Raw genomic sequence first — 142,364 nt, forward strand, 5'->3', positions numbered from 1 at the left:
TCACTGTCTTTTAAAACAAAGGGCAGCTTTACCACTTAAATTAGGACTCAGTGGGTAATTTGGGTCATTTGGAAAGCCCCTTTCCAAATCTCTTGCAATAATAGTAACAATAATAATAATAGCAGCGATATTTGTTGAGTGGTTACTATGATAGATACAAGATGATCAGGTGCCACACGGGGCTCACGATCCAAGTAGGAGGAAAAACCAGTGGTTCAAAAGTCACCGTGTCTAAACCCTCAGTGCTAGGCACTCTGTGGGCACTCAAAAAAAAAAAGGGTGGATTTTAATTATTTTGCATTTATAATTTGTTACAGCTATTCACAATAAGTCAAAACAGTGCTGGTACTTGATTCCCCGGGCTTGTTTTCCATACTCTAAAACAGAAGATGAGATAAAGAGGAGAGTGTTCAAAGATTAAAAGAACTTTATGAAAAGTAGTTTGCGGTTGGTTTTCTTTTGCTTCATGACTCTACTTAAAATGTAGTTTAAAATTTTTTAAAAAATGGAGTGATCAGATTGGAACATTCCCACCACAGTCTTTTTCCAATCAGTCAATTAATGGTATTAGTGGCGCACTTACCGAGTGCAGACCACAGTACCGGGAACTTGTGTTTGGGATAATACAAGAGAGTAAGTAGACATGACCTCTGCCCTCTAGGAGCTTCCAACCTAGCCGGGGAGACGGTTATAAAAATAAATTACAGTTAGGAAGAAACCGAATATAAGGATGTGGGGTGGGGGGCTGGGGGGAATAAGAAAGTGCTTAAAGGAGAACAGATCCAAGTGCATAAGTGACTCGGGAGGGAGGGAGGGTAAATAGGGTGGGGCGATGGGTTAATCGGGGAAGGCCTCTTGGAGGAGATGGGATTTAAATAGGGCTTTAACAAGGGGGGAAGCGGTGGTCTCCCGGATATGAAGGAGGAGGGAGTTCCAGACAGGAGGGAGGGTGTGAGTAAGGGGTTGATACCCGCACGGTGAGTAGGCTGATGTTAGAGGATCAAAGTGGGAGGGCTGGCTTGTAGTGGTTGTATCGGAGCGAGGACAGATGAGGGGGAGAAAGCCGACTGAGTGCCTGTGTGTTCCGGGAGCTGGATGGGCTTCCAGTGGAGGTTTTTGCCAACCGGGGTGACGGGCACAGAAAGATGAGGGCAGGATCAATGAGTCGCTGCATCCTCTCCCTCCCCCCTCTGGATGGAACTGGCACTCATTGCTTCAGCGTGGATCCGTTTGTAGTTGGTGTGAAAAAAGAGAACAAAACAGCTGCTGCAGATGCTGCATAATCCTGCCATCACTAAGAGAGAAGCTGTGTAAAGAAACAAAAGAAATGAAACCTTTTACACAACCCTGATCTAGTCTCCACCTGTATCTAGATGCCCATTATACGAGAGGGATACACTTCTCTGGAAAACCCCAGACAACCACAAGCAGCCATCCAACCATTCGCAGTTGGCGCTCTCTCTCTCCCTCCCTCTCACATACGCGCACGCTTCCTTTCTCCTTTTCTTCCATCCTTCCCTCCCTCCTCCTCATAAGATTATCAGCTAAAATCCAAAGAAATTTAACCATCTGTGGCCTGTAGGCTGGTAAACAGAGAGCAGCTTGATGAGGGTTTAAAGATGGGCCTATCTTACTTTAGCCTTAATGAGGCTTCACATGGCTTGTGATAACCATCCTAGATGATCTTACACCTAAAGACGGGGCAGAAACTTAGATGTCGCTGAGAGAGGAAGCCAGAAAGCTGGTAGAGTGATAAATAGGTAGCCCTTCTAACAATACGGTGGAGACAGAATGGGACAGAAACATTAGTTAGTTATTCAGGGGACTGTATTAAACTAGCTATACCTTTAATCTACCCAGAAAGCTGCATATTCGCGTGACTACCTGTTCCAGGATAATCTCATTACCTGAGGAAACCACTTACTCAATTGCTTTTTTTTTTTTAATGGTATTTCATTCATTCATTCGATCATATTTATTGAGCGCTTACTGTGTGCAGAGCACTGCCAGCCACTACACTAAGCACGAGGGCAAGCTGAGCAGGTTGGACACAGTCCCCGTCCCACGTGGGGCTCCCAGTCTTAATCCCGTTTTACAGATGAGGTCACCGAGGCCCGGAAAAGTGAAGTTGAGCATCAGAGATTGGGGAAGCAACCCTCTTCCCCCCACTAGGTATCAAGGCACTGACATACCGTTCTACGTGACCCCGTTCTCCCCTCCATGGTGGGAAGAACAGGGCCGCAGAGAAGACTGTAGACTGTTAATTGTTGTCCTCTCCCAAGCGCTCAGGACGGTGGTCTCTACACAGTAAGCGCTCAAGAAATGTGACATCCAAAGGTGCTCTTTCTAATGGTATTTGTTAAACACTTACTATTCGCCGGGCACTATACTAGGCTCTGGGGTAGATACAAGATAACAGTTTTGGATGCAGTCCCTGTCCCATGGGGGGCTCCCAGGCTTAATCCCCATTGTACAGATGAGGTAACTGAGCCCCAGAGAAGTGAAGCGACTTGCCCAAGGTCACACAGCAGACAAATGGCGGAGCCGGGATGTGAACCCAGGTCCTTCTGACACCCAGGCCCGGGCTCTATCCACTAGGCCACGCTGCTTCCCTCGTAAGCTCTGGGCCGGAGCCTAACCACAGAAGCGCCCAGCTGGTACCGAAACCATCTGGAGCCAACGGATTGAGATACCAAGCCTAAGCCTCCATAAAAGCGGACTTAGAAGACGGGCAACTTACTGGTCCAATCTAACGATGCCTCTTTGGTTTTACATGTGGAAAATGGATCGTCAGGATGTCGAACGGCAAGCACCTGCAGCAGAAGCATGAAGATCACCCCTTCAACCTGCCTGTGAAGAAACACAACGTCGTGGCATCTGGAACACTGATCCATAGGTAAATAATAATAATTACGGTATTTGTTAAGCGCTGGCTAGGTGCCGGGCACTGTACTGATACAAACAGATCAGGTTGGACACGGTCCCTGTCCCATATGGGTTTCACAGTGTCAATCCCCATTTTATAGATGAAGTAACTGAGGCCCAGAGAAGTGAAGCGTCTCGCCCAAGGTCACGCAGACAGATGGCGGAGCCGGAATTAGAACCCATGATCTTCTTCCACTCCACCACGCTGCGTGACCCTCTCAGCGTTCCATGGCAGCCCTGAAGATAAGAAGGCACTTGCCACGTACCTTCCCACTGATGCAACCAACTGACCCGAACCCTCCAGCTACTTACGGAGTCGGGGAGGGACCCCCGTTCAACCCATAGGACCGTGTGGGCCCCTCACCGATCGTCGGGGGCAGAAGCCCTAGGATTAATACGTAACACGTGCGGCCTTCTCCCTTCCCTCTCGGACACCCAGAATCACATCGAGAGTCTAGAAACCTCGGTGGATCTAGAAACCTCGACGGATCAGGTCTGTTGCAATTACAAGAGGCCGGGTCTAATTCCCTCCTGTCTCTCACCTACATCCTGCCTCTGGGCTGAACACCCTCCCTCCTCAAATCTGACAGACAATTACTCTCCCCCTTCAGAGCCTTACTGAAGGCACATCTCCTTCAAGAGGCCTTCCCCAATTAAGCCCTCCTTTCCGCTCCTCCCTCTCCCTTCTGCGTCACCTGACCCGCTCCCTTCATTCATCCCCACAGCACTTCTGTACATATCTGAAATTAATTTACTTTTAATTAATAGCTGCCCCTCTCTAGAGTCTAAGCTCATTATGGGCAGGGAATGTGTTGGTTATATGTTTATATTGTTCTCCCCCAAGCACTATACGCAGTAAGTGCTCACTAAATCTGACCGACTGACTTCCAGCGCTTAGTGCAGTGTTCCGCACGCCTTTAAGTGCTCAATAGATACTATTTCTACTACTACAAGGACAGTAGAAGCCATTTGGACGTTTATAGTTGAGGACTGCCAAAGGTTTCACTGATATTAGCTTAACCAAGTCACCCTCTTGTAACAGGTACGATGTCACTCCATGTCAGACTTGAAGATAAGAAGGTACCTTAACTCCCGGAGGAATGCTTTGTCAAGCACCTTTCAGAGCTGCGTGACCTTAGGAACTAGGAGAGGCTACGGTGCTTTCTCAAGTGTTGATGAGAATCGGTGACCAAGCTGGGATTTAAACCCAGGATTTCTTATTTACAAAACCCCGCCTGCAAACAAATCGGAAGGGCTAATCTCTCGGTCGATTAAAAAAAGGGTAATAGAGCCTATCTGTTTTTAACGTCGCTAACGTGGCCACCTTCCTTTTCAAGATGAGGCAAGAGGGTCTGGTGAATTAGACTTTTCCTCTCAAAAAGTACTAGTTACCTAGCAGACATCCTCTCATTGGCTTCCAAATAAAACCGCCATTGAGAAACAGCCATTGCCTGAGAACTGTATCAGTTTTTCCAGTCGGTCATCAGGATTGACCTATGGGGAATGGCAAGTGCTAGAAATCCATTATTGATGAAGCGCTTTGCTTCATCTTTAGAACATATAATGTAGCATCGTATCACCACAACTCCACTGGGCCCCCCCCCCCCAACCCCGCCCCCCTCGAAACAGATAGAGGAAATGTTACTTACCCCAAAACAAAGACCAGGCCCGTGGATGTCCCTTCCCCTACTGGATAGGAACACTCGACGGCCAATTCCAAAGAAACGGGGTAAGTCGAAAATCCAAAGAGTCCAAACAAGGAGCAGATTACCGCCAGCCAAACCATCTGATTTCTTAACTGAGACACCTGAAGGAAAGAAGATCAAGCCCAGTTTCTTTTACTGTTCATTCAGCTGTATTTATTCATCACCTCCTGTGTGCAGAGCACTGTATTAAGCACTTGGGAGAGTACAACAGAACGACAGACACATTCCCTGCCCACGGTGAGCTCACTGAGGGTCCGGGAGTTGGGAGGAAGAGAGAGGTGTAACCAACAAGGGGGAGGGGATTGAGCCGATCTCACTATGGCAAAAACAGCTCGGCCTTTACTACCGTGGTTCGTTGATTTGTTCTTACTCCCAACTTTCTTCTGGGCCATATCTTTCCTGACCCTGCTAGCCATGCCGTCGTGAAATATTATCACACAAATACTACTGTGCATGATACGTAATAAGCGCTTAACAAATACCATTAAAAAAATGAAGAGTAGTGAGATGCCTCAGCAATTCTTGCAATCTGCGTTTTGCCTTTCTTCTTAAAGACGGGGATGACGGTGACTTCCTTGCGATCCCCTGGCCTTTCCTCAGTGAACGTCAGGTCAAGGAAGAGAGCTGAAGCAGGGTGCGCCATCCATCTCAGCAGGTATCCCATCGGGCCCAGGCGCTTTTCTAGCTTTCGTGGTTCCGACTGCTCTGGCGACTTCCCCCAGAGTTGGCACAGATGCCAGGTCTTCGCATTTCGGGAGGTGCGGCAGGTTTTGCAGGGCCTCGTCTTCAATAGTACCATCGACGATAACGATAGAAGGAATGATGGGGGGAAAATGGAAATCTTCTTGCCGTTTTAGGATTCTCTCCTCGCCTAATAATAACTGTGGCATCTGTCAAGTGCTTACTATGTGCCAAGCGCCGTAAGCAGATCGGATGCAGTCCCTGTCCCACATGGGGCCACGGTCTGGGGGAAGAAGAACAGGTATTCGTTCCCCATTTTACCGATGAGGAAACTAAGGCACCGAGAAGTGAAATGACTCGCTCAAGGTCACACAGCAGGCACGTGGCATGGCTAATTAACACTTTTCCTCCTGGAAGACGCAGTTTGGCCTAGTGGGAAAAGCATGGGCCTGGGAGTCAGAGGACCTGAGTTCTAATCTCAGCTCCACCACTTGTCTGCTGTGTGACCTTGGGCAGAGCACTTAATTTCTCCCTGCCTCAGTTTCCTCCTCTATAAAATGGGGATTAAGACCGCGAGCCCCATACGGGACAGGGACTGTGTCCAAGTCGATTATCCCATATCTACCCCAGCGCTTAAGTACGGTGCAATTAATCTGTCCAAGCTGATTAGCTTGTAGCTACTCCAGCGCTTAATACAGTGCCTGGCACAGAGTAAGTATTTAACAAATACCACTAAAAACAAGAAAAAGGTCCTTTGTGAGTCCCAGGCTCATGCTCTTCCCACTGGGCCGTGCTTGATTGTGATGAGACTGAAGCCATCCTCACTCTTCAGAGGTACCGCGTTAGCCCGAACAGGGCCATAAAATGCCTCTAGCGCTCATCAAAACGTTTGGTTTCACCGTGGTCCGCATAGCCTTGGATCGCTTCTGCTCTGGCATCCCACCACCAGTCACCGGGTTCCTGAATTTGACTTCCAGGTCCTGATGCAGATTTCTGAAAACCCCACTTTTTCGGAGCTCTCGGGTGCCACAAGATGCCTTTGGTTGCGTTCGGTGATTCCCAGCAGCAGCCGCCCTTTGATTTCCAAGTCATTTGCATTCAACCGATATCGGAGCCTTCTCTTGGCTGAGCCCAACGGCTGTCTAGGGCCCAGCATCACGGAAAAATCTCCACTCCTTGCATTTCTTGGGGACTGTGGTCTGACTTTCTTTTTTCATCAGGACTGCTGCGATGCTGAAGAATTCTTTTTTTATGGCATTAAGTGCTTACTATATGCCAGGAACTGTACCAAGTGCCGGGGTAGATACAAACTAATCATTTTGGGACACAGTTCATGTCTCACGTGGGGCTCACTGCCTCAATTCCCATTTTCCAGATGAGGTCACGGAGGCACAGGGAAGTGAAGCGACTTGCCCAAGGGTCACACAGAGGACAAGTGGCGGAGCCGGGATTAGAAACCAGGTTCCTGCTGGGTGTTTTCATTCTCCAGGCTACGAACTCGGTACGTGGACTTGAACGATGCCGTTGATCCTAATGTATATTCAGTGATATTGGGAAAGTTCTGTGGGGCGAACGACAGAGGAAAGAGAGGAACGGCTATAACTTTGGGAATAACGGAAAACATCTGTACTGTCTCCCGTGGTGACGGGTATAACGGCCAGACAACTGTGCCTTGCATGTATATAACGGGGCTGGGTAACAACGTGGAGACTCCTGAGATGGTATGACAGCCCAGCGGGGTCTAGAGAGGCCATTATCAGCCATTCCCACGGACAGAGCGCCCACAGGTCGCTAAAAGCTTCCCAGTGGCCTCAGAGACATCATTCTGGCCTTCCAGGAATAATCGTTGTCGGCAATTACTGTCAAATGCAGGCCGGCGTCATATTTGGAGGAAGAAAATTTCCCAGTGGGAGAAACTCACCAATGCAAACACAATACTGGCTAGGGCAGCCAAACTGAAACAGACTTTCGTGGCCTCGGTGAACTGTTTGGTCCTGTCGACGTAGAGCCCAAGGAGCAGAGCGCCAATTATCCCAGATACAATGAACAAGGCACCACACAGGCCTGCAAAGTCCTGGAAAAGTAAAACGGAGCAAAGCCTAGTCAGGAATCGCTGTATATACGGACCTTTACTTTTACCCTGCCAGGCTGACCCCATCACGGCGAAAAGACATGGAACTTTCCGGATCCTGCCTTGCTAAACCTCTGTGCCTCAGATCTAGAAAAGTCAGGCTTGTCTACAGGATGCTTCGGCGCGAAAGACGTGCATCCACGAAGGAGAAACCGAACGTTGCCCCTAGATCCTAGCGACTGAAAAACCCCATTCAGTCTTTACCTTTTCAGCCTTCAGACTCCTCGCCTAAACGCCAGCATCCCCGCCTGGAGTGAAATGTGCCAAAGGAGGAACTCGGTGTTACTGTGTTACTACTCTACGTGACTGCTCTGAGAAGCAGCGTGGTTCAGTGGATAGAGCACGGGCCTGGGAGTCCGAAGGCCCTGGGTTCTAATCTCGGCTCCGCCACGTGCCTGCTGTGTGACCTTGGGCAAGTCATTTCACTTCTCCGGGCTTCGGGGACCTCGGCTGTAAAATGGATATTAAGACCGTGAGCCCCATGTGGGACAGGGACTGTGTCCAACCTGGTTAACCTGTATCTGCCCCAGTGCTTGGCACAGAGTAGGCGCTTAATAAGTACCGTAATTATTATGATTATCCCCAGAGCAGGAAGATGCGGTGTCCTCATCCAGTCCTCTAGACTGTAGGCTCTTTGCAGGCAGGGAATGTGTTATAGTGTACTCTCCCAAGCGCTTAGTACAGCGCTGTGCACACAGTAAGTGCTCAGTAAATACGATTCACTCACTGACTTGTTTGCAGTCAAATCGCCAGATGCCATGGGCCCGTGGAGGCAGCCCACATCTCTTTCCCCACCTGCCCCGGGGAACCAACGATTTCTGTGAATCACGGTAAGTTAAGTGAGAATCGATCAATTGTATTTTTTGAGGCTTTACCGCGGAGGGCACCGTGCTAAGCAGTTGGGAGAGTACAACACAACGGAGTCGGTAGAGACGTTCCCGGCCCACCAGGAGCTTACAGTCTAGGAGGGGAGATAGACGTTAATGTAAAAAAAAAAAATTGCGGCTACGGACGGAAGTGCCGTGGGGCCGAGAGCAGTGAATAAAGGGAGGAAGTCCGAGCGCAAAGGCGACACGGAAGGGAGTGGGAGAAGAAGTGAGGGCTTAGGGAAGGCCTCTTGGAGGAGATGTGATGATGATGATGGGATTTGTTAAGCGCTATGTGCCAAGCACTGATCTAAGCGCTGCTTTTTATAAGGCTTTGAAGGTGGGGAGAGCGAGGGAGAGAGGAGGCACCGACCCGTACCGTCAATTCGTCTGACAAGGTGACCTCGGGAATATCGAGCGAGAAACAGGAAATACTGAAAACACGAGGCACTGCGTACTGGAACAAACGGTGAAAGTCTGGAAACAGGAAAATGGCAGTCCTCACGGAAACTAGAACTTGCCCTGATGACAGATACTGCATGTATTCTGTCTAAGGCGTTTTAAATAGCCCACTAAGTCGCCAAAAATATTATGCATGTGTTCTGAGGGAGAGCGCAAGCAAAATGAGTCTCATCCTCCCTCCTGCGGAGGGGGAGCGTAGGCTGGATTAGGAGCAGAGGGTCCTATTTGTGAGAGGGCTCGGGGCTCCCAGAATAAAGGGGATGCATAGCCTCAACTCTCCGCCGCCGCCGCCGCCGCTTATGGGTGGTGTGTGAACCTAGAGATTTCGCCAGGGACACGGCAGCCCCAGATCCCCTCCCCCAGCCCACTTTCCGGATGTTTCTCAGAGAAGCACATTTGGGAGCTGGGTTGGGGGCGGTAGCACAAGCTGACATTCTCCACCGGGAGCCAATGTCACCCCCTTTCCAGCCTCGAATCCAGGAGGGGGTGGAGAGAAGCGACTCTCTTCTCCTCCGCAGCTCTGTGTCCTGGACTCCGGGGGCTGCAGAATGGGACCCATTGTAGTCCGGTAAAAAGGATTCGGCAACAGTGATGCTTTCTATGAGGTTGAAAGAGTAACCAATTGTCCCAGCACGTTCCTAATGGAGCCTGACGGGACAACGCGGGAATAAATGCATGAACTATGTGGGAGTAGGGCTCCCCCAAGACTGGAAGCTCACTGAGAGCAGGGAACGTATCTATCGACTCTGTTTATATTACACTCCCCCAAGCGCTTAGTACAGTGCTTTGCCCACAGTAAGAGCTCAGTGCATACCACTTATAGATTAATGTCTGTCTCCCCCCCCCCCCCCGCAGACCGTAAGCTCCGGAACGGATCTACCGACTCATTATACTGTACTCTCCCAAGCGCTCGATAAACACGACCGATAAATCGATCCACATCGAACAGTCTGGATTCAGACTGTCCCTGTGGAACAGGGACTGCATCCAACCTGATTTACTTGTACCTACCCCAGCGCTTAGATGAGTGCTTGGCACATAGTAAGCGCTTGACAAGTACCCTAGTTATTATCATTATAATTAATAATAATAAATATGGGATGATTTCCCTCATTAGGGGGCAAACACTCCTGCAGGGCAGTTTCTACTCCTTTCAGGAGACTCTGGGGAGGGGTAGGGTTTTCCTAAAGGACCTGTACAGAACATTGGTGAGCTGGAGGCCAAAGAGCTCACGACATATCAGGAAGAGTAATTTTGGGAAGTCCTCACCTTTCCGTTTTGAGATATTTGTGAATTGGTTGTTTGGGAAGCTGGATGCTAATCGCCTACGCCTCCCTTTGTTTCACACCGAAGGGAAAAAAGAGCATCGCTAGTGTTTTCTTTCCCTCCCTGCAAGTTCCCCATCCTGAATCTCAGGACTGAGGCTCAACGGTCATCCCGTCGTCATCGGCTACAGAGAGAACGGTATCGATTCTAAGAAATGGAATGAGAAGGCACTTACATTTGAATAGCCCTTTACACAAAAAATCTGTTCCAGTAGAGCTGAGAAGCAGGTGAAAATACCAATGCCTCCCCCAAGACACAGGGCCAGGATAACGTAAGCCTTATTCTTCACCAGCTGGAAAAAACAAATCAGGTTTAAAAGCAAAAAGTGGATCGAGTGGCTTCCCGAAACTTCAACTGTGGCCGCACCACCGCTCAGTGATGAGGAGGGATTTGGGAAAATTTCCAGTGGGCCAGTGGACGGGTGAGTAAAGCCCACTTTGGGGGTTTTTTTCTTCTTCTTCTAGTGTTTGTTATGGTATTTGTTAAATGCTTACTACGTGCCAGGCACTCTTCTAAGCACTGGGTTAGCTACAAGGTAATCAGGTTGGACACAGTCCATGTCCCACATGGGGGTCACAGTCTTAATCCCCATTTTTCAGGTGAGGTAACCAGGCAAGAGAAGCAGCCTGGCCTAATGGACAGTCAGCGCTCAATAAATACGACCGAATGAGTCAGAAGGACCCGGGTTCTAATCCCACCTCCGGCACTTGTCTGCTGTGTGACCTCACAGTCTTAATCCCCATTTTTCAGGTGAGGAAACTGAGACACAGAGAAGTTAAGCGAGTTGCCCAGGGTCACACAGCTGACAAGTGGCAGAGCCAGGATTAGAACCCAGGTCCTCAGACTCCCAGGTCCACGCTCCTTCCACTAGGCCACGCTGCTTCCCCAATGCTCCTCGACTTCTTGGCCATCTCCAACACCGCTGACCTTTTTGCAGGAACGTGTCTACCAATTCTGTTATGTTGCACTCTCCCGAGCACTTAGTACAGTGGTCTTCACACAGTAGGCGCTCAATAAGTACCATTCGTTGATTGACCGATTGACTGTCGACTGCTCCTCGGGGGCAGGGAACGCGACTTTGTTGTTCGTTCCCCAGCGCTTTCCCCAGTGCGGTGCATTCAGTAGATGCTCAATCGATCCCATTACTACAACTCAATCCATCCCCCACTACAACGAAAGCTGTTTGTGATTGTGGAGAAGCTGTTTGTGGAGAAGCAGCGTGGCTCAGTGGAACGAGCACGGGCTTTGGAGTCAGGGCTCATGAGTTCGAATCCCAGCTCTGCCACTTGTCGGCTGTGTGACTGTGGGCAAGTCACTTAACTTCTCTGCGCCTCAGTTCCCTCATCTGTAAAATGGGGATTAAGACTGTGAGCCCCACGTGGGACAACCTGATTCCCCTATGTCTACCCCAGCGCTTAGAACAGTGCTGGGCACATAGTAAGCGCTTAACAAATACCAACATTATTATTATTATTATGATTGCAGGATTTCCTGCTTCTTTGGTGCGAAACACCGGGCGAGAGAAGCAGCGTGGCCTAGTGGACAGGGCTTGGGAGTCAGAAGGACCTGGGTTCTAATCCCACCTCCATCACTTGTCTACTGCGTGACCTCGGGCAAGTCAATTCACTTCTCCGGGTCCCAGTTCCCTCATCTGTAAAATGGAGATTGAGACCGTGAGCCCCATGTGGGACAGGCATTATGTCCAACCTGATTAACTTGTATCTACCCCAGCGCATAGAACAGCGCCTGGCCCGTAGTACGCGCTTAAGAAATACCATCAGCAAACAAGCATACCATTTTTAAGCCAGTGAGAAAAGGCTCAGAAGTAGAAGCGATCGCGCTTGCCGACGGAGGAGTCGGAGGAGCCTTTTCCCAAATGCCGACAGTGGCTAACGTGCAAGCAACGACGGCGGGAATGGTGTAGATTCCGAGCTATGAGACAAAAACAGAAAAATAAATGGTTTCCCATGTCGTCAGATATTCAAATGAAAACGACTGAAGGGACGACAGCCGATTAATCAGCATTCATTTACCATTAATGGAATATCTTCTCCTCTTTTCACGAGCGCAGGTGACAGCACATTGGCTATAAGAACACCCAAGGGATTTGCTAGATTAAAACACAAAGGCACAGAAATAATTACATTTAGGCATCTGAAATCTGGGCCAAATGAGTTTTTGCATATTTATTGGAAACAAATGTGGAAGAAAGATAATATATTATTCCCCCTCCTCCCCTGCCCCCCACACCCATTTCGTGTGTTTGGGAGATAGCAAACAAGCCATAGCAGGGGCAGGGCAGGAGGAAGAGGGGGGAAAATCAATCGATCGTATTTACTTAACGCTTACTATGTGCAGAGCACTCTACTAAGCACTCGGGAGAGTACAGTATAACAGAGTTGCTTAGACACGTTCCCTGCCCGCAACAGAATAATAGCAGAGTCACTGGTTATGTACAACTTCCCAAGGGGATGGTGATTTTCACACCAAAGTTACCCCATTGTGAAGAGACTTGTGCATGGTCACCCGGTGATTGACTCGAGGGGTCTTGGAATCTCCAATAAATTGTTAGCTCTTTGAGGGCAGGACTGATGTCAGTGAAAGTATTCATTCATTCATTCAATAGTATTTATTGAGCGCTTACTATGTGCAGAGCACTGTACTAAGCGCTTGGGATGAACAAGTCGGCAACAGATAGAGACAGTCCCTGCCGTTTGACGGGCTTACAGTCTAATCGGGGGAGACGGACAGACAAGAACGATGGCACTAAACAGCGTCAAGGGGAAGAACATCTCGTAAAAACCGATGGCAACTAAATAGAATCAAGGCGATGTACAATTCATTAACAAAATAAATAGGGTAACGAAAATATATACAGTTGAGCGGACGAGTACAGTGCTGTGGGGATGGGAAGGGAGAGGTGGAGGAGCAGAGGGAAAAGGGGAAAATGAGGCTTTAGCTGCGGAGAGGTAAAGGGGGGATGGCAGAGGGAGTAGAGGGGGAAGAGGAGCTCAGTCTGGGAACGCCTCTTGGAGGAGGTGATTTTTAAGTAAGGTTTTGAAGAGGGAAAGAGAATCAGTTTGGCGGAGGTGAGGAGGGAGGGCGTTCCGGGACCGCGGGAGGACGTGACCCAGGGGTCGACGGCGGGATAGGCGAGACCGAGGGACGGCGAGGAGGTGGGCGGCAGAGGAGCGGAGCGTGCGGGGTGGGCGGTAGAAAGAGAGAAGGGAGGAGAGGTAGGAAGGGGCAAGGTGATGGAGAGCCTCGAAGCCTAGAGTGAGGAGTTTTTGTTTGGAGCGGAGGTCGATGGGCAACCACTGGAGTTGTTTAAGAAGGGGAGTGACACGCCCATATCGTTTCTGCAGGAAGATGAGCCGGGCAGCGGAGTGAAGAATAGACCGGAGCGGGGCGAGAGAGGAGGAAGGGAGGTCAGAGAGAAGGCTGACACAGTAGTCTAGCCGGGATATAACGAGAGCCCGTAATAGTAAGGTAGCCGTTTGGGTGGAGAGGAAAGGGCGGATCTTGGCGATATTGTAGAGGTGAAACCGGCAGGTCTTGGTAATGGATAGGATGTGTGGGGTGAACGAGAGGGACGAGTCAAGGATGACACCGAGATTGCGGGCCTGCGGGACGGGAAGGATGGTCGTGCCATCCACGGTGACGGAGAAGTCTGGGAGCGGACCGGGCTTGGGAGGGAAGATGAGGAGCTCAGTCTTGCTCATGTTGAGTTTTAGGTGGCGGGCCGACATCCAGGTGGAGACGTCCCGGAGGCAGGAGGAGATGCGAGCCCGAAGGGAGGGGGAGAGGACAGGGGCGGAGATGTAGATCTGTGTGTCATCTGCGTAGAGATGGTAGTCAAAGCCGTGAGAGCGGATGAGTTCACCGAGGGAGTGAGTGTAAATGGAGAACAGAAGAGGGCCAAGAACTGACCCTTGAGGAACTCCAACAGTTAAAGGATGGGAGGGGGAGGAGGCTCCGGCGTAGGAGACCGAGAATGATCGGCCAGAGAGGTAAGAGGAGAACCGGGAGAGGACAGAGTCCGTGAAGCCAAGGTGAGATGAGGTATGGAGGAGGAGGGGATGGTCGACAGTGTCAAAGGCAGCAGAGAGGTCAAGGAGGATCAGAATGGAGTAGGAGCCATTGGATTTGGCAAGAAGGAGGTAATGGGTGACCTTAGAGAGAGCAGTCTCGGTAGAGTGGAGGGGACGGAAGCCAGATCGGAGGGGGTCTAGGAGAGAATGGGAGTTAAGGAATTCTAGGCATCGATTGTAATAATAATAATAATAATGTTGGTATTTGTTAAGCGCTTACTATGTGCAGAGCACTGTTCTAAGCGCTGGGGTAGACACAGGGGAATCAGGTTGTCCCACGTGGGGCTCACAGTCTTAATCCCCATTTTACAGATGAGGGAACTGAGGCACAGAGAAGTTAAGTGACTTGCCCACAGTCACACAGCTGACAGGTGGCAGAGCTGGGATTCGAACTCATGAGCCCTGACTCCAAAGCCCGTGCTCTTTCCACTGCGCCACGCTGCTTCTCTAGATTGTAGACGACTCGTTCTAAGATTTTGGAAAGGAAGGGTAGTAGGGAGATAGGACGATAACTGGAGGGGGAAGTGGGGTCAAGAGCGGGTTTTTTTAGGATGGGGGAGACGTGGGCATGTTTGAAGGCAGAGGGGAAGGAGCCCTTGGAGATTGAGTGGTTAAAAATAGAAGTTAAGGAAGGGAGGAGGGCAGGGGCGATGGTTTTAAGAAGGTGAGAGGGAATGGGGTCCGAGGCGCAGGTGGAGGGGGTGGCACTTGCGAGGAGGGAGGAGATCTCCTCTGAGGATACTGCAGGGAAGGATGGGAAAGTAGGGGAGGGGGTCGTTGGGGGGGAGGGGAGAGGCGGAGGGGTGACTTTGGGGAGCTCAGACCTGATCGTGTTGATTTTCGTGAGGAAATAGGTGGCCAGATCATTAGGGGTGAGAGATGGGGGAAGGGGAGGAACAGGGGGCCTAAGGAGAGAGTTAAACGTCCGGAACAATCGGCGGGGGTGACGGGCATGGGTGTCGATGAGGGAGGAGAAGAAGCTTTGCCTGGCGGAGGAGAGGGCAGAGTTAAGGCAGGAAAGGATAAATTTGAAGTGTGTGAGGTCGGCTTGGTGCTTGGACTTTCGCCAGCAGCGCTCAGCAGCTCGAGCATAGGAGCGTAGGAGGCGGACGGAGGAGGTGATCCAGGGCTGTGGGTTAGTGGAGAGAGAGCGGCGGAGGGAAAGGGGGGCGAGAGAGTCGAGATGAGTAGAGAGGGTGGAGTTGAGAGCGGAGACCCGCTCGTCGAGAGTGGGAAGAGAGGACAGGGCGGCAAGGTGAGGCGAGATGCTATTGGAAAGACGGATGGGATCGAGAGAGCGGAGGTCTCTGTGGGGCAGTAGCGAAGATTTGCAGGGGGAGGGAGTGTGAGAGATGAGGCAGGTGAGAAGGTTATGGTCAGAGAGAGGGATTTCAGAGTTGGTGAGTGAGGAGATAGTGCAGCGGCAGGAGATGACGAGATCGAGGGTGTGACCGAGTCGGTGAGTGGGCGCGGTATGGTGGAGGAGGAGGTCGGCAGAGTCGAGGAGGGATAGCAGGCGGGCGGCAGAGGAGTCGTCGGGTACATCCGTATGGATGTTGAAGTCTCCAAGGATCAGAGTGGGCAGAGAGAAGGAGAGGAGGAAGGTGAGAAAGGGGTCAAGATGGTTGAAGAAGTCGGAGGTGGGACCGGGAGGGCGGTAGATGACGGCGACAAGTAACTGGAGTGGGTGGTAGAGGCGAATGATATGGGCTTCGAAGGAGGGGAAGGAGAGGGAGGGGGGAGGAGGGATAGTGCGGAAGCGGCATCGGGGCGAGAGGAGGAAGCCGACGCCTCCTCCCTTACCGGTGAGTCTGGGGGAGTGGGAGAAGGAGAGGCCTCCGCCGGAGAGAGCAGCGGCGGAGACCGTGTCTTCGGGAGAGAGCCACGTTTCCGAAAGGGCGAGGAGGAGGAGAGAGCGGGAGAGGAAAAGGTCATGGATGAAAGGTAGCTTGCCTGTAATAGAGCGGGGGTTCCAGAGGCCACACTTGAAAGTAGCTGTGGGTGCAAGGGGAGGAGGGGGGGAAGGGCGAAAGTATTGTCCCAACCCCTCAGTACAGTGCTCCGCACGCCGTACGCACTCAATTAATACGAACGATTGCTTCGAAATCAGAAACCCGACTCCCAACTAAGGGTCCTGAATTGTAGAAGTCACTTCTGAACTAAAGCCAAATCCTGACTCAGAAAGTTAGCAGGTCAGCTAGGCTCCTGCTGTCCTATCTGGGGCTCTATTCACTAGCCCACAATATTTTCCTCTCCCTTTTGCATCACCCCAATTCTCTTACCCTAGAACAACCCCAGTGCTCCCTCTGGAATCCAAAAAGGCAATCAATCCATCATACTAACTAAGCACTTACTGTGTGCAAAGCACTGTACTAAGCACTTGGCAGAGTACAGTAGAACAGAGTTGGTAAACACGCTCTCTGTCCACAACAAACTTACAGTCTAGAGGGACAGAAGGCACAGAACCTTCTCCCAGATTCTCTGCTTTAGTTTTTTTATTTTATTGTTTTATTCGTATTTGTTAAGCGCTTACTATGGGCCAGGAACCACTCTACTAAGTGCTGGGGTAAGATACAAGAGAATCGGTTTTGGATCCAGTCCGTGTCCCACACAGGACTCCTAGTCTTAATCCCCATTTTACAGATGAGGTCACCGAGGCATAGAGAAGTAAAGTGACTTGCCCGGGGTCACACAACGGACAACCCAAGTCCTTCTGACTCCCAAGCCCGTGCTCTGCCCACTAGCTACATTCTTAGGGGCGCGTGGAATGGGATGGGATGATCCAGTAGAAGACAATCGCAGCAGGGACTCCAAAATGTCTGGGCCAGGCACCCTGCGGTAGCTTTACTCAACCTTCACTGAAATCAAAAAGCACCAACTTGGGCCCATACCCGGAAGGAGACGATGACTTTTATCCCAAACCTGTTGGCATAGTAATAATAATAATAGTTGTGGTATTTGTCAAGCACTTACTATGTGCCAAGCACTGTTCTAAGCGCCGGGGTAAATACAAGATACTCGGGTTGGATCCGGTTCCCTGTCCCCCATGGAGCTCACAGTCTTAATCTCCATTGTACAGATGAGGTCACTGAGGCACAGAGAGGTGAAGTGACTCGCCCGAGGTCACAAAGCAGACGTGGTGGAGCCGGGATTAATAATAATAATAATGTTGGTATTTGTTAAGCGCTTACTATGTGCCGAGCACTGTTCTAAGCGCTGGGGTAGACACAGGGGAATCAGGTTGTCCCACGTGGGGCTCACAGTCTTAATCCCCATTTTCCAGATGAGGTAACTGAGGCACCGAGAAGTTAAGTGACTTGCCCAAAGTCACATAGCTGACAAGTGGCCGAGCCGCGATTCGAACCCATGACCTCTGACTCTCAAGCCCGTGCCCTTTCCACTAGGCTGCACTGCTTCTCATGTAATCTCTACTGTACGTGAACATAGAGACAAGAAAGTTAGAATGCCCCAGTCACTCATTCAATCGTATTTATTGAGCACTTACTGTGCGCAGAGCATTGTACTAAGTCCTTGAGAAAGTACAATACAACAGTAGACCGTGACATTCCCTGTCCACAACGAGCTTACAGTCTAGAGGCGGGGAGACAGAGATCAACACAAATAAATGAAATGACAGATACGTACGCAAGTGCTGTGAGGCTGGAAGCGGGGGGAGAACAAAGGGAGGAAGTTAGGGTGACGCAGAAGGGCGTGGGAGATGAGGAGAAGTGGGGTTTAATCTGTGAAGGCCTCTCGGAGGAGATGGGCCTTCAATAAGGCTTTGAAGTCGGGGAGAGGAATTCCCGGTGTCTTACTTACACATGGAAGAAATCATGTTTGCGGTAGCCCTCTGATGCTCTGGAAACCACAGGGCCGCTAGCTTAGTTGGAGAGAATATCACAAGCGTCTGGGCCAGGGCACAGAAGCTTTGGCCAATGAAGAGAAAAGTGAAGTTATACCTCTCCAGATCTCGAAATTGGATACAAGGAAATGTGCGAATAATGCTTCCGATTAGGTTGAGCCAAGCACTCAGAATGATCTGGAAGAAGAAGAAGAAGAAGAGAGGCTGATTTTATTTAGAACAGTTAAGTCTATAACTGTTTCAAATGGGTTCCAAATGGCCAACTAGAGACAGCAGAAGGCTCTGCTCCTCCCTCCCCCAATTTGAAACTTTACAGTTTAATTGATTTGCTACACTCATTATGCAGCAAATCCTGCCCTCTCCCCCCAGCCCCAACCATTCTGTTTGGCCTCCCAAACATTTTTAGAAAATAAAATAGCAAGAATGAGCATTACGACTGACCACAATAAAGGGGAAAGAGAAAAAAAAATGCACAGATTTCCTGTGCTTTCAGGAGCCGAAGAAGAGAACTTAAGTAATCTGTGACACTGAGGCTGTATAGTCACTAGTATTTCAGTATCTACATTACTGAAATTAGTTAAGCAATGAGCCGCATAGCACATGATTCGGACTCTTGAGCAATCGCGTGTGACCGGTTTTGCGCTCTGCACGATACTGGGGAATTTTGTGGGACCGAGTGAAAACACAGACTAAAGGCTGGGGAATGTCTGAATTGTTCAAAGTCCCAAAATGCAGTCTACATTTTGGCCCAAAAGAGTTAAAAACGGACCAGCCAGTCCCATGAAAACAAGCCAGCCCAGAGATTTTTCTAATGGACCTAATGCAGTCAAGGGAGCACACAACTCTCAGAAATCAGAGAATCCCAGAGTTGGAAGGGATCTGGAGAGATCATTTAGTCCAGCCCTCTGCCTCCGGACCAGCGAATGACTACTTATCCAGGACGCTAGCTGTCTCTGCTTTTCTTAAAGAGCTCTCGATTTCCCTGGGCTGGTTTGCTAATGAGTCAGTTCTGATTAACGCATAAAATAAAATGGGTGGGTTCTGTGACCTTTCCTTTTATTTATTCACAGTAGGGCTGGCAACAAAACAGGTCAGGATCTCTAGGAGAGTGCTTCCTTGGGCATGTTTCTTGAATGGTCTTCTCTTGAGAAGCAGTGTGACCCTTTTTTTAATGATATTTGTTAAGCACCTACTACGCGTCAAGCCCTGGAGGAGCTACTGATCCATCAGCGTGGCTCAGTGGCAAGAGCCCGGGCTTGGGAGTCAGAGGTCATGGGTTCGAATCCCTCCTCTGCCACTTCTCAGCTGTGTGACTGTGGGCAGGTCACTTAACTTCTCGGTGCTTCAGTTCCCTCATCTGTAAAATGGGGATTAACTGTGAGCCTCACGTGGGACAACCTGATGACCCTGTATCTCCCCCAGCGCTTAGAACAGTCCTGTGCACATAGTAAGCGCTTAACAAATACCAACATTATTACATTATTATTGTTATCAGGTGGGACTTACGGAACATCTTAACCCCATCGAATCGAGAATCCACGTTGCCCCCATTCCAAAGGGGATTGATATTACAAGGTACACAAGTGAGAGCCAATTAATCTGATTGATGGAAAGATGGAAGTAATCGGCGATTGTACTGGCTACTGGAGCAAAAGTCAGCCATAACTAAAAAAAAACACAAAACAGAACAAAAAAGATAACTGAGGACTTACTCATTTGCAGGAGCTGCTTTAGAAACGTGCACGTTTTCATAACAGAATTGTACTTTTGCTCGAGGGTAGCAGACACCACGTACCCTGACCCATTTGATAAGCCATCACTGGATGTGATACCCAGAGTGGCTCTAAAAAAATATGAGAATAAGAATGGTGGGAGTTTTGAGAGCAAACAGCTAAGTAACCAAATATTTTCACCCCATCTGCATTGTTCTCTCGAAAGGATAACTCTGGACCGAGCAAAGCAAGCCACGTGAAAACTGAGAAATCCCTCATTCTTTCACAGGATTCTGTCCTGTCAAGAGCAGCTACAGTGTATGGATTGCCACTTATTCCTGCTAACTCGAATTTCCAAGGTCACACAGCCGACAAGTTGTGAAGCCAGGATTAGATCCCAGGTCCTTCTGACTCATTCATTCTTTCATTCAGTAGTATTTATTGAGCGCTTACTATGTGCAGAGACATTCCCTGCCCAGATCACTTTGGTTGTAGCCTATTTCCAGTGCGGATTGGCTCACTGCCAGATTACCTTATATCCACTCCAGTGTTTAGTACAGTGCTTGGCACATAGTAAGCTCTTTTATATTATTATTATCATCATTGTTAATTATTATTCAGCAGCATACCAGCTATTAAGCTGCAGCCAGGCGAAGGTGGGTTGCTTGGGCTGGGCCCCAGATTTCCCCACTAGGCAGGAGAACAACATATCTCTTTCCTGACCAAGCCTAATCTAAATAGATTACAATTAACCCTGAATGTTGCTGTCTTTCCTTGATTTGGACATCGGCGATGTCTATTGCCAAATCCTGTCAGTTCTATTTTCATAACATGTCTAGCTCATTGTAGGCAGGGAATGTGTCTGCTTATTGTTATACTGTACTCTCCTAAACTCTTAATATTGTGCTCTGCACACAGTAAGTGGTCAAGGAACACGACTGAATAAATGAAGAATGAATGACTAGAACCCGCCCCTCGTCTCCACTCAAATTGCTACCGTGCTGGTAGCATTTATCAATCAATTAATCGATCGCGTTTATTGAGTGTTTACTTGGGAGAGTACCATATAATAGAGTTGATAGACACGTTCCCTCCCCACAAGATTTTACAGTCTAGTCTTATATGCCGCCTTGATTACTACATCAGCCTCCTCTCTGACCTCCCTACCTCCTGTCTCTCACCACACTCCAGTTCTACTTCACCCTGCTGCCCGGATCATTTTTCTACAGAAACGTTCGGGCCAGGTTTTCCCACTCCTCAGGAACCTCCGGTGGTTGTCCATCCGCCTCCGCATCAAACAGAAACTCCGTACCACTGACTTTAACACACCACTCGAACAGCTCACCCCGTCCTACCTAATCTTGCTCCTTTCCCACAACCCGGCCCCTACACTTTACTCCTCTAACGCCAATCTACTTGCTACGCCTCCATCACGGTCGACCCCTCGTTCCCGCCCTCCCTCCCGTCTGGAACTCTCAACTCCCCACCCTTTTCTCTCACCCTTCTTGCCTTGGGTCCATACCCACACTCATCCTAACCCCAGTCCCACGACATTTATCCACATATCCTTATTCTCTGTTGCTTCCCCTTTCTGTAATTTATTTTATTGTCTGTCTTCCCATTAGATTGTTAGCTCCTTGAGGGCAGGGACCACATATACCCATCTGTTGTATTTTCCCAAGCACTTAGTACAGTGGTCTGGACACAGTGAATGATCAATAAATACCAATGATTGATCGATCAGCAGGCTATAACTCGAGAGCACTGGTCAGGTGTCAAAATATAGCAATTAAAACCAAACCACCTACCTGTCCAAGGTTCCCGAAACATCAAACGAAATGGGTAAATTGAGACTTCGGGCCATATCCTCTTAGTCTCTTCGATGACTGGCTTTTCGCTTGGATTGATTTTGCTTTATGGAATCTTCAAGGAGTTCAGTTTTTAGATGATTTGGCTTCTGTGTAGATTTCGATCATTTGTCATTAAACTGCCCTGTCCTAGACTGTATTTTTGCAACTGCTTCCCCCATCAGGATTATATAATACCTCTCATGATTAAATCATAAACTCCCATCCCCATGCATGACGCTATAAAGAAATTTGCTTCTTCCCACACTCCGCCTACGAGAGTCTTGACAACCTTACTGGATTGGTCAGTGAAACTGCCACTGAACTCCAAGGATCCAAAAAAAAAATAAACACAAAATGCTTTCCACTGTTCAATAGGCCGCTTTTCTTTATTTCTCTTTTTCTAAGGTTTCTTTTCTTCTGAATCTCCCACATTACTGCTAAGCACACCTGACTAAGGTACGTGTGTCTTTGGTATTTGATGATGTCACTTCTAAGTTGAGCTCGATCAATCAATCGGTGTTATTTATTGAACACTTACTGTGTGCAGAGCACTGTACTGAGTGCTTGGAAGGATACAATATAACAGATTTGGGAGACCTGTTCCATGCATGCAAGGAGTTTACAATCTAGACAAGCAGCATGGCTTAGTGGAAAGAGCATGGGCCTGGGCGTCAGAGGTCGTGGGTTCTAATCCCGACTCCGCCACTTGTCAGCTGTGTGACTTTGGGCAAGTCACTTCTCTGTGCCTCAGTTACCTCATCTGGAAAATGGGGATTAAGACTGTGAGCGCCACGTGGGACAACCTGATTACCTTGTATCTACCCCAGCGCTTAGAACAGCGCTTGGCACCTCATCATCATTATTATTATTAGAGGGGGAGACAGACATTAAAATAAAATAAGGATATGGGCATGAGTGTTGTGGGGCTGAGGGTGGGGTGAATCAAGGGTACAGATCCAAGCGCAAGAGATCATAATCCAAATCAAAAGAGACCACAAATATGCCAACATTATGTAAGTAGCTACAGTTGTATAGCGATATGCGCAAACGCTAAGAGATTGGAAGTGACTCAGGTGAATAATGGAATTTTTAAAGGCGAACCTTTAAAAGGATATTGAAACCTGGGCATCTTGTTTGTACGGGTCATTCAACGTTCCTATTGACTATTCTCCCCGAATTCAAAGGCAGAAATACAACCTTAAACACTGAATCCTGGAATACTTGCCCAAGAATAAAGTTCTGAGTATGATTCAGGCAAGAACTACACCTACGGGGTGATTCAGAAATTCCCATCATATGATGCAACTTTCATTTAGAAGGCGTTTTAATGGGCCAGAAATGTTGATGGAATATTTCACCCTCCTATGGAAAGATACATAAAGGCCAACGAAAACTCAAAAATCAAAGCCTTTGAAAGGCAGCGATCGGTCGAATGACACTACACTGTCCCCATCACGTCTACCTCCTCGCAGTGGATCGGTGTTGTGCATTAAGGGGGTGTGGTGGAGGGGAGATGGGGTGATGGTTTACAGTCTGACACATGCCCCTTAAGGAGAGTTTTACATGAGTTTCAAAGTAATTCACTTTTTTTTTTTAACTTTCTCAACAGGCCTGAACTTCTTTGTGTTAAATGCTGCTGGGAGCGGGGAAGGGAAACAGCAGTAAGATCTGTGTGACTGTGGGCAAGTCACTTAACTTCTCTGTGCCTCAGTTCCCTCATCTGTAAAATGGGGATTAACTGTGAGCCTCACATGGGACAACCTGATTACCCTGTATCTATCCCAGCGCTTAGAACGGTGCTCTGCACATAGTAAGCGCTTAACAAATACCAACATTATTATTATCTTCTCACAAAGCTTTATGCTATCCGTTCCCTATAGTGGCAAAACGCACCTCTCTCCCCGCGAAGTGACAGCGTTTCAGTTTTCTACACATTAACCCGATTATGCCCCCGGACTTTACAAAGCTTTGCCTCGATGGGGTGCTTCTTATTTGACAATTCTGACCCAGGTCGCCTCCTTTGGAATGACATCTTTCAAAAAGCAGTGGGAAAAGAGCACTCTGAACTCTGGAAGACGGGTTTTCTTCTGCAAAATCCCCAACCCCGGCCCTCATCCTCGTCCGCCTTAAGGAAATCTGGATGCGGAGGGAAAAGGTGTGATCGGCCAGAGAGTTAACAGCTGTCACGGATTAAGTATTTAAGGGTTTAAAAGGCCCTCTCCCTCCCCCCCAGCTGTATTCCCGGTTTCTTCTCCTTCCCCTTTTTCCTACGCACCATTGCATTGGAGCAGTTTAGCAGGCAGATCACCAGCAGCAACAACCACCTCCGCTTGTATGTCTTGAAGTGACTCAGTTTTCTCCCATCTTCTGGACTCGTTCTCTGCACCAAGCTCTGCGTGGAGTCATCTGGAACTTCATCATTCATTATTATTATTCTTTTTCCCCTCCCTCCCCCCCTTCCACCGACTGTCCTGGATTTTAGTTCGTAAAGGTGAGTCCACCAAAACGATCGGGTGGCTTGTTTAACAAAACGTTCTTGGTTTTCGCTGGCCGGCTCGCCCCTTCATCTTGCTTTCCTTTGCGGCAGCTGGATTGCAGGCGAAAGAGGGTGATGATCCGCTCTTATATAAATATTTTTCTTCTTCCTTCTCTGCTGCTCCTTCCCCTTCAGGCTGAGCTAAAAGAGTCAAGCCTCAACTTTGGAGTCCCCCGGTCTGCTCCTCCCCTCCTCCTGTCCGCGGCCCTCTCCTAGCTCACTTCCTCTTCCCTCGCCACCGAGGTCCTAGCGCTGGCCTTCCTCCTCCTCCTCCCCCTCCCCTAACAAGTCGCCGCTTGCCACCAGTAATAATAATAATTTTGGTATTTGTTAAGCGCTTACTATGTGCAGAGCACTGTTCTAAGCGCTGGGGTATACAGGGTCATCAGGTTGTCCCACATGGGGCACACAGTCTTAATCCCCATTTTCCACATGAGGGAACTGAGGCACAGAGAAGTGAAGTGACTTGCCCACAGTCACACAGCTGACAAGTGGCAGATTCGGGATTCGAACCCATGACTTCTGACTCCCAAGCCCGTGCTCTTTCCACTGAGCCACGCTGCTTCCCATATAATAATGGGGGTATTTGTTAAACGCTTCCTATGTGCAAAGCACTGTTTTAAGCCGTGGGGGGGGGGGGGAAATGCAAGGTGATCAGTTTTTAATCCCCATTTTCCAGAGGAGGTCACTGAGGCCCAGAGAAGGGAAGCGACTTGCCCAAAGTCACACGGCTGGCAAGCGGCGGAGCCGGGATTAGAACCCATGACATCTGACTCCCAAGCCCGGGCTCTTGCCACTGAGCAACGCTGCTTCTCTGGAGCCCAGTGGCCATTCGGGCGGTGATCTTACCAGGGAAGGAGTTATAACGAGGGCTGAGTTGCATTCGGTCGTATTTATTGAGCGCTGACTGAGTGCAGAGCGCTGTACTAAACTGTCTAATCCCAGCTCCACCACTTGCCAGCTGTGGGACGGTGGGCAAGTCACTGAACTTCTCTGTGCCTCATATGGAAAATGGGGATTACGACTGTGAGCCCCAGGTGGGACAACCTGATCACCTTGTATCTATCGCAGCGCGTAGAACAGTGCTTGGCACATAAGTGCTCAGCAAGTAATAAACAGAGAAGCAGCGTGGCTCAGTGGAAAGAGCACGGACTGGGGAGTCAGAGGTCATGGGTTCTAATCCCGGCTGTACCGATTATCAGCTGTGTGACTTTGGGCAAGTCACTTCTCTGTCCCTCAGTTCCCTCAGCTGTCAAATGGGGATGAAGACTGTGAGCTCCACGTGGGACGACCTGATCACCTTGTATCCTCCCCAGCACTTAGAACAGTGCTTTGCACATACTAAGCGCTTAACAAATGCCCTCATTAATAAACAGACCCATTCCTTGCCCACAACAAGCTTATGGTCTAGATGAGAGATGTGTTCAACATATTTTTGAATCCTAATAATAATAATTATGGTATTTAAGCACTTCCTATACCAGGCACTGTTCTAAGCTCTGGGGTAGGTACAGAATAATTGGGTTGGATGCAATCCTTTTCCAGCAAGGGGCTCGTAGTCTTAATCCCCATTTTATAGATGAGGGAATTGAGGGACAGAGAAGATAAGTGACTTATCCAAGGTCACACAGCAGACAAGTGACAGAGCTGGGATTAAAGCCCATGACCTTCTGACTTCCAGGCCTGGGCTCTATCCACTAGGCCGTGCTGGTATAGCCATTATTGAAAAGATGCTTCCTGGGAAATGCATCTCCCAGAAATAGTGCTAAAATGCCCTTGCTGGAGAGAATGAAAGCTTGTCATGGGCAGGGAATGTTTACCAATTCTTATAGCGTACTTTCCCAGACGCTGAGGACAGTGCTCAAATATGATTGAGACTCACTGCCAACCTCTGCTTTGCCTCTGGATATCAAAAGATTTGGAAAGGAGGGAAGCCCCCAGTGCTTGATTGAGGACCACCAGTCCTAGAACAAGAGTCTGGAGGTGCTGACTTTGGTCCAGCAGTTATGATGAAGAGGGGCCCAGGAAAAGCTACCCTTTCTCTCTTCCCCCTCCCCGCTTAAGTGCTCAAGCTAGAAGGGTGAGTCAGTCAATGGTATTCATTGTGTGCAAAGCAGTGTATTACGCCCTTGGGTATGCACGTTCCCTGACTACAAGGGGTTTATAATCTGGGCGGGGAGCACGTTAAAATCAATGACAAATATGTATAATGTTGGTATTTGTTAAGCGCTTACTATGTGCAGAGCACTGTTCTAAGCGCAGGGGGAGATACAGGGTCATCAGGTTGTCCCAAATGAGGCTCACAATCGTAATCCCCATTTTCCAGATGAGGTAACTGAGGCACAGAAGTGAAGTAACTTGCCCACAGTCGCACAGCTGACAAGTGGCGGAGCCGGAATTCGAACCCATGACCTCTGACTCCCAAGCCCGGGCTCTTTCCACTAAGCCACGCTGCTTCCCAATGCAGGAACTGAGGCTCAGAGAAGTGAAGTGACTTGCCCACAGTCACACAGCTGACAAGGGGGGTGACTATCCAAGGGCAGAGGGGAGGCAAAAACCTTCTGCCAGTGGCACCCTAGTCCTCAAGTGAAAGAAGGTGTTCTTTACCATATCTCTGCTGAACCTTTGGACTCTCTTCTTGCCTTGTAGCTTGGCTTCATGAAAAGAGCATGAGACTGGGAGGCAGCGGATTTGGGTTCCACTTGCCTGCTGGGTGTCCTCGGGCTAGTCACTTAACATCTATGTGCCCTCTGGTAGCGAAGCTTTTGAATGTACTAGAAGTCTTAAATGATTGTTTGGTATAAATTAACCAACAAATTATGTGTCCCTAACAGGCAAGAAGTAATCTCCTTTTGAGAAATGTGAAATTCCCACAGGTAGGAAGTGTGTGAGTGTTGTTTTAAGGATGCACTAATTTTCAAACTGAAAAATACCTTAGCCTGAGGATGGGTGGGCATGTGAGTGTAGTTTAGGCTTTAAAAAAAAAAAAATAAAAATGTTTGAGAGCAGGGAAGAAGAGAAAAGGGGAAGGCTCAAGTTATCAGGAAACATTCAAAATCTACCTGGTCCTCCCCATTTTTCCTCAGTAAAAAGGTGGTGGTTTCACTCTTTTTCTTCCATTTTTTTTCTTCCTGATCTGTCCTAAACCAAATCCTAAGTACCTTCCCTTGACTTCTGCCACAAATTCCTTGCTAAATTTCCTGCCTCTGGATTCTTCTCATCCTTTCCATAGTGACATTTTTACTATTTCATTCCTTCTCAGCAGTCTTCAGGGGCTCCTAAATGCGACTTGGCTAAAACCAAAAACTGTAGTTGGAAGTTAAGGTTCTAGGAATGGCTCCTATCTACCTGCTGCCAGAGTTGCCAACAGTCTATAAATTCATGGACAATCCGTTAAAGTGACTTAAAATCAGTCATTTCTGTAAAGCACCCCAAAATGCTTTGATTTCTGCTAATACGAGTGGCCGCCAGGAGTAAGAGGACTCGTGTTGGCTATGCCAACTCTGTTGTGCTTAGTACGGTGCTCTGCACAGAGTAAGGGCTCAATAAATACCATTGATGGAGTGCAGCCTAGCAGCTGTACGTACTGGGGCATATTTAGAGCCCTGCTGCCCAGGCTACAATGGGGCAGCTGTGGTTGCCAGAGTAACAGCAGAAAACTCTTGTTTCCTGCAAGGACAGAGGAGGGAACTCGGGTGCTATCTCACCCTGTCCTGGTGCAGCAGGTCCAGACTCAATTTGAGCCACAGTGCCCCTTCCTTCTCACACCTGAGCCCTTTTACACCTTTTACAGGTGCCACATCTGGGACAGGTGAGTCACCTGCTTGCTGTCTCTTCTCTGTGTCCCAAGGCCCAGCTGTGAGATTCCTCCTAATCTGTTCAGGTGCACCCCACTCTTGGCTTCCCACTCTCCACTCTGGGTTGGTTTTGTTTTTTGAGGGTTTTTTTGTTTTCCCCCAAATGATGCACCCATCTGGCTGTGGGACAGCAACAACATTCACTGTGCAGGGAACTGGACTAGATGCTTGAGATGCTCAGAAAATTTAAGTAACCTGTCCTCTGCCCCACCTTTCTCTCCCCCCCACTCCCCCACCCGAAGACTGTAAACTCACTGTGGGCAGGGAATGTCTGTTTATTGTTGTACTCTCCCAAGCTCTTACTGTGCTGCACACGGTAAGAGCTAAATAGATGGTTGAATAAATAAGGCGTGTACATCAGGGTGGGATGAATAAAGACTGAAAATCCAAGTGCAAGAACAACACAAGGGTATGGGAGAAGAGGAAAGAAAAGCTTAGGTGGGGAAGGCCTTTTGGAGATGTGCTTTGAAGGTGGGGTGAGTAATGGCCTGTCCGATATAAAGGGGGAGGGATTTGCAAGAAAATAACTGTGGTATTTAAGTCTTACCATGTGCCGAGCACTGTACTAAACGCTGGGGTAGATACAAGTAAATTGGGATGGACAGAGTCAGGTTGGATGTGGGCAAAGGGTCCGTGGCAAGAAACCAGATAAAGGTATGGTGAGTAGTCTTGCTCCAGCTGAACAAACCTCCTCCCTGGTGGAGGGAGATCTGGGTTCTTTTTGGAATGCCCTCCTCATCCTTCTTAACCAAATAATGCCCATCCCCTCCTTCAAATGCACTTAAAAATTCACCTCCATGAAGTGTTTTCAAACTAACCGGATGTAATTCTGGCCGCTGGGTTACCTCAGGTACCTCTTATGCTTCAGTTGCTTGTTTACATGTATTTGTTTAACATTTGTTTCTTATCTATCTCATTAGATCGAAAAGTCCCCCAAGGCAAAATGTAATGATTTTAGAGTTCTGTAATCAGTAATCACACAAATTGTGAATAAGGCACCGATTGAGGGAGAGTGGAGTTTATTCCCTCAGTTTTTAGAATCATCTCCCAATTCCCATTCTGCTCACTCATTCCCTTGGGAGTGTATTTAAATATTAACTTACACCTTCCTTCAATACCAGGGAAGGGATTGCTGGAAATGTTAACATATAATTATCAGCTACGCTACTAAAAAATAAATCCAAGTCAAAGAACTGTGTACAGAATACATCATTCAGACACGACTCCTTCCCTCGATTCATATGCCCTGCAGAACTTCACCATTGCTAGGCTCCTGAGGAGTGTGTAGAAATCATTCATGGCAGAAAGAACTACCACCTCTCTCTCCTGCCACTTCTGCCCAAGACCCTCCTCCAAACAATCGATGGTGTTTATTGACCACTTAGTGTGCCGTTCTCTTCGCATTCTAGTTTTTGGGCAGGGAATGTGACCTCCAACTCTGTTACACTGTCCTCTCCCAAGCATTTAGTGTAGTTCTCTGCCCGCAGTAAGCACTCTGATGATTTTTCTGGTGATTTGTCTCAGTGGCCTAATTCTTAGTTCCAGCATAGGAAGAGAGAAGACTACTCAAGTCTCGTCTTAATGCTGTCGAGTCATCTCCGGCCCATAGCGACACCATGGACACTTCTCTCTCAGAAGTCCCCACCTCCATCTGCACTTGTTCTGGTGTGTATCCATAGAGTTTTCTTGTCTTCTCTCATTTCTGAGGGTCTTTCAACCTCCTGAAGGGTTTCTTTTTCTCCCCGTCCCCCTTCTCCCCCTCCCCGACTTTATCTTAGCAACCAGCCCGTGACTCGTAAAGTAGAGCATATCTTTTGTGGGCACAGAATGTCTAACAACTTTATTATATCGTACTTTCCCAAGCACCTAGTACGGTGGTATGTATACGATAAGTGCTCAAGAAATATTGCCCCCCACCCACCCACAATTTGCTCACGATGCTGTGGCCGCTCATTGCCCAGGGGCATCATTTATTAAACCAGGGATGTTTTACAGAAGCCTCTCCTCACCACTTTTTTAAACATGTTTTGGATCTGATGTCTGTCTGCATTCATAGTTCCACCAATCTATCTGTGGATGATTGTACTGTGACAAATCTGTCTCTGACACGTGCTTTAACTCTTAACTAGAAAACTATGGTGCCGTACCACTGGCGATTCTTATTGGAAATTACATGTTGCTTGATCGCTTTCAGATTATCAAGCTATGCCTTTCATTCAATAGTATTTATTGAGCGCTTACTATGTGCAGAGCACTGTACTAAGCGCTTGGAATGTACAAATCGGTAAAAAGATAGAGACAGTCCCTGCCCTTTGTCGGGCTTACAGTCTAATATGCCTTTGTCTGTAGCGTGCTAGCTTTCGGGTTTCTGAGAATATCCACATAAACGGGTGAGTCTCTGAGTTGAAGCGAGCGGGTTGGTGTTTACTTTCTTAACCTTGTTAGTCCTGGGTAAGGCTTTAAGAGAGCTGCCTGTGGACACGATTGAAATTTCCAGCAAGTAGAATCACTTGAGATGTTGACATGTCCACTTTTCAATCAGTCACTTGTATCTATTGAGCACTTCCTGCCTGCAGAGCACTGCAGAATTTGGGAGAATACACTATAACAACTAGAAATTACATTCCCCGTCTACAACCAGCTTACAGTCGACTAGATCAATCCCTAGATTCCCGTAGCACTTAATTTGGGAGATACTACTTTTTCTATTGATTCATATCTACAAGAGCAGCCTCTTGAGCAAATCACAAAAGCTTCACACTTCAAGCCAGTGTACTCGTTTCAGTTGGAATTATTTCAAAGCCAACACCTTTAAGTCTTGAACTGTCTGGACCTGGCAGTCTACTGCAAGATGGGGGTTGGGCTGTTCCTCACTGGCATGTGTGTCAAAGAGCAGATATTATAATAAAAATTTAAGTGCTAGGTGCTTTATTTACACACACTGCCTTTAATAATAATAATGGTATTTGTTAAGCGCTGACTATGTGCCAAGCATTGTTCTAAGTGCCGAGGTAGATGCAAGGTAATCACATTGTCCCACATGGGGCTTACAGTCTTAATTCCCATTTTACCGATGAGGTAACTGAGGCACGGAGAAGTTAAGTGACTTGCCCAAAGTCACACAGTGGACAAGTGGCGGAACCGGAATTAGAACCCATGACCTCTGACTCCCAAGCCCTTGCTCCTTCCACTAAGCCACACTGCTTTTCTTCCTCTCCCACCAACTCTCTTTCTTGAACTATTACAATCAGGCTTTCAACCCTTATGCACCCTTGAAGGTCACCAAAGCTCTTCTGGTAGCCAAATCCAAAGAGCTCCACATTGTCCTAAACCTTCTTGACCTCTCTGCTGCCTGTGACGTGGAAACACTTTGAGGCCTTGGTTTTACTGACAGTATTAACCTGCCTCTCTTACTTCTGTCTCCTCAGTTATAATCACTGGTTGTTCCTCTTCTCAGCTCATTCCTTAACTTTCAGTAGCCCAGTGTTCTCCGGGTCCTCTACTTGTCTCACTCTATGCCCACTTTTGGGGAGCTTATCCGCTCACCTGATTTCACCGACCATCTCTACGCAACTCACTTTGAGCTCCAGAAAATATGGTCACCTTAAATACGTAACAGAATTGAAAGTGCCTAGAGTTATATCTCTGCTTTGAGGGATTTTTTTCAACAGACTGACGAGATTAGATTTATCCATGGAATCAGACCATACACAGAGGCAGGCAGGATTTGACCCTAGATAAAGTAAAAGTGTGACATTCCGGGTTCCTGAATATAAATACACTTAAGAACACTTTCTGCTTCAAATGGTGGGAAGAGCAGTGTGGCCTAATGGGAAGAGCACGAACCTGGGATCGGTCAAGGGTATTTGAGCACTTGCTGCGTGCAGAGCACTGTAGTAAGCACTTGGGAGAGTAGAGGACAACAGAGTTGGTGGATATGTTCCTTGCCCACAACGACAAGTGCTGTGGGGTGAATACCAAGTGCTCGAGGGGCACCGGGAGTTAAGACTTGGGTTCTAACCCTGGCTCTGCCACGCGCCTGTGTGACCCTGGGCAAGTCACTTCAGTGCCTCAACTGGAAAGTGGGAATTGAATGTTTGTTTTCCACTTAGTCCCACCCCCTTGGAGAACTCATTTCCTCCCATGGCTTCAGTTACCATCTTTATGCAGGTGATTCCCAAATCCACATCTCCAGTCCAGACCTCTCTCTCCTTCCCTGCGATCTGGCATTTCCTCCTGCCTTCAGGTCATCTCTACTTGGATGCCCCGCAGACGCTTCAGATTGAACATGTCCAAAACAGAACTCAACTTCTCACCCAAATGCTGCAGTCCCCATCACTGTAGACGACTCTTCTCTCCATCCTATCTCACAAGCCTGAAACCTTGGCACTATCCTCGACTCATCTCTCTCATTCCACCCGCGTATTCAATCTGTCACCAGATCCTGTGCGTTCTACCTTCAGAACAGGGGTCTAAAATCCACCCTTTGCTCTCCATCCAAACTGCCACCATGCTGGTCCAAGCACTTATCCTATCCTGCCTTGACTACTGCATCCGTCTCCTCGTACTCCACAACCATATCTTCAAGCAACAAAGGGTAGTTGTGTTGCCTTTCTTCCTAGTTCGTGGATGTGGTTGTATCATGAATGGATGTGGGGCGTGTTTTCCCATAGTCTTGCATAGTCTTAGGGGGATATTATTTTAGGCCATCTAATTGAGTGATAAATGTCCCACAACTAGTGCTTAATTTAAAGCATCACAACTCTAAATGAGTTATAAGGTGGTTGAGTCTGAAGGAGGCCCCCAGTGTAGTAGCTTTTCAACTTTATCAAAGAATCTGTCCTTTTTAGGTTGAACAACCTCTTCACTAAGTCCCTTCTGAACACTTTTCACGCATTTTGGAATTTCTTTCTCCATTAAGGTCTTCGATCACATAAGTTCATCCGCCTTATTCAAAATTGATGCGAGACTTTATTTAATACCGAGATTTTATTTTTAAGCTGGTGATGAAAAAACCATAACTTTCTCTTACTCGAGATCTTGCAGTGATGCATTGGATTGTCAGTTTGAGGATGGATAACTATTCTGAGATGCAATTAATTCAGGACAGCTGTATCATCCCCTTCTAAATTGTTTCCTCTCCAGTTCAACAACTTCAGTTACCTGCTCAGAAATCCCTTCTACACCTTGAAAGCCTGATAGGTTGTGCAGAACTTGGACAATGAATGGATCTCTGAGGATTACTTAATCTCAGCCCGTGGAGAGATTTGGTTTTAGCTCTTGATCAGAACTGGCTGGTCGGGTGTATTCATAGGCTAAAGCATATAATAATGATAACGATATTTAAGACGTTGGAATAGATCCAAGATTCGCAGATCAGACACAGTTCCTGTCGAACATGGAGTTCAGTCTAAAGGAGAATTTTATTTTTTTAATTTGGGGGGCCGGGTAGGTAATTTAAGTGCTTACTATGTGCTAGGCACTCTACTAAGTGCTGGGGTAGATACGAGGTTGGACACGGTCTCTGTCCCACATAGGACTCACATTCCTAATCCCCATTTTACGGATGAGGTAACTGAGACAGAGAAGTGACTTGTCTAAGGTCACAGGACAAGGAGCAGAGTCGGGATTTAGAACCCAGGCCCTTCTGACTCCCAAGCCCGTGCTCTATTCACCAGGCCACACTGCCATATTTTCTTTCTGCTAGAATGTGATTGGGGAAGTGATGGGATGTTATCACAACATGAGCTTGTTTGGGATCAGTGTGTTGCATTACAGAACTGCTTATGTGCATGTCTGTGACATCACAGTACTAGTACAGGTGATGACTACAAGATAGGTTTTTCTTAGTAAGCGGTCAGTAAATGTGATTGATTTACTGTGTGTAGGGCACTGTACTGAGTGCTTGGGAGAGTACAATATAACCAAGTTAGTAGACACATGCCCAGAAGCTTACAGTCTAGAGAGTTAACATGTGGTTTGCATGAAAGCAGCCCTAATAGGAAAACCAGGTGTGCAAGAGGAGCCAGGTCTGGGCCTCAGTTACCTCATTCTTAAAATGAGGATTAAGACTAGGAGCCCCACATGGGACAACTACTCCAGTGCTTACACTCCCAGGTGCTTAATACAGTGCTCTGCACACAGTAAGTGCTCAATAAATACCACTGATTATCGAACATATTTATGGAGCATTTACGGTGCAGTGCACTGTACTAGGTGCTTGGGAGTACAGTATAACAGATACATTCCCTGCCCACAATGAGCTTACAGTCTAGAGGGAGAGACCAGCATTAATCTAAGTAAATAAATTACAGGTATATAAGTGCTGTGGGAATGAATAAAAGGAGCAAGTCAAGGTGCCCGTAGAAGGGAGTTGAAGGAAAAGAGGGTTTTGGGAAGGCCTCTTGGAGGAGATGTGTCTTCAGTAAGGCTTTGGAACAGAGGAGAGTAATCGTCTGTCAGATATGAGGAGGGAGGGTATTCCAGTCCAGAGGCAGGACGTGGGTGAGAAGATGGCAGTGACATTGATGAGATGGAGGTACAGTGAGAAGGTTGGTATTTAGAGGAGTGAAGTGTGCGGCCTGGGCTGTAGTAGGAGAGCAGCAGGGTGAGGTAGGAGACAAGGTGAGGGCTTTAAAGCCATGGTGAGGAGTTGGTCTACAGAGGTGGATGGGCAACTACTGGAAGTTCTTGAGGAGTGGGGAAACATGGCTTGAACATTTCTGTAGAAAAATAAGAGAAGAAAGTGAGGCCAGGAGTTGGAGGAGGCAGTTAAGGCATTTGGGGGTAGGGAGGGAGAGGCATCTCATGATGGTGTCGCTCACCATCAATCCTCAGGGTCCCATCTCCCTTCTGCCGGACCCCAAGGCTGCCGGGGGCCGGGGTGAGGCAGGTGGAAAACTCACCCTCATAGAGAGCACAGGAGCCAGAAGTGAGAGACACTTTGGTCCTGCCTCAGAGCGTATTTGGGGTAAAAAGCACTGGCAGCAGTGGCTGAGGCCTACCAGTATTGAGCAAGAGTAGTGCCAGTGGTCACCTTGGCCTACATCCAGCCTCTTTCTGGCATTAAGAGGCAGGAAGGACTAGCTCTATTGCCTCCCTGTCTAAAGAAAATGGAGGTAATGATGTAGCACTGAAGCCATATACACCACCAGAGAGGCATATTGGCAACAGAACTACATGCTCTGGCATAATGTTGTTCGCTAGTCATCACGTTGACCTCTGATGCAATGATTGGCAAGGAAATAATAAAAACTGAATCAAAGGCGAGAACATTCTCTGGGGGGACTCAATGTAGCGGCAGTGTGAAATCAGACTTCCAGGGTAAAAGAAAGGTTCACTATCAATCATTCATTGAGCACTTACTATGGGCCGAGCACTGTACTAAGCACTCTGCACAGGCACTATTCCTTGAGCAGTTCCACAGGCACCATTTAAGGGCTATAATTGACACCAGAGGACAAGGTCGGATTATCATCACGTTCTAGAGCAGTCACTGTCTCTTTGTGGGATTTATTAAGCACTTATTATGTGCCAGGCACTATACTGAACACTTGGGGTAGGTAATGGGTTGGACCCAGTCCCTGTCCCACCTAGGGTGCTCCATCTTAATCCCCATTTTACAGATGGGGTAACTGAAGCCCAGAGAAGTTCAGTGACTCACTCAAGGTCACACGGCAGTTAAGCGGTAGGGCTGGTATTAGAACCCTGGTCCTCTGACTTGAGCCAAAATTTTGTAAGGAACAAGAAGGCAAAAGCATTCGATAGAGTGCTCTGCACTCAAACACCCTTGATTTGAAAAGCAAAAACAGCTTCGGGCAGTGTAAACCTCAAACATAAAGACATAGCCGGAGGTTGCTCTTTTTTTGTGTACCTAATGGAGCCAGAACTGTGAATTTCCCCATCGGCCTCTTCAGTCATGCATTCCCAGACTGTAAGCTCACTGTGGGCAGTGAATGTGTCTGTTTAAGGTTATAGTGTACTCTCCCAAACGCTAGTAAAGTGCTCTACAACAGCGAGTGCTCAAATACGACTGAATGAATTCACAGGTGACGCTTCATCAAATATGAAAGACGACGGTGCGCATATATGCAATTGTACACAATTCATTTTGATTATTCTTGAAAATATCTGTATTTTTCTTTCCCCCTCATTAACATTTAAGGAGCTTGCCACTACTTCTTGTTCTCTTTTCCCAGATGTTCAGTACAGTCCATCGCACCTAGTGGACGCTCAACAAATACCATCACTACAGCGTGGCTTAGTGGACAGAGCCCGGGCCCGGGAGTCGGAAGGCCACGGGTTCTAATCCTGGCTCTGCCACGTGTCGGCTGTGTGACCCTTGGGCAAGACACTTCTCCGAGCCTCAGTTTCCTCATCTGGAAAATGAGGATTAAGAGCGCGAGCCCTGTGTAGGACAGGGACTGTGTCCAGCCTAACGTATCTACAACAGTGCTTGGCACATAGTAAGCACTTAACAAGTACCGTTATCCTTATTATGCTCTCTGGACCCTCTACGGTTCCTTCCCCCCACCCCCGGGGTCCCCTGCCCTTTATTGTGGTTCTTAGTCTGCCCCATCCAGACACAGGTTCTAGAGTTATTTTGTTGCTTCTGTAAAGGCGGTGGAAACTACCAGAAACTGAGATTGCCAGGTAAGGGGTATGGCTCAAGTCAGACCCCGAGAAGCAAGAAGTCACCGACCTCAAGGGCTCCAGACTAGGCCACGGTGATTGAGCCTGTTGTAATATTCCCCTGCTAGTAGGGATGCGATGAGTTTGGCAGGGAGTGGGGGCTGTTATCCCACGGCTGGGAGCAGAGCAATGAGACACACATGGTTCATTATACTACGCTCCGCAGCACACCCTGCTTCTATTCAGGGGAGGCAGGAGAGGAGACATTTTGCTAATACTGAACAAAATCATTACACTACTGTTATCTACACAAATGAAAAGAAGCATGAGGATTGATTTGGGTTTTTCCCCCCACAATCACTCATCCATTCAATTAGATCCACTCAAATACTCACCTACTTGCTCTAGCATTCCGCTTTTTTCCCTCTGGCCTTTACCCCCACTTTTTCTTCAGCCACACTGTCAGGGCAATTGGGATGGCTGCGATTACCCGCCTCAGGAGTGGGCCCTATATGCTCTTAGAGAAGCAGCATGTCCTAGTGGATAGAGCACAGGCCTGGGAGGCAGAAGGTCATGGGTTCTAATCCTGACTCCCCCCACGTGTCTGCTGTGTGACCCTGGGCATATCATGTCACTTCTCTTGACCTCAGTTACCTCATCTGTAAGATGGGGAGTGAGACTGTGAGCCCCATGTGGGACGGGGACTGTGTCCAACCTGACTATCTTGTATGTATCCCAGTGCACAGAACAGTGCTTGGCACATAGTAAGCCCTTAAATGCCATTATTATTATTCCAAGTGCTTAGTACGATGCTCTGCCCAGAGGGAGAGCGCAGATTCATTCAGTTGTATATATTGAGCATTTACCGTGTGCAGAGCCCAGTAATAATAATGATGGCATTTGTTGAGCACTTACTGTGTGCAAAGCACTGTTCTAAGCACTGGAGAGGATACAAGGTGATCAGGTTGTCCCACGTGGGGCTCACAGTCTTAATCCCCATTTTACAGATGAGGTAACTCAGGTGCAGTGAAGTGACTTGCCCAAAGTCACACAGCTGACAAGCGGCGGAGCAGGGATTTGAACCCATGACGGTACTAAGCGCTTGGGGGACTACAACAATAAACAGAGGACTGTAATACCATTGCTTGCTCATTTGATTGAGATATGTGCCTATGGTAATCATATTTATTGAGTGCTTAATGTGTGCAGAGCACCGCGCTCTGTAAAAACAGGGATTCGATACCTGTTCTCCTTCCTACTTAGACTCGCCCAATTTAGACCGTGAGCCCCATGTCGGGCAGGGACTGTAAGACCTGATTAACTTGTACCTTCTCTAGCGCTCCGAACAATGCTTGACGAGTAGTATGTGCTCAGTGAATACAACTCTAATTGTGAGCCTCATGTGGGACAGGGACCATGTCTAACCTGATTAACTTGTATCCGCCCCAGCACTTAGTACAGTTTAGGGAGTGCTTAACAAACACCATTAACAGCAACGCTAAACACTGGGGAGAGAACAGAATTCATTCATTCAATAGTATTTATTGAGCGCTTACTATGTGCAGAGCACTGTACTAAGCGCTTGGGATGAACAAGTCGGCAACAGATAGAGACAGTCCCTGCCGTTTGACGGGCTTACGGTCTAATCGGGGGAGACGGACAGACAAGAACGATGGCGATAAACAGCGTCAAGGGGAAGAACATCTCGTAAAAACCGATGGCAACTAAATAGAATCGAGGCGATGTACAATTCATTAACAAAATAAATAGGGTAACGAAAATATATACAGTTGAGCGGACGAGTACAGTGCTGTGGGGATGGGAAGGGAGAGGTGGAGGAGCAGAGGGAAAAGGGGAAAATGAGGCTTTAGCTGCGGAGAGGTAAAGGGGGATGGCAGAGGGAGTAGAGGGGGAAGAGGAGCTCAGTCTGGAACGCCTCTTGGAGGAGGTGATTTTTAAGTAAGGTTTTGAAGAGGGAAAGAGAATCAGTTTGGCGGAGGTGAGGAGGGAGGGCGTTCCAGGACCGCGGAAGGACGTGACCCAGGGGTCGACGGCGGGATGGGCGAGACCGAGGGACGGCGAGGAGGTGGGCGGCAGAGGAGCGGAGCGTGCGGGGTGGGTACGGAGTAGGTACGCAATGGGCTTCTAGTCTAGAGGGGGACACAGACAGTATAAATAATGGTTGTGTAGAGAAGCAGCGTGGCTCAATGGAAAGAGCCTGGGCTTCGGAGTCAGAGGTCATGGGTTTGAATCCCGGCTCTGCCACTTGTCAGCTGGGTGACTGTGGGCAAGTCACTTAACTTCTCTGTGCCTCAGTTCCCTCATCTGTAAAATGGGGATTAACTGTGAGCCTCACGTGGGATGACCTGATTACCCTGTATCTCCCCCAGCGCTTAGAACAGTGCTCTGCACATAATAAGCGCTTAACAAATATCAACATTATTATTATTATTAGAGAAGGGCTTTGGGGCTGAGGGAAAGGCAAATAAAGGGGACAGATCAGGGTGATACAGAAGGGAGTGGGAGAAGAGGAAACGAGGGCTTAGGGAAGAGTCTTTGGAGGAGATGTGCCTTCAATAAGGCTTTGAAGGTGGGAAGAGTCACTGCCTGTCAGATACGAAGGTCGGGGAGGAGGGGGGCCTTCCAGGGCGCGTCACGGGCAAGAAGTCGACAACAAAATAGACTAGATTGAGGTAGAGTGAGTAGGTTGGCCTTAGAGGAGCCATGTGTGTGGGCTGGGTTGGAGTAAGAGAGCAGCGAGGTGAGCTAGGAGGGGGCAAGATGATTAAGTGCTTTAAAGGCAAAGGTGAAGAGTTCTTGTTTGATGCTTTCTTTAGAAGCAGTGTGACTGAGTGGATAGAGCACAGGCCTCGGAGTCAGAAAGAGCTGAGTTTTAATCCTGGCTCTGCCACGTGTCTGCCGTGTGACCTCAGACAAGTCGCTGTACCTGTTACCTCATCTGTAAAATGGGGTTTAAGAATGTGAGCTCCATGTGGGACAGAGACTGTGTCCAACTTGATTCACCCCAGTGCTTGGCACATAGTAAATGCTGATGTATCTTAATTATTATTACTATTATGCAGAGGTGCTGAAAGTACAGCAAAGGGCCAGAGAAAGGTTCCAGAGGTTAGGTTCATAGGATGGCTTGAATCTTAATTTTCCATTCTCCCTTTTCCCCGCCAAAATAGACCCACTCACTCATTTGGGAGAGTTAACTTCTTGCACATGTTTAGTGCAGGTGTTTTCAATAGCAAATGGCTGTCTTTCGCAGTAGTACCATTAAGTACACGGAGCAACGTAGTAAGAAAACACCTGCAGGTCAGGAGGGAGGGATGGGTAGGGGGAGAGTGACTGCTTCTGTCCTACAGAATCTGTACTGCTGAAGGGTTAGCTAATAAACAAGATTTTAAAATTGGAGGAAGGGAGGTTTTTGTTTTCGCTGACCTCAATTCCAGTTTCGGTGCTCTACGGGGTTGGAAAGGGATAAATGTTAATGACATCTCCGATGATTGGCTAGGGCCACTGTAATGAGGCCAGTGTTATAGGTGTGGGTCCGTGGGGTGTGAGCCTGCTGTGCGTGTTTGGAATGAATGGAACAGGAAATGGGTGGATCTGAGCAAAAGGGCCTAAAGATACATTAAGCAAGAAAAAAATAAAAAACCAGGGTAATCCCAACTCATGATTAAACATGAGCCATGTAGGAAGAACAGATAGGATTTTGTCCGGGAGCACAATGAGCTGACTTGACTGGGCTGGAGACAGAAGAGCAGTGAATATTCAGGTGAGACCAGTTGTTTGGACTAGGTTCTTTAGAGGTGAGGAGACCAGAGTACTGGACCAACTCTATAAAAAAAAAAAAAGTCCAAGAAGGGGTTTAAACAGACGGTTATTGCAGTGTCTGATATATTATTACTGGCATGCCGAAGTCTTCGTGCCCAGTGAGTGGGTATTTGTATTTATCGAGCGCTTCCTGGGGGCAGAACACTGTACTGAGCGCCTGGGAGAGCACAATACAACAATAAACAGACACGTTCCCCGCCCACAACGGGCTTACAGTCTAGAAGGGGGGAGACAGACATTGATAGAAATGAATAAATGACAGATATGTACGTAAGTGTGGGGCTGGGAGGGGGGAAGGAGAAAGGGAGCAAGTCAGGGTGACGCGAAAGGGAGTGGGAGAGGAGAAAAGTGGGGGGCTTAGGCAGTGAAGGCCTCTGGGAGATGAGGCTTTGAAGGAGGGGGAGAGAGATTGTTGAATTTGAGGAGGGAGGGCGTTCCAGGCCAGGGACAGGAGGTGGGCGAGGGTTCGGTGGAGAGAAAGGCGAGATTGAGGCACAGTGAGAAGGTTAGCGTTAGAGGAGCAGTGTGTGCGGGCTGGGTTGTAGTAGGAGAGTAGTGACGTAGAAGGGGGCTAGGTGATTGAGTGCTTTAAAGCCAATGATGAGGACTTTTTGTTTGATGCGGAGGTGGATGGGCAACCAAGGGAGTTTTTTGAGGGGTCGGGGGGGGGGGGGGGTGACATGTCCTGAATGTCTTTGTAGAAAAATGATCTGGGCAGCAGACTGAAGTATGGACCGGAGGGGGGAGAGTCAGGAGGCTGGGAGGTCAGCAAGGAAGCTGATGCTTAATCCAGGTGGGATAGGATGAGTGAGCGCATTAACGTGGCAGCGGTTTGGATGGGGAGGAAAGGGAGGATTTTAGTGATTTTTGCGAAGGTGGGACCGACAGGATTTGGCGATGGGTAGAATGGGAGAGAAGAATCGAGGATAACGCCAAGGTTACGGACTTGTGAGACGAGAACGATGACGGTGCCGCCCACGGTGATGGGAAAGTCGGGGGGGGGGGGGAAACGGTTTGGGTGGGAAGATATGGAGTTCTGTTTCGGACGTGTTTAGCTTGAGGTGACAGGAGGACATCTAAGCAGAGATGTCTTGAAGGCAAGAGGAAATGTGAGACTGCAGAGAGGGCGAGAGATCGGGGCTGGAGATGTAGATTTGGGTATCATCTGCATAGAGGTTGAAGCTGTGGGAGCGAATGAGTTTTCCAAGGGGGTGGGTGAAGATGGAGAATAGAAGGGGACCAGAACTGAATCTTGAGGGTCCCTCACAGGGGGAGGGAGGCAGAGGGTGCTGTGAAGCGACATGGCTTAGTGGAAAGAGCACAGGCCTGGAAGCAGCGTGGCTCGGTGGAAAGAGCCCGGGCTTCGGAGTCATAGGTCATGGGTTCGACTCCCGGCTCTGCCACTTGTCAGCTGTGTGACTGTGGGCAAGTCACCTCACTTCTCTGCGCCTCAGTTCCCTCATCTGTAAAATGGGGATTAACTGTGAGCCTCACGTGGGACAACCTGATTACCCTGTATCTCCCCCAGCGCTTAGAACAGTGCTCGGCACATAGCGCTTAACAAATACCAACATTATTATTATTGTTATTTAGAGGACCTGGGTTCTAATCCCGCCTCTGCCAACTGCTTGCTGTGTGACCTTGGGCAAGTCGATTCACATCTCTGTGCCTGTTCCCTCATCTGGGAAATGGGGATTAAATCCTTCTCCCTCATACTTAAACTGTGAGCCCTGTGTAGGCGAGGGACTGGGTCCAACCGGATTGACTTGTATCCACCCCAGCGCTTGGCACGTAGTAAGTGCTTAACGGATGCTAACGATAACGTCCGGCTCCTTGCCTTGAACTCGCTGTAGCAGCGGGGCGCCGAGGACCTGATCTTTGCGGCATGTCCGATGGAAGAGAAGCGCGTTTGAACACCTCTTCATCCTGCTCAGAGATCTTATAAAAGCATTTGATATTATCGGCAGACTAGGACTCTACTAACTACTAAACAAGTTTAGCTGCCCTAGGAAGTTTCTCACGATCCCAAGATTACTCTATCGGGATATAACTGGCCACATCAGAATTGCAAGAGCAGTTTTTGCAGGTGTGTCAGATCTCCCCCCCCCCCCAACCCCCTCAAAACTCACAAGGTTGTGTGCTGGGCCCACCCGTTCCAAGTTGCCGTGCTCTAGGGCACATGGAGAAATGTGGAAATTAGTATCCGAAGATCACTGATTTTCTGGGAAACTATTTCAAAGCCAGAGGCTAAAAGCATCATTAAAAGTCCTTAAATCAGTCCTGCAGGATGGGTTATGTACCGCTGACTTGTTATAACTCTGTCTTCTCTTCCGCTCAGCAACATGACTTCTTCCTCATCAACTTCTACGTCCACTGCCCCCCAAACTATTCCAGATCTTCAAATCCCTTCTGAAGCCCCCAGTGTCCCCACCTCTCACCCTATTGACTCTGCCAACTATTCTGTTGACAGAAGGAAAACCATCAGCGTGGCCCGGTGGCAAGACTGGAGTCAGGAGACCTGAGTTCCGATTCTGGCTGTGACCTCAGGCAAGTCACTTCTTTATGCTTCGGTTTCCCCATCTGGAGATTCAGTACCCGTTCTCCGCGCCGCCTCCCAAGTTGAGTCCCCTGTGGGACAGGGACTGTGTCTTGATTGTATCCACCTCAGAGTTCAGCACAATGCTTGACGCAGAGTAAGTGCTTAACAAAGATCCCAGTGTCAGTGGCTACTCCATTCATTCATTCATCACGCCTGGTGTTAGCCACACTGTCCCACCCCTGCACTCCGGCCCACAAGCTTGCTGTGGGTATCCAACGTGTTAAGGTCAGGGGAAGTATGAGTACACCAGTCTCTAGGCGAAAAACCCAACAATCAATCAGTGGGATTTAGCGAGCGCTTACTATGTGCAGAGCACTGCACTAGACGCTTGGGAGAGTACAACGGAATTGGCAGACGGGCTCACTGCCGATTAACGAGACCCATGTCTAGAGAGGAGGCCGATTAGATAACTGGTTGGAAGGGCATTCATTCAATAGTATTGAGCGCTTACTATGTGCAGAGCACTATACTAAGCGCTTGGAATGTACAAATCGGTAACAGACAGTCCCTGCCCTTTGACGGGCTTAGTCTAATCGGGGGAGACGGACAGACAAGAACAATGGTAATAAATAGAGTCGAGGGGAAGAACATCTCATTAAAACAATAGCAAATAAATAGAATCAGGGTGACGTACATCTCATTAAACAAAATAAATAGGGTGATGAAGATATATACAGTTGAGCGGACGAGTACAGTGCTGAAGCAATCTCCCTTCCTTTAGCCTTTTTGCGGAGGTTTCGCTTTGATTCTTCATAGCTCTCTACGGCCCCGAGTTGTGCTGTGGGATTGATTGCACCTAGTGCACATGGCTGGACCCAGCAAAACAATGTGAATTTGACCAAAGCTGCTCTCTCCATCCATCTCTCTTTGCTGTAGTCCCAAATGGGTTACATTCCTGTCTTTCCATGCCTTTTTCAATAATCCTGGGTATAACTAGTCAGTCCAGGTAGAAGAAACCCAATATACAATGTTGATAAGGACTGTGGGGATGTGGGGAGGGAGTATCCAAGTGCTTTGGGTTGCTTCTAAGTGCAGGGGCGATGGAAAATAGCGAAGGGAGGGAAAGTAGGGTGGGGGGGGGGTGAGAACGAGATCCCGGAGGCAATGTGATTTAAGTCGGTCTCTGAAGATGCTGGAGAGTGGTGGCCTATCTGATGTGAAGGGGGAGGGAGTTTCAGGTGGAGGGGAGGGTGCGATGATCCTTTCCTGGGATACGCTTATGCTGTGAGCCCCACGTGGGAAAGGGCCCGAGTCCAACCCGATGATTTGCTCGTATCCACCCCAGCGCTTAGTACAGTGCCTGGCACATAGCACTTAACAAAGACCATAATGATGATGATGATGATGAGGTACCCTAGTGCTTACTACCGTGCTGGACACATGGTAAATGCTTACCACACAGCACAATTGTTATGACTAGGAAATATGTGGTTTTGCTTCTGTTTACTACTCCCCTGAGCACTTAGTAGAGCGCTTCACTCTTAAAAGGTGCTTAAATGTCATTGAATGATTCTTGAGACTGCTGTGAACCGGACCTCCTCCCGAGCTGGCCTACGGCGTTGGGGGCTGGGGGAGGGAAGGGGGGGTTTGCCGTATTCCCTGGTGTAAAACAGCCTGCGTTAAATTCCCGGGAGGATTACCTCCCCAAATGTGGCCTGATCCGCAAACCAGATGAGCATGTTTTCTAGTTCATTATCCAGGTCGCTGATGAAAATGTTTCATCCTGGAAATTCGGCAGAAACCGACAGTACGCTGCCTATTAGATTTCAAAGTTTCCGAGTAGGACTTTCCCAAACCACCTGTTCAGCCATTAAAAGCAGTGTGATCCAGATCTATTTCCCAGTCAAGTGGCCCAGAATCAGTCTCACCCAAGACTTTTCAGGCTCTACTCTGCCTCTAAAGATGAGACTGGTCAGAGTGAGTTTCTGCTTGACAAAACTGTACTGGTTACTCTGCAAATTGATTTTTGTCACGATTCTCCGCCCGTCCCCCAGTATCTTTCCAGGAATAGAAATTAAGTTTACTGGTCTTCATGTACGTTCTCCCCTTCCCTTTTTCAAAATACAATAAAAAGCCTATTCTCTGAGCTCATTGGAACCCTGTCTGGCTCAGATAACTGGAAGTTTAAACGGTAGTTTTAGCTGTCTCACTGAGGTGCATGCCCAACTTTGATCAGTTATCCAAACTGGGGTGGTGGGGGAGAAGAGAAATTGAACATCTCAACAAATAAGGTTTGGATAATTGGTTTTCTTTTGGGGACCACATTGGCCCTTTTCTAGTGTTTCGCTACCTTATCGGTGAGTAGAAGCAACATCAGCCTTTACAGAGTGCTTGCTTCGAACCGAGCATTAGAGAGGAAAGAAAATCAGCAAATTCAGACTCGGCCCCTTCCTCCCCAAGTGGCTTAATCTTGGTGAGGGAGGAAAGACGCTTAGGAAAGAGACATCTTAAGGAGAAATAAATTATATTCGGGGCACAGATCATAGAAACACATCAATATTTACTGAGCCTATCGTGTGCAGAACACTGTACTAAGCGCTTGGGAGAGGTCAGTAGGGGTCATTGGTAGGACTCCGGAGACGGACACGAGAATAAGTTTGGAGACAGGTGAGTCACCGAGTGCTTAAATAACGGGAAATGTTCAAAAGTATTACAGGTGGTTCTGAGTGTGCATCTGAAAACGAGAATACAAAGCGGGGCGGGGTGGGGGGGAGTGGTAGAAAGATGGAACGTTGAACAACAAATACATAAGACGGTACTTGGGAGGGCCTGTCTTGATGACCCTCCCCGCTCCAGACACAATTCACTGTACGTTCTCAGAGATTACAACCAGCGGTCCTTTAACACTCTTAAATATTTCTTAAATACCGAGTGGAAGTTGTGAAGAGGGGCGGATTTTACCGGCCCTCCTATGCTTTCGTTTGGTTCCTCTCCTCCTATTCCGTCCATTTTCTGCATCAGTTTCTGGCTGCTCCTGTTCCCGGACCCAGCGCCTAAGGGGAAGAGCTCTTCCTTGCTGCTGCTGGGCAGGGCACGGCCAGTAGAGAGAGGGAAGAAGGGGTGACTTGCTCTTCAAGGGGTGACTTGCTCTTCTGGGTGCCGGGCCTGTGTGAGGGGAAGAACAGCTTTCAACTCAGCAATACAGTTATAAGCTAAACTTTAGCAGTGGTAGAGGACGAAGTGGAAGAGGAGGAGAGTGAGATGTGACAAAGAAGGAGGCAGGACAAGTTTTAATTCATCAATGCCTGCGCCTACTGTCAACAGAACACCGCACTAAACATTTGGAAGAGTAAAAGAGCAGAGCAATCAGTCATACTGAGTGCTTAATGGGGGCAGAGCACGGTACTAAGTGCTTGGAAGAGGACGAGAGTAGGCCCGATCCTCTTGTCCACTGTCAAGTGTTAGTATCTAGTAGGGGAGACATACCTTTCCCGACAGGAAGAAGGAAAAGGGACTGTGCCTATGATACGGTATGGAAGATTTGTTTGTACGCGTTGTGGGTGGTGCAGAAATGCAGACGTGATAATAATATTGGTGGTATTTGTTAAGCGCTTCCAATGTTCCAGGCACTCTAAGTGCCGGGATGGATACAGACCCCCGTCCCACTTGGGGCTCAGAGTCTCAATCCCCATTTTACAGATGAGGGAATTAAGGCCCAGAGAAGTGAAGTGACTTGCCCAAGGTCACAGAGCAGACAAGCGGCGGAGCCGGGATTAGGACCCACGACCTTCTGATTTCCAGGCCCGTGCTCTATCCGCTAGGGAATATAATCTGGGAAGAATAGGAGTACGTTGGGGAAGGCCTCCTGGAGGAGGGGTGATTGCAGAAGGGAGAGCAGCACTGTCGGGTGTCAAGGGGGAGGTAGTTCCAGGAAAGAGGAAGAGAGTGAGCAAGAGGTCTGTGGCAGGAACGACGAGGACGAAGCACAGCGTTCGCTCGAGTGGAAAGAAGAGCATGAGCTGGGGTGTAGTGGGAGAAGAGGGTGGCTAAGGGGGAGGGAGAGAGCTGACTGAGTGCCGTAAAGCAGGAGTTTCTGCTCGATTCCCAGAGGAATGGGTAACCGTCGGAAGTCTCGCGGAAAACGCCAGATGAACCTCAATCCCACAGAAGACTTCAGGACCGAGAACCTGCCTTAAAGAAACGGATTACAATAGATTCAGGCTCAAGTGCTTTATTATCTTCTCCCTCTCCCCCTTCCTTCTCCTCCTCCCAGTCTTTCTCTCCCCGGTTATGCCCCTTCAATGCACCCACGTCCTTAAGGCACTGTCCTAGAATCCCTCGAGCTCAAAAGAAAAAGTGGGTGCCGTCATTCAAAACAGATATAAATGCGAGACAGAAATACATTGGTAACGAATACGTCCGATAAAACGGCGCTCGGCGCACAGTAATAAATACGACCGACTACCGAGGTGGCCGATGGGACGGCGTGACCGATTATCCTTTCACTGTTTCCTAAGCCATTGGAAATGTACTTCGTTATTTTTAAGTTTTCTCTTTTCTTATTTATTTGTGAGAATGCCCGTCTGTCCCTCTAGACTGTAAGCTCACGGGTGGGGGATGTCTAATCATTTTCTTCTAGTGTACTCTCCCAGGTGCTCAGAACAGCGGTCTGCACGACCGATCGGACTTCTAGTTAAAAAACAGAATACGTCCATTTACGGTCACTCCCTTCCACCTCTACGGCTCCAACGGGTTCCCCGTGCCGCCGAAATGGAGAACGCCATTCGGCTCGGTTGGTATTTCTGCATCGGGAGGTTCTCCCCCAACGCGCTCCTGAAACCCTGAGGACCCTGGGCAGTTTCTGCGGCCGTTCCGGTCGACGGTGGTTGCGTGAGTAGGATGACCGGTCGTAGGGTCAGGGGGTTCAAAAGCGGAGAGTGGCAGTGTGGAAAGCGCCGTCGAACATGTACGTAGAGAAGCGGCGCGGCTCAGTGGAGAGAGCCCGGGGTTGGGAGTGGTGGGTTCGAATCCCGGCTCCGCCACTTGGCAGCCATGTGACTGTGGGCAAGTCCTTACGCTTCTCTGGGCCTCGGTTCCCTCATCTGGAGAATGGGGGTGAAGACTGTGAGCCCCACGTGGGACGACCTGCTTACCCTCTATCTATCCCAGCGCTTAGAACGGTGACCTGCACATAGTAAGCGCTTAACGAACACCAACATTATTATACATGTACACACACACTGTATATATATTATATATATATATTTTTACATAAAAGTAGGAGCGATTCCAACTTGGGAGCCGGCTCCCCGAGTCCCGCACTGTACCGCAAGCCCATGAGGGGCGAGTCCCCCGGCCCATCCGGGTCCGGCAGTCCCGAAGGTGGCCGCCGCTCCACTGGAAGAGGCCCCGGAGCCCCTCAGCCGGCCCCGGGCCCCGCCGCCGTCCTCTCCCTTTCGGCCCCCCGCCCCCCCCCAGGCCTGTGGGTTCCCGGGGAGCCGCAGTGCGCATGCTCCGCGTGCGGCGCCCCCGACTCGCCGCTTCGGCTCCGCTCGGGCATTTCCGCCTCTTTGTTTTAAACTCCGGCTGGCTTTTTTTTCCTCCTTTTGGGGGGGGGCCTCCGAGGGAACGGAACCCCCCCTCTGCCCCCGTCGCCGCGCGGACCCCGCGCGCCGGCCCTCGCGAGGCGCTCTCGCGGATCAGCTGTCCCGGCGGCCACGGCAGGTCAGTCGCCCCCCCGCCCCCCCCCCCCCCGCTCCCCTCGACTGCCCCTCGTCTCCCCCATTCTACCTCCTGCGCCCCAGGGATCTCTGACGCCGCCGACCCGCCCGCCCTCCCCATCACTTCCCGGGGCAGGGAGAGGGGGCCCTGACCGAGGTGGTGGCGGCGGCTCGAGGTGGGGGGGGAGGGGAGGCAGGGCCGGGCGAGTGGGTGAGCCCTTGGGCCACCCCGCGGGCTTCCCGCCGCTCATCGCCTCAGCCTGACCCCGGAGGAACTAGTGAACGGGGGCAACCCCCCACCCCTCCCCTTCACCCCCCCGTCGCCGTCGTCCCTCCCTCCTGGCCGAGAGCTGCTCATCCCTCGTCCCCCCCGTCCGGGCTCCGGTGGGGGCCCACCGGGCTCTTTAACTTTCTCCGGCCGCCGCCGGTTTCTCAAGGACGCGCCGCCGAGGTCTCACCGTGAGTTAGAGACCCTCCGAAATGGACCCGCCGCCCACCCCTCGCTCCCTTTAGGCGGGGGACGCCCCCTCCTAAACTCCCGAGCGCCTGGAATGTTCAGGAATCCCATTCCCCCGTCGGGACGCGATGATGGTGATCCAGGTGCCCAGGGAATGCGGGGTAGTGGTTGGCGATGCTTTGGTTGCGTGGATCGGTTGTGGGGTCTTCAAGTTGGGCAGAGATAAACCCGCTGTGGGGAAGGCGGGGCCCCTCGGGGGGCTCGTGTGGGTGGGTTTTCCCCTTTGGGAAGGATGGGGGGGCTGTTAAAACAGTTAAGGAGTCAGGCCGGGGGCGGGGGTAGGTCGCTAGGGTGGGAGAGATTTTTTTTTTTCCAGAAATCTCTTTGAGAGGTCAAACTCTTAATAGACGTGGCGTTCAGATATCCTCTCTTTGTTTGGGATGGATGGCAGGCCCGGTGGTGGTGGCGGTGGTGGTGGCGGAACCCTCTGATGGACGAGCCCTCGGTGGGAACGCCGTTTGATGTTTTCCGAGATATTAAAGCTCGGCTGGGTCGGGGTGCCGGCTTCGCGAAATGGCACTTTAGGCTTGGGAAATGATGCCGGAAGAGCGGGCTTAAGATGGGGCCGGAGTTGACGGCGGGCGAAGCCGCGAAACCGCCGCCGAAGCCGCCGGTCCCTCCGAGCTCTCTCGGAGTGCCCGAAGGTGAACTGGCCGGTGCCTGTTCTTTGAAGTGATCGCGGTTGACCCCACACCGGAACAACTGGACTTGAAGGTTTTTTAAGCGACGGTACCTAGTCTCAGGACGGCGCGCCTCGGGTGGCCGTTTCGGCCAGGTCGGGGAAGATCATTTTCTCGACCCGATGAATTAACGTCCGGGATCGCCCGGACGTCCGGTCGACGTTGCTTCCTCGGCCGTGTACGGATCGCTTCGTCTCCCCACCTCGGTTTCCTTGTTTTCTCTTTCTGATGGTAACGATTTGAACAGGCATTGAAATACTACTGCCCTTAATTCAGCCTGATCCGCGCCCCTTGGACGCTCAATAAATGCCAGTTGAATTGGCGTGAACGGGTACGCCGGTCTGTCGCTGGACTCTCCCATCGAATCTGTCTCTAATTCCATTTGCCTTTTCACGGTGATACCCGGAAGCTTGAAAACGTGAAACCCGGTCATCGTGGTCTGGATGAAAATGACACAATTCACCAGGCGATCCTCGGGTCTTGCGTTATCCTTTCTCGTAATATCCCCGGGGATGCCGATTTACCGAGACCTGTATCCATTTGGAGTGGAAAGTTTCTCGCCTCCCTCGATTTGTTAGTTGAACTACATGACGTGTTATGTGATGAACGCTCATCACTTCAAGCTTGATTGACTTTTGTCATCTCCGCTCTTGGATGAGAAGTACGTACGGTATCTTTGAGAACTTTCTTTTCTGAAAAAACTTCTTTCCCGTTGTTACGGTGACCCTGGGTCATGTAATGCGGAGCTGGGGCTAATGACTTCTGTCCCCGTAGTGTAATCCCTCTTCCCCTGGCACCTTTTCTGCTCTTCACTGGGACGAAGAGGGGGAGGGCCGGCCGACGTAGGGATCTGCACCCTTGTGCCTTGCGCGTACCCACTTGTTTGCCTGGTGCGTCCTCTTCCCGCCTCTCCCCCTTGGTGAAATAAGTGCGTTTACTAAACGCTTGCTATAACTGGGGTAGTTAAAAGGTTATGTGGTCCGATGTCAGATGACAAGGTCCCGGTCCCATGTGGGCCTCACAAATCTGTCTTATCCCCATTGTACAGAGGAGGAGCTGAGCCCCACAAGGTTCAGTGGGACTTGCCCAAGGTCACACAGCAATCAGGCCAGTGGCAGAGGTGGGACTAGGACCCAGTCCTCTGCCCTCACTGATGGAGTGGGTATTCGTGGCCTGGCAGTTGTCACCCCTAAATGCAGCTCTGTGATATTAAAGCTGCCCTTGGTAAAAGAGAAGAAAACAGCTTTTAAAGCTTAAAAGGTATACAGGTAGAATGCTACTTGGAAGAAGGAGATTCTTCTTGTAGCGAGCGCCAACCGTCCTCGGGGAAAGGTTATACAGAGTGTAAATGGGAGTTGTTTCTGCCGGAGATATTGGAGAAACTGGGGCAAGTGGTACGTAAGTTGAAGTTGGCGACCTCCGACGTGTTATTAGATCGTATTTATGGAGCGCTTACTATGTGCAGAGCACTGTTACGGATGGTGTGCTGCTACATGGGCCACTGACCCAGCCCAAATTCCGCTCCCCTTTCCCCATGCCACTCTTTTTTGGTCGATGGACCTTGGATGGGAGCCAAAATACCAAATCTGGAAGCAATGAATACGGCTCTGGGACATTCCACAAATTCAGTACCCGCTTCGCTCACCCTTCCTTACCCCACCCTGCACTAGTTGTCCGATTAATTGGATATTAGAAGGGATGAAGCTTCCCGGGTTAAAATGTAACCAAGCATAGTTTGAGCCCTGAAACACTTGGGACTTAGAAGTCAACATTTTCTCCCCATTAAATGTTAAAGCCTAGTGGTCTCCTTTTTTTCACTGAAAACAAATCACCTATGTTCTGCTTAGCTTTGCTTTGTTCCTAAGTAATCTGAAAGTCAAAACCATAGCAGGACACAGTCACATACCAATTATTTAATATCAGTGACAGCTATTGGTTTGTGAGTGCTTTTTTTTTTCTTAAGTTCATGCGAAAGTGACCTTTGATAGCAAGGCTGACTCTGAACACACTACTATCTTAAAAAAAAAAAAAAAGGCAAAGTCCTTGTCAACTAGTTATTTAGGCTTTGACATGTTTAAATAGGTAATCTTGATGAATTTGGAATGCTAGAGGTCTCCAGCCATTCCAGTAATATCGGGAAAGGTACTTAAATTGGTCTTTCAATTTGTAAGTAGAACCGGACCTACAGAAATTACTCTGCAGGAGAACACCAGAAATGTGAAGTTACAGCAGAAAGGTGTATTCACACCAACTGGAAATTCGGTTAGTTGCAAAAATTCCAGATAGTTACGGGAAACTGAGTTTGATTCTCTCAAATAGACACAGGGCCCAGTTTTGTTCCCTTATCCGAACCCATCAGATTATCCATTGTTTGCGATGATAGAATTCTGGATAATCAGTGTTGTGTTTTTCTATGGCTAATTACAAATTGACCTTTGTCCTCAAGAAATTGAGGTTTGACTTTGTAGCTCAATCTAATATTTGAGTTGGGTGACTGTACCCCAACTAAAAGTGAGTTTAGTGTCACTGTTGTACATACCGTGGGCTTTCCCCTGTTCCTAAATCATCTTTGGGCGGCCACTGGGAAGAGATGGGAGTTGGCTCCTTGCTCCTGAGTCATCTCGGGAGGGAAGAAAGGGGGGGAGAAGAGGGGAAAAGGGAACTAGGAGAAGAAAAGGGACCTTGCAATGGGGAAGGAACATGAAGAGAAGAGGAGAAAAGGGAGGCAAGGGCTCAGTGTGGATAGAGATTGTGTTTCCCAGCTCTGAACTCTCTCGAGTTTAATTGAAGGCCTGCACGGAGTAAGCGTTCAATAAATACCATTGATCGATAGGGCCAACCGGAAGCCCAAACTAGCGGAGGGGGAGCCCCACCCTCAAAATCTCCGAGCTACATGTGGCATGTGGGGTTTTGGTTGGACCACGCTGAGGAAGACCCTAGACTAAGCTCGTCGCGGAGGGGGAATACGTCTTTATATCGTCGTATCGTACTCTCCCAAACGCTAGCCCGGTGCTCTGTACACAGTAAGCTCTCCATAAATGTGATTGACTGACTGAGGTATCTTAAGAGCCTAATGGCAAGTGTGCTTGACTACGTTGACTAATGGTCAACGCTTATTCCAGGCTGATTGATCTAGTTTGTGTGTAATAAAGGCCACTTCTTCGTGTTTCTCATGCTGCTTGCCTTTTGGCCATTCTCTTTTAATGTCCCTCTTAAGAAGTATGCTAAAACAGAGAATTACTACACAACTCATTTCAATTGGGGTTTTTATTTTTTTTGACCAGCTACCTAGGTCTGGTTAAAGGCTGGTTGGAGTAAGAGATGAAAACTCTTGACTAGCGTGAGGTTTTTGTGTTGTGTGGGTTCTCAGTCCCCTTTATGGTAGATATCTAGGAACTGGCTAGACAGGCTTAACCCCCTCCTCCCCACCAAAAAACAAACAAAAGGTCGGGATACATAAAATCTGGAAGATTCTTCACACACGAATTGCTGATATAGCTCAGGATCCAAAAGCCCCACAGTCACGGTGGGGAATTCAGTTCCCTCTCTGCCCCTTCCTCGCCCAACACAGATTTGAAGCCCAGTTTCCCTGTTTTGGCCTTGGTCTGGTGTGAGAGGGACAGTTCACAGATGGGGCCGGATAGAAGGGATGGACCTCTCGGGCAGGTCTAGGCAACTCGGGCTCTTCTGCTCCGATTCTTTTCGGCTCTCGGCCGAAAAGGCAAAACCGTAATTCAGGCACTCCTCTGCCATGCCTCCCCCCACTCAAGCTGGAAGCCTGCTTCTCCGCTTCGTCTGAAAGCCGGTGAGGTAGAAGAGGCAGATTGGGTCTGCCTAAGAAGTCTGTCCCTAATTCCTCACCTCAATTCTGTGCTACTTTTGGCTGAAGTGGAGAAACCCCCACACCCCGATGGGAGTGGAGGAGGTTGTCATGGCTGCCGCTAAAACCAGACTCTCAGCTCCACCACCAGCTAAGATTTTTGGATTTAAAAAAATCTTGCACCCATTTTCAATAAAGCAGATGAATTTTTTTAAAAAAAAGCCAAAGAAGGCCCTGATAGAGGAGTTCAGAAGCGTTCAGAGGTATTCAGGACTTAGCTTCCTCAGCTTCATGAAGAGTAGAAGCTTGTTGTTCAACCTCAATTGGACATCTATAAGCCCGTCACTGGGCAGGGATTGTCTCTCTCTGTTGCCGAATTGTACAGTCCAAGCGCTTAGTACAGTGCTCTGCACATAGTAAGTGCGCAATAAATACGATTGAATGAATGAATCTTTTTGGCCAATGTTGAAAAAACCATTACCTCAGCAGAACAAATTTCTACTTTTGCAGTTGCCTGCAGACGAACGATCATATTGCAACTCCTTATTTAGTTAATGCGATATGCTTTGAATTAGTTAATAATTCTCCCCCCCCCCCATTAACATGTAACTTTACAGAGTATTGCATGACTAGGAATTCATATTTTTTGGGAGGTTCTGGAACGGATCATAATATATAACACATAAGCCTATGGGAGAACGTACTCCCCAATACAGTCATTCGTGATTCATATGTTTTTGCAGAACGTAGTTCGGCTGTATTATGGAGTAATCGTGTGTATGATTCATTTGAATTTGTCCTGCATTGTTTTGAAGTCATTTACTAAGATCTGGGCATACGCAAAACAACTTGGTAGTAGCCTGACCTTGGGTGTACCTGCTGAAGTTTTCAATGAACCACTTGCGTGCTTCATTATATCGCAAGCCCTTCTAGGACAAGAATCCTCTGCCTCCCATCCTCTGACTGCGGGAGTCCCTCGAGGCTCAGTTCTGGGTCCCCTTCTAGTCTCCGTCTACACGCGCTCCTTTGGAAAATTCATTTGCTCCCACAGCTTCAACTACCATCTCTTTGTGGATGATTCTCCAGCCCTAATCTCGGTCCTTCTCTGCAGTCTCCTACTTCCTCCCGCCTTCGGGACATAGCTACCTGGGTGCCCCACTGGCACCTCCAACTAAAAATGTCTAAAACGGGACTCCATATCTTTCTACCCAAACCCTGCCCTCCCGCTGTCTTTCCCATCGCTGTAGCCGATCCCACCATCCTCCCTATCTCACAAGCGTGTAACCTTGACGACCCACATATTCAGCCCGTCACCAAATCCTGTCGGCTCCACCTCGACCACATTGCTGAAATCCATCCTTTCCTCTCCACCCAGATGGCTACCATGCCGATCTGAGCGCTTATCACAACCTGCCTCGATCTACCACCTCGCTGATCTCCCTGACTTCCCAGCCTCCCGTCTCTCCCCACTCCAGTCCATACTTCATTCTGCTGCTTTTCTCATTTTTCTAAAGAGAAAGAAAAAACAGTTCACCTCTCCCCACTCCTGAAGGACCTCCAGCGGTTGACCGTCCACCTTCGCATCAAACTCCTTGCCATCGGCTTTAAAGTATTCAATCAGTCAGCTTGCCCCCTCCTGCCTCGCCTCACAGATCTCCTACTGCAGCCCAGCCCCCACACTCCGCTCCTCTAGCTGGCCCACTGCGCCCCGATCTCATCTGTCTCACCGCTGATCCCTTTGCCCCGTCCTCCTCCTGACCTGGAACTCCTTCCCACTCCATTTACGTCAGACCACCACTCTCCCCACGGTCAAAGCCTTATTAAAGTCACGTCTACTCCAAGAGGACTGCCCTGATTCAGCCATCTTTCTGACTCTCTCTACCTTCTGTGTCTTCTGCGCACTTGGATCTGTACCCTGTACCCTTTGGGCAGTTGATATTCATCCCACCCTCGGCCCCAAAGGCCTTATATACATTAATAACTTATTTATATAAACATATATAGACTAAGCTTGCCGTGGGCAGGGAACGGGGATATCAAGTCTGTCGTACTTTCCCACATGTACTGTAACTGTACTGTAACACATTACAGTAAGTGTAATACATACCATTGATTTATTGTTTTATCCAAATCGGATCTTTGATGTCTCATCTGGATTTTTTTAAATGGTATTTGTTAAGCACTTACTGTGTTCCGGGTGCTGAACTAAGCACTGGGTAGATACAAGCTAATCAGTTTGGTCTCCGTCCATGTCTCACTTGAGGCTCACGGAATTAATCTCCGTTTTACAGGTGAGGTAACTGAGGCACAGAGGTGTTACGTGATTTGCCTAAGGCTGCATGGCAGACACTTGACAGAGCTGGGATTATAACTCAGATCCTCTGACTCCCACGCCCGTGCTCTTTCCATTAGGCTACACCGCTCTTTCTGGATGTCAGCAGAAGTTGGCACCCCTTTTACCAATAATTCAAATTTTGTTCTCTCTGGTGTCATCTGCAGGAATGTATTTGTTCCGATTAGGGTTTAAAACCAGTCACTCTTGACCAGACTAGGATTCCTTGGTCATAAACACCATCACTGCAAACTCTTGTTTTGTTAACTCTGCAGTTTATATTTGCTTGAGAAACATTTTAGGTTGTCAACAGATATACCCACCTACAAAAGTTAAAATAATTTTGGCCATCGTTTTCATCTCAGAAAAGGGCAGAAAATCGGTTTCCCAGAAAATGCACCGTGCCTTGGAAATTTACCGCATCTCCAAAATATCAGGTTCAAAATATAGGGCCCCCAACCTATATCAGCCCTGCCAGGATGATCAATAATAATAAGTAAATAAGGAATCAGCAGTATCTAGCATTTTGGCCTACTCTGACTAGATCAAATGGTAAGATGAAGAAGTATGCGATGAGTAGGGGGAAGGCTGCTCTGTTGCATCAGTCCTGCCTGCTCCCCTAGACTTACTATAAATGTTCACTCTACAATGTTCTCTGAACATCTAACTTCTGTGTCCCAGATTACCAGCAATATCACTAACAGAAAAATAGTAACACTGTGCGGTATTTGTTAGGATTAACATTAGTGCAGATTATTAATTCAGTCCCTGGAGTGTATTTAAGCACTTCTAGGACTACACAAAGCCTAAGACAACAATTTGGTCTTTAGCACATCACACAAATGCCCCAGATCACCATTCCCATCATCAGCATTTGAGTACCTATTGTGTGAGCACGGTAATAGGTGCTTGGGAGTGCACAGGAATAGTAAGGGACAAGAATCAATCGGTGATATTTATTGCGTGCTTACTATATGTGCAGAGCGCTAAAATGAGCCCTTGGGAGAGTACAGTGCAACAGAATTAGCAGACTTGTTCCCTGCCCATAACGAGCTTAGAGTCTAGAGGGGGAGACAGACATTAATATGAATAAATGAGTAATTTAGCATATATAATTTAAAGATCCAATCTGGCTTCCATCCCCTCCACTCTACCGAGACTGCTCTCTCTAAGGTCACCCGTGACCTCCTTCTTGCCAAATCCAATGGCTCCTACTCCATTCTGATCCTCCTTGACCTCTCTGCTGCCTTTGACACCGTCGACCATCCCCTCCTCCTCCAAACCTTATCTCACCTTGGCTTCACGGACTCTGTCCTCTCCCGGTTCTCCTCTTACCTCTCTGGCCGATCATTCTCGGTCTCCTTCGCCGGAGCCTCCTCCCCCTCCCATCCTTTAACTGTTGGAGTTCCTCAAGGGTCAGTTCTTGGCCCTCTTCTGTTCTCCATTTACACTCACTCCCTCGGTGAACTCATCCGCTCTCACGGCTTTGACGACCATCTCTACGCAGATGACACACAGATCTACATCTCCGCCCCGTCCTCTCCCCCTCCCTTCGGGCTCGCATCTCCTCCTGCCTCCGGGATGTCTCCACCTGGATGTCGGCCCGCCACCTGAAACTCAACATGAGCAAGACTGAGCTCCTCATCTTCCCTCCCAAACCCGGTCCTCTCCCAGACTTCTCTATCACCGTGGATGGCACGACCGTCCTTCCCGTCTCTCGGGCCCGCGATCTCGGTGTCATCCTTGACTCGTCCCTCTCGTTCACCCCACGCGTCCTATCCGTTACCGAGACCTGCCGGTTTCACCTCTACGATATCGCCAAGATCCGCCCTCTCCTCTCCACCCAGACGGCTACCTTACCGTTACGGGCTCTCGTTATATCCCGGCTAGACTACTGTGTCAGCCTTCTCTCTGACCTCCCTTCCTCCTCTCTCGCCCCGCTCCGGTCTATTCTTCACTCCGCCGCCCGGCTCATCTTCCCGCAGAAACGATCTGGGCGTGTCACTCCCCTTCTTAAACAACTCCGGTGGTTGCCTATCGACCTCCGCTCCAAACAAAAACTCCTCACTCTAGGCTTTGAGGCTCTCCGTCACCTTGCCCCTTCCTACCTCTCCTCCCTTCTCTCTTTCTACCGCCCACCCCGCACGCTCCGCTCCTCCGCCGCCCACCTTCTCACCGTCCCTCGGTCTCGCCCATCCCGCCGTCGACCCCCGGGTCACATCCTCCCGCGGTCCGGGAACGCCCTCCCTCCTCACCTCCGCCAAACTGATTCTCTTTCCCTCTTCAAAACCCTACTTAAAAATCACCTCCTCCGAGAGGCGTTCCCAGACTGAGCTCCTCGTCCCCCTCTACTCCCTCTGCCATCCCCCCTTTACCTCTCCGCAGCTAAAGCCTCATTTTCCCCTTTTCCCTCTGCTCCTCCACCTCTCCCTTCCCATCCCCACGGCGCCGTACTCGTCCGCTCAACTGTATATATTTTCGTTACCCTATTTATTTTGTTAATGAATTGTACATCGCCTCGATTCTGTTTAGTCGCCATCGGTTTTTACGAGATGTTCTTCCCCTTGACGCTGTTTATCGCCATCGTTCTTGTCTGTCCGTCTCCCCCGATTAGACCGTGAGCCCGTCAAACGGCAGGGACCGTCTCTATCTGTTGCCGACTTGTTCATCCCAAGCGCTTAGTACAGTGCTCTGCACATAGTAAGCGCTCAATAAATACTATTGAATGAATGAAGATACGTCCGTAAGTGCTGTGGGGTTGGGGTTGGGGTGGATATCAAATGTCCAAAGGTCACCGATCCAAGTGCATCAACGATGCAGAAGGGAGAGCGAGCAGGGAAAAAGAGGGCTTAATCGGGGGGGAAGGCCTCTTGGAAGAGATGGGATTTTAATAAGGCTTTGAAGAAGGCTTTATTGCCATTGTTCTTGTCTGTCTGTCTCCCCCGATTAAACTGTAAACCCGTCAAAGGGCAGGGACTGTCTCTGTTGCCGACTTGTTCATTCCAAGCGCTTAGTACAGTGCTCTGCACATAGTAAGCGCTCAATAAATACTATTGAATGAATGAATGAAAGATGGGGAGAGTGGAGGAGGCCTGAGGAGTGGGGAAACACGGACTTATAATAATAATAATGTTGGTATTTGTTAAGCGCTTACTATGTGCCGAGCACTGTTCTGAGCGCTGGGGTAGATACAGGGTAATCAGGTTGTCCCACGTGAGGCTCACAGTCTTCATCCCCATTTTACAGATGAGGGAACTGGGGCCCAGAGAAGTGAAGTGAGTTGCCCACAGTCACACAGCTGACAGGTGGTGGAACTGGACTTCGAACCCATGACCTCTGACTCCCAAGCCCGGGCTCTTTCTGAGCCACGATGGTCTCGTCTCTCCTGGCGGCACAGTGAAGTATGGACTGGAGTGGAGAGAGACCGGAGACAGAGAAAACAATAAACGTCTTATTGTTTACTAACGAAGATAACGACAGTTTTGTAAAGTTGAGTGTACTTTACTAAGCACACACAAATCCCTTTTGGACGACAAATAAACGAGATGGGAGTTTAGGAGGAAGCAATCGTGTAATGTTTCGTACAGAAAAACTCTAAACGATTCAGGTAGATCTTCCTCTTCAAGCTTGGTAGGGTACAGCTTTGAGGGACTCTGTTTAAATTGTGTATTCACCATGTATTTTCTCTTCCTTACCTATTTTATCTTTGTCACTTTGTGCCCGTTTGTCACTTTGTGCCCGTTTGTCTTCCCCAGCCAATTGTAAGATCCCTGAGGGCAGGTGCTGTATTTTTTTTACTTCTGCTGAATGCTCCCAAGCATCTAGTATAGTGTTCTGGACACAGGCGCTCAGTATATGCACTTGATGATGATGTGTGTGTGTGCTTAAAGGAAGCAGTTAGGGGGGCCAGTGTGTATACGTAGAGCATATTGAAAGATACAGGTGGCACCTTTTTGATTTTGAACACGGGGGCAGAGATTTTTAGGGAGTGGACAGGCTTCAGAGAACTGACAGCCCGAAAAAGCTTCCATTTTAGATCTTAGTCCTAATCGGAAACTCAGATCGTGCCAGAATCCAGGGAAAGCGAGTAAGATTGGAAGTCCAGCTCAAGCAGATGTGGGGTGATGGCCCCCATGGAGTTGGGCCCCTCCACTTGGAGGGTGCTCCCTAGCTCCTTCCTTATCCTGCCTGTAGTTGTTAATAATAATAATGTTGGTATTTGTTAAGCGCTTACTATGTGCAGAGCACTGTTCTAAGCGCTGGGGGAGATACAGGGTCATCAGATTGCCCCACGTGAGGCTCACAGTCTTCATCCCCATTTTTTACAGATGAGGGAACTGAGGCACAGAGAAGTGAAGCGACTTGCCCACAGTCACACAGCTGACAAGTGGCAGAGCCGGGATTCAAACCGCTGGGTTGGATATAAGCAAATGGGGTTGGATACAGTCCCTGTCCCACGTGGGGCTCACAGTCTCAATCCCCATTTTACAGATGAGGCAGCTGAGGCACAGAGAAGTGAATTGGCTTGCCCAAGGTCACACGGCAGACCAGTGGCTGAGGCGGGATTAGAACCCATGAGCTTCTGACTCCCAGGCATCTGCTTTTTAATAATAATAATAATAATGGTATTTGTTAAGCGCTTGCTATGTGCCAAGCACTCTTCTAAGCGCTAGGGTAGATACAAGGTCATCAGGTTGTCCCACGTGGGGCTCACAGTCTTCATCCCCATTTTTCAGATGAGGTCACCGAGGCCCAGAGAAGTGAAGTGACTTGCCCAAAGTCACCCAGCAGACAAGTGGCGGAGCTGGGATTAAAACCCACGGCCTCTGACCCCCAAGCCTGGGCTCTTTCCACTAAACCACGTTCCTTCTCAACGTGTCTACCAACTCTGTGATAATGTACTCTCCCAAGCGCTCAGTACAGTGCTCGGCACACAGTAAGTGCTCAGTAAATAGGATCGATTGGGAAAGGGACATCTTATTGCCTACCAGTGGAAATCAGGGCAAGGCAATCCACTGTGGCTTTCTAGCAGGCAGAGCTCCTCTGATGGAGAGGGAAATAGTGGGACGAGTCTTTCTTAGGCATTATTATTCAGGCATTTAAAAAGTATTATTTTTTCTCCATTCGGAATAGCATCACTTTCTCTCCCAGTACTTCAGGTTTGCAAACTCTGGAGAGAGAGAGAGAGGAAAAAAAAAAACCCTCTTCCCCTGGCATACAGTTGAACTGTCATTAACAGATATTTTGAGGAACCTGATGCCTGCTAGCAATTTAAATAATGCCGGGCAGAAAGTGTAAAGTTAAGACTGCTAGAATAGCATTAGTTCCTAGAGAGCAGTAGGAACTATCACGTTAACACTATGTTTTAGGAATCGGATGGGTCAGTATCAATGTGAAGAAGTATATTGGCCATGTCTGCCTAGTTATTCCTCCCCTTCCCCTCCTCCAAAAAAACAAATTCTAAAATTTCTTGATGGTGCTAATGTGGCCAGGTCATTTTTCAGTCCAGAAGGGACTGTGAAATGGAGTATATTCCCAGAATGAGTAATTTGGGATTGGCCTGGATTGGAATTGCTGGATTTTGCCCTGCAGATGTTGTTGGGTTTTTTGGGGGGGGGGGGGGACGATGCAGAGGGGGTGGTCACTGGGCTCTTCTATATCCTTCCCGATCGGTTCGGAAGGCTCCTGTTTGTCTCATCTAGTTCCCCTTTGCCTCCCGAAAAAGGAAATATAGCCCAACTTGAAATATGGGTTGGTTTGATTTTGTTGTTGTTGTTTCTTAGTAAGCGCTTAGCAAATACCGTCACCATTTTGATTATATTTATATCTGAATATAATCTGATTTAGCACAGGAGTCCAAGAAATGATAGGTGCGAGCTCCCGCTAAACTTTCTTCACAGTTTTTCTCCATTCACATCCACCCCCTTCTCCCCCACTTCCCTCCTTGACTCTCTTCACCCCTTTCTCCGCCTCTTCCCCCCACCCCTCCGTGCTTCCTCCAGATCCCTGAACGGGCCGTATACCCCTTCTGCCCTGCGTTCCTTTACACAACTCTCCACTTGACCCGCTAAACCCCGTAGTAGTTGTTTGGTAATCCGTAGTGCGTATTGAGCTCTCGCTGGCTTTGGTGGACTATTAGGTCCTTGGGTTGTAGGTCTTTGGGTTGTACAGAGTAACTTTTTTTTGTGGTATTTAAATGCTTACTGTGTTCCAAACACTGTGTTTTCAATCAGTGGTATTGAGCGCGTACAGAGCACTGTGCTAAGGGCTTGGGGAAGTTCAATACAGTAGAGTTGGTAGACCCGATCCCTGCCCCCATGGAACTTTTCCGGTGCTTGGCACGTAGGAAGTGCTTAACAAAAATCACCGAGTATTATTATGGTTATTACGGATGCTGGTGGGATGCAAAACTGGGACACTGGGTGCGAGGTGAAATGCAAAAATGTCTAGCAACACCACTGACAAACAGGATGAAGCTCATTCAAGTGAGGAAAAGTTCATTCAGTGGTATTTACTGAGCATTTACCGTGTGCGAAGCGCTGTACTAAGCGCTTCAAAAACCGCAAGTTAGAATATTAAAGGCCGAACTGGGTGGGTGGGCACAAGTGCAGCACACTGCCATCTGGGAGTCCTGTGGTCCACAGCCGAATAGGTCAGTCCTGGAGCGTTGTTTTAAAAACATAACTCTGGGCTCTGTTGAACCGGAGTCAGATGTGTAAAATCTAGGAAGCTGTTCGGTTCATTCTGTGATTCCAACTTTGGGTTTCGTCATAACCGTTGTCTCTTCTGCCAGAGAGTTTAGAATAGCTCTACGTTTATATTGGATTTCAGGAATAGCATAATTGAAAGGGAAACCTTCTACTCTTCAAGGGAGCTATTTATTTTCACCGAAAGGAGTATTGCGGACCTTTCTCCAACGAGACTGCCGGTATTGCTGTCTTGCTAACAGAAAGGAGTAAATGTTCCCAAAACTTATCTTCCCTGGCTATTCTGTTGCATTAGGAAAAGAAGAGCTCCTTTAAAGTTGATTGATAATAATAATAATCGTAATTGTGGTATTTAAATGCTTACTGTGTGCCAAGTACTGTACTAAGCGCTGGAGTAGATATGAGATCAGGTCCCACATGGGGCTCACGGTCTAAGTAGGAGGGAGAACAGGTAGTTAATCCCCAGTTTGCAGATGAGGGAACTGAGGCACCGAGAAGTTAAGTGACTCGCCCAGGGTCACACAGCAGACAAGTGGCAGAGCAGAGATTAGAACCCTCACCCTCTGAAGGCCCGTGCTCTTTCCGCGAGGCCGTGCTGCTTCTCATGTTTATTACGTGATCCGGATCTTTTAAAGGGTTTAGGCACATTCTGTTTCGCGGTGTTTGCCGTAACGTGGCGTAGTTTGATTCTTAATGCGGTAAACTGACATTTTCTGAATTACTTTGGAATCCGTAAATTTCCAAATGCCGTGGTCAGGCGTGTGAGCCAGCTATGTCGTCCGATTGATTCAGCTAACAGGGAGTTTTCTTTAAAGTTCACGAGCAAGTGTCTATTGCGTGTTGCTTTTATGTTGGTGCAGCTCTGCCCTACCATTCCAGATAAATTGCTCAGCTTGTGAGATTGACCAACTAGTGACCGGGTTAAATGAAGTGGCTCAGTGGCATTTCTACAGCAGAATCAAGAGTCGCCTCTCAAATTAGATGACGGTGGTTGTGTTTCCTGTTTTGCTAAGGGGGAACAAAAGGCTGATTTCGGATGGGGTGGAGGACAGGCCAGGGCGCCGTTCCAAACTGGTTCTCCCCCCCGTTCTGCTACTCCTCAAGTGGGAGTCCGACTAGGTATTGATTGGTCAGAAAGTCTTGGTGCGGGGCTTTGTGATAACTAGTCAACACCCTTACTGTGCTTCATCTAGAATATTTGCCAAAGGCGGAAGCTGTTGGTCCGCCGCTCGTCCGGTAGCGAATACAACCGGGGACAGTAAGACAGGACGCTTGAGTCGATCGTGCGAGTCGGGTATGTGGAGCAACTCTTCAGAGCCACTGCCGGGGAGGCAGCTCTACCGAGGGGTTTTGGGGGTGCTCGAGAGTAGCTACAGGAAACCTCCTCTGGGGGAGGCCGGGCCGAAGCGAGCAGCAGCCAAATTATTATTATACGCCTGGAAGCGCTGGGGTGGATGCGAAGTAAGCCGGTTGGACCCACTCCCTGTCCCACATGGGGCTCGGTCTTAATTCCTATTTTACAGATGAGGTAACTGAGGCCCAGAGAAGCAAAGCGACTTGCCTGGGGTCCCACAGCAGACGAGGGGCTGAGCCGGGATTAGGACCCAGTGCTCTCTGCCTTTTGACGCAGCCTCGCTCCTTTGAAAGACAGCCTTGGCTGGTGGGAAGGGAGGCCAGGGGTGGGAGAAGAAAAGAGGGGAGAACTTGCAGGCAGTGCATGGAGACAGCAACCCAGCAGCCAATAAGTCAGTCCTCCCCCTTCCTCTTTCTCTCATTTATTTTTTTTCCCCCCAACATTGATAACTATTCTTCCCAACTGTCATAGCTAATGCCTCCTAAAGAAGATGCACTGCAGACTCCGCTTCCTTTTGCTTTCTGGTACCAGTGGGGACAGGGTGGGTAATTAGGAGTATGAAGAGAGCTACAAATTTTTATTAGGTTGCCAGCCAACTGAGGCTCTGCCCTAGAGATTTCCGGTGACTGTACTTCTTAGCGCATCCCCTTCCTTAGGGACGGAGGCAGTCTCAGAGTGGAAACCGTGTTCCCTTTCCCGATCTCAAATGCACTTTTCTTGGATTTCTTACGCTTAGAGTTTACCCGGTGGTATTTGATACTTATGCACAATTGTGTTTCTCTGCAGAGACTAGACAGGCAGCAAGCAGATCGAAGAAGGAGAGGTTGGTAAAAACACTGTGGGCTAGTGAAAAATATTGTTGGTGAAAAGCTCTTTGAAACTATCACAAAGACTGATCCCTGTTGGAAAAGAAAAATCGGTAGCATCTTTTCGGTGAACTAAACCACTCTTCAGATCCAGAAATTAAATCAGCAGAGTTTTAAAAGAAAAATGTGCGGGTTTCTTCTCCGTGCTGATAGGTTACATGGGAGAGTCTGAATTTTATGACCCCCTCGTAGGTCAAATGCTTTGAAAGAAAATCTGTAGCATCTTTTTGGTGAACGAAACCACTCTTCAGATCCAGAAATTAAATCAGCAGAATTTTAAAAGAAAAATGCCTGGGTTTCTTCTCCTTGCTGATAGGTTACATGGGAGAGTCTGAATTTTATGACCCCCTCCTAGGTCATGCTTTGAAACCCCCGTTTATCTTTGTCTGCCCAGAGTTGTTGCTGATGCCTCTTTTAAAAAGGTTTTCCCTGTTTTCTGGTGTTAAACTACATTTTGTTGTTGTTCAAAACCTTTGTACAGTGCCATCACTTGAAAAGGGAGCAAACTTGAACCGATTTAGTGTAATTTGTGTGCCACGGATAATGTACTTTACAGTTTGTAAACCATGGCAGGTTAGTGGTGCGATTGATGGTTTGGAAATTGCGAGAGATGGGCGTATCAGAGGGTTGAAATTGGGAAGGTGGCCACCAAGAGGGAAGGAATCAATAGTGAGGTTGTTGAAGAATGGCCACTCAATGGGGGAAGGGAAGATTGAGAGCTATCCCCATCTGGCGAACTCCAGCACCAGTCCCTAGTCAAGGCCAGCTCATCCTGATGCCCTTCAGTACCCCGAAGTTGGGACGATGAGAAGCAGTGTGGCCCAGCGGTGACATATTTCGAGCGTTTACCATGTTCGGAACACTACACTAAGCATACAAAGAGTACAGTACAACAGAGTTGATAGACACAGTTTGTGCCCACCTTGTGGATATTCATTCATTCGATCGTATTTATTGAGCGCTTTCTGTGTTTCAGAGCATTGTACTCAGCAGTAGAGACAGTCACAGTCCTGGGAGGGAGAAGGACCCGGGTTCTAAGGCCGACTCTGTCACTTGTCTGCTGTGTGAGCTGGGGCAAGTCACTTCGCTTCTTTGTTGTACCTCAGTTACCTCATTCGTAAGCTGGGGGTGATATTGACTGTGAGCCCCATGCGGGACTGGGACGGTGTCCAAACCGATTAGCCTCTATCTCCCCCGGCGCTTAGAACGGCGCCTGGCACACAGTAAGCGCTTAACAAATACCATAAAAAAAAAAAAGGGAGTTGACAGTCCAGGGCGGGAGTCAGGATTAGAACCCAGGTCCACGCTCTCTCCACTGGGTCACGCTGTATCCAACCCGAGTATCTTTTATCTATCCCAGCGCTTAGACGAGTGCCTGGCACATAGTAAGCGCTTAACAAATACCATTTAAAAAAAAAAGGAATCTCGTAACACACGGTCTACGGACCTCTTTCGTTGGAGGCCTGTCAGGGAGCACGGAAGGATTGGGTGTCGCTTAAATTAGGGAACCTCCCCAGTTCCCTCCTTCTCTCTTCTTTCCCTCTCTCCTCCTCTGTCTTTTTCTCCTCTCTTCTCTCCCCACCCACCTCACTAATGCTTTCTCCCCGGGAAGCCTCAGGGCAGTTCCCGGAGTTGAGACAAGCCTGTATCGATATGAAAAGATCCCCCTTGGCCAGACTTCTGGGGTAGGTATGCACGATGGCACTGTCGTACAGCCAAAAAAAACCCCTACTATGCTCAGTTTTGCCGTAATGGACGTTCTCACCGGGCGGTCTGGATTTGGCGCGCCGGATTATCAGAAGCAGCAGCTCGCGTGCACACGCGTGGCGTCAGGGTGAGGAGTTGACTTTGAGGAAGGCAGCCCTTCCCGTTAAGGGAAACACGCACAGTAGTACTCGTTCCCGGATCACTTCCGTTTGCACCGGCGGTTTCTTCCGACGAAGCCCCGCACTGAGTTTTAACGGGCCTCTCGAATCGGGGGGGAGTCGGATGCTTATGTCGTCTCTGCTCAGCTGGATACAAAAATACGGTAGCAGATCCCCCTAAATCTCACTGGACAGTGAGGGAAACGTTGTCAGTCACTGAAGTCCGGCGGATCCCCCAAAGTCTTAACTGAAGCATCGTGGCCCTAGCGGATGGGCCTGGGACGCAGGAGGACCTGGGGCGTGATCCCGGCTTCGCCACTCGCCTGCCCTGTGACCTGGGGCAAGTCGCTTCACTTCTCTGTGCCTCGGATGCCTCGTTTGGAAAATGGAAATTAAGGCTGGTAGCTCCATGTGGGGACAGGGATCGTGTCTAATCTGATTAGCTTCTATCTACCCTAGTGCTCCGAACGGTGTCCGGCAAGGAGTTAGTGCTTAACAAATACCTTAAAAAACAAACAGAAAAACAAACCCCCTGCCATTTGGCCCCTGACAGATTTAGCCTTGTTATAACAGTGCATCTGTGTGTCTCTGCCTCAGCCCGCAGGCCCGTGATAATAACGATCATGATGGTGTTCGTTAAGCCCTTACCGTGCGTCAAACACTGCTCTGAGCGCCGGGGTGGATACGAGGAGATCAGGTCGGACACAGTCCCTGTCTTGGGGCTCCCAGGTAACCGAGGCCTAGTGAAATGACTACTTGCCCGGGTCACACAACGGACAGATGGATTAGAACCCAGCTCCTTCTGCCTCCCGGGCCCGTGCTCTCTCCACTGGGCCACGCTATTGCTTTAACCGTGGGCATTCCGGCCTCTCTCACCCCTTTAGTTCTCCCGCACGCCAGCCTTCCTCTCTGCGCGCTGCCTACTGTTGTTGGCCGCTTTCCCTCTCTCCTCCCTTTGACGGAACGGACGGAGGCGCGTGCCTGTTGGACCGCTGTCGTTCTCTGAGCTTGTCCTTGAGCCTCACCCAGCCGAGGTCTTGGCCGTTCCTTTTCCCTCGAGGGGGAACCACAAGTATTCTGCAGGCAGGCTTTTCTCTCTGGACCACTCTAGCATCTTAGTCCCGATGCCACCCTCTTTTTTTGACGAATCCACCCTCTTCATGCAGTCCAGCCGGTCAGCGGACTCACAGACGTGCTCAGGGTGATAAGGGTTCACTCCCCGGGCTTGACATTGGGCACACGACGCCGTTAGCTTCATCCTCAGAGTGTGCGGGGCGGGGGGACGGCGGCGGGGGCCCGGGGAGCGGAAGGAGGGAGATGGCGCCGCCGTCTCCCGGTTTCCGGCCCTCGGCGGGGGTGGTCGCGGGGGGATCCCGGTCGGGCTGGGGCTCGAGGGGACGGGCTCGGGGCTGGAACTCCGGAGCAGCACCGGCCGCCCGAGGCCTGCGGGAACGTGTTTCTGCCGTCGGGCTAGGATTCGCAGCTGCGGCTACGGAGTCGGGGACGGAGTGAGAGGGAGGAGGTGAGAGGCTGGGGAGGGGTCAGGACCAGGATCAGTGTAAGGGTGGAGGAGAGAGAAGGAAGGTGAGAGGCATCCAGTGGACTAATGACCCCTTCCTTGCCAAATCTGGTGAACCGTACTCTCTCCTGATCTCCCTCGGCCTTTCGGCTGCCTTTCGTCCCGGAACGCCCTCCCTCATCGTAGACAGACGGTCACTCTCCCCACCGCCCCGAAGCCTGATCTCCTCCTCAAGAGGCCTTCCCTGCCTGGGTCGTCATTTCCTCCTCCCCCACTCCCTTCCGCGTCACCCTTGCACTTAGATTCGCTCCCTTTATTCACCCCTCCCGCTGCCCCACGGCACTCATGGACCCATCCCTGATTGATTGATTTCTGTTAGTGTCTGTTTCCCCCTCTAGACTGGGAGCTCGTTGTGGGCAGGGAGCGTGTCTGCCAACTCCGTGTGGTGCTCGCTGCAGCGCTCAGTGCGAGTGCTCTGCACACAGTAAGCGCTCAGTAAAGATGATGGATTGACGGGCCGAACACTCTCTTCTCCAGAAATGCTAGCCACCCCTTCCTCTTCATCCAAAAGCCGTTACCTTGGTCCTGGCCGGTATCGTATGATTTTTGTGTGCCTTTCCCCTGCTACGTCATAAACACCTCGAGGGCAGGGCAGTGCGTCTACTAGAGAAGCAGCGTGGCTCCGTGGAAGGAGCCCGGGCCTGGGAGTCAGAGGTCGTGGGTTCGAATGCCGGCTCTGCCGCTTGTCAGCTGTGTGACTGTGGGCGAGTCACTTCACTTCTCTGGGCCTCAGTTCCCTCATCTGTGAAATGGGGATGAAGACTGTGAGCCTCGCGTGGGACAACCCGATTACTCTGTATCTCCCCCAGCGCTTAGAACAGTGCTCTGCACATAGTAAGCGCTGAACAAATACCAACATTACTGCCTCTTCCGTTAATGGATTCTGGCTTGACTGCTGCGTCCTCCTCACTGATCTCCTTGCGTCCATTCTTTCCCCTCTCCAGCCCATGCTTCATTCTCTTGCCCAAATCATCCTTCACAGACCTCCTCCTGCCCACAGCTCCTCATTCTTTAAAAGCCTCCCGTGGTTGCCCATTTGTCTTCACATCAAGCAGAGATTCCTGACCATTGGCTTGAAGGCCCTCAAGTAGCTATCTCCCTCCTCTGTATGCCTCAGTTCCCCCATCTGCAAAATGGGGATAAGATTGTGAGCCCCATGGACTGTGTCCAACCCGATTTGCTTATATCCACCTCAGTGCTCGGAACAGTGCCTGGCACATAGTAAGCGCTTAACAGGTGCCACGATTATTATTAAGTGCTATCTCTCTCCTTCCCTTCTTCCTGTCTTCCATTCCCTTTCCTCCCATTTCTTTTCCCCCATCCCATCAAAGCTCCACCCTCAAGTTTACTCCCTCTTTGCTTGAAATGAAAAGCCAAACCCCCTGCTTAGTACTTAGGTGGTACAGACCACGTGCGTGAGACGCGGTGTGGGTCGGGGGGAAGCACAGGGTGAGCACGGTACGAAATAATTGGGAGAATACGGCAGGCAGTAATATTCAGTTGTATTTATTGAGCGCTCACCGGGTGCGAAGCACCGTACCAGGCGCTTGGGAGAGTACAGTAGAAGAATGAACAGCCACATCCCCTGCCCACAACGAGCTTACAGTCTAGAGGGATCCGTGATCCCCGTCTTCCAGTCTCTCCCGCTTCCGACCCCTCACTCGTGCTCTCCCCCGTCAAATTAACCAGCCCACAGGTCTTACTTCCCCACCTTCGAAGCCTTATTAAAAATCCCATCTCCTCAATCAGTCAACCAGTCATATTTTCTGAGTGCTTACTGTGCGCAGAGCACTGTACTGAGTGCTTGGGAAAGCACAGTATAACGGAGTTGGTAGACACGTTCCCTGCCCGCAACGAGCTTACAGTCTAGAGGAGGGTACGGGCGTTACTATAATGGAGAAGCAGCGTGGCTCGGTGGATCGAGCCCGGGAGTCGGAAAAGAACTTGGGCTCTTATCCCGGCTCCTCCACGTGTCTGCTCTGTGACCTGGGGCAAGTCACTTAACTTCTCTGTGCCTCAGTTACCTAATCTGTAAACTGGGGATTAAAAGCCTGAGCCCCTTGTGGGACAGGGAGTGTGTCCCACAGTGGAGTAGCTCCATGTGGGACAGGGATTGTGTCCACCCTGATTAACGTGGCGCTTCCCCAGTGCTTAGAACCGTGCTGGGCACATAGCAAGCGATTAACAAGTACTATCATCGTTATTATTATAAATAAATCACAAATATATACTTAAGTGCTGTGGGGAGGTCTTCCCCGACTAAACCCTCCCTTCCCTGCGCTCCCTCTCCCTTCCGTGCACCCCTCCAGTACTCGATATTCACCCCACCCTCAGCTCCGCAGCATTTATGTACCTATCCGTAATTTATATTAACGTCTGTCTCCCCCGTCCAAACTCTAAGCTCCCTGTGGAGAGGGAACGTGTCCACCAACTCTGTTGTGTTCTGCCACTTGTCAGCTGTGTGACTGTGGGCAAGTCACTTCACTTCTCGGTGCCTCAGTTACCTCATCTGTAAAATGGGGATTAAGACTGTGCGCCCCACGTGGGACAAGCTGATTCCCCTGTGTCTACCCCAGCGCTTAGAACAGTGCCACAGAGCTCTGCACACCGTAAGCCTTTAACAAATACCGTGGAAAACCCTACAGAGCAGGAGTAGAAATCCCCCGCCCTCACCCCAAATAGAAACCTATCTTCTCGAACAGTCGTCCCTCCTCAGGAACTGTTTTCTCATTTAGTGAAGAAAGACCTTCCTTTGACAGACCTCTTCTATTTCAGTGGCAACTAGGTTTTCTCTCTGGCTGCTGGGTTTCAGAAAATGCTTTCCAGCGGTTTGCAACTCTCTTGTTGCCAAAGGCTATTGAAATATTGATTTTGATTCATTCAATCGTATTTATTGAGCGCTTACCGTGTGCAGAGCACCGTACTAAGCGCTTGGAATGTACAGTTCGGCAACAGATAGAGACAATCCCGACCCAACCACGGGTTCACAGTCTAGAACCTGTTGATGCTAAGGATCTGTGGGTCGAATGAACTTTTAAACATTTTCTCTCTTTATTTGAATGCCTTCTCAAAGTGCTGGCCAATTTTGCCAAGTTAAATGTTTTTTGAACTGTGCTTCTCTGCGGGTTTTTCGAAATGTAGACTGAGGTTCGAGCCTGTCCTTAATAGGTAGATACAGTTAAATGCACTTTGAATATTTTAATTCTCTCCCTCTTCACCCCACCCCGGTGACAGTGACTAGATTATGAATGGATTAAATTTAACCCGGGTACTACTTCTGAAAGCCTAGAGTGTATGTGCTTCATTGTATACCAAACAAGGTAAAGGAGAAAAAAAAATATCATTTCTTGCTTTTGGATCTTCCTATTGAACACCACCGATCGTTCAAAAATCTGAGCTATTGAACGTTTTAGACCCCATCTAAAATCTCCTTTGGAAACCTCATTAATTAGGAGGCGGTATGTGTGTGTGTCTGTGTGCGTATCAAGTTTTAAATAACTGAAGATGAAATAAACAGCAAACATTTCTGTGGTTGAAATGGAAAATAAGCAAGGGACAGAGTCAGAGTGCAGACTGCCGCCGGACAAGAAATGACAAAATAACTCTAGTAGCCTAAAATTCTGAATGAAAAGCCAGAAAGAATCAAAAAGCAACATCTAGAAGAGGTAAGAAAATTTTTTTTGCTGTTGCTGGCTTTATTTTTTTTAATTTGTCAGTGATTGGCAAATTTAACGGTCCAATTTTCTTGGCATATTTCCGCATTTTTCCATTTTCCTGCTTGCGTATCCAAGTGGAGTGGGAACAAAATCCAGTGGTTTTGGCCAACTCTATAGCTTAAGTATATTAAATGGTTAAATTAGTTCTGTGCTGTAGACAAAGTGAAGAGAACTTGTTTTTTTCCTTAGGCTCACAGAAACCCCAGTCTGTTCCAGGGAGGTTAGGGCCACCGTCAGGGTGTGGAAGAAAATTTCAGCAGTACCGTGATGCCTTTTTTCCTCTGATTTTCAATCTGTCTTTGCCTTGGAGCCAAAGGAGGGAAGTAAAGGTCCTGGTGGGGCGATACTGGGGGAGGATGCCGTGACTAAGAGTTGGTCACTTTGTAATGGAGAAAATTGAAGGGGATCGGTCCTTCATCTAAGCGCCAGTGAATTTTGGTAGCTATAAAGCTCACCAAGGAGAAAAAGCGAACGCGTTATTGTTCGCTAAATCACCAAATGAGGGTTCAGAGAGATTTTGGTGGCTCTCTTTGACCAAAATTAACATTGTATCTGTTCTTACAGTTGAATTTCGGCTATCCGGGATGCGTGAACGTTAGGTTCGAAAAATTAATGTGGGAAGGCATAGTAGTTGCAGTCATGTATCTCAGAGAACCGAAAGGGTTTCCTGTCACGTGCCGAGAGGAAAGTTGCTGTGTGCTAATACTCTGACTGTGTTTGTGTGTGTTCACGTATGAGCGTGCGTGGGGGGTTTAATTTTTGTATTGGTACATCGTTTGATAGTGTATTGCTCAAGTAGCAGAATTCAGGGAAAACTTTTAGGCTCTATCTTCAGGGAAGATCTTTGCCTGCTCAGTACCTCCCGTCTAGGTTGGAATATGTCCCCAGTCACCTAGAGGGTCGGTTCCCCCCTCCCCCCAACCCTAGAATTGTGCCGATCCGGAAAAGAGGGTCAAAATTGTTCACTGTTATGTCTTCGAGGACGACTGTAGAAATTAGGTTGAATGAAACTCTACCTTTTACCCAACTGTGCTTCACCCTATTTGCGGCGGGTTGAATAAACGTCGCCAGAATTAACATCGCTGGCCACATCCTCAAATAACTCTAAGATCTTTAAAATTTTCCTCCTACCGCACCACCTACTGCCTAAGTTTGGGCCTCCTGATGGTATTGAAATGTTTTTGCCCGGGGTCTGAGGATAGTGAGTCCTACCTTGATCTGGCACTGTTTTATGATTTAGGCCTACACCAGAAGAGCCAAAGGGAAGGAAACCTTCGAGCGGCTGTTGTGCGAAGAGCCAATTACGCGCTGTAAACACGCGCTAATGTAGCCGACTTCGGCATGAAACTAATGGCTTTAAATGCCTCGTCCCCCACCTCATCCCCAAGCTGTGGCACCTCGTGCGTCTCCCCCATCCCCAGGAGGCCCACGGTTACTCTCTTTTATGCCCCCCCCCCCCCCAATTCATAACATTTGATGTCGTCGTATCGTTCCGTACGTGGTCTAATATGACGTCTTTCCCCACGGCTGTTTCAGAGCAATAGCTTTTGCTGACAGTAAGGGAGGGGAAGGTAATAGCGGTAATAATAGCATTTATCGAGTAACACTGCGCTAAGTGCTGGGAAAGCGTAAAGCAAGTGACATGGTCCCTTCCCACAAGGAAAGAAGGAGAGGAGAGGGGTGTGTAGCTGGTTGGGCCAGGTTAGACTTTTCCCCATAGGTTTTTATTTTATTTTATTTTAAATGGTATTTGTTAAGTGCTTATTAATAATAATAATAATGTTGGTATTTGTTAAGCACTTACTATGTGCCGAGCACTGTACTACGCGCTGGGGTAGATACAGGGTAATCAGGCTGTCCCACGTGAGGCTCACAGTCTTAATCCCCATTTTACAGATGAGGTAATTGAGGCACCGAGAATAATAATAATGATGTTGGTATTTGTTAAGCACTTACTACGTGCACTGTTCTAAGCGCTGGGGCAGATACCGGGTAATCAGGTTGTGCCACGGGAGGCTCGCAGTTTCCATCCCCATTTGACAGATGAGGTAACTGAGGCACCGAGAAGTTGACTTGCCCACAGTCGCGCAGCTGACAGGCGGCAGAGCCGGGATTCGAACCCATGACCTCTGACTCCTAAGCCCACGCTCTTTCCACTCAGCGACGCTGCTTCCCGCGCCAGGCGCTGTACTAAGTACTGGGGTAGGTAGAAGACAGTCAGGTTGGACACAATACGCGTCTCACGTGGGGCTCACATTCTTAATCCCCATTTCACAGATGAGGGAACTGAGGCACTGAGAAGTGAAGTGACCTGTCCAAGGTCACACAGCAGACAAGTGGTAGAGCTGGGATTAGAAGCCAGGGTCCTTCTGACCCCCGGTTTCGATCCACAAGGACACACCGCTTCTCGTGGGTTAAGGATTCTGGGCTACGCTCTGATTTCTTTTTTTTCTTTCCTTTTTATTTTTTTGAGGAGCTCGTGCTTTATACTACTATATATTCTGCCCCAAAGGTCTCGAGGTCAGGATCTGATCAGCAGTGGGGTGCCTTAATAGTTGCTATAATCAGCTTTGTTCTTAAAGATCACAAACACAGTGGCGTCTTTGTCATCTAAAGACATTTCCGTTGTGCCCTGCGTTTTGAATACTAGCCCGTAACGGGCCCACGTGAGCAGCGCTCTAACTCTGAATCCAGCGCTTAGAACAGCGCTTGGCACATACTAAGCGCTTAACCAACACCATCACCGTGATTTGAAGGTCTTCCGTTTCCTCCGGACCCTCTGTCGTGGTGGTCTCTTGTGTTGGGAGTTGAAGCAGCGCCCCGGCTGTTGCCTAACGGCAGATTCCTTTGGTGACTCGCCGGGAGAAGATCTGTTGCTTCTGTTACTAAAAAATTCCCTGACTGGGATGTCCAATTTTGTACAGCCCGTGTAGTAGGGCTGACTGGTTCAGAAAGCTGGAAGGACCTTTAGGTCGAAGCAGCGTGGCTCAGTGGAAAGAGCCCGGGCTTGGGAGTCAGAGGTTATGGGTTCGAATCCCAGCTCTGCCCCTTGTCAGCTGTGTGACTGTGGGCGAGTCACTTCACTTCTCTCTGCCTCAGTTCCCTCATCTGTAAAATGGGGATGAAGACTGTGAGCCCCACGTGGGACAATCTGATTACCCTGTATCTACCCCAGCGCTTAAAACAGTGCTCTGCACATAGTAAGCGCTTACCAAATACCAACATTATTATTATTATTATCATAAATGGATGGAGTAGAAGAGCAGCAGATGGGATCGCCTTTTGAACTTTGCCATGCACTGGAGACTAGGAATGATTTGCGATTGTGGTTTTAGAATCATTATCGTTGCAATTATTTGCGACGTCGCCGATTAAAATAGAACTGCACTTGAACAAAACTGGCTTAGAACTCCAGTTTAGTCGTAGCTTCTTTGGCAGTTTAGTTGGTGAATTTCTTTTGGAACCTGTGGGCCTTTTTTTGTTTGTTTGTTTTTTGTTTTTACTTCAGTTGCAGCATAATAATAATAATAATGTTGGTATCTGTTAAGCGCTTACTATGTGCAGAGCACTGTTCTCAGCGCTGGGATAGATACAGGGTCATCAGGTTGTGCCACGTGAGGCTCACAGTCTCCATCCCCATTTTACAGACGAGGTAACCGCGGCACAGAGAAGTGAAGTGACTCGCCCACAGTCACCCGGCTGTCAAGTGGCAGAGCCGGGATTCGAACCCATGACCTCTGACTCCCAAGCCCGGGCTCTTTCCCCCGAGCCGCGCTGCTTCTCGCTTGCATGTGTGCCGAAGTAGAAATCTCAACTAAAATGTCAACGGGCTTCTCTGGCACCAAACCGTTGACTACACCGTATCCAGGCTCTGGCGGGTGCTGGGTTCCAATTCCGGCTCCGCCACTTGTCTGCCGTATGTCCTCGGGCAAGTCACTTCACTTCCCAGTGCTTCAGTTCCCTCCTCTGTGAGATGGGGATTGAGACTGTTAACCCCATGTGGGACATGACTGTGTCTCGCCTGATTAGCTTGTGCCCACCCCAGTGCTTGGCAACTAGTAAGTGCTTAACGAAGACTATTAAAAAAAAAAAAAAATAAGGAACTGGACTTGTTTTCTTGAAATGCTTGTGGTCCGGTTATTTTGAGTCCCGTTACTACTCGAATCCCCCTTGACTTATCGGCGAGCGAACTTAGTTTTGTCTTTATGAAGCCTACGTCTGCTTATCGACCCTGTTGGGCTCGTAGTCCCCGGAGCTCAGCGGAAGCTGAAAACAGCCCCCCTTTCCCCCCTCTAGCTCCTGCAGGAAGTCCTAGGACCTGATTGAAGCAGTAGCTTGGTAAGATCAGAAAAAAAGCAGTCAGCTTCTGCCCGCTAATGTTCCTCCGGAAATCGGGAGGAGGGCGGGGGCGTCCAGGAGAGACAACCTCGCTCTAGACGGCGGACTCGTTGCGTTCAAGGATGTGTCTGTTCTGTTGAACTCTAGTTCAGTGTTCCGCACGCAGTAAGCGCGCCGTGAATGCGACTGCCCGCCAGACTGGTGGGAGAGGGATTCCAGTGTGGCTGTCAGAGAGCGGGAGAACCCTTGCTCAGATGATGCTGAGGGGAGCGGAAACACTCCCCCATTCCATCCTAGCACTGGTGCTCCGTCATCATCAGTGATACGTATCGAGCCCCGTACTGAGTGCTTGGGAGAGGACAATAAAACAGAGTCGGTGGACGTGTTTTCTGCCCACCACCACCTTCCAGTCTAGAGGTGGGAACAGACATTAGATACTTTGTACTCTACAGTTTACAGACTCGTTCCGTGCCCTCCCCGAGAAGAGGTTTGCTGCCTGGGTTCTCTGACCTCTCCGAGTCATCGCGTAAATTAGGGTCCAAGATTTCATGCGTGAGTTAAAGTAGAAGGAACCCATATGTGTTGTTTTTTTTTAAATTTTATTTTAATGGCATTTGTTAAGCACTTCCTGTTTTCCAGGCACCGGACTAAGCACTGGAGTAGATACGAGATCGTCAGGTTGGACGCTGTCCCTGTCCCACGTGGGGCTCCCCATTTTATAGATGAGGGTAACCGAGGCACAGAGAAGTGAAGTGACCTGTCGAAGGTCGCACGGCAGGAAGGCGGCGGATTTGGGATTAAAACCCAGGTCCTTCTGACTCCCAGGCCCGGGCTCCATCCGCTAGGCCACGCCGCTTCTGAAATCACCTTTCTTTTCCCTGATTGAACAGCAGTACAGGGGCAAATTCTGGCCCCCGGGCTGGGCCCAGCCGAGCTTTGAATTTTTGCCCTGGTGGTCCACTGCAGGAGTGGATGGTGAGCGAAAGAGGAGTGTTGCTTGAACGCCCCCCCCCCCCACCCATCCCCTGGCACCTGGCCGAGGGAATTCTGAGGCCTCGGTTGCCTCCAAGTCAGGACCATCAGTCATCCTGGCACCCAGGCCGTGTTGCCTGCCAGAACAGGTGGTGAATTCGAAGAGCGGAGTTCTGGTAAAATCTGTATGGCGTGCCGTAAATGCCCTTGTCTTGTCTTATGCCGTCGAGTCGTCTCCGACCCGTAGCGACGCCATGGACCGCATCTCTTCCAGAGCGCCCCACCTCCGTCTGCAGTCGTTCTGGTACGGGGTCCGTAGAGTTTTCTTGGTTAAAAAAAAAAAAATACGCCCCTCACAACTCAGTCCTTTGTGTTGCTGTGTTAAACACTCTCTACTAATGGGTGTCTATCTCTCTTCTAGCGATGTCCTTGGAGTTGGAAGGGGCCATGAGTCTAAGTGAGCCTTCTCGGTGCTTTTGAGGTGTGACCCAAAAGACTGAGGTGTGATGGATTGACATTCTTAAAGTCTGTCACTTTCTCTGCCGATGTATCTGCTATTCGGGGCGCCTGTTGCTTTTTTTTTTTTTTGATTCTTTTTTTCCACCATTATCTGTTGGAAGATTCTGCTTGACAAGAGCCACCGTGTTCCTAATTGTGGGCGTGTAACTGTAGATCCTTTTCTGGGGGGTGGAGGTGCGGGGGAGATGAGAGAGAGGTTAATGGTCATCACCAGCGGGGCCCAAATTCTAGTTGCCATTTGACCACTGTGGATGGTCTGTCCTGATTTGGTTACTATACCGGAGAGATTAGTTCAGCCCCATGAATTTAAGGGGTGTTCAGCGAGTACTTTTGATGAGAACTGAACTAGGCACTTGGGAGAGAACAGTCCGGTCAAGTTGGTCGATCCGATGCCCGCCCGCCAAGAGCTCACAGTCTAGAGGGAGAGACAGACCATTAAGTTAGAGATAGGGGAAATGAGAGTGTAAGGATAGGGACCTAAGTGTTGGGGGTTGAGGGGTGAATAACAAGTACTTAAGGCACACTGGTTCTGAGAATTGGGCCTTGCGGAAAGGAGGACTGAGACAGGGAGGCCCCGACCTTTCATTCCCTCTTTCGGACCTCTTGGTGACCCCAGCAAGAAGCAGTTGCAGTGTCGCACGCGATATGTCGCGTGTGCCCGACGTCCCCTCGGGCCTGCTTCGATTTCCAGCCCCCGTAGCCCACAGGCACCCCTGGGCATTCCTGTTGAACCGCGTGCGACCAGCACCACCTGTCCGACGTGTGATAATAATAATAATAATAATGTTGGTATTTGTTAAGCGCTTACTATGTGCCGAGCACTGTTCTAAGCACTGGGGTAAACACAGGGGAATCAGGTTGTCCCACGTGGGGCTCACATCTTCATCCCCATTTTACAGATGAGGGAACTGAGGCACAGAGAAGCTAAGTGACTTGCCCACAGTCACACAGCTGACAAGTGGCAGAGCTGGGATTCGAACTCATGAGCCCTGACTCCAAAGCCCGTGCTCTTTTCCACTGCGCCACGCTGCTTGGTCAGCCCAGGCTGGATCCCTTCTCTTCTCTCCGGTTCCCACGGGCGGCGGTTGGACCTGCAATTCCAGTACGGGCACGGCTTTGAAGCACCCGCCTTGGCTCTTGCCGTGGGAGTTACCGCCCCCTCCGCCTCACTCTTTCTTTCACTCGGGCCTTGTTCTGTGAGTCGAGAGATGCTCCTCCAGTAAATTAAACTCACCCCCCTTTTCTTTTTCCTGATCTGGAGCCCTCCCGGTTGGGTACTTGGTTTGTTTACTCACTGTTTGGATTTTTTTTTTTCTTTTATTTTTCTATTGAACTCTCCGTTCCCCTTATTCTCTCTCTTGCCTCTTCGGCAAACTGAATTCCAATCTGGATTCAGGATCTTTTCCCAAAATAATCTCTCCCTGCAACCTCATCAAATTAAAAGCATTGGGGGCAGGGAATATGTGCTGTTGCTGTGTTGTACTCGCCCAAGCAGTCCGTACAGTGCCCTCCTGTACACAGTAAACGCTCAGTAAATGCAGTCGACGAGGGCAGTTGTGGCATAAAGGAGCTGCCAACCAGCTCGGAGTACCGTCGTTCCGTTTTAAATTTAAGACGGACGGACTGAGCCCGGTGTGAGCCGACGGAGTTCGGTGGGTATTTGGGGAATACGGTCTAACTTGAGGGTTCTCCAGAGAAGTAGTAATAGGAATAATATTTATTTAAGCACCTCCCCTCCCTCCAAACACCCCCCCCCCCCCACTAGATGGGGGCTGGGGTTGTGTGTGTGTTGTGGGAGAGACAGACATAAAAATATGTACAGATAGAATAAAGAAAGAAACCGAATAGCGTATACACAGAAATGCTCAGAGTAGGTATAGCCAAGTGCGTTACGTGCACACGTGCTGGAGTTGGCTGTGGGGTCAGTCCGAGTGGGGGGGGGGGGGCTGGGACCAGGCCAGAGGCAGAACGAGGGTGGGGGGCTGGCGGTGAGATAGATGAGATGGAGGTGCAGTGAGTAGGTTGTCATGAGAGGAGGGAAGTGTGTGGGCCGGGTTGTAGTAGGAGAGTCGTAAGGTGGGCTAGGAGGGGCGGGGGAAGGTGATGGAGCGCTCCAAAGCCGACGAAAAAGAGTTTGTTGCAGAGGTGGATGGACAACCACTTGAGGGTGGGGAAACGTGGACTGAAAGTTTTTGTTGAAAAGTGATCCGGGAAGCGGAGTGAAGCGCGGACTGGAGTGGGGAGAGGACAGGAGGCCGGGCGGTCCGCGGAGAGGCTGATGGACAGTCAAGGCGTGACAGGCTAAGTGCTAGGATGGACATGGCGGCAGATTGGATGGAGAGGAAAGGGTAGATGTTTTTTTCTTTTTGTGGTAATGTTGTGAAGGGCGCCTGTGGGCGGGGAACGCGTCTACCAACTCTGTTATGGAGTTGCCACGCGAGGAGCAGCGTGGCTCAGTGGAAAGAGCCTGGGCTTCGGAGTCAGAGGTCGTGAGTTCAACTCCCGGCTCTGCCACTTGTCAGCTGGGTGACTGTGGGCAAGTCACTTAACTTCTCTGTGCCTCAGTTACCTCATCTGTAAAATGGGGATTAACTGTGAGCCTCACGTGGAACAACCTGATTACCCTGTATCTACCCCAGTGCTTAGAACAGTGCTCTGCACATAGTAAGCGCTTAACAAATACCAACATTATTATTATTATTATTATTATGGTACTCTCCCAAGGGCTTAGTACAGTGCTCTACACACAGTAAGCACTCGATAAATGCGTTGGATTGGTGACCGACTCCTTGCCTCAAGTATGGGCTAGGGGTGTCAATGACCGTGGACTCTGGTTTAAGCGATGTTTACACAGTTATCGCCAAGGCTTTCTAAATTCAAAATACGCGTGGCAAACCTCTCCTGAAGTTCATTCTTTCTCCACTTGGAATCTGCCGCGTGACTGCACTGGACTGTTTCTCTCAGCCTTCTTCGCCTTTCCCGGCTTTTCTCCCTCTACGATACTATAGGAATATATGTTTAATTGCAGTTGGTTAATTCCCGGCCCTACAGGTGAACATTTTCCGTTCCGTTACGCACTTCTCTGTACATTATTTCAAAATCTTTTTTAGCTGATCGGTTTTCATTCTTTGTTTCCCAATTGCCATTTGTCATTTATATGTTTTTCTGCCCTTTACTAGTACATACTCCTTATGATTGATTTAAGCATCTCTTGGGACTGTCTGCCTTGACATCCCTTTAGTTTTCAAGTTTACCCACCGAGTTAATCCCTATATTTCCCACTCGATTTTAATACACGTCTCCCCCCGTCCCCGCGCACACACTGCCCCCAGCCACTCAGCTGCTCTCTTTAGTACAGTCTGCACGTGTTCTTCCAGTCTCTCCTTTTACCCCCTTATCCACCCTAGTTTACTTCCTGGTGGTGGGTTTTTTGGGGTTTTTTTTTCCTGGTCTGTGTCTTTGTGCGGTTCCTTATCCAGTCCACAGCTTCATGCAGCAGCTTGTTGTGCTGTTTTCCTGGAATCCATGTGTGCTCCACCCATGCGCGTGACGTTTTTCACATTGAAAACCCTGTTTGTAATGGCTATCGCCCCAGCCCGTAGAGTTAGTGAGCTCCGGGATATTTTCGTGATGGTATTTGTTGAGCCCTTACCTCGTGGTGAGCATCGTACCGATTGGTGGCGAGGTGCGGTACGAATCCTAGCCGGGTCCCTGTCCCGGAAGGGGTTCCCAGTCCAAGCAGGAGAGGCAGACGCAGAGAAAACAGGAATAAATTACAAACGGTAAGAGCAGATTGGAAATAGAACCATGGAAAACGAGCAAAATTAAAATCTGTCATTAAAATAGAATTTGAAGGAGGCGGCCCTCTGGCTCCTCACAGCCCCGAGCGACAGTCCTTGATCACGACCCCCAAAACCTTTCTGACGTTCCGTATGTTGCTAACTCTGTTGGATCGGGCTCTCCCAGGCGCCTACTACGGTGCTCTGGACATAGTAAGCACTCAAATAGCATCGACTGATTGGGAGGGCAGGTTTTTACTTCCATGGCGGGAAAGGTGAGGTTGCCCCAACCAACTCCAGCTGGTGGATCCTAGCTTCCGGCCATCCTCCGCTCCCGCAGAAAGTGAAACCAAAATGTAGTCTGGCTATTAGAAAAAAGCCTCGGTTGGCCGATATCCCGCTACTGCAGGTCTGGTCTCTGCATCTAGGGCATCGGAGAAGCTTCCTTTCGAGGATAGGACCGAAAGAGACAGCCGTCGTCTTTCTAGGCGGAAAAGTCCTAAGAGGGAATGTGATTGAGGTTGATGGAACGGTGCAAGTTGTGGGGAGGGCAAACACAGAACAGGATTTCACAACAGCGGGACCCATCGGAACGAGAGGGCGGTAGCTTTCGAAACGAGCAGAATGCAGTATTTTTCCCAAGAGGCAGTAAGCGGATGGGATTTGTTACCACGGGAAGAAATTATCAGTAGGCTCTAAAGGGGACTGGACAGATTAATCGATGAGTAGTAATGGCATTTATTGAGCCCTCGCTCGGTGTAGCGTGCCGTACCAGATGCTTGGGAAGAACAGAATAACGAGGTGACGCATTCCCTGACCACCAAGGAAGCTTGCATGCCGACAGGTGAGACAAACATAAATATCTTTACAATTAAAGGACTCAAAAATACATTAAGCGGACATAGACACGCGAGTGCGAAGGATGGGTCACTAGATAGCAATGGAGAGGGGAAGCGTTCAGGATATTAGATGCTAAGTCCTAAGCATTGGGGTTCAGTCGTTCATTGGGCACCTTCAGTGTGCAGAACACTGAACTAAACACTTGGGAGGGTACAATATAATAGAGTTGGTAGATACGTTGCCCGTCCAAAATGGGTTTAAACCCAGAGGGTTGATGGAAAGGAGGGCAGACCTCACCTAGTTCCTCAAGATGGCACGGTGCCGCCGTTGGGGGCTGATTACCGGCCTGGAGGAACCACCGATCGGATCCAGCGCTTCCACCTCTCGTGTTGGTACTGTCGTATGTGTTTGACATTTTTTGCCCCTTTTGACCTCTCCCCGAAGAAGCGGAAGACGTCCTATCGGTCGAGCTACTCCATGTCGTTTAATTCCGAGGAGAAAGCGGTCTGGGTTGATTTCATCCTGCACAGGTAGGTGTGGGCGTGCAAGGGGAAGTCTCTTCCCTCTCCACTGGGAACGTACCACCTCCATGGGCCGCTTTGAGGTACGTTGCGTCGTCTGACTTTTGCAAAACTGCTGAGCGGTCTTCCAACGACGGTTTTGACAGATCTCTCTGCCCGGTGACAGCTTTGCGACTCGTTTCGGGCCAGCAGTCCTGTAGTTCTTCGTCTTCTTGACGTTTTGCTGACCGTTCCAGCTATGTCCTGTGACATGCACCCTATATGGGGAAAAATAAAAATTTACCATTCATTAAAGCTCTTCAGAAATAAGTAGCACCGCAGCCTACCTACCCTATGCTGAGTGAGGGCTACACCATGAACTTGAGTAATAAATAATAATAATGTTGTTGTTAATTTACACCCTGGGGTGGATAAAATGAAGCTCACAGTCCAAGGGGGAGGGATGACAAGTGTTGAACCACCCCCCCCCCCACCCCGCCCAATTTTACAGATGAGGAAATTGAGGCACAGAAGTTAAATGACTTAGCCAAGGTCCAGCATAGCAGGAAAATGGCAGATCTGGGATCAGAACCTGGTCGTGTTCTCCTTCCATGAGGCCGCACTGCTCTTCTTTAATTATTGAGACAATCACTGAATATTGTCTATTTGCTAGACTGGCTCACAGCCAGGCAGAGACCTCCCACCAAGGATCTAGAAATTTAGAATAATTTGTTTAGAAATCTAGAGATCGCGCTCACTCTTTCTGAGCTAGTGCGTTAACAGACCTTTTGAAGAACTTTAGTTGTGGAAAAGGACCTGTGGATTTTATTCCCTCACGACCAGAAACATATACTACTTTTCAAAAATTCTAGTCATTTTCAAGCAGTGTTTAAGCACTGCTTTTTTTTTTAAACAAAAAAAGTTTGAGCATATCGTTCAAGTGGTGTGTGCCACCCAGTCCCGTCAGTGGCTGAGTGTTGTGGGAGAAGGGAACAGCTTATTGCCCTCCAAAGAAGAAGTGAAACAACACAGAACCCGAGAAAGCAAACAGCAGGTAACCCCAGCGCCGTAAAGAAATCCAATATTCCGCTGAAGGAAATGAGTAAACAGACTACCAGGCTTCGCGGTTTGGGAAAGTCTTTGGCCCCCGAAGTCTCTGGCCTGTTCAAATGTGTTCTCGATTTCAAGGATTTCTGTAGTGATTTGTCATGGAATGACGTATATCTGCATTATTCACGACCTTGCCGTCTTTGCTTTACTTCTGGTGGAAAAAAATCCCGTCTCTGTTGTCACTGGGCTGAGTTATCTGTTTCCGTTGTCACAGTGACGAATGCGAGTTGTCTCGTGTGTGTTGTCACATCATCGCTCGGTCGTGTCAGGGTATCGTGTGGTTCAGAGCTGTTACTGAGTTCGCTCACTAAGGGTTTAATTGGTAGGTTTTCATCTCTTACAAAGGCTCTGCCCATGAGGGCCTCCAGGTTTTATAACATCTTCAGCCAGGACTTCCTTCATCACGTTGGCCTGCCGAGCTGGTTCACTGGGGTCATGGTCAGTGGACCTTCAAAACTGATCCCGTGTCTTTATGCTTCTGCTGATATGCCTGTTCCTTTGGTCGTTCTCTATTTTTTGTAAAGATTTTCATCACTTCTGGTACAGATGTACGTATATCTATATACGGTGCTTGGCGTGTAGTAAGCGCTTAACAAATACCACAATTATTATACATTTTCTGTCAAAAAACGAGCTTTCGATCTAGGAGGATGCCATTTGGGATGGCAGAGTGGAAGGTTATAATAATGATAATAATAACGTTGGTATTTGTTAAGCGCTTACTATATGCAGAGCACTGTTCTAAGCGCTGGGGTAGATACAGGGTCATCAGGTGGTCCCACGTGAGGCTCACGGTCTTCATCCCCATTTTCCAGATGAGGTCACTGAGGCACCGAGAAGTGAAGTGACTTGCCCACGGTCACACAGCTGACAAACGGCGGGGGGGGGGGGGGTTTCGAACCCATGACCTACTAAGAGCTCACCTCCTCCAAGAGGCCTTCCCAGACTGAGCTTCCCCTTTTCCCTCTGCTGCCCCTCTACCCCCACCTTCACCTCCCCTCAGCTAAGCCCCCTTTCCTCCCCTTTCCCTCTGCTCCTCCCCCTCCCCTCAGCACTGTGCTCGTCCACTCAGTTGTATATATTTTTTATTATCCTATTTATTTTGTTAATGAGATGTACATCCCCTCGATTCTATTGATTGCTATTGTTTCTGTCCGTCTCCCCCGCTGAGACCGGAAGCCCGTCGGTGGGCAGGGACCGTCTCTATCTGTTGCCGATTTGTCCATTCCAAGCGCTTAGTACAGTGCTCTGCACATAGTAAGCGCTCAATAAATACTATTGAATGAATGAGCCCACCCGATGGATCGAATCCTAGAGACACCCGGAGTTTCCAGAGATATTGTATCGTTCTCGGTTTGGTTTTCAGCTTTCCTTATGATTTGACTGTTGGGCGCACTCCTCTCAACCGATAGGCCTTAGCAGAACGTGAACCCCGTCGTAACACCGTCCGGGGGTTCTCCTGGGCAATTTAGAGCCCCGTGATGCCCGGAACACCCAACGGTCAACGTGACAATTCCAACGGGGCATCGAGTAGTGGATGTGAAGACACACCCCGAGCAGCCCACGTTCGGCAACACGACAACCCGGTGACGGCACCGAAAGGAGAATTCCCAGTAAGAGGAACTGAGCGGAGAACTGAGCTGATCCGAGACATCCCTCCGGACTGTAAGCTCGCTGCGGGCAGGGAACGTTTCTACCGAAACGTTTCTGTTGCATTGTACTCTCCCAAGCGCACAGATCGGTGCTCTGCACGCAGTAGGCACTCAGTAATTACGCTCGATCGATCGGTCGGATGGCCAGGGATCGTTCCGAGGATGTCCAGGTAAACCCAGAAGAAGTGCTGGGGGAAGGAATCGAACGATATCCCCAAGAATTACGCACCACGGCTCGTTAATAAAGAAAACACGCACGGCACGTAGAGCGTTTGGTTCACTTGGGTCGGGGGTGGCTTCCGACGGTCAACAAAGTGAGCGGTCTCCAGCGAGTTGAGAAGCGGCGTGGCCTAGTGGATAGAGTACGGGCCTGGGAGTCGGAAGGGCCTGGGTTCTAATTCTGGCTCCTCCCCTTCTACGCTCTGCGACGTTGGACGAGTCTCTTAACTTCTCCGGGGCCTCGGTCACCTCATCTGTAAAATGGGAATTACGACTTAGGATCCCCAGGTTGGGACAGAGACCGCGTCCAACCTGAGTAGCTTGCATCTGTCCACCCCAGCGCCCGGCACAGTGCCCGGCATGTGGTGAGCGCGTAGCGGATTTGAGGCCCTGGCCGCAGCCGCAGGGTGGCGAGGAGGGGGGAATAAGCACCCAGTTGCTCTAATCGGCCCTACCGGGCCCATTTAGCCACAGCCCTTCTCCCCTGGGAGATGAAGCCGTGTGAGCGGCCAGGAGGTGGGCAGAAGGTGATCCCATCTCCAAGCTACTCGAAGCATTTCAAAGCAGGGATTCAAAGAGCAAGTCCCAGCGTGGCTCAGCGGAAAGAGCCCGGGCCGGGGAGTCGGAGGTCGTGGGTTCGAATCCCGGCTCTGCCGCTTGCCAGCTGGGTGACTGCGGGCGAGTCACTTCACTTCTCTGGGCCTCAGTTCCCTCATCTGTAAAATGGGGATGAAGACCGGGAGCCCCACGTGGGACAACCCGATGACCCTGTCTCTACCCCAGCCCTGAGAACAGTGCTCTGCACATAGTAAGCGCTTAACAGATACCAACATTATTATGATTACTTTTATACCTCTAGAAACCTTTATCCTCCTCTGTTTTGTGGGCAAAAGGACTGCTCTGGAGGTTGCCCCCTTCGCCCTCAGAAATACTGCCAAGTTGAACTAGCTGGGTAGGGATATTAATGCGTAGTTTTTGTTTCTGCTGAATGTTTCATTTCTCCTAATGGGAGACTGACCAGGAGGTGGGCGGAAGGTGATCCCATTTCCAAGCTAAGCAAAGCATTTCAAAGAAGGGATTCAAAGAGCAAGTCCCCTTTCATACCTCTAGAGACCTTTATCCTCTGTTTTGTGGGCAGAAGGCCTGCTCTGGAGGTTGCCCCCTTGGCCCTCAGAAATTCTGCCACGTTAAACTAGCCGGACCGGGATATTAATGCGTAGTTTCTTGTTTCTGCCTCAGTGCTTCTTCTCTCCTAATGGGAGACTAAAATCTCTCGACGCTTAAGAGTAGATCAAGGCGGGAACCCGTCACCCAGTCGGGGGAATCCGAGATGCCAGCGATGCGATGGGCGAGGGCCCCACCGGAGCCCAGCGAGTGGATGGGGAACGAGTGGCGAATGGGTGTGGGATGTGAATGAAAGGGGTTTGAAAGGTAGGGCGAACTTGGGGGGCTGAGATTAGGTTGAAGTGACAGTTTAAATGCAGTTTGGTGCGATATTTATTTCTCTTGGCGCTTTGGAAAATGGGGGGGGGGGGGGGGAGGATTGCTCTGTGATTGGCTGGCGCCATCTAGTGGCCCGTCCGGGTACCTCACCCAAACTTTGCAATTCAGTTTTTTTGCAGTGAGGCCAAGCCCCCCCTTTGCAGGTTGTGAATCTCTTTTAGGAGTCCTCGATCAGAGAGAAAAAAAGACTGCCCGCGTAGGTGGGACGCTTCAAACGGAGGGGTGAGTCCCGGTGAGGAGCTAGGAAGGACGCCCCTATTTATTTAGTGAACGAGGTGTCCCATCCCCTCGATTCGATTTCCCGCGACGAAGTTGTTCTGTTTTTGTCCCCGATTAGACCGTGAGCCTAATCAGTGGGCAGCGATGGTCTCGATCTGTTGCCGAATTGGCCGTTCCAAGCGCATCGTACAGTGCTCCGCACAGAGTAAGCGCTCCGTAAATACTATTGAATGGAAACCAGTGTTCTGAGAGAAGGAAGGATAGGCAAGACGAGGAGGAGGAGAGAAGCACTTCTGCACAGAGTAAGCGCTCCGTAAATACTGTTGAATGGAAATGAATGGTCTGAGAGAGAGAAGGAAGGATAGGCAAGACGAGGAGCAGGAGAGAAGCACTGAGGCCTAGTGGAGAGAGCGCCGGCCTCCCGGAAGGACGCGCGTTGGCCGGGGTGTGACCTTGGGCCGGTCACTTCACCTCCCTGTGCTTGTTACCTCGTCTGTGACGTGGGGTTTAAGATGGTGAGCTCTAGGCGGGAAGGGGACTGGGTCCAACCTGATTGACTTCTGTCTACCACGGTGCTTAATAGAGCCCCTGGCACATAGTAAGTGCCTAACCCATACCGTCAAAAAGTGGGAAAGCCATTTCTCTTGGGTAGTCGCTTCCCTGCCTAGGTTGAGGGAAGAGGCCGTTGGAATGAGCGTTTTATCGTGGCTCAGTGGAAAGAGCCCGGGCTTGGGAGTCAGAGGTCATGGGTTCTAATCCTGCTGTGTGACCTTGGACAAGCCACTTAACTTCTCTGTGCCTCAGGTATCTCATCTGGAAAATGGGGATTAAGACTGTGAACCCCACGTGGGACAACCCGATGATCTCGTATCTCCCCCAGCGCTTAGAACAGTGCTTAACAAACGCCATTATCATTATTATTATTATTATTATGTAGGATAGAACAGAGAATTTTCTCCCATTCTTCCCTGCCCCGTTCCCTCCATCTTGGAAGGAGATATTGGGATATTCCACTCCGCTAATCTGTGGTTTGGAATTGGGATGACCTTGATAAATAGTCACTCCGAGCACATGCGGCACCTCTTTTTGTCTTTTATAATTCAAGTGGCAGTCATATCTATCTCATACCCCCTCCCCCCTTTATTTTTTTCAGCATAGCATGCCCTTCCTACTCTGTCCAGCTTCTGGATTTCCCCCATCAAAGAGCTTATAGTTTTTTCATATTTGGATTTACAGTACGTACCCAATAAATACTATTGATTGATCCGGCACTCAGTACAGCGCTCTGCACACAGTAAGCTCTCAAATACCATTGATGGTGAAGATCCCAGTGCTTCCTTTTTTTTTTTTTTTATAAGATGGAAAGTGAATGACTCTATGTCATATAAAGTGGACGAGTGAACAGCCGTTTTTACTACTAGGAGTGCAGAGTGTGTTTTTTTATCTTGGACGGCCCCCGTAGCCCAGGCCAGCCGTCTTGCAGATATATATGGTGGGGTCACGGTGGAAAACCTAATCGAGTAGATGGCAGAGGCCAAAAGAAAAATAAAATAAACGCAAAAATAGGTGGCTCAGGATATTGGCCACTTGGCCATTCCAATAGGCAGAAAGTGCCATTCAGCCACACGCTCTGAAGATCTGCTAGCCCTAAATATTTTTTTTATCCAGCAGATTCTGCCCTAAAAACTGCCTCAAAATGGGCTCATTAAAGGAGAGCTTTAATCTTGCAGTGCACAGACAGTGGAAAACCAGGAAGCCCAGCAAAAGATGACTTTTACGTGCACACTGTAGTTTTTGGGGTTTTTTTTTTTTTTTGGTCAAGCCCCACCCTACCACGTAGTTAAAAAAAATACTCCCCACCCGTCATTTTATAGAAGCCAGGTGCTTATTGTGTGATGGGGCGTGGGTTTCTGAAGGTGATAATGCGTGTAGAGCCCCCTGTTTTTGTTGCGTGCTGTGCCTGGGTGGTTCTCTTCGTGTCTCTTTGGTTGGGTTTCGTCCAGGTTTCAGTGGACATCGTCAGGTGGGGCTTCTCCATTTAGTTTTGCTGCCTGCCTGATTCTGCTTCCGGTTAAGTAATCCGCCGGTGGTATCTTGTTCGCCTTAAATCCGAGGTCTCTACGGACTGATAACGTGTGGGTAAAATCGTGAAAATGAAAAACGGTCACCGTATTCTTTATTTTGAGGATTAAGCTAAGCCTCTAGGTAGAATATGCCTAGGAAATATTTTCTTGTCAGTAAAATCCAATCCCGTTACTACAGAGGGCCGCCGAAAATAATTCTGGAAATGTTTTGCTGTTGAATAAGGTTATACACATGCTAAGCAGTGGTATTTATTTTTGATGTAGCCTACTGCAAGTTCCATTTAGAGATTGTTCGGGTATATAACTGTCAGGGAAATATAATAGAATGTATTAGCATGAGTTAGTATACCGACCCAAACTAGAGCTTTATGCCTCCTTTATTAAGGCTGGGGGTGAACGGAGCAGCTTTCATACATTCGGAATGCATCACCCAGTCATTCTAATTGAAAATGGTATAAATTATTCACAGGGAGCCTACTAATCTGGAACGGCACCGCGGGATAGCGTCTTCCCATTCATCACCCACCAGCGGCTGCAAGGAAAGCAAAGTTTTATTTTAGGTATCCCCCTGGAAGGAGAAATTCACTGAGCCGTTCAGGAAAGGAAAACCTATACTGACCGTGTATAAAGCGGTGGCGGCGGTAATAAAGCAACCTGTACAACTGGGAATAAAAGCATATCCAAGGATCAGAAACTTCCCACTCTCCATTTCCCGTTTCCCTCCCAAAATACGCACCTCGGCGCCTGCGCCCAAAACAGCGTGACCCTCACTCCACATTTTGCTCCCGATTTTACCCTCCTGTCGGGAGCATTTCTCAGTGATTTCCCGGCAAGTTTTTCCCGAGTGAAGAACTCAAATAAAACCTCTTTTAACTTACTTGGACGCTCCTTGTGGGCAGGGATCGAGTCGACTGATTCCGTGACTGTAGATTATTGATTTGTATTGATGTCTGTCTCTCGCCTCCCCCCCGGACTATAAGCTCATCGTGGGCGGGGAATGTGTCTGTTTATTGTATTGCGCTTGCCCGGGCGCTTAGTACAGTAAGTGCTCAATAAATATTGAATGAATAGTATTGTACTCTCTCAAGCCTACAGTACAGCGCTCTGTTCACAGTCAGAGCTCGGTGCTTATCACTGATTGTACCGATGGGGATTTGGGTGAAGAGACAAGAGCCCTCTCCATGTCTTATTCAGGGGAGGTGTTGCCAGAGAGATCTGGTGACTTGGTCCAGTCCAATGTTGAGGTTACTCTTGCCCTTCCAAGGGACAGTGAGTGAGTGGGAACAGAGGGAGGAGAGGAAAAGGACCAGGTCCAGACCTTAGGGAGGGGAAAATCCAGAACGTGTGGTCAAGAAGCAAGTGGAGGTGGTGCAATAGCTGTAGAGGTGAGGAGAAGACAGCCAGACTACTGCCTTGGAAGCCAGGGGCATGCAGGATTTTGAGGAGCGAGCCGTTGGCTGTGGTATCCGGTACCGCTAAAAAACTGGTTGAACGGCAGGAATGACGGGTGGATAAATGGTGAGCCGTGGCTTTCGATGGTAAGCCCCTCGAGGGCAGGGACTGTGTCTAGCCTGAAGGCATCAGAGATCGTGGTCTCTCAGCGAATACCCGTCGATTAATTCTTTGGGTATTCCCGTGGCACCCAAGCCGTCCGATCGTTGCAGAACAGAAAGCGTAGCCAACGGTAGACCGTAAGCTCGTTGTGGCCAGGGAACACGTCTGCTAACTCTGCGGTACTGAACTCTCCCAAGTGCTTAGTACAGTGCTCTGCATATAATACACTCTCAATAAATACCATTGATCATGATGATGATATTGACTAGAGTGTATTGTTTCTCCTACAGACACCAAAGATGTTGACCAGAAAGATTAAGCTTTGGGATATTAATGCCCATATCACATGTCGCCTCTGCAACGGATATCTTATTGATGCTACTACTGTAACAGAGTGTTTGCATACCTGTAAGTATGAAAATGATTTTGAAATGTGAAGAGTTTTAGGAGCTCAGGACCCGAGTGAGCCTTAGATTCCTCCCAGAGCTGTTCCGTCCCCGAGATGATCACCGTAAACTGACGTCGGGCCGCGGGAAGGGAGAAGGTTGCAGCAGTCGTGTACTCGCTTGCCTGAGCTGCACTGGTTTTAGCAGCCGAGCGTAAGAGAGAGGGATACGACTGGTCTTACCGAATGAGAAATGGTGGGGGGGGAAAGACTCAACTGGAAAGTCATTTAAGCGATACACTGAATTTACTCAAGACTAGCCACAGTAGATTACGGCGGTGCAAATCGTTAAAATTAGAGCACAGAAAAAAATAAGTTGCTCAGTTGCAGAGAGCAAGCCTGTGAGAAATGGAATAATGAAAATTTCAGTGGCAGCAGACCATACTAAGTACTCTGTAGGGTGAGACTTAAAAATAAAACAAATCAGAGGTATTTATAAGCAACTTTTCAGATGGGGGTCAGGTTAGCGGGTGACGTTTGTCAAATAAGGGGTGAAATTTCGTTTTCTCTTCTGGCCGTTGGCCAAAGGATATTTTACCGGAGGCCTCTGCCATATTTCTGGCAGATTGTTGGCCTTGGACTCCTCTCTGCCGTGGCTTGACCTGACCTGTTTCGGCCCCAGAGTCCTGTCTGGACTAAAAATCGCCCCGGGGGTGGGCATTCCACGGTCTACAGGCTGGGGGTGGCCCGCTGCTCGAGGCTGATCTTTAGCTCCCGGAATTTTAGCCGGAGCTCCCGGGCCCGCGTGACGAAGGCTCCCCGTGGCTTGAGCTCACCTCAGGATCCTGATCTCTGGGTGGGATTTAGACACCACTCCAGGCCAGAAGGGTATCAGAATTAGTTTCCAGGTTGGTTAAACTCGGAGGCAAATAAAGTGGCTTTTACACGGGAAGCAGCGTGGTGCAGTGGAAAGAGCACGGGCTTTGGAGTCAGGGCTCATGAGTTCGAATCCCAGCTCTGCCACTTGTCAGCTGTGTGACTGTGGGCAAGTCACTTAACTTCTCCGTGCCTCAGTTCTGTAAAATGGGGATGAAGACTGTGAGCCCCACATGGGACAACCTGATTCCCCTGTGTTTACCCCAGCGCTTACAACAGTGCTCTGCACATAGTAAGCGCTTAACAAATACCAACATTTTTTACAGGATGGGGCTCGTTATCGGTCTGATTTCTGCCCCTGGCAAGGCCACTTTCTAGCGACTCCATAAAGTAACCTACTGATTGTAGTCAATATGCTAAAGCCAGATCTGATTAAAAGGAGTTGAAAGCTGTGCCTCCCCCTCCCCCCCCCCGACAAAAAAAAATAAATAAAAATTCCAGAGTATATTGTGAAGACATCATTGCAGGTATCGGTAGTACCATAAATCGGTACGAGTGCCTTCCTTGCTTGGGATGGGGATAGAGAATATACAAGTGAAAACTGAGGTTTTGAAAGCTCATACTCCTGGATATTTTTTTATCTACCTCAATCCACAATTCCCAAGACACCCCATTAATCCCCAACTTAAGTTTGTTTCTGAAGGAACCAGTTTGGGGGCCTTTGGGGTGGGCAACCTACAGTAGGACTTGTAGCGGGGCAGGAGGTACCGTGCAGTGTCGTATCTGGAGAGAGGGCAAGTCTTCCGTGGAATCAGTGGTATTTATTGAGCGCTTACCGGGTGCAGAGCACTGTATTGAGCGCTTGGGAGAGAACAACAGAGTTGGTGGACATGTTCCCTGCCCACAGAGGGGGCTTATAGACTAGAGGGCGAGACAGACATGAAAATTGCCCACGGAAATGTACACAGGTGCCGTAGGAAGCGGTGGCTTTGCTTTGACCTTGCTAGAAATGGCAGCTCAATCTTGGCTGGCAACTTTTTTCCCAGCTGTTCTTGAAGGGGTGGCAGAGACCCACATCCTTCACCATCTCCCCGAGTATCTCACGGTAATGAAAATCCCGAGGTTTTCCGTTGAAGACAGCCTAGCTTTTTAAAACCCCGCCTTGCATATATTTTGATATGCTGAACTGGTTTGATTCGATCATTTGGAATTTCCGCTTAGGTGGCGGTCGACTTGGGGTCCTTTATCTTAACCGAAAGGCAGATGTCACTGTTTAGCTTCAGAATCCCGCTTCCGGAAGCTTAAATTTAGAGAGGTGGAAAATAAGACAGACTGCCAAGGTCATATCTCCGGGGCACATTTTTAAAAAAGCAAATGTTCCGATTCGAATGGCAGCCTACCTACCTATGGGAGAGAGAACGGCAAAACAAAATTAGAAACCACAGTGCCGTAGTTTTTTTTTTTTTTTTTTTAGTCGGGGGAAAATGCAAATTATACTCACCTCGGTAATGGGGCCGTATGGGTGAATTTTATTTGCATTGAACTGCAGCTGGACCTTAAAAGGGCCTCAGCCAAAGTTAGCAGAATTAACCTTGTTGCTTTTTGCTTCGCCTATGATTGAGAAAAATCTGATCACCTGAGGAGATGGGAAATGGCATTTTCAAGTATCCTTTATAAATAGAGCTTGAAAGTAAGTTATGGGAAGCTACAACTAGGACCAGTTTTTTTTAGGTCTTCCTCCCTCCCTTCTCCATCTCATGACCCTCTTTCATCATTCACCCTTTGACTCGCATCTTCTCCCTCCACCTCCCTCTCCCTCTTTCGCCCACCACTCCCGCCCATCCAAAAGCTGAGGTGGTGGTTTGGAGAAGTGACTTTGCTGTTGGTTTGAGGGTGATAGTCAAACCACCCTGTTTGAAGCCCGATATGCAAGTACGAGTCTATGAATATATCTGAAAATTTGGAATGTAACCCTTTCGGTTCTATGGCCGTACGTGGTGACTGATTTTTGACCCCTTTCATTTTTAAATGTTCAGAAGAGTATAAATGAGCACTTCCTAATTTGTGGATTTTCTAATTGTAAATATACTTTTGAAAACAGTCTGTAGGAGTTGCCTGGTAAAATATTTGGAAGAAAATAACACTTGCCCCACGTGTAGAATTGTTATACACCAGAGTCACCCTCTGCAATATATCGGGTAAGTATACACGATGTGAAAGACAAAAAAAAAAATGTATAATTTAGCAGTGCATGAAAGTAGCCTTTCCTAAAGTAGTACATTAATGTTGTTCACTATATTTAAATTCAATGACTTTTCCTCGGTTGCCAGTTCAAGCCCACGACGGGGTGATTTTCCCAGATGGCCCCATGTAGATCTATCAGTCTGACCTTGGGTAAAGACAGCTACTGCTTGGGATCTCCTAGGGTTCTGTTTTAACTCTTTGCCCTGAGGACATTATAGGGTGTTGGTTTAAACCGAGCCATCTCGGATATTGGTATTTCACGGCTATCAGCGGCTCTGTTCTATAACTTCAACTTATGCTTCATTGCATCCCCGAAGAGCATCCGCCAGTCCCGTATAAGGTGGCCGAATGTGACTGTCAGGGACAGTCGTGGAGGTTAGGTTCCCAGAAGTTCCTTCGGGTGGAAAAAACAAAGGCTTATGCAAGATGGGGGACGAGGACCACCCTAGAGTGCCCTCCCACCGGGCGATGTTCAGGAGGGCTCGTTGCCCCCTTCGCCTCCCTCTCCCCCCCGCCCCCGTCCGAAAAGAAGGAAGATCCTTCTAAGCCTGTTAGTTTGAATGTTGTTCCAGCGCTAAAGAAAATCACATTAAGCAGTTAGTGTCATATAGAGTTCCCCTTGAAGACACCACGGGTGAAATTCACCCGAGCGCCCGAAGGACCCGAAAGGGCAACGCGGGACCCGTAGCCCTGGCCGCGCGTTGGGTGCGCAAAATGGCCGTCCCTCACTGTGGGGCCGGCTTCACGTTTGCGGCGCCCGGCACTCGTTTCTCTCTTCCTTGTCTCTCTCGTCTCTTCCTCGGGAAGCTTTTTGCCAAATGGAGCCACTTTTTTCTCGATAGCCGCATGCCGCGCCGGCCCGGTCTCGGCGGTGAGCTCCCAGGCTTCATCTGGGATGCCGCATTCGTCGCCCGAGGCACCGTTCTACTTAAAAGGTTTCCTCCGCCCTCCTTCCTTTTGGTTTCCCGATTTCAGAGCTCCACAGGGCGGGAGTGTGGGTATCCTCCTGCCACTCATTCTCCTCCTGGCCCTAGACAGTGGCTAACAGGGGAAACCTGTGTCGAATTGATGTGGGCTGCTTGTGAGCCCAACCCTCTAGAGGAGGACGGACCGTCCTGAGGCCCTACGGGGAAAAGGGAGAGAACGTGTCCCTCTGGCCGCGCCGCCTCAAGGACGGGCGGCCCCATTTGGCGGGGGGGCCGGCTGGCAGCCATTTTGCCGTCTGCACAGCTGTAGTGGGGCACTCCGCTCCCCACTGGCCCCTTAACCCTGGTGAAGCAGCAGGTGGAGATGACCGCTCTCGGCGGCGATTTCTCGGTTTGAAGCCGGCGGACGAGAATAAGGGGAAGGGCAGCGGAAAGCCTTCCTTCGCCTCTGTCTGCCAAGGGTGTCTCTTACTGCACCCACGGCCACCTCAGGAGGCACGCGGTGAGCCGAAAGAACCCGTGTCGGTTTCATTAGGCGTATTCCTTTGTAACATCCACTTTAACCATCCCGAGTGGTGGTGTTTCGGTGAATTCCCGTCGGGTGTATTTCGCTTTACCGGTCACACTCAGTAGCAAAGATACGCGTAGCGGCCGGGGAGAGGGCGGGCGAGTGGCACCGTTGAAGCCACGAGCGCGACCATCTACCCCCGTCCCCCCGGACGAGGTCTCAGTTCTGACGTTTCGGGATTGCGGCTCGTCCGGCGTTCTTGACTCCAGACGCCACCGTCATCGCCGTGGAAACACCGTCTTGTACTTTTAAGTACCAGAAAGTGGCACTATTGTATTAGACTACGTCTTGGGAGTCGTCTGCCGTTAAAACGTTGAGCCCGACTGGCTTTCCCTCCGGAGGGAGAGCACCAACGCTCTTGAAACCCGCCATGGGATAGGGACATGTGGACTCAAGTCAGGAATGGGGTGGGGGGTGGGGGTGGGGAAAGGGAAGGGGCTTGTGCCGCATCTCTTCATGGGCAGTGCACCCTAGGAACCGCAGCACTGCTGAGTGACGGAGTCAGGGTCCGGGAAGTGCGTATATGCCGTGAGCATTTCTGTCTTGCTGCCCTGCAGCTTCTTTTCGACGTGGCCTTAAGGAGCTGTTCTGCAAGGGAGCTAGCCGGGCCACAGCCCGCTCGGTTTGCCGGAACGATTTCGTGCCGGATCCTTAAACATCTGGAAGCGGAAGCAGGAAACAACCCTCTGCTCCTGAATCACCTGCAGAGGAGAGGGAGGAGTAAGCCTCAGGAGAGATTTTCAATCCTGGCTGTACTTTAGCCCCGGGGCCCCAGTTCTCTGCTATCGGGCTCGGTCCGAGCACTTCGCACCTTTGAAGCACCACCTCCCCCACACCCTCGCTGAGGCTCTGGCCTCACTGACCGTACCCCAGTCCTCCAAACCCGGCCTCCCGGCACCTTTACTCTTACCTGGCTCTGGGGAACCACTGCTACTTCAACTGGCTCCCTGCACCTCTCGGGAGATTTTCCCGGCGGGTTCCGTCCGTTCCTCCGGTAAGCAAACCGACACAGATTTCCAGGAGATGACAGTAGAACCGGAGAAGGAAGTCGGGGCTAAAGTTCGGGTCGCGTCGGCCGTCGGAGGGGGCCCGGGATTACCCGCGGAAAGGATGCGGCCACCTGTACAGCCCCTGGGCGATAGCGCTCTCACGTGCCTCCCTTTTCCTCCGTTCCGACTTGTTCTGCTGTCGAGGTTGCCCGATCGGCCCCCGTGTCCATAGATGGTCTCCTCTGCCATCCGTCCGAGACACGGAACCCATCTTCCTTAAACGTTATCGTGACACCTGCCGTTGGCATTAGATCTGAACTCCTAGCCTTGAGCTTTAAAACTCTCCGGCGGCTGGATCTTCCTCCCTTTCTCCTCCCCCTTTTCCACTGCCCTCATCCCTTCCTCTTCTCAACCAAACCAACCCGGGTTCTGTGCCCCACAGATGATCCCCTAACTTCTCAGCCTTTATGTGCGTTCCATTCCTGCTGCTGGGACTTTTACCTCTTTTCCGAGCCATTTCCCTCCTCCATTCCTTGGAAAGCTCTCTCAGAAACTCACTTCCTCCAAGAAGTCTCACAAATTAGCGCCTACCCAACTGCCAATGCTACTCTGTCACTAGTGTATATAGTAGTCACGATTCTGTTGTTTGTATTCCATCTGACTTCTAATGCATATGTTTCTGATTTTCATGGTGTAGATCATCTTTATATTTGGTTGTATTGTCTTGCCTCTTTCTTCCCACTCCCTCTTCTCCTGCCTTCCTCCCCGCCCCCCATTCTATTGTGAGCTCCTTGAGGACGGTAATTTGGAATCCCACAGCATATAGTAATGCTGTATATGCACTGGTCAGTAAACACTGTTGACCGAAAAGTTACGGAATTCCTTAGAGTGTGGGTGTATAAGGGGGGAGCTTCTTAAAGGGATTTTATGTTTTTATATGTACCTACACGTGTATGTCCGCTTTTCAGGTTTAAAGATGGCGCTTCTGCGAATGGGAGTCTTATCTGTGTACAGGGGTAGTCGAGAAGATCATTGTGTGCCTGACCACGTCCCCTCTTCATCGAGTGCACGTACGGAATGTCCACCGCCGCTCCGTTGTAGCTATCACCCACAGTGCCTGGCCCGTTTACGGTCGATCAGTCGTATTGCTTGAGCGCTTATTGCGTGCAGAGCACTGTACTAAGCGCTTGCAGTCCTCTCCGGGCACCCCAGTCTTCCCGAAGCCTCTACTCCAAGGCAGTCATCCCATTTCTGATTGCTGTGCCCCCGGGCTGATCTGCCTTCTGCTGCCGTCTCCTGGCTGTCCACTCCTATGCCACATCGTGTGAGGTTTCGGTTCATCGTATTTTTAACTCTCTTCTCTGTCCGCCCCGTTTACAACTCTGCCATTTCAGCCCAGCCTAAAGCAGTCGTCGGGGTATCGTTCGGTCGCCCGTCCTCCACACGTACGTGTCACTCACCGAAGGTGTGATGCCGTGAGTGGCGCTTGGGTGACGGTGGGCCGACCGCATTCCGGGGTCTCATTGTCTTGTGATTCCCATCTCGCCACTTGCTGTTCGGTTTTACACGTAGACGGGGTCGGTTGAAACCGCTGTAGACTTTGGGTGTGTCGGATGCCTGTAGGTCTCCAGAAAGAAGACCGGACACGGCAGTTTTCTCTAGGTCTTCAGGTTGGTTGAATCCTTTTCCTCATTTGGTGCCTCCTGCCGAAACAGGTACACGCATCCTACGAGCTGTCAACCTAGGGGTTGACTTCGTCCCGCAAATCAACAGGTTAGGAAAGTTTGTATGATCGGACCGCTCTTTGGGCCGGTGGATACTGAAGAAGCACGATTCGGCGACCAGGCTGTGGACAGGCCCACGGAGCGTACCGTGTTCCGTGACCCTCCCTGGAGCCGTGAGCGTACAGTGGGGTCTGTTTCTGTTTTTACTGCGTTTCGATCGGAAACCAACCACGGAAACGTCTGTGCTCCGGAGGTAAATTTCATACGAAGAAAAGGCCCGTGAGCTAACCGGGAGCCATTTAACAGACCGGAAATGAGTAAAAGCCAAAATCTTTATTAAAAAAAATCGCCCAGGTCTAATCGAAGCCGAGGGGCACAAGCTAGCTACGCAACTCACCAACTTACAAGAGGACCCTCCGGAGGATATTTATTTCTATTAGTGCCTGTCTCTCCCTCTAGACTGTAAGCTTGCTGTGGGCAGGGAACGTGTCTGTTTATGGCTGTACTCTCCCAAGCGCTTAATACGGTGCTCTGCACACGGTAAGCGCTCAATAAATACGATTGACTGAGGAGAGTACAGCGTGAGGCCCTAGCTGTCCCCCACACTAAGAAACACCACTAACAGCCTGTGGTATTTGTTAAGCACTTACTATGTGCCAGGCACCGGGCCCTGCGCTGCGGTGGATACAAGCAAATGTGGTTGGACCCGGTCCCTGTCCCACGTGGGGCTCACAGTCTCCATCCCTGTTTTGCAGATGAGGTAACTGAGGCCCAGTGAAGTGACTTGCCCAGCGGACCAGTGGTGAAGTCGGGATTAGAACCCATGACCTTGTGACTCCCCGGCCCGTACTCTATCCACTACGCCATGCTGCTTCTCTACTGAGCCGTGGCTCCCCCTGCCCCCACGGTGACGCCAGGCTCAATTCAACATAAAACCGGAGGGCCTAACCGTTGCACGAGGTTCTGGGAAGGCAGCCTTTCCCAGACTCTCACTGGACCAGCCATTATCGTACTTAAATTCTCCTGTGGTCTTCGAGACTCGGCCTGCAAAGCCCGAGAACACTGGGCTGCTGTCCCGCCAACCTTAGGCAAGTCTCTTAACTTCCCCTCATTTTTCCCATCTGTAAAATGGGAGGAGAGATACCGGTCCCCTTGGGTCTCAAAGGGATGAGAAGAAAATATAGGAAGTGGAGAACGGTCCAAGATGACCGAAAATGAATAAAAGGCATGACAGACAAGTCAAAGAAAAACCAAGAGGTTCAGGGGGTTTGGGGAAAGAAATGATCAAGCAGTGATTCGATAGCTTATAAATGATGAATCAGGTAAGGAAGATCTTGACCAGTTCTCCGTTAAGGCAGGTGACTAGAGTAGGGCTTTATTTACATTCTTGCCAAGACCTTTTACCTACCCTGGGGAGCCCAAGTTCCACATGCTCCAGACAAGCAAAGAACTGGGTGCCATTTTGTTAAGGGGGAAGAACACAATGAAGCTATCCAAATCAATGTTTTTTTTGATCACTCGGCTTTCGTGTACTGGGACAGACTGTGTCCCAAAGAACGGTGAGTATAGAACCAAATCCTGCAAGACTGAGTAGCCCAGAGTAGACAGGGCAGCTGCTCATCGTTCAGTCTGAAAGAAAAAAATAACTGAAAGTGGATTTTATTTCCCTCTGTAATAAAGTCCCAAACCCATTTATGAGTCTCTTAGAATCTCTGTCTCTAATGTGTACTCTGTTATTTCATGCCTCATCTCTAAATCCCCTCAAGAAACATTCCCAATAGTAGTGATTCTATGCATTGGTTAAAATAATGAATATTATTAAATGTAACATCATTAAATGAGTCTGCCTACAAGGGTTTTCACCCCTAAACCTTGCCCCTCACCGGAGTTTTTGCTCCATCCTCATCTATCTCTCTTTCCTTTAGTCGAAGCCAACAGCTTGGATCTCTAAACTGGAAATCTTGTTGGGAAAGGGAGGGGAGGGCAACTGAGGGGGGGGGGAAAAGGATTCATTGCAAGCAAGATGAATCAGTGTTAACAAAGTTAGACTTTCGCTTCAGTGGGTATTATCTGCCCACTTACTTTCACCAGCAGCATCAGCCTAATGGAAAGAACACAGAGCCTGGGAGTCAGAGGACCCGAGTTCTAATCCCAGCCCCGCCACCTGCCTGCCTTGTGAGCTTGGGCAAATCACTCAGCTTCTCTGGGTCTCAGTCTCCTCATCTGGAAAATGGGGAGTCAGTCCCTCTTCTCCCAGTCCTTTAAACTGGAAGCCCATCGTGGGACGGGAACTGCATCCGACTTGAGTCTACCCCAGCGCTTAGTAGCGTGCTTGGCACGTGGTAAGCGCTTAACAGATAGAGTAATTATTTGTTTTTCTGGTCCGCCTAGGATCAGGATCTCCAAATCAGTATTTTTCTCATTTGGGGTCAGGGTATTGGAGCAAGTTCTTTTTGCCGGTGACCCGCTGCTGCCCCAGTCCGTACCTTAACAGGACCGGGCCTGTTACAGTCAGAATCCGTCCGCAATTCTTCCTCTCTTTCTCGGTAATGCCTCTTATTCGCCGGCCAATCCAGAGACCGAGATCTGTGGCCCCATCAAACGGCCGAGGCTTTCTCAGCACGAGGGCCTAAAACCCTCAGGGAATTGATTGGAATTCTAGAAAGGATTGACCCTAACGACCGACACCAAAACTCTGTGGCTCCCAGAGTTGACATGGGCTTATCTCGTGCCCCAGTGGGAACCGATCTCACTCAGAAATGGCATGAATTTCCTGGCCCTGGTGTGACATCAACTGGGGCTCTGTTATTACTGGGGGGGTTTCGTTGCCGGTGTTTGGGGTTTTTTTGTTTCCGTTGTTTGGGCACGAGTTGGCTTGAACTACCGCAGCCATCGGACTTTGAAAGTTATCCTAACGGGCCCCGGAGGAGAGGCGGGACTTTTATAGGGTACGTTTTCCTAACATGAGTGATGCCAGATGGTAGATTAGAGGTAGAGCAGTAACAGAGCTAGGCAGGCAACGATCCCGGTCTCCATCTTTCCCTGCCCGCCTCTCTCTCGGTGCCATCGTACCAATGATCAAATGTCCTCTGAGTTAGTCAGGTCCTGCTTATATAGTGTATGTGCGGAGCAGAAACGGCAAGTCCGGTCATTTCAGTAATTGAAAATTAACATTAGGATTGTTCAGTTTCATCACCTGTACTAAAAAAGAAACCCAAGGTTACCTGGAGAGAGGAGGAAATATTTATCTTTAGACTCTATGCTAATCATTTATTTTCAGACTTTATGCTAATCTTCAGCACCTGTGCTTCGCACCTCGAATAATACTCATTTCTGCCACCTTGAATTTGATTACAGAGCTTTCCCTAGGTGGAAGTGGCTGTGATTGCATCATGCTGTATTTTGTTTTATTGAGTAATATACTTGAGGACTGAGCTATGTAGAGTCGATCGTATTTCTGGGCACGTAAGTCTGGGGTGTTAACTGATTACCTCGCAGGAGACCGAAAAGATGAATACCTTTGATTGAAAGCGTTCTTTATAGCTTGGATAATCTTTCTTCTACCTTTTCGCATGTATTTGACATCTAAGTCAAGCGACACGTGCAAGAAATCAGTCTCGTAAAAAAGAATTTTCTTGTGGTAGCACAAACTTAAACACCCGTGGCTTTAAACTCATTATCCCCCCCCACCCCCCCACGTGAATCGTTAGATATATTTCATGTAATTTGGTTTCCTCTGCAGTGCAAACTAATTCTACTCTTGAGTTCCAAACCCGTTCAGTATTGGAGCTTGATATTAAGCACAGTTACCTGCAGAATAGAAATGGCAAAGTTCAACGGAAGGTGGGATTGTAATGATTCTAATGTCCCCTGTTTTGTTTATTCTGCCAGTCATGACAGAACAATGCAGGATATTGTTTACAAACTGGTACCAGGCCTGCAAGAAGGTAAGTCTCGGTATGTTTCAATGTTTTAATAGTAAAATAGCTAAACTGCTACTAGAAAGTGCTCACTTTTCCACTGAAACCATCCTTTCGAGCTGCTCTCCAGTTGGCACCGCCATTATGCAGCTGGTCGGTCAAACCCATAATCTTGGGGTGATTTTTAGCCCAAGATCCCCTTTCATCCCCCCAGGCCAAGCTTGGCACATCCTGCCCGGAGGGATTGGTGCTTAGGCTTTTCCCATCTTTCCATCCCCGTTGCGCTCTGACAACTTCTCACTGAGGCAAACTCTGATCTTTCCCTTCTGGGAATCACCACTTCAAACGTCGCCTATTTTGTGCCACCTTACATTCTGTAGACAAGATAATGCAGCGACTATGCCAATTGGACTTCTTTGCAAGGCCTGCTGGAAAGAGCACGGACCTGGGGAGTCAGAGGACCTGGGTTCTAGTCTTGGCTCTGCCGCGTATCAGCCGTGTGACCTCGGGCATGTCATTTAACTTCTCTTTGCCTCAGTCACCTATCTGGAAAATGGGGATTCAGTCCTACTCCAGCCTACTTAAACTGTAAGAGCCCCCTTTGGATCAGGGACACGGTCCCTGACTGACTTGTATCTATCCCAGTGCTTCGAACAGTGCTTGGCATATAGTAGGTATTTAAGTATTATTGTTATTATTATTGTTATTGGCAACCCCTCTTAACATTCCTCCCGTGACTCCCAATTTCCCCCTAGAAGAAGTACACCATTTTCCAAGACATGGCAGGGATTACTACTATGGTTTGGGGATGATGATGATGTGCTTATTATGTGTTCAGCACTGTCCTAAGCGCCGGGGGAGATACGGGTCATCCCGGTGGGGCACGGTCCCTGTCCCATGTGGGGTTCCCGGTCTAAGTAGGAGACAGACCAGGATTTTGGGGCTTTCACGTACAGTAGTTTGTCCAGGATAAATGTTCAGGCAGGCATGCTAATACTGACGGCTCAAGATTCAGGGGAAAGGTCTATTTAAAGTATCATTTAAACAAAGTCACGTAAATATAGCCTCTTGGTGGGAAATTGCCATCTCATCACCCTCAGTCCGTGGTGTTTACTGAGCATTTACTGTGCGTAGAGCACTGTACTAAGCATTCGGGAGAATACAACACAACCGAGTTGGTTGACACCGTCCCCTGCCCATGAGGAGCTTACCGTCTAGAGCGGAAGATGGAGCTAGAAATCACCGAAGGAAATATCCCTGGACTAAAGCGGAATTGCCGTCTATTATCACAGCTTTAAGTTTCTAAGCCTCTGGAAAGGCCCCTGGGCTAAAGTGGCGATTGGAAAACTGAGAGACCGTAGAAATCCCTCTAGACCATAAGCTTCTTGTGGGCAGACTGCGTCTACCAATTATATCATACTCTCCCAAGCACGTAATACAGTGCTCTCCACAAAGTGCATTCAAGTTATTTTAAAAACGTCTGTGGGACGCAGTTCCCTGCATGCAAGCTTTTTTTTCCTTGTGGTTTTCTAAAAGGATATTTACATCTTTTTTGAAAATGCTCAAGTTGTCATTCCATTTTCCTTCTGATCCTCTCTCTCTCAAATTCATTCTCTCTCCTTCTCTCCCATTCCTTCTGCCACTTACTTTTTCTTGTCTTGCACTTGTCTAAAGGCTCCTCTTGTAATTTTCTCTTGAGTTTTCCCCTCTTGGTTAGCTCCATGTGTTTGCGTCACTCACCGCAAGATGCTCTGCTCATTCCCAGACTTAACTTGGAGATAGATTGGAGATAGATCTCTGTTTCTCTCTCTTCATATATATATATATATATATATATATATAGATGTGTGTGTGTGTATATACATATACATATGTGTATATATACACACACACATCTATCTATATATATATATATTTAGAGCTATATGCACATTTCTTCCCCCTACTCAAGTGGTAGAGTTGTGGGAGATATTGGCCAATGTGCCCACTCAACTTTGCATGGCAGAAATGGCTGCTTATATCGATTTTTAAGCTAACGAGAAGGGATGAAACCAGCAGCAGGCAACTTTAAGAACGGCCATTGTGGCCGTTGCTCCGGTGCTGTATATTAGTCATAGAATCGTGGAAATACAATCTCTCTTCCTACCCTGAGGAAAACCGATACTCAAACTGATTCTGAAATCTGAAATGTATTTGTTTACCCTTGGGGAAAACAAAAAAATCTGCACAGAGACTCCACCAGCTCTGTTCTTTCTATTGTCTAACCTAAATCCCCCCTGTTGCGATTTATTCCCGTGCCTTCTTATCCTGGCCTCAGTGGAAACAGAGATATCTGTTCTTGTTGACCTCTACAATATTACCTCTACCGATATTAAGTCTAACCTGGGCTTTCTCCTTTCTGGGCTAAACAAATCCAATTTTTTTTTTTCTTTCCCGAGGGCTGTTTTCCAACCTTTTCAGCATGTAGTCCCTTCTGGGCTGCCTCCACATTCACTGACGGTCTAAAATCCTGTAAAAAGAGAAGTATTCTTTATTGTAGTAGCTTGTAAAGAGCAAAATTCAGGATGAATTTAAACACCCCACCACAGTTTTTATTGGGCTTACAGCCCAGGGAATTGGAGGAGCGAACGGTGACACAATCCCCCGAACCCTGGGATATCGTCGGGTATCTGGGCTGGGGTCATTCGAGGCCAGGTTTTTCTCTTTTCTTTTCTCGGGTTTTGTTGACACAATAATAAGCAAATATTATTTCTGAGAGAGAAAGTTCCCTTAATGTTGTTACAAGCACTGCAGAAAAAATTCAAGTAGTTCAGCGTTGTGACTCTGGCGCTGGTAGGGCCAAGAGAGTGTGAAGGATGCTGCCCAAGCCACTTAGCTCTCTAACCAGTCAACCGGAAGTATTTATCGAGTGCTTACTATACGCAGAGCACTGGACTAAGCGCTTGGGAGAGTACAGTACGGCATTCGCTGCCCCAAAGGAGCTTACAGTCTAGAGACAATATAAATATAAAGATCTTGCAATCAGTTCCTCTGCACGGATTCTTGGTCCTGAAGTCTCGGGATCGAGGTTCATCTGCCTTTTGTGATGAGAGATTCCGTCGTCACCATCCCCATCGTAAAGTAGGTGGCACTTAATAATAATCGTGGTATTTGTTAAGCGCTTACTATGTGCCAGGCACTGTTCTAATCTTGAAATCTGTGGATGGGATTTTCTACTTCTCTCCCTTCCCCTAGTCTGTTGTTAATAATGGACAATGGGCTATCCAAAAGGCAGGCTTTATAGGAGGGAGAAGACAGTGAAGGAGTTGGGATAATTCGCAAACTGAAAAATCCAGCCTTGAATAACAGCTGGCTATAGCCCGAATCCCAAGGAATATTTGCTGTTGGTACTCGTTTGGTGATGTGGGAGCGGTGAGGTTGGAAGGGACGAAGAGACTGTGAAGGGATGGAATTACTTTATCATCATCATCATCATCATCTCCCTCCTCCTCTTCATCATCATAATCATCAACATCTATCAGATACATTTTGGCTTCCTCACGTTTTTCCAGGTGCTCTGGGGATATATGTAGAGTAGACTAAGTCCCAGCTCTTGAGAAGTCTACCATCTAAATGTTTCCTTCTAGTCTTCACTGTGATGGTCTGATCAGTGGTCTCATTTCTGGTGGGCAGGGTTTTGAGGTACTCCGGAAACCTCCTGCTGGTCTTTTATTTTAAAAGTTAAATTTGTTTTTAATAGCGGAAATGAAAAAGCAGAGGGAATTCTACCACAAATTGGGCATGGAAGTGCCAGGGGACATCAAAGGAGAGACTTGTTCTGCAAAGCAACACTTAGACTCCCATAGGAATGGTAAGTTGAACCTTTCAACGAGCGATTGACGAGGTCAAGTGTGAAGGTGTGATGTGCTGTACCGAGTATGATTTAAAGCCTTTCCCTCCGAGGCCTTCGCCTGCCCCGACTCCCCAGTCCCAAGGAGTTTACGTTCAGAGGGGGCGTACATTTCTTCGTCATTATCATCACCATCGTCATCGTCACCATCAGTAGTATTTGAGTGCCTATTCTGTGCAGAGCACTGTACTGAGCACTCGAGGGAGTACAGTAGTTAGTAGGCACGATCTCTGCACTCAAGGAGTTTATGATTCAGGGGAAGACACACTAAAATAATTTACCAATAGGATGAAGGAGTTGGGCTGTGCATATGAGAGAGTGCTTCAGTAAGAGGGTAGGTAAGATATACACGTAAGTGTTATGGGCGGTTATGAGTACACGGGGGTGGAGGTGACATGGAAATGCTAAAGGGGCAGTTGCAAGGGGCTTGGGGGCATATAACCTAAGGTGATGAGAAATTAATTGGGAAAGATCTCCTGGAGGAGAGGCGACTGTCTTTATTTCTCGTGAGTCCTCGTGAGGACAGATCCTTTCCGGTATTTCCCACAGCGCTTTGTACGAGAGGTTCGGAAACCAGTGCCTGGATGGTTATGAGAAAAGGTAGGGTAGAATGGGGTGCTGGCCTCCCAGGCTGTGATAAAGTTTGGCACTGGGATCTGGTTGTGTTGGTCCTTCGGGTTGAGGGAGTGTACTGTTGCGGATAGATAACACTTCTTTTTGTGGTAGGTTTAGTTGAGTGTCCATCTTAAGTTTATAACGTGTGGCTTTTTGAGGTGGAGGTTATGTGATGGGTGTGTGTGTGTATATGTGTGTGTGTGTGTATCGGTCTCTTTGGGGGAAGTGAGACGAAAGCATTTCTTGTTGCATAAGTAAAAAAAGACTGATTAAACCAAATCCTTAAACAGTGTGGAGTTTTTACCTCTCTCTTTTGTGGAAGCTCACTAATTTCAGAATCGGGGGAAAAAAAAGGCATGAGCCCTTATGCACATGGTACTCTGTTAAGTCCTCCCCGAGGACCGGAGTCCAATGATAACAGTGTCATTGCCCCACACAACTTAATATGTGTTATTCTGTCATTTCATGTACACTAAAGTTGTTCTTAACTTGGTATGAGCCCAGCTGTGGACAAGCAAACCACACTGTTTATTGCTCCTCCACCCGTCACGGTTCAGTTTCTCTTAAGTGACGTGGTCCCAGGACGCCTTCCGCCTCATGTAAAATGGCCTGGGAATCGGAGAAAGGCTCTTTATGACAAAATCCTGTGGCCCGCTTCTGAACGCGTCGACTTTGCTGGTCTTTGTTTATGCTTTGGTTGGGGAAATCTACCTATAAGTTTTCAGATTAATATTTCGCCTGTGCATCGACTACCTCGTGAAATTGAAGTTGCCCTCTATTTTACCATCTTGGATTAGTACAGTATTCTGCATTTATATTAAAGGTGAAACGAAAGCAGATGACACTTCCAACAAAGACGCATCAGAAGAGAAACAAGAAGAGGATAATGACTATCACAGAAGCGATGAACAGGTAGATTATCTCCCCCTTCGTCGTTAATCCTTTTTTTCGAGTATCGATAGGCGTGTTTCTTCCGAATGACAGAATGCGTCAGTTAATCGAATGCTCTCTCGAAGCAGAATGCTTTTCTCTAGGACGCTTTTGACAGAGGATTGAAAGCTGAATTGCCAGAGAGAGGTATCTACGTATTACCAAGAAGATAATGCTGGTTTCTGCCCTTTTTCTATAGGTTACATATTGAGCGATCTGCCTAAAACCGATAATGATTGTGGGATTTAAGTGCCATACAATATACTCAGTGCTAGGGTAGGTACAAGCTAATCAGGTTGGACACAGTCCGTGTCCCACATGGGGCTCTTTTCCCCCATTTTACAGATGTGGTCATGGAGGCCCAGAGAAGTGAAGTGGCTTGCCCGTGGTCACATAGCAGACAAGTGGTGGAGCCAGGATTAGACCCCAGGCCCTTCTGCCTCCTAGGCCGGTGCTCTATCCACTAGGCCACACTGTTTCCAGGTAAAAAAGAAAGTTACAACCTTCTTAGCGCTACTTATAGGTCAGAGTAGAATTTTGGGCCTTTCCTCTCCCCTCACCCCACCACCACCAAGTCCAGGTTCCCCCTACCCAACTGGCCCGGTCCATTTTTGGGGACCCGAAAGCATTTCTCACCTGGAATCTCTTTATCACTTTTTAGTGCTTTATTTCTTTATCGCTGTTTAGTTACTCATCTTCCAGTCCCTCGCCGCTGCCGTATTTCACGCTGATTCCGTGTCCTTCACATTGAGCCTAAATTTCAGTCTCGTCTCCAGAACTGTTGCCTTTTATTTCCTCTCTCATGTTAATGTCTCTAATGACTAACTGTTCCTCTCTAATATTAACCCATTCGGACAGTGGGTCTGGGGAGAGCGCAGTCAACTTAAATAATCGCGTGCTTGCCGGCTGCTGAGCCGGACCACCCACCTCCCCCGATGCCCCGGCTTTTTTCGGTGCCCATATCCAGTAAGAGTCTTTCCAGGCTTTACCCATTTGGATAGTTCTGATCCAACGGTCCTTTTCCTGAATCTCTCTTCTTGTATTACAAACGGTCTGATGCACTCCCCTTGGTCAACTCGCGGAAGAAACGTACCGGCCCTGGCCGGCGAATGTTAGACCGAGCCTCGGTGTCCACAGCTCAGCGTGCATTTCGGTATAGGGTCTCCTCAATAACCCTAGCCCTTAAATTGTACATCGCCCCCTCCTCATTTAGTTTTAGGGAATGCCTTCCTGTCAGAGACTGGGCCGATCCAACCAATCCGGGGGGTTTCTGGAAATTGGCACAGCTCCTGGGTTCTCTTGAGAGCTTCTGTAGCTTTTACTTCTTTCCTTTCCAGATCACTGTTCGGATCCCTTGCTGCACCCAGCTGTTCTCCTTATTTTTGGCATTCTCTTCTCCCCGTGAGGCCCTATGGGATGCCTAATTCATCAGCCAAGAGCCTTCTTAAGCGGAAAAATGTCTCCATCATGACACACCTACCATTATTTGGTTTAAATATCCTGTCTGTGTAAACGACATCTTCAAATAATCGACCTAGGCAACACAAGTTAGCACTGTTGACCTGTGACATGTACTTCCGTAGGTCCCCTAACGTCACAGATGATAGGATGTAATCCTTATTTTCTTCAACGTGCTAGGGAATGGGCATTTCCCAAATACGGCGGACAGGGACCGTGTCTGTTATATTGCAGCACTGGACTCTCCCAAGCTCTCTGCACACAGAACAGCACTCTGCACACAGTAAGCGCTCAAAAAATACGATGGATACAGAGTGGAGAGGAGTCTCCTGCACCAGTCTTTCTTCATTTGCTACCATTCTGCATGTTCTACCCTCGGAGAAAGCGGGGAGAAGGTGTTAGTTGCGTGGCGGCCGCCAACGACAGACCTTCCTCTGTAAATGAATTTTATCTTTATGCCTCAGGAGGAGGAGCACGCGGGTATCTTTGTGCTGATTCTGTTGTGGCGTATTCTCCCAAGTGCCTAGAGTGCTCTGCGCATAGTAAGCGCTCAATGAAAGCCTTCGATTGATTGAAACCGGGTGATAAGGGGGATCGCACACGCTTCCCGGCTCCTCTGGCCGGGCCCGTTGAGGACCGCGTGCGGACAGGAGTCGGCCTGTGCTGCGGGCTCGCGCTCCACGTGTGCAGAGATTGACCCTGCGTGGGCTGGGTCAGGGTGGTCTGGGTGTCCCCCAGGGTGACTGCAGAATCGGCGGTCGACATCTTATAATTTTTTTTTCTCCTCCCCTGAATGAATTTGTTTTGGAGTCACTGTGGAAAGGCTGCGAGGCAAATAAACAGTATGAAAAGGGTACGACAATGACAAACAAACAATGCCGTATTTTTTTTTTTCTTGTTGACGGCAGGGAGTTATGTAGAGCACAGATGAAATCATTGTGGGAGGTGGTGTCGGTTTAAATTCAGTAGCTCTCAACCTTCTCTTCCCCCCCGTCCTCCTTAAAATGCACTTTTGGTCTTTATTGTCCTTCAAGGCCCACTTAGGAATTTGAAGTTTTGTTGAATAAGGAGTACAGAATGAGTAGTCATGACACAAGGGGGGAAAAAAAGGGCAAAAAGATTCTTCATACCAAGTTTTAAAATTTATTGAGAAGCCTTGCTTGATGGTATTTGGAGGGCAAGAGAGAGAGAGAGAGCCAACGCATGAACCCATTTGTAGGCAAAGACACATTCATTCCAAGACATGCAGCTGGGAAAAGAGAGAAGCAGGGTGGGGAGAGGTGGGATGGGGGAGAAGCAGAGATGGGAAAGAGTAAATCGCCTCCGTCAACTTCAGGACACCAGCGATGGATGGTCGCAGCACATTAGGGTGCCTTGCTCACTGGTCGAGAAGCAGCGTTTTATTGGTGAGGCGGAAGTAAAGCTGTACTGAATTCAAGCATGTTAAAGTTGGTTTCCCTTGCATTTATTCATACTTTAAGAAAGCATTCCAGGGAACTGAATAACGATAGCTGCAGGAATTCCTATTAACTAGTCCGGACTGCATGTGTGCTTTCTCCTCAAGGTAAGCATCTGCTTGGAATGCAATAGCAGCAAATTGCGTGGACTGAAACGAAAATGGATTCGCTGCTCAGCACAAGCAACCGTCTTGCATCTAAAGAAGTTCATTGCCAAAAAACTTAACCTTTCGTCTTTTAATGAGGTAATCTTTCACCCCGACATGAGACATTCCATCTACAGCCTTATTACCAGTCAACGCACGCACTCCCCTTTATAAAGGACATTTTGCAATGTATATGACTTGAAATGTTATAAAAGGATAGAAAATATATTAAAGGCAGCATGATATAGTATTGCAAACTACAGATCTTGGCTTGCTCTAATCTCCAACCCTCATTCTCAGGATAGACTTGTCTTCTTCATAGATTTACCATTAAATCTACTGTGTTGTATTAAAAAAAAAAAATTATCTGTAAAAAAAAAAAAAAAAAAAGACAGTTCTTCCCCTAAAACAAACGGTATGTATAACTGCCTGGGTACAGACAGCTTTTCAAATTAGTGTTAAGAATCTACCAGCTTCCCTTCCTTCAGAAATAATGTAGGGAAAAAATAGATGAAATCGGCCCTGCTTACCTGATGAAAATTATTCCTTGCCCTGGGTGAATGGCTTTTTACAGAACTGCCCCAACCCCCTATTTTTATTCGTGTGAGTCCAAGACCGAGCCAAAGTTGCCGAGGCCAAGGCTACTCCGAGTAGAAGGATGGGCTTGATGGCGATGGACTCGAAGGAGATTTTCCACCGTATTCTGGGAAAGATGTTGCGATTTAGCCTTTGATGCCTCCATAGCAAATGCTTCCACTTGCAGCAGTGGAAGGCTATGTTCTGGATACATTCGATTCCCTTATCGCCATCTCCAAGAGATTTGCAGGATTAATTATATGAGGACCCCAAATTTTCTCGATTGGCCAGTTTTAGAGATGTCTGCTGGCATTGCGGTTTGTCAGCCCGGCTTGTAGTTGCACCGTGGGAGCCATAAATCTGTAGTCATAATAAAGGTAACCATTTTGGTGTTTGTTCATGGATCGCTATGTGCCAACCACTGGACTTAGCACTGGGATAGGTAGAAGATAAACAGGACAGACCCAGTCCCTTTTCCACTTGGGGCTCACAATCAAGTAGGAGGGAGAAGAGGTATAGAATTCCCATTGTACAGGTGAGGAAACTGAGGCACAGTTAAATGACTCACCCGGGGGTGCACAGCGGGCAGGTGGTAGAGCTGGGATTAGAACCCAGGTCCTCTGACTTCCACACCCCGTGTTCTTTCCACTAGGCCACATCGCTTCTCGGTGTTCTCAGTATTCCAGTGCCTTTGGCAGATGTCGGTCGTCCGAATTTTCTCAAATTCTAACCTCCGTGACCTGGTTTTAAACTCAGAGAAGTACCCAGCCGTAGGGACATTGAGAAGACCGAACTACTGACATCACAATCAAATGGCAAACAGCTTACTTTTTCTAGGCCATGTATTTTAAACTGAAATGAGTATTTGAATGGTACGGTATGTGATACAGTTCTGCCGGAATCTAAACACCCGTTCCCCTTCTTTCAGCTGGACATATTATGCAACGAAGAAATCCTCGGCAAGGACCATACACTCAAATTTGTAGTCGTTACTAGATGGAGATTTAAGGTACGTTTCAATCGCTTCGAATAATCCATTCTTCAAGTTCTCAAGATACTCCCTTACATAACAACAACTTGTATTTACATCGCGCTTTTCTCCGGGGAGCTTAAGAATCTCTATAGACGTCGGAATAATCATTCGGTTTCAGAGGAAGGTCAGTGGAAAGTGGGAATCGACAGTAGCCCGGTAGATTTCAAAAAAGAAAAGGAAAAATCATCAGGCCTGCGGGCATTCTGTTTGATGCACAGAGTTTGGGTCGACTCTTCCAAGCGACTGAAACTGCCCTCGTCCCCGACACGTCCAGAGAAACTCTTGCTGCAGTATCATCTGATACTCACCCCAGCCCCACAGCACTTCCGTACAGATCCATCTGTCATTTAGTATCTGTCTCCTCCTCCTCCAGTCTCTAAGCTCCTTGTGGGCGGGGACCATCTCTGCTTACTCTTTTGAACTCCCAAACGCTTAGTACAGTGCTCGGCACACAGTAGACGCTCGGTAAACGCCATCGATTGATTCCGGTCCTACCACGAGTGGTCCAGAGTGGCGTATTAATTGGAAATTTAAGGATAAAAGACAGTTTGATTCTCCAGAATATTGCTTATTGCTATTGCTTATATCCTTACAACTTCATTCAGTCCAGTCAAAGGCACATGACAGGATAACTTACATAGATTCAGATATACACGCTCTGCAGACATGGGTTTGCTCATTCTAATTCCCCTCCATCTCACGTCCCCTGTTTCCATCCCAGCCTTAATAGCGATCGTGGGACTTAAGCGCTTACTATACGTCAGGCACTGTTCTAAGTGCTGGGGTAGATGCAAGATGATTGGGTTGGACACGGTCCCTGTCCCACAGCGGATTCACGGTCTTAATCGCCACTTTACAGATGAGGTAAGAGGCGCTGAGAAGCTAAGTGACTTGCCCAAGGTCACCGGGCAGGCACGTGGCAGAGCCGGAATTAGAACCCGGGACCTCTGACTCCCAGGCCTCTGCATTAGGCCATATCGGACCTCGTCCGTAGCCACTGCACTAGGTCATGCAGAGGGGGACCGAGTCCTGAAAGATGCGGCAGGGGATTCATCGTTGACCCGAACAAGTCTCTCCCGCTTTAGGCTCCTCTTTTGTCCTTCTCAGTCACTTTCACGGGCTCTTCACCCACCTCTCACCCCCTAACAGTGGGTGTCCCCCGAGACTCCATCCGCGTCTGCTTCTTTCGTCCCTTTGGGGAGCTCGGACACTTATGTGGTAATGTCTCCCCAGTCTACCTGGTTAGCCCCAACCCTGCATTTCTTCTTGCCTCTAGGACCTTTTCACGTTGGGTGTCCCCCGGACACCTCCAGATGTCTTCAGCCGAGCTCCTCAACTTCCCTCCCAAATCCTCTCCTCCACTGAACTTCCTCCACAGCCGTCCACCGTTGACGACACCAGTCGGTCAACGGGGTTTATTGAGCTCCTACCGGGTGCCGGGCACTGTACTAGATGCTTGGGAGAGAACAGTACGGTAGAGTTGGGAGCTGACCATCCTTCCCAATTCTGAAGACTGCAACTGGGGCGTCATCCTTGGACTCCCACCCTTGCTTTCACCTTCCATTTTCAGCCCGTCACCAAGTCCGGTCGGTTTTTCTGCTACAGTGTTTCTAAGGTCTGCCCCCTTCCTCTCCATCCAACCCGCCCGCACGCTCTTCCGGGCACTTGTCCCCCATCCCAACCCGACTTCTGGATCAGTCTCCTCGCAGGTCTCCTCCCTGCTTGTACTGAACGTGGTTAACCATTCTGCCTCGCATCAAACGGAAATTCTGCTTTAAGGCACTCCGTCACGACTACTCCCCGACTCCTCTTCTTTCGGGCCCCGATTTTTGAGCTCGTCGGGGGCGGGGATCACCTTTGCTAATTCTGTTGTTCTCTCCCAGATGCTTAGTATAATGCCCTGCGCCGAAAAGACGCTCGCTAAATACTTGGGTTGACTGTTTGAACCAGACGGGAGGAAGGGAGGTTCTAAGGGACTGAGCAGGAAGCAAAGCTGCCCAGTTCTCTGTTTGAAGTGGAGATTGAAAGTGGCATGGAGGTCGCATTGCTCACATGAGAGGTTGCATCTGCCTCGGTTGTGATTCGCTGCAGGTGCAGGGCGTGCCCGGGACCTAATTTCCCTGACGTTTTCAGAAAAATGACTCTTCAGTCTGGCCCAGATTCATTTGGGGGGTCTGGGTTTATGGATAATCGTTTCGTGTTCGATTTTCATTTATGGCGTGAATGTTAGCAGCAAACGTATTTTAGAAACCGCATCTACGGATTTGCTTTCGGACATTTATTTATTGCGTTTATTTATGTACACAATAAATATATATATATGAGCCTATTTGTGCCTGACCCTATGCTTGGCTCCATTAATGAAAGACTCTTTTTTGATTCTTTCACAGAAAGCACCTCTACTGCTACATTACAGACCCAAAATGGACTTGCTCTAAGGGAACTTTATCGTCCTTCTGGACAAAGTTTTTTGCAAAGACTATCATCGGGCACCTTCTTAGTGCATCACTTAACTTGCATATGTGACCCAAAACGGAAGAATCGTTCTGGAAAACTAATGATCTCACTGCAGACCATTCTTCAGAATATTTCTCCTAGGTGGTGTGTGACTCATATTTCGGGACAGAATATTTATACCTTTTTGTATGAACGAAAAAACTCACGATTCAACAAGACACTACCAGCACTAGGTTTACAGATACTGAAAACACTTCACAGTTTTATGTAGCCGAATAGAATTCATCTCTTTGTTGCAATTACACAGAAATAGATGAGTAAGTGTAGGGTGATAGACGTTACTCTTCTGACACCAAATTCCCTCGGTTCCTTTCCTATTTTTTGAAAAGTTCACAAGTCATTTCAGTATCTCTTACGAGTTTGGCCCGATTCTGTGCCACAGACCTCTTTTGGCTTTCAGTAAATCCTTCCTAGGTCGTTGAAAATTCCCTTTGGTGCTGATATTTATGCTGTTTTTAACTTCCCGAATGCTTAATATATAGCCATTTCACTTAAACATATATTTTAGACTCTATCAGTAGGGAAACTCTTTAATTTGGGGTTCAGTTGTGGCTAGCTCAGTTTCCATGCTCTCTGTTGCTATGTACGATAATACAGTCAAGGGATTTCTCCTGATCGGTCCCGGGATTTTACGGCAGCATGAATACCATCAGGTGGTCTAACGAGTGCATACACTTGTGCTTCATAAACCACTCAGATTCATCTTGAGGTCGATATGGCAAAGGTAGCTAAGGCTTGCAGAATTCCAGCCTTATTTGGGGGAGGATTTTCTTCAGCGAGAGCCTTTGTCTCTCAACGCGTCACGGAGACAGAGTAACCGAAGTATTTCTCATTAATTTGTGGTGTTCAGCAGCAGAGTGATGGCCCACGTGGTTGTTTCAAGAGTTTAGCAGTGATACGATATTTGCAGACCAATTCTAGTTTTCCTTTAGACACTTTTCATGGAAAATAACCAACATTTTGTTTTAATGGAATCGATTCACGGGAAGCAGCGTGGCCTAGCGGAAAGAGCATAGGCCTGGGAGTCAGAGGACCTGCGTTCTATTCCCAGCTCCGCTACTGATCTGCTGCGTGACCCTGGGCAAGTTCCCAAACTTCCGTGCCTCAGTGCGCTCAACTGTATTTTTAAAAAAATTTTTTATGGTATTCAAGTGCTATGTGCTGGGCACTGTTGTGAACACTGGGTAGAGACTCGTAGGTTCTTCTGTCCACCCCAGCGCTTCAAACAGTGCTTGAGGCATAGTAAGCGCTTAATAAATACCATAATAGTTATTGTTTAATTATTACCCATTTGGTCTCATCTTTATTTTTTCTCTGTTCTATCAATCCGGAGAAGTGCTTTGAGCGAGGTCACACAGCGGACAAGAGGCAGAACTGGGATTAGAACCCAGGTCGTTTGCCTCCCGGGCCCGTGCTCCTTCCACTCGGCCACGTTGCTTCTCCCGATCAGCGCGCTTTGTAGCGGATACCCGATTTGCGATTTCAAGGAGAGGGATAGCGAGCCCACACATCCAAAAACCCCCAATCCTCCCCAAATATCTTAGGATTACTAGTGAATCGAAGGTGGTTTCTGCAAGCTGTATATTCAACGGAAACTATTGACTGGGGGTATAAGCTGGCTGAAACTACCCAAAGGGAATAGTATCCTGTCTTACCCAGTGGAAATTAGTCCTTTCATTTTTATAAGTGGAAAACACCAGTCAGGATACATTTTGTCACACCCTTTTTTCTCCTAAATGGGAGTCATTGACCGATCAGAGACGTAACTGTTTGGCCAAGGAAGCAAAACACGGAAGCAAACACGTAGTTATTTCGTGATACGGAGTACGAACGGGCAAGGGGTGAGCAGAAGTGGGCTGGTTATGGGCAGAGAATGTATTCGCTAATTCTGTTGCATTCTCTCCCAAATGCTTAGCACATAGTAAGCACTCAGCAGCTACCACTGATCGATTCATTTCAGTGGCCAAAATGGTGTAAGTTAACAAGTGAACCTGAAAATATTTCTCCCAACCTCCACTAGAAAACTTAGCTTCTTTGCGGAGTCTCTCATTTCTAGTGGAATTTGGTATCTCTTTCTTACCCGCCCCGTCCCCGATCCCTTTTTTTTAAAAAATGTTCCTTCATTGGTAACTGAAACAACCCCGCTTCAGGTATCGCAAATACCACAGTGCACTGAAATTTCAGGAGAAACAGTCATCCCATTTCTGCTCAGAGTAGTCACCTCTAGCAAGAGGACAGGTGAAATTGGAGGAAAGAAGGGAGTCTCTTATAAAAGATCCTCGTTATAAGTTACAACCATAAGAAGGTCCAGGATGGCATTGTAATGTGGTTGGATCTTAGGCAAAATAAAACTTTTTAAATGTGTTATATTTTTGTGGGTGAGATTTTTCCTAGAGTGTATTTCACCAGAAGTTTTATCTGAATTCATTCACATTTTTTTTTCTAAATTCTTCCACCCCCTAGAATTTAATATGCATAAAATGATGGTGTAATCAAATATTTTAGTTTTAATTTATTCCAGTGAACGTCTCACAGAATTCATTTTCACGTGACCTTGCATACGGTAACTGTTGAGAAGCAAACTCCATTTAATGCAATAGGACTTTGGATGGACATAATCCAGGAACGTTTTTACTTCTTGAAGGGTTGACTTTTACAAGCTCATGGCCTGGTACCTTGTCCTAATCCTTTTTATCCGTCTTCTGCTTAAGGGTTTAATACATCTCTGTGCACCTACGACTATTATCTGTCTACCTCAAAATACGTACACTGCTGAAGCATTTGATAAGACCAGACGTTACCGCGGCACAGTTTTAAGTAGAACATTAGAACTTGGGTATTTTCCCGTGCGGTGGAACTGAGGCAGGATTCAACGGTATAAAATTCGCAACTTTACCAAATTCGCGTTTTCAGTGGGGACACAGCATCGCTGTAATGATCTAAACTATATATATATATATATATATATATATATGTATCTATCTGTTAGTTTATAGCTGTCTTTGAAATCACTTGAATTCGCTATGGTGCTATGTCGATATATTTAAATATAGGTAACCTACTTATGGGTATGTCGGTAACATCGAAGCCGGTATTAACAGCTCCAGCTGGCCGTGGACCGTTACTCCTTGGAACTCTGCTTTTGTAACGCGTTAACTTGATGAGACCTCAGCCTGTCAAATTACCTATTTTTCTAAAGTAACACCATCTCAAATATCATCTTCACTTCAGAAAAGGTTTCTCTGGGGCGTTTACTATCCCCTGCGGTTGAATTTTTTTGTCGCTTTTTACAGTAGGAGAAACTGAATAAAATTCAATATTACCGTTAGAAGGCAGCCTCATAGTCAAGTTCTCTTTCACTTGGGTGAGCTGAAGAGACTGTTCATTTAATATCAAAGCTGAGTATTTTAAAATATCCTTTTTTCCCCCAACATGGAAGAGAATTTAGTTTGCCCTTTGTTTTTTTGTTGCTTGAGTTGTGTTTTGTACAGTTGGAGTGACTGTGAAGTAGTTTTCACAAATATTTAAGCTGGTTTAAGACTAAAACAACTACAGTTAAATGATCTTGTCGCATTGTCTTCAAGACCAATGAGACTAATTACCCAGACATAGAGTCTCACTAGATATAGTTTTCGTTGAAAATAGAATTCAGATAGAATATATAATATTGAATTTAAGATGGGGGGGATTAAAAAAAGAAAACTTTATAAAATTATTTATTCTATTTTAAGCCTTCTATCATATTTTGCCATCCAAATATTTTGGTTTCAGTGGTCCAGCTTTATTTACGGGCATATAAGATAAAATTGTGAAATGTTTTACAAGCTTCTTCCTTTTACTGAGTAGCTTTTTGTTTGTTTTTCATATGGATAAAAAGGCATCACTTATGCTTTTGTGCAATAGGTTTGAAAGATGCATTTATTAGACGTAGGTTTAAATCGTAACGGGGCATCGACTCACTGCAGAATGGAAAGGAAACGTAGGTGGGATTTTTTTAAAAAAGAAATGTACTTTGAGATGTTTGGGAGTCTTCTTTTTTCCCATTTTTATCGAGTGAAGTTTTCAGGTTTAAATTTTGCGTGTGTGTGCAAGAACTACCTGTCAGCAATATTTAAAAATAAATGATCTGGCAAGACATCTTAAATGTAAAACGGGAAAGCAATCCGCAAGACTCGGAGCCTATCCTGACCTGGTTTTATGCCGTTGTTGCGTCTGGTATCTCTGTGTGCCATCTGACTTGGGAGTATGTATTTCTCATCCGTTGTGCAATAGTATACATGTTGCTACAACCTCTAGGAATAGGGGACCGTGTAAAATATCGGACTACAAATATGACGATGCTACTCTTCCAGTAGGCTGAGCCTCGGAATGCGTCTCTGGCTCTCTCGTCTTCTGTAACGGCAAAATCTAGAGATTCGTCGGACTGTTTTCTTTTCTAATGGAGGATAAGCGTAATGGTAGAGCTTATTTTACGGTGACTTTAAATTTATCATTTAGGTAAATGTTATAGGAGCAAGCCAACCAGTTTAATACATCAGCAGAGCAGACTTGGATGAATTTGTAATAATAGTCTGTTAAAAGAAATGGGGATTTTTCTGTAAAACGTACAGTTGAGCTATTTCATTTCTCTAATTCTTCAGGTAATTGCTTCGATTCCAACACCTCACAGGTGACCTTAGCATAACATGCCAGTGTTTCTCTGCTTTAAAATTCAGGAAATTGGGGAGGGTTTGGAACCCTTCCTCTAATTTATAGCTTCATTTGACTATGATTCGGGGGAAAAAAAAGCCTTCATTTTTTTTTTCTCCCTTTGGGTACAAAGTGCAGAGACCACTAGCTAATTGGATGAGATTGACTTAGAACTCCACTCACTTTATTTTGGTTAAAAAAAATCCCTAAAAGGAAAATGCAAGCACCTTTTGGTAAAAGGAAGGCAGGGGGAATTACGTATTCTTATTATTACCTTGATTTCATTCATGCCCAAGCTTACTGTTGAAAGATGGGCGCGAAGAAAGCAATTTCTCAAGTTAGAGACACACCGGAAAATAAGCCAGCCCACTGCTAAGCCTTTACCCTCGATATTCGGAGTTACTGACATGATTCCAGTATACTATACAATTATACAAATACTTGGTTTCGTTTGAAAGTTTACATTTTTATGCTTTGTGTTGCTGTGTAGTTTCTGTAATACTGGTGGCTAGTTTCTGTCAAAAGCAAACAAAACAAAACCCTTTTGGAATATTGCTTAATGTTTTGATTTTTATGATAGTGAAGCTTGTATTCAGTGTTTTGCCAATTAATATTATATGCTTGTAATAAAAGCAAAAAAAGCGAACTAAGATTCTGCAGGCTGGAAGTTTATTCTCCAAAAGTCTTGTAAAATCATGATAGAACAATTTACCAGTATCTTTATTGCCATGCAAATACTGCAGCTAAGAGTATAAAACAAATGATATTGATATACCCCTTTGACTACGAGAATGTCAGATGGAGTTAATATGCCTTCCACTCCCTTATCCTCTTTCCCCACCTCCCCTCACCTCCCTCACTAACTTCACCACTGGCATTTGCAAAATGTCAATATAAATTAAAAAAAAAAACAAACAAATTAATCTGGCAAATGTTTAGCAGGAACTGTACATAAAGAGAACAAATATCATTCACCTGTTGCATGGAGAAAACTCAAATTTGGACGTTTAGGTATCAGGTGTGGGTAAACTGCTGCAAGTGTAGTGCTTTCAGAGATGTGAATAGTGGCATTCCGAATTTCTCTCGTGGATGTGTTGGGTTTTGTTTGGCATCCGATGTTTTGTTTCTTTCACTAAAACAAGGCAGTAAGAAAATGCATTCCGGCCAAATCCCTAATTTTTAGGGTTTGAGTAAATCATGAGCATTTTTCAACTGGCAGATAGTTGGAAGAAGGTGGGATTGAAAGGGAGGGGAGACGTAATGGCCAAAATGGTACCTGTGGATGTGGGATCATTAGCTAAAGGTAAACTTCCCTTCGAAGGATTAGTCGAAATCTTGATTGCCCTCTAGTTTCTTTTGCTGACTGTATAAAGGCGAGCAAGATTTGGACTGTAACTCCACTTGAAAAACGTATTTAAAATGAATCGATCTAGACACGGTCGACTGCAAAGCGGATGTTGCTTTCCTTCATTTGGGGAGGTTAAAAAAAAAAAAAAAAGGATTTTCTGCCATTGGAGTCGCTATTTTGAAGTAAATAGTAAATAGTAAAGGACACCACCGTGGTCTTAAACCGTGCGGCGCCCCTTTTCTCCTCCAAACGTGCACGTCACACCTAAGTGCATCAATGCCCATTGATTGCAGAGGGAGAATAGGTTCGTTTAGCCTTTGCCTAACCAGTGTTAGGGCAGATACTGTCCTGGAAAAAACAAGTTTTATTCTTTTTACTAAGTGGTGAAAACAATGCTTCCAACTTGATCACCCCTTCGTTAGCCTGGGTTTCTTCGATCTCCCGGATGCTTTCGATGGGCGGCAGTCATTTTATCGTCGTTTTGTATTTGTGGGGTTTTTCCGCACAGGCTTGTCGGCCCAGCATAAAGCCGGGTGCATTGAAAAACCCGTTAGTATCTATGGTATCTCTCTCGCTATACATACGTTCCATTCTTTACCAGTCATCTATAGAAACCGACCTGAAATATATAGGTAACAGCTTTTCCCTATATACTAGAGTGATTAAAAGAACTTGTAGGGGGAACTATCTCAAACCATCCTCAACAGCAGGGATGCACTGTACTTTTATTACCGCACATCTGTTTGTATTTTTTATGTCTGTACGACAAGAAATCCGCTCAGGTTTACGGGAGAAATGATGTGCATATATACCTCACTTCAGGAAGAGATAAAGGCATCGGCATCTGTTGTGAATGTGACCTTTGAAATGACCTGTTTAAAAAGACTGTTTTTATAAGTTAATGTTTTGTATTGCTTTCTGTATAATACGAGATTGTAGAAATTTTCATTGGTTTTTTTTTGGTTTTTTTTGATTTGGACATAAAATAAATTCTTTGACCATTGCATTTTACTTATATGATTTCTATGCCGGTCAGAGGCAAAAAGTCAATTGGATTTCACTTCTGATGTCAAGTTAGAAAGCCTGTTCATCTGAGAAAGATGCTTCTTGACGAGCAACCGTACACCAAATAGATCATAGGAAAAGAGAGATGCGACCAATTTTACTGGGAAGAATTCCAGTCCCGGCCGAGGAGAATCTGATGGTAAAGTCTTGTGAATATGACTTAAGTAAGCCTACGAGACTTCAAAATTGACTAGCGAATTAATCATTCTGTCCCAGTGCCCTACCAGACAGGTAAGTTGCCCAAGATAAGTGGTATTTACTAATTGTTGGCTACGTGCTGAAGCTCTTTGCTAACCGCTTGGGTGGCTGAGAAGCAGCGTGGCTCAGTGGAAAGAGCCTGGGCTTCGGAGTCAGAGGTCCTGGGTTCGGCTCCCGGCTCTGCCCCTTGTCAGCTGTGTGACCGTGGGCGAGTCATTTAACTTCTCTGGGCCTCAGTTACCTCATCTGTAAAATGGGGATTAACTGGGAGCCTCACGTGGGACAACCCGATGACCCTGTATCTACCCCAGCGCTTAGAACAGTGCTCGGCACAGAGTAAGCGCTTAACAAACACCAACATTATTATTATTATCAAATCGATGCTCAACTGGTTGCCTGCCGTGCGACCCTGGGTAAGTCACTTATTCTCTGTGCCACAGTTTCCTCATCTGTGAAACGGGGATTCTTCACTGTCTGTTCTCCCTCCCGCTTATCCGACGAACCCCACGTGGAATAGGGACTCGTGTCTCTCCCAGCGCCTAAAACAGCACTTACCACATAGTAAGCGCTTAACAAACACAATAATAATAGTGCGAAATAATCAATTCAGACACAGCTCCTGTGTCACGTGGGCCTCGCAATCTAAAAGGCAAGGCCAGTAGGAATTTCATCCCTACGTTACGGAGAAGCAGCGTGGCTTAGTGGAAAGAGCCCGGGCTAGGGAGTCAGAGGGCGTGGCTTCTAATCCTGGCTCCGCCACTTGTCTGCTGTGTGACCTTGGGCAAGCCACTCAACTTCTCTGTGCCTCGGTTACCTCATCTGTAAAATGGGAATTAAGACTATGAGCCCCACTTGGGGCGACCCGATTACCTTGTATCTACAACAGTGCTCGGCCCATAGTGAGCGCTTAACAAATACCACTAATATTATTATGAGGTTCGGAGAAGGCCAGTGGCAGAGTTGGGGCTAGAACCCGGGTTTTCTGACTCCCCATCCCATCCTTCCAACTTCCATCTTAATCCCCATTCGGTGCCCTGGAAGGGTGGTGACACCCAAGACTTCAGACTCCTTATTGATTTCCGTGGACAACTTCCCGGGACAAGAAGGCAAGTGAATCACCGAAGCTCTTCTGATGAAATTTCTAGCTAACCGGAACGGGTCTGGCAACGAGATTTAGAATTTACTGGCACGGTCTTTCATTCGGTGCTGTGAGAGGGAATTATTTTAGCGCCGCAAAGTGCATAAGAAAAATAAGCCCAGAATTAACCCAGCTATGATTTTGATTAGTTTTCTCATTTCAGTTTAGAAGCGAAAATGGTCTCTCTTAGAGTTCGGAAAGTCAATTCTGAGTTTTCTTCTGATGGGCACAGTTTTGCTCTGTTTCTGCATTCAGAGGTTGCCACCGTTGAAGGCGTGTGCGTGTGCACGTACGCGCACACGCGTATTCCCCTCGCAGGGTCGCACCTGGAGAGTTTCCAGCACTCTACCAGTCTCAACTACGGGAGGGAGAGTCGAGCAGAGGCCTGTCCGTTCCATTCCTAGCTTGGCTAGCAAGAGGAGGATAATCTGCTACAAGTCGAAACGCACCTGCGCTGGGCAGCAGTGTCACGGTGTACTGCACGGAACAAAATTCTGTGGATACGCTACCGGAATGGTTGCAGATGGAGTGGGGCGTTGTGAGGAGCCGTGTCCACCACTCAGCGGCGCACACGCTCAGATGTACGCACAAACGCGGGCCTTAAGGCGCAGTAAAATGGGAGAGGTGGGGCCGTGTGGTCGCTAGCCCGAGCTGCGTATAATAATTATAAAGGTGATGACGATGGTATTTGTTAAGCGCTTACTATGTGCAGAGCACTGCTCTAAGCTCTGGGGGAGATACGGGGTCATCAGCTTGTCCCACGTGAGGCTCACAGTCTTAATCCCCATTTTACAGACGAGGTAACTGCGGCCCAGAGAAGTGAAGTGACTTGCCCACAGTCACACAGCTGCCAAGTGGCAGAGCCGGGATTCGAACCCATGACCTCTGCCTCCCAAGCCCGGGCTCTTTCCACTGAGCCACGCCGCTTCTCTAAGGTATTCGGCGTCCACCGTGTGCGAGGCACTGGGGTGGATACAGGCAAAGTCCTGGTCCCGTGTGGGGTTCACGGCCTCGATCTCCATTTCCCGGATGAGGTAACCGAGGCCCAGAGACGTGAAGTGACTCGCCCAAGGTCACCCAGCAGACAAGTGGCGGGGCCGGGATTAGAACCCGTGACGTCCTGACTCCCCCGACCGTGCTCTATCCACTACGCCATGCTGCTTCGTCTGGGTGGAGACCCTTCCTTCCCCGTCCTCCTGTTCCAGGACTTTTTCTTCTAGGAGAGGGGAGTTCTGCCTCGTTCCAGTTTACTTCCAGCACTGGAGATCGCTGAGGACGTGGAGGCTGACTGGTTGAGGTACTCGTCCGCTCAACTGTATATATCTTTATCACCCTATTTATTTTGTTGATTTTATTTAATGGGATGTACATCACCCTGATTCTATTGAGTTGCCATTGTTTTTATGAGATGTTCTTCCCCTCGACTCTGTTTATCGCCATCGTTCTTGTCTGCCCGTCTCCCCCGATTAGACCGTGAGCCCCTCACAGGGCAGGGACTGTCTCTATCTGTTGCCGACTTGTACATTCCAAGCGCGTAGCACATAGTAAGCGCTCAATAAATACTATTGAATGAATGAATGAATAATTGCATATCCGTTGGGAAGGAAGACTAACCAGTGCCTGTACCAGAACCCGGGATTTTTCCCAGCTGACGGTTCCCGGGAGGAAGGTTCCATTTGAACAGTGGTTCCACGTGGGACAAGGAGGAGGCCCAGGACCTACCTGACTACTCTTAATGGATTTTGGACCGCGAGGGTGCGACAATCTGTGAGAGGCGTACATCCCACCTCAGCCTGCCCCGGGAACCGACCGACGAGAGAACTTCGTGACTCTGCGTTTCCTCCACCCCGCACCCTCCAAACCCCGCTGCTCGATACAGGAGGCTGGGGAGCCAGTCTCATCAGTTGAATTCTTGGGCCAGTTGGAGGAGTTCAGCCAGGACGGAAATTCCCGAGGCAAATCGATCTGAACTGTAATTGACCAATGGTATTTATCGAGCATTTACCGTTGGGAGAGTACAACAGAGTTGGCAGACTCCTTCCCTGCCCTCAGAGAGCTCAGGGTCTAGAGGATATTACAGTCACAAATTACTCGCCTACAAATCTTCTTTGGTTAGAAGGGAAACGTGGCTGGGACCGGGCATTAAGGTAGCCATTAATTTTTAGATTGAAATTCAATCTTTTTTTAAAAAATTGAGATTTTTTTTAAGAAAAAAACCCCCACTTAACTTGCCGTGGTAGATCTAAGATTATCCGGGGACTTGATTACAACTTCCAGTTCTCTCACAAGAGGTGAATTAGCCACTCCTTTTGAGCAGGATATTCGGCACTTGCTTGAAGATTGCACATTTACTATTTCCCCGTTGCTCAAACGAATCAGTTCTGGCCTTAGTGAATATTACTGGAACCCAGGTGTGTCGAGGACTCTTGCCGATTAGATTCCGTTAAATTCTTAGCCTTGAATTTAGTAAGGAGCGAGATATGATTGGTTGACCGGGGTAACCCTTAGGACTTAGCGATCGATTAATAGTATCGAGTCCGTACGGCACGCGTAGCAAACAAATTATTTTCCAAGAGTGGAAACCGAGCAGGCATCAGGGAGCAAGCGAAAGTAGCGGGAGTAGGGAAAGATGAACAGATGAATAAGTGATGAGGCAAATAGTGGACATGAATCGATATACGCATAAGGGCTAAGGGTAGTCGGGGTTGATACGACCTTCGGGGTGGTGAAAATTAATTGGGGAATGCTCCCCGAGGGAGGTGTTGTTCGTATGTAATTTTGTATAGTTTCCCAAACTTTGGATTAGTAATAATAGTAACGGTATTAAATGCTTACTATGTGCCAAATGGATACATTACCAGAACGTTTGCAGATGGAGGTGGGGCGTTCTGGGAGGGACGTGTCCGTGGTGCCGCTTTGGGTCGGGGACGACTCGACAGCGCGAGACGTGTACCAAGCACTGTTCTAAGCCCTGGGGTGGTTGCAAGGTAATCAGGTTGGGCACAGTCTCTGTCCCATGTGGGGCTCACGGTGTTAATCCCCATTTTACAGATGAGGTAACTGAGGCACTAAGAAGTGAAGTGACTTGCCCAGGGTCACATCGCAGACAAGTGGCAGAGCCAGGATTAGAACCCACGTTCTCTGACTCCCGACCCTGTGGTCTTGCCACTCGGTCCTGCCTATGTCTTAAACTTTACCTTTCTCTGAGAAAGAGATCCTTTCTCTGGCAATTTAAATGAACGATCCCGAATGAGTAAAAATGATTAATTGATGATGATTATTGTATTTGAGTGCTCACTATCTGCCAAGCGCTATATTAAGTGCCGGGCTAGCAACAAGATAAGGGCCGTGTCCCACACGGGCTTCACAATCTAAGGGGGAGATAGAACAGGTATTTCATTCCCATTTTACAGATGACTCCTTGTGGGCAGGGAGCGGATCTACCGACTTCATCCTATGCTCTCAAGCACTCGATACGGTGCTCTGCACCCGGTGCCCGATAAATACGACCGATCGCTGAAGAAACGGGGCGTAGAGCAGTTAAGTAGCTTGCCCGCGGGCACACAGCAGACGGGGAATCAAAATACAGGATTCAGTGCGGAAGGGAGAATCCACAGCACGCCTTGGAGATGATCACAAGGCCCACAGTTAAAACGTCACCAAGCCCTGAGGGATGTGGGCAGGACAAAGCCCGAGGCCACCTGTTGAAGCTCGAAAGGGCGTCTTTCCCGGAGGAATTTGTTACCCCGGGAAGTTGTGCCGGCAAAAGCTTTTGGATAAATTCACAGATAGGTCTCTGATGCATTCTTAGATCGCCCCCTGCACGATCAGAAAAATTACGTTGGGTCGGGCGTACCCCTGACCCGACCCTCTAACGGCATTTCGCATACTCTGATCGTACAGTGCTCTTGCAGTTTGCCTTCTTCTGACGTCAGAGCGGACCGAGGGTGGGCCCCCGTGGCATTCGAAGATACCGGGCACCCATTCGTCCGGCACCTCCACACATCCTCCCGGGGAGCAGACCGGCTCAAAACCCTCAGTGTTTGAGAAGCGGTGTGGCCTAGGGGATCGAGCCCGGGCGCGGGAGTCAGAAGGACCCTGGGTTCTAATCCCGGCCCGGCCACTTGTCTGCTGTGTGACCTTGGCAAGTCTCTCAACTTCTCTGTGCCTCGGTTCCCTCATCTGGCAAATGGGTATCAAGACAGACAGAGGCAGAGAAGCAGCCTGGCTCAGTGGAAAGAGCACGGGCTTTGGAGTCAGGGCTCATGAGTTCGAATCCCAGCTCTGCCACTTGTCGGCTGTGTGACTGTGGGCAAGTCACTTAACTTCTCTGTGCCTCAGTTCCCTCATCTGTAAAATGGGGATTAAGACTGTGAGCCCCACGTGGGACAACCTGATTCCCCTATGTCTACCCCAGCGCTTAGAACAGTGCTGGGCACATAGTAAGCGCTTAACAAATACCAACATTATTATTAAGACCGTGAGCCCCATCTAGGACAGGGACGGCGTCCAACCTAACCAGCTTGCGTCCACCCAGCGCTTAGAACGGCGTTTGACACAAATACCGCGAGCGCCGTACCCCGAATCCCGATCTGTGCATGTTCGAACTTACGCTTGCTCCCCTGGGTGAGTTCCAGGCAGGAGAGAACTGGTCCCCAGACAAGACCCCCACTCAGTCAATTGTATCGATTGAGTGCTGTGTGCGGAGCACTGTGCTGAGCACTTGGGAAAGTACAATCTAACACTCAACAGACACACTCCCTGCCTGCCTTGATTTCATCCTTGTTTTCGTACGGCATATGTTTGAGATCTGTCATCGTTTCGAAACACTAACAAATGACAGGAAGGAAGCCAGTCGCTTTAATGATGTCAAAGTGTTGATTGAGGCATTAAATAGTAAATCAACAGGGAGGCGCAGAATCACTTCTGCCCCCTTCACAAGGCAGTGAGCGAGCTCTTTGGCAAGAGAATAAAATGGTGCACGTGGGACCGAGCGGCGAAGTCTTCGCGGTCGAACCAGATTTCGCTGCAAAATCTTTCCGGGGAGAGGATTTTTAAATTTGGTATTCTGTCATATGGCGAGGCTGCTTCCCGTTGAGATGTTTGTTTGCTGACATGTAGACACTGTGTTGAAGTGCCGTTTTGTCATTCCAGCCAATGGAATGGCTGGGTAGGAGGGTCCTGTAGCATGGTGGGTAGCGATAGTTGCCGTAGTACTGATTAAGCGTTAGGTGGTGTGGGGTTACCCATTTTTTAATTTCCTCCTGGAACCTCCCGATTGTCCTTGGGGACACCCGAAACAGGCTGGGTAGCTCCCGGAGGGATTATTTCAGTGAGCCCCGTGTGGGACATGGACTGTGTCCAACCTGATTAGCTTGTACCTGCCCCAGCGTTCAGTACGGTGCCTGGCACGTAACGGGTCCTTAGCAGATACCATTAAAAAAACCCTTCCCATTCCACTGTTCTGCACGTAGGGGCAGAAAAAACGTTTGGAGCCGTGTAATTTGGCAAATTGGGAAAGCCCTTCCCTCTTTGAGAAACGGCTTTGACTTTATTTTCTTTCAGATGCCAGGCAGCTCAGTATCTCACAAAGAACTCTCAATAAACACCTCTGGGAACGGGCAAGGAAAGCAGCCATGTCTCTCAATTGCCCAGGTGGGAATCTCCGTCCATTTTGTTCCATCTGGCTAAGCATTCGTAAGCCAGAGTGTAGTCTGGTGGAAAGGGTGTGGGACTGGGAATTGGGATCAATCAGATCCATTGAGCGACTATCGTGTGCAGAGCACTCGCAGTCCCGTTAAAGGTAACCGTTGTGACATTTAAGTGCTTACTAGGTGCCAAGCACTGTCCTGTGCCCGAGGGTAGATACGAGCTCATCAGATGCCACGTAGGGTTTCCAGTCTCAGTAGGCGGGAGAACGGCTGTCGGTCTCCATTTTGCAGATGAGGAGGCCCGGTGAAGTTAGGTGACTTGGCCGAGGTCACCCAGCCGGCGAATGGTGGAGCCGGGATTAGAACACAGGTCCTCTGACTCCCGGGCCCCGGCTCGTTCCACTAGACGGTCGATAGCGTCAGAACACGTAACCCCTGCCCTCAAGGCGCTTAGCAGGGGAGACGGTCGCCCCCTCGGCACACGTGTTCGGGGTGGCCGAACTTCATACTACAGGAACTGCGGCTAGTTCCGGGTTCTGCTCTCAACTCTGCTTCTTCTGGCCGGCTGTGTGACCTTGGGCAAGTCACGTAACCTCTCTAAATCCCAGTTCTTTTCATCTGTGAAATGAGGATAAGGTCCCTGCACGCCCTAGCTCTTAGATTGGAAACCCCACGTGAGACAAGGACTGTTGCCGATCGGATCGTGCGTGTGTGTGTGTAGGTGGGTGGTTGTGTACATGGCCTCCATACTCAGAGAGAAACCGCTGACGGTGAAATTCGCCTGTGAGGGTGTGTGTGGCCGAAAGGCCAACGAGGGACTCAAAGCCGTGGCCACGTCGTGCACGTACTCTTTTACCTCCTTGCCTCTCGTGGCTTACGTTGCTCAGCCCAGTGCTTGGCACCTAGTATTTGCTTGATAGGTACCATAAGAATAAAATCAAAAGAGGCAGTCTTATGGGATAGAGACTAAGAATATTTGCCAAGAAAATGTCTTTCGACATAAGCACGACTGAGGCGGCTGTCATTTCGTCTCAAAGCGAGAGATATTTTCGTGTGTGTAGGGGGTTTGTGTGGGTGACGGCTTCTGAAGTTTTCAACGGGCTTTAATACGCATTTAACTGCCATTAGGATGATGTTAATTTTGAACACGAGAAGCTTTCTCTATCGGGCTATTTATAACCTCTTAAAGTCGACAGCTTCCAATCTCCGATTGAGAAAGGAGAATGAAAGGGGAGCGAAGGGAGGAGATGTGATCCCGGGAGACACACTGGGGAATGGTTGAGAGTCTCGGGTGAGTTTCCAGCGGTCGAATGACCTTTGGGAGGCGGAAGAATCCCGCGCCTTCACCGTCGGCGGGCTCCGGCACTTTGAAGAACAGAGGTGGCATCTGCAGCTGCTTATTGCGGGAGAAAGGAGCCCTGCGGACTCTGTTAGTGCTTCGAATGGCATCGACGCTCCGGCAGAACTGAATGGCGAGCACACGGGTGACGTGGCTGTACCCTGGATTTTGGACAGTCATTCTCATCCTCAGCCTTTTATGATGTCTAGATGGTGCGTCCAAACTGAGAACCTTGTAGATACCCCAGTGTTTGGAGCGGAGCTTGGCGTACAGCCGTATCTTCGGAGCGCTTCCTGTGTGCGGAGGACTGTACTGAACGCTTGGGAGAGGACAATATAACAGACACATTCCCTGCGTGGCCCGGTGGATAGACCCGTGGGGTCAAGGGGAGGGGTCTTTTTTGAGGATAAGGGAGACATGAGCCTGTTTGAAAACAGTGGGGAAGCGGTTGAAGATGGTGGTCAGGGAGGGAAGAAGGGAGGGGGCGAGCGCTTGGACGAGGTGCGAAGGGCTGGGGTGGAGGGGGAGTGGGTTTTGAGAGAAGGCAGGAGATCTCCTCTTGAGATACTGCAGGGAAAGATGGGAGAATTGAAGGAGGGAGGGAGGGACTGGAGAGGAGTTAGGGGAGATTTTAGAGATCATGCCCGACGGTTTCGATTTTCTCAATAAAGTAGGTATCCAGGTCATTAGGGGCAAGAGGCGAGGGAGGCGAAGGGATGGGGGTTTGAGGAGGGAGTTAAATGTCGGAACTGGGCAATACCGTAATCATTATTATTATTTCTACTGAAGGCAGAATAATAATAATCATGATGGTATTGGTTCAGCTCTTACCGTGGGCTGGGCACGGCACTAAGCACTGCGGAGGATACAAGCAAATCGAGTTGGACAGAGTCCCTGTCCCCTGTGGGGCTCAAAGTCTCAATCCCCATTTTACAGACGAGGTGAGCGAGGCACAGAGAAGGGAAGTGACTTGCCCAAGGTCACACAGCAGACGAGTGGAGGAGCCGGGGTTAGAACCCGGATCCTTCCGACGCCCAGGCCCGCGCCCTATCCGCTACGCCATGCAGAGTGTTATTGGGCCCTACTTGCCGAATTGTACATTCCGAGTGCTTAGTACAGTGCTCTGCACGTAGTAAGCGCTCAATAAATGCTACCGCGTGAATGGGTACTTGGGGAAGAGCCAGCAGACGTTAAAAAGGAGAGCTGTATGATCAGAGTTTACCGTATTGAACAGGGCTGCTTGGGAATTTCTGCAAATAACTTTAACGGCTGAACGAGAAAATCAGGCAACGGGGACGAAAGAGGACAGGGGTTGTGGGGCGGTGTGCTGTGGGTTTTAATAAATCCCATTTGTACTCGATAGCCTACCTACAGGACGCTAAGAAAGAGCCAGTTGTCATTTCGAAGCCAAGCAGCAACTTCACGCTTTGCGGTACAGACTCGGAGAAACTTTTCAAAGACGGCCGGACCTACTTTCGTGGAAAACTTTGGAAGGGTTACCCGGGAAAACACCTTTTCTCACAGGCTGCCTTTTACGAATGTACTGCATTTGGATCGTCGGGCGTCGAATGTGCTCATCCTCACCCTTATAAGTCCGTAAGGCACTACGGGGAGAGCCGAGACACTTGAATCTCGCCCTAATTACTCTCGGCAGGAAATAATGAGCACGTATTGGCTTGAAAGTTAGGTTAGAGAGGATAAGCTTCCCTCCATCCATCAAGTAACTCCTCTAGAGCTAATAGAGAAAGCTGAAAGAGGTCTGGGGACCTCAGCCGTATCGACGCTGCCCTCCCTCCCGAGCCCGGATTGGGCGCTGTCCGATCTGTTTGGATTTTTAACCCTCCTCTGTGGGATCTGCGGGAATCCCTCACATATCCTCCTTTCACGAAAGAGGGCGGACAGCTATTTTCCTAGATGATGTTGGTATTTGTTAAGCGCTTACTATGTGCAGAGCACTGTTCTAAGCGCTGGGGTAGATACAGGGTCATCGGGTTGTCCCACGTGAGGCTCACAGTCTCGATCCCCATTTTACAGATGAGGTAACTGAGGCCCAGAGAAGTTAAGTGACTTGTCCAAAGCTGGGAAGCGGCAGAGCGGGGATGATCTCGCATCCGTGCCTCTAATGGATTGTAAATTCTCTGCCGTCAGGGAATACGTCTCGTGCTTCCGGTGTGCATTCCCACGTGCTTAGCACAGTGCGTCGTACTCAGTAGAGACTCAGATAAATTACTATTACTACCAGTCAGTGGGTCGATGGTATTTACGGAGCCCTTTCTGTGTGCAGAGCACCGTACTCCGCGCTTGGGAGAGTACAATATAATAAACAGACACGTGCCCTGCCCGCTAGGCCCTAGAAGTGTAAGCCCGTTGTGGGCCGCGAACGTGTCTACCAAGTCAGTCGTACCGTACTCTCCCAAGCGCTTAGTACAGTGCTCTGCACGCAGTAAGCAGTCAATAAATAGGATTGACCAATAAATAGGATTGACCAAGTACTACCTTTTAGTGTGTCTGAGGATTTAACAGTGGGCTTGGGGGGGGAGGGGGGGTCTTGTCTTCGTTTTTGGTGGCCTGTCCAGTGACACATAATGATGATAATTACGGTATCGTTAAGCGCTTACTATGTGCCAGGCACTCTTCTAAGCGCTGGACACGCGTCCATGCGTGGGGAGAGAATTCGTTGTATGTGGTCAGTGAAATCGAAGACGATGGTGAGCTTTAAACCGAGGCCTTGCCACTCCCGTGGAGTGGCTTGTGAGTTCCTCTGTGCCGCTGGCCAAGACACTGGGGAGCACTGAACTGAAGGAGTTTGTCGAACCCTGAGGGCAAGCTGCTTACTTGCTGTCCAGTGTCCCTTTAAACTCTGGGTAGGGATGGTTTTCTGTACTTTCACTTGGTAGGCGGAGAAGGCGGGGATAGGGGAGGGCACAGGCCGAGGCTTCGTTAACCGTTATAACTTCCGGTCGTTAGCCATCTTTTTGGGCCCTCTGCCAAGTTGAGCGTTTTCTCCAGTCCACAAAGTATTCATATATGCGTTCTACTCGTTAGGAATTCCCGAGTTGAATCTTTCCTCCCTGAGTTGATTTGGCAAGGAAGTGTGGAAACTGGGAATCCGCTCCACCTCCCAGCTTTTGTCTTTTTCTCCAAATCGAAGTACATTTCGCCCATTTTTTTTTTTTAACGCGCCAGGCATCGTACTAAGCACGGGGGAAGGTACATGCTAATCAGGTTGGACACAGTCCCTGTCCCACATGGGGCTCACGGTCTCATTCCCCATTTTACAGATGAGGTAACTGGAGGCAGGCCACTCTCAGGATCACACCTGGAGAGTTTCCAGTACTCTGCCAGTCTCGGCTACGGGAGGGAGAGTCAGGCAGAGGCCTACCCTTTCCATTCCGAGCTCGGGCAGTGGCTAGCGAGCGGAAGGCAATCTGCTACAAGGCAAAACTCACCCGTGCCGGGCAGCGGCGGCGCGGGAGAGAGTCGAGGGTGGAGACTCATGTTTACTGCACGGAAGAAGGACGACGGTAAACCGCTTCTGTATTTTTACCAAGAAAACTCTATGGGTTCCACTACCAGAACGATTGCGGACGGAAGTGGGGCGTTGTGGGAGAGATGTGTCCACGGAGTCTCTGGGGGCCGGAGACGACGCGACAGCAGAAAAAGTGACTCGCCCAAGGTCACACAGCGGACGAGTGGCAGAGCCGGAATTAGAACCCGGGTCCTCGGAATCCCGGGCCTTTGTTCTACCCACTGGGTTACGCTGCTTCCCGGTTTTCAGTGTGTCCCAACATCCCTCCGTCTCCCTCCTCTTCCTCACCTGCTCTTTCCATTTTCTCTCCCTCTGGTTTTCCTCTCCTTCCCCACCCCTATTCCTCTCCATTTTAAAATACCGTACTTTATCGTCAGAGAAAGGGAAACTGTAACCGGCATGCTAAAGTGAATTCAGGCTCTCATATCGAATATAGCTCAGTTCCTTCTTGGAAAGGGTTGGGTGAGTTTAAGAAAATTCCGCATAAAAGATGAAGCTCATAATTTAGAGAATATGCAGGCTGCAGTAAAATCCTCATTCATTTCGCTTCCTAAAATTGCCTGTGGCAGAACACACACACAGTCACACACTCAAAAAGACAAAAATATAGAAATGCTAAAAATTACTGTTCCTGCAGATGCTCTTTTACTGCTTTCCAAACTGCAGGTTTCCTTGTTTGAGATTATTAGAAGAAAGTTGGGTTTCACGATACAGACAGTAAATCCAAAATTCTGGCGACACACATTTGCCTCTGAATTGACTAGACTTCGGGAAGTTTTCATTTTCATATCTTAATCTGAAAACTCTGGTTTAAAAATGGCTCACTCTGTCTTCCAAGTGGAAAATACTGCAGAGATTCTTTTTAAGCTCCATATTGTAAATAGAGTTTCTAGCCGCCTAGAAACCGTGGCCTTGAAGGGAATGAATGTGTAAATATATTTATGTATACAAATGAATTTGTATTTACAGACATGGTATTTATTAAGCACTTACTACGTGCCAGGCACCGTACGAAACACTGGGGTAGATGCAAGATAATCAGGCTGGACGCAGTCCATGCCCCACATGGGATGAACAGTCTTTATTCCCATTTTACAGATGAGGTAACTGAGGCAAAGAGAAGTCGTATCTCGCCCAAGGTCACGCAGCAGACAAGTGGCAGAGATGTAATTAGAACCCAGGCCCTCTGGCTCCCAGGCCAGGACACTTGCCACTAGGCTACGCTGCTTGCATACAGCACTCTTCAAGTGTTGTTTAAATGGTCTCTGCTGTCCCTTTGGGGAAAGTGCCCAGTGAATTAAAGCCCAAACTGCAGTGTTTTATTGACACCTAAGAAGCTTTCTGGAGTTGCATCTCCCGTTGTCCCACAGATCTGAGGTCTCCAGCTTTCTGGAATCGCATCTCCCGTTTTGTCCCACAGATCTGAGGTGTCCCACGGTCTCATAGAAACCCTTGTCCTTAGAACATCTTGTCCTCCTTCGTCCTTCTTGTCCTCCTCTTCCTCCCCCACCCTCCTCTTCCTCCCGCATCATCCTCTTCCCCCCGCCCATCCTCCCCTTCCTCCCCTACTCTCCACCTCATCCATCGTTTACTCATCTCGAATCTGCCTTTGGGAGAAGAAAAAGGCACCCTGACCTAATCCCTCCAGGTGGGTCTTGATCTGTAATAATAATCATCCTGATCGTGGTATTCATTAAGCCTTACCGTTTACTAAGCGCTGGGGTAGACGCAATATTTTCAGGTCCGACATGGGGCTCACTTGATCTGAGGATCTGTTCCGCACCTTCCACCTTTCCCTGCGACCGCGACTCCTTGATTTCTGAAATAATAATGAGTGGTATTTGTTAAGCACTTGCTAGGTGCCGAGGACTGTACTAAGTGCCGGGGTAGATCCAAGGTAATCAGGTCCCTCATGGGGCTCGCAATCGAAATAGGAGGGTAGAAGAGGTATTGAATTCCCCATTTTGCAGATGAGGGAACTGAAGTTCAGAGGAGTCAAGTGGCTTCCCCAAGGTCACACAGCCGGCAAATGGCTGGGATTAGAACCCGGGCCCTCTGACTCCCGGGCCCGTGCTCTTGCCACTAGGCCATGCGGCTCCTCGATACCGGCAGGATCCCCTTCCACGCCCCGCGGGATAAACCGTCACTACTCTGGGTGAGAGGGACGGCGTCTAGTTGTGAGGTAGATTCATATATGGTAACAAATTCTGTCTTTCGAAACGAAACGTGCTGGGTGGATGTTACCTATTATGCTCTTGAACAACTGCAAATAAATTGCAACGGATTCATCTCAAATACTCTCTTCCCATTCACCCCAGCTGGGACTAGGTATAGGGATGGGAATAGGATTTATTCTGCAGGTCCCTGTGAACTCGATAACCTAGTTTCTCAGTTAAAACCCTGACTGAGCATCTGTAAACCCCACACATTCAGGGGAAGATCCGTGCTAAGTTAAAAAGCAGAGAAGGCTGCAGTGTCAGCAGCACATTACTGAGGAAGTGCTTGCTCCTGCCAACCTAATTTTATTGAATTTTTTATGAGCGCTGCTTAGGGAAAGAGCAGGAGGAGGATTTATTTTCAAATGGCAATAACAAGCCCGGCAGTTCGCAATTCATCCCTAGCCAGCGCGGGTCCAATGTAGTGGCATTTGAACATAGATATTCTGGAGGGAATAATACTTAAATGCCACGAGGCTAACGTCTCATTTCGCCCGGATTACGAGGAGATGGAAATTTCCCTCAAAAGGCTTTTAATCTGCTAACACAGAGACCTATTTTTTTCCTTAGGCTGCGCCGAGCTGAGTTGGACGTATATTCCGTGCCAGGGAGGCGGGAATGCAGAGAGTGATGGACGATGCTTGTAGCCTCTCTCTATCCCCAGCGGCAGACCTGGGGACTTGTGACTGCTCTGCCTCTGCTCACTGCAAGACAGTTGGACAACTGAATCCTCACTCCAAGATCAGATTCACCTAATAATAATAATCGTGGTATTTCTCAAGTGCTGACTCTGTGCCGGGCCCTGGACTAAGAGCTGGGGTAGACGCAGGCGAGTCCCTGTCCCACACGGGGCTCACGGCCTTAATCCCCATTTTACTGATGAGGGAACTGAGGCCCGGGGAAGTGAATGACTGGCCCGAGGTCACACAGCGGACAAGTGGCCGAGCTGGGATTAGAACCCGGTCCTTCTGACTTCCGGGCCGTGCTCCATCCGCTAGGCACGGCGATCCAAATGTCGTCTGGAAACCTTCCTCTTCTCTCGATATGTACAGAGAGGGTCATTCTTTGGGTTCGAAGACAGTGCTCGCTCCTGAGAACTGGGTGAGTATCCCTGGAAGTGAGTCTGTGTGCAAAAAAAATAGAACGTGGTCCACTTTTACGGGAGAGATGGCACAGTCTAGTGGAAAGGGCCCGGGCTTGGGGATCAGAGGACTTGGGTTCTGATCCCGGCTCCACCACTTGTCTGTTGTGTCACCTTGGGCAAGTCACTTAACTTCTCCTTACCTCAGTTCCCTCATCCGCAAAATGTGGGATTGAATACTGTCCTTCCTCCTATTTGTCTCGTTTTTGGTGGGCTCATGTTTTGTTGGGTTCCTTTTGGCCTTTCATTTTTGGGTCTCTATTTCTAATTGTTAATTTATATGGAATTTTTATTGCCTAGCAAGAAAGTCCCTCCCGCTTCTCTTCCCCACCCCTGAGCTCTGTCATAACAAGAGGGGCTTTAGAGTCAAGCCAATTAATTAGCGCCCTGGGAAGGTAGACAAAATTGTTTGCTGGCTTGGACTCCGGCATCTGCCTTGATGATTGGCAGGGGACTGAAGTGAGTGTGACAGCTCTTCCCTCTCAGTGAGCTTCAGCCCAATCTGCCCACTTCAGCTCCTACACGCGTCCGCAGCCGCGGAAGAGAGCATTCCCAGCGCCTCCGACTCCTCCTTTCCTTTCTCAATCCCTGCTTGCCCAGATGTTTGAGCTGACCTGGTATTTGCTCTGTGGGAAAATTAAAAAATAAAAAAGGCAAGGGAAGGCATTCTGCTTCACTCCAGGTCAGACTAGTCCCTCTAAACAGGCCGGGTGAATTGGCACGGAGCCGGGCCACCGGGTGGTTTCTAGGAACGGGGCCTCTGGGGACGAGGCTTTCGGGCGTGCCGGGCCAAAGGGGGTTCGGACAAAGCGGCTTTCCTGAAATCCGGGGCCCCGGACCGCTTTTCCTGGGCACCCGACTGAGACTTTTTTGCAGGGCCAGTGCTCCGTCCCCTCCCTCTGTTCTCCCAGCTGGGAAGCAGCCATAGCCTAGTGGATCGAGCCCGGGCCCGGGAGGCGGAGGACCTGGTTTCTAATGCCGGCTCTGCCACTTACCTGCTGCCTGACCTTGGGCAAGTCAGTTCACTTCTTAGTGCCTCGGTTCCCTCATCTGCAAAATGGGGGATTAAGTACCTGTTCTCTCTCTCCGATTTAGAACGCGAGCCCCTCGTGGGACCTGTCCATCTTGGATCTACCCCAGCGCTTAGTACAATGCTTGGCGCATAGTAAGTGCTTAGCAAGTACCATTATTATTATTGTTATTCTTCTCCATCCCCTTGAACTCTTGCTCCCCAGTACATTCCCTACTATCCAGCCAAGTCCCCCTCTCCTCAGAACATCCTCTGACACCTTGGCCCTGCCCCTCGTATCCCTACTTACTGTTTCCTCACTGCCCCCCGATCCCAGCCTGCTCCGTGACCTCGGGCAAGACGTTTAACTTCTCTGTGCCTCAGTTACCTCCTCTGTAAAATGCGGATAAAAGACCTGCTCTTCCTCCCACTTCGACTGAGTCAGAGGCGCTTATTTTATTCGCCTCAACGCTTAGCACAGTGGTACTTAATTTTAATAATAATTTAAATAATATCTGGGTTCCAGTCCTGGTTCTGCCCCTGGCCTGCTCTGTGTCCTTGGGCAACTCATTTAACCTCTCTGGAGCTTGGTTTCCTCATCTATAATATAGGAAAAAAAATAATACCGGTTTCCTCTTTCCGCACAAGGACATCATGAAGATGAAATGAAATCATTGGTGTGAAAGTGGTCTGGGACAATTAAAAGTGCTACGGGAAAAAGAAGGTATTGTAATCGAACATGCTACTTTATGGGCATCTCCTCTCCTAAGCCCTTTGCTCCCCCCGACTCTCCCATCACTGTGGACAAGACTACCATCCCCCTCATCTCGTAAGCCCCAGCTTTGCCGTTATCCTCGACTCCATTCTCTGCTTCAACCTGCTTATTGGGTCAGTCACCAAATCCTAAGGTCTGTCTTCACATCGTCTCCAGAATCCTCGCCTTCTTCTCCATCCAATCCGCTCCTCTGCCGACGCGAGCACTTTTCATATCCCGTCCTGGCAGTTGAATCGGCCTCCTCGCCCACCTCCGTGCTTCCAGTCTCTCCCCTCTCCGGTCCAGATCATTTTTCTAGAAAAGCGTTCCATCTCCATCTCCTCTAAAACCTCCGGCGGCTGCCCATCCCTGTCCACGTCAAGGAGAGACTCCTTACCGTTGGCTTTAAAAGCACTCGCTCGGCTCTCTCCCTTCCACCTTACTTGGCCGATCTCCTACCACCACCCGACGGGCGCCCTTCGTTCCCCTAACGCCGACCTCCGCACCGGACCCCGGTCTTGTTTTTCTCGCCGCCGACCCGTTGTCCACGTCCTCCATCCGGCTTGGAACTCCCTCTCCCTCCGTATCTAACGTGCAGCCCCTCGCCCCATCTTCAAAGCCTTTTTAAAAATCAGATCTCCTCCGAGACGCCTTCCCAGTCTCAGCCTTCCTCTCTGTGGATGTCGCCTGTGATCTTGGGTCCGTTCTCCTTAAGCACATTGATATTCACCCCTCTCCCGGCCCCTTGCCACTTACGTGCGTATCTGTCCGTCTCCCCGTCTAGTCTGTAAGCTCCTTGCGGGCAGAGATCGTCTATACCTACTCTGTTGCCCTCTCCCGAGTGCTCGTACAGTGCTCTGCACACAGCGAGTGCTCAGTAAACACCACCGATTGATTGGAGAGAGGCCCAAGATGAAGATGATAATGGTGATATTTGTTAAGCGCTTACTATGTGCAAAGCGCTGTTCTATGCGCTGCGGGGAGATACAAGGTGATCAGCCTGTCCCCCGTGGGGCTCACAGTCTTCATCCCGGGCTTGGGAGTCAGAGGTCACGGGTTCGAATCCCGGCTCTGCCGCTTGTCAGCTGTGTGACCGTGGGCAAGTCGCTTCACTTCTCTGTGCCTCAGTTCCCTCATCTGTAAAATGGGGATTAACACTGAGCTTCACGTGGGACAACCTGATTACCCTGTATCTACCCCAGCGCTCAGAACGGTGTTAATGAGATGTACACCCCCCTGATTCTATTTATTGCTATTGTTTTTGTCCGTCCGTCTCCCCCGATTAGACTGTAAGCCCGTCGATGGGCAGGGACTGTCTCCATCCGTTGCCGAATTGTACATTCCAAATGCTTAGTACAGTGCTCTGCACATAGTAAGCGGTCAATAAATACTATTGAATGAATGAATGCTCTGCACGTAGAAAGCGCTTAACAAATACCATCATTATTGTCAATAATATAATGCAATATATATATATTACATTAACATATAATAATATTGGTATCTGTTAAGCGCTTACTGTGTGCAGAGCACTGTTCTAAGCGCTGGGGGAGATACAGGGTCATCAGGTTGTGCCACGTGAGGCTCACAGTCTTCATCCCCTTTTTACAGATGAGGTAACTGAGGCCCAGAGAAGTGAAGTGACTTGCCCACAGCCACCCAGCTGACAAGTGGCAGAGCCGGGATTCGAACCCGTGACCTCCGACTCCCAAGCCCGCGCTCTTTCCGCTGAGCCACGCTGCTTCAATATATAATTAAGGCTATATTATTAATAATAATAATGCTGGTATATGTTAAGCGCCTTCTCCGCCGCTAGTCTCCCGGCTCCGCCGCTAGTCAGCTGCGTGACCTTGGGCGAGTCGCCTAACTTCTCTGTGCCTCAGTGACCTCATCTGTCCAATGGGGATTAAAACCGTGAGCCCCACGTGGGACAAACCGATCACCTTGTATCCCCCAGCGCTTAGAACAGTGCTTTGCACAGAGTGAGCGCTTAACAAATACCACAGTTTATTTTATTTATTTTACGTGCAGAGCACTGTTCTGAGCGCTGGGTTTGGCCAGCAGGATCAAAGTGACCATCGAGGGAGCGGCTGCTGAGAGATCAGGGCAGACTTTTGGGGGTGTGGGGGTGTGTTTGAGGGGAGAGAGAGAAAGAGAGACGGGGAAGGGAGAGGGAGTGGGAAGACAAGGCCCCCTTTCGGGACCGTTATTTCCTAACAGCCCGACTCCAGTCTGCAGTCAGTGCCACCGTTACTGTCAAGGGCTGAGCCCCAAAGGTTTCCCACATGTTTGCCCTGCTAACGGCTTCTCCACGCGGGAAACCTCTAGAGCATAGCAACTAGCAGCAGCAGCTCCGGTACCGAAAAAAAAGAGCCGCCAGCTCCTTGTGGAGAAGACAGAAGGGGAGGAGCTGCGCTTGTTTGTTCTTTCTCTCTCTCTTTCCCTCCCCTCCCTCTCTCTTCTTCTTCTCTTTCCCTCACCTCTCCCCAGCTACTTGCTACTGCTGTGCCATCGGCTCCAAATACGTCATTCAAGCGTGCGTCTGTCATCCTTAACGGTTTCTCTTCCTTCTTA

At 48.7% G+C, this 142,364-nt stretch overlaps 2 protein-coding genes, 1 long non-coding RNA gene and 1 other non-coding gene across 6 annotated transcripts; 2 read left to right on the forward strand and 2 right to left on the reverse strand.

Moving 5' to 3' along the window:
* Positions 1-781: 781 nt before the first annotated feature.
* On the reverse strand, positions 782-24,348 carry SLC49A3 (solute carrier family 49 member 3). 2 transcript variants are annotated; one of them, XM_029053627.2, is made up of 11 exons: positions 23,888-23,969; positions 21,571-21,719; positions 19,557-19,715; positions 18,008-18,227; positions 12,131-12,207; positions 11,892-12,029; positions 10,273-10,389; positions 7,234-7,386; positions 4,575-4,732; positions 2,741-2,850; positions 782-1,306 (listed from the first exon to the last, which is right to left on the reverse strand). In XM_029053627.2, the coding sequence occupies exons 3-11, from the start codon at positions 19,599-19,601 to the stop codon at positions 1,158-1,160; spliced, it is 1,167 nt and encodes a 388-aa protein (XP_028909460.1). In that variant the 5' UTR covers positions 19,602-19,715; positions 21,571-21,719; positions 23,888-23,969; the 3' UTR covers positions 782-1,157. The 2 variants fall into 2 exon arrangements, with proteins under 2 accessions (XP_028909460.1, XP_028909459.1); XM_029053626.2 differs by lacking the exon at positions 21,571-21,719 and having other exon boundaries at positions 23,888-24,348.
* A 21,207-nt stretch (positions 24,349-45,555) lies between these two features.
* LOC103169190 lies at positions 45,556-48,508 on the reverse strand. Its single transcript, XR_485648.2, has 2 exons — positions 48,287-48,508; positions 45,556-46,180 (listed from the first exon to the last, which is right to left on the reverse strand). It is a non-coding gene; the product is annotated as an uncharacterized LOC103169190 (long non-coding RNA).
* Positions 48,509-48,636: 128 nt separating this feature from the next.
* On the forward strand, positions 48,637-116,141 carry PCGF3 (polycomb group ring finger 3). Of its 2 annotated transcripts, XM_029054007.2 has the most exons (9): positions 48,637-48,739; positions 91,751-91,868; positions 94,823-94,919; positions 103,064-103,119; positions 106,832-106,942; positions 108,420-108,508; positions 111,549-111,686; positions 113,092-113,172; positions 115,587-116,141. In XM_029054007.2, the coding sequence occupies exons 2-9, from the start codon at positions 91,760-91,762 to the stop codon at positions 115,632-115,634; spliced, it is 729 nt and encodes a 242-aa protein (XP_028909840.1). In that variant the 5' UTR covers positions 48,637-48,739; positions 91,751-91,759; the 3' UTR covers positions 115,635-116,141. The 2 variants fall into 2 exon arrangements, with proteins under 2 accessions (XP_028909840.1, XP_007671025.1); XM_007672835.3 differs by lacking the exon at positions 94,823-94,919 and having other exon boundaries at positions 48,662-48,739; positions 103,064-103,129.
* An 18,301-nt stretch (positions 116,142-134,442) lies between these two features.
* Positions 134,443-134,580, forward strand: LOC114807696. The gene has a single exon (XR_003755771.1). It is a non-coding gene; the product is annotated as a small nucleolar RNA SNORA7 (small nucleolar RNA).
* The last annotated feature ends 7,784 nt before the right edge of the window (positions 134,581-142,364 follow it).

The sequence above is a fragment of the Ornithorhynchus anatinus genome, chromosome X3, assembly GCF_004115215.2.
Source record: "Ornithorhynchus anatinus isolate Pmale09 chromosome X3, mOrnAna1.pri.v4, whole genome shotgun sequence".
Classification (NCBI taxonomy): Eukaryota; Metazoa; Chordata; class Mammalia; order Monotremata; family Ornithorhynchidae; genus Ornithorhynchus; species Ornithorhynchus anatinus.

Excerpts from the sequence above, each read along its gene's own strand:
- SLC49A3 (XM_029053626.2), bottom strand. The coding sequence starts at position 24,037 with ATGAATGATGAAGTTCCAGATGACTCCACGCAGAGCTTGGTGCAGAGA. Across the intron at positions 7,387-10,272 it reads GTGTAAAGGGCTATTCAAAT|GACTTTGCAGGCCTGTGTGG; the intron begins GTAAGTGCCTTC and ends TTACTTTTCCAG. Across the intron at positions 4,733-7,233 it reads CCAGTATTGTGTTTGCATTG|GTGTCTCAGTTAAGAAATCA; the intron begins GTGAGTTTCTCC and ends TCTTTCCTTCAG.
- PCGF3 (XM_029054007.2), top strand. The coding sequence starts at position 91,760 with ATGTTGACCAGAAAGATTAAGCTTTGGGATATTAATGCCCATATCACA. Across the intron at positions 103,120-106,831 it reads GGTACCAGGCCTGCAAGAAG|CGGAAATGAAAAAGCAGAGG; the intron begins GTAAGTCTCGGT and ends TGTTTTTAATAG. Across the intron at positions 111,687-113,091 it reads ACCTTTCGTCTTTTAATGAG|CTGGACATATTATGCAACGA; the intron begins GTAATCTTTCAC and ends CCCTTCTTTCAG.